The following is a 130,049-nucleotide window of genomic DNA, read 5'->3' as shown; positions in this document are numbered from 1 at the left end:
AATCCAGTCCATCCATCAGTTGTGCCAACTCACGTTAACTTAAAATTAAGTAGATTTAAAACTGAAGTGGGCCACACTAAATGAAATAGACCATCCAAGATGTGGAACAAAAAACTAACGGGTTAGTTATCTATTGCTGATGTACCAGCCACGTGAGAGAAAAAAGGAGAAAAGAAAAGTTCATCATGAAAAGGTTAAAAAACAAAAACAAAAACAAATCATTCAAAAAGCCAAATTTACACGTTGCAAACATTTATCGTGATTTAAATCATCCAACCATTGCCCACTTTGGATGATAACTAACCCTAAATCAGATTAATTAGATGAATTTGTTGTTGACACTGTTTTGGTGAATTTGGGCGACACGCTACTCACATGTTGGAGTGAATTTTTAATCAGAAGCAAATGTTTTTCGATATTATAATCAACAAATCACACAATACATATCTTTTAAGCTTAGATTATATAAAATTAACTAGATCCAATTATCATGATCATATCATGTACATAATTATGTATTTTATTAGAGTTTTTTGTTGTATACTAGGCAAACTCAAAATTATTATAACATTGTGAACGTTGGAAATCGGGGCCCACGTAGATTTGTATGTTATGTTTTAGTGATGTGGGTTATTAGGCTGATTTGTGGATGTTCGAGTCGTTACTAGCCAATTAATCTTAGAATCCCGCAGTCGGCTAGAACCCGCGAAATATATAAGGTTGGAGAAATTTGAAGACTCTCCTACCTTAGATTGACTCCTGGTCTGCGATCCGGGATTCCGAGTAAGGGACCTCGGTTACAAAGAGGGAATGTATTAAGTAGCCTCTTTGCCCGTATAAATGTACGGTCTCTACTTGGTGTGATAAGAAATCTTAAGGAATGAATGATATGGTCGAATTAGGACTAGGCACACATGGATTTCTGATGCGGCAAGATCCGAGATTTCGGCAAGCCACAGAGCATACGTCCAATGATGTGTCTAGAGGGAGGATGTGATGATGCTTATGCAAAAAGGTAAAGAGAAGTTGACTAGATCACTAGGAATTTCTGATGTGACAGGATCCGATGTATGACAAGTCACAGAGCATACGTTTACTAGAGATTTAGAGAAGTAGGGGGGTTGAGAAGGGAATAGATGTCATGATGAATGCTTGTATGTAAAATGAAAAGATATTTGGCTTGAACTTGAATAGGCTAAGACATGTGTTACATCATGATCAATCTGGACTAGACTTGGGGTTCGAGATGGTTGAGAGGAGGCTAAGGGGTAGTTGAAAAATATGAACTTTGAGGCTTGGGAGCTCCTTCTCACCCTCTCTTTCTCTCTCTCTCTCTCTCTCTCCCTCACTTGGATTTTGGAAATGAGAAGTGGTGGTTTGAAATGTGAAGAGGAGAGAGTTATTTATAGTCTTATCTAATGACAATGTGGTTATTGTTGGGTTTAAGAGGAGTAAATGCTGACATAGCAACTTGGGATTGGTTGAGGGGAGAGGAATGCCACGTGACATGCTCTCATTGGCTCTTTGGCTTGGTAGGATGGTAAATAAGGTAGGCTGAAAGGGTAATTTCAGGAGAAAGTTGACTTTCGGGCGCAGAGACAGTTGTTGCTCGGAGGACACATGCGCCCCGCGAGCAGAGGTAATCGGAGTACCACCTGGGCTTGGTTCGGGCCGGGCTTTAGCGTTTGGGCCTCGTTTGGTGCACTAGTTCATCCGATGGTCTTCTTTTCGAATTTTTTTGGCTCAAGTGGGTGTATTTCATGCTGATCTGGCTAAATGGGTTTGAAGTTTAGAATTTGGGTTAGGTTGTGGGGTTTTGGATTTGAGTTAGGGTTTGGGGTTTGAGTTAGGGTTTAGATTAGGGTTTTGGGTTATAAGGATTAGGGTTTTGGGTTCAAATTAGGGTTTGAGGTTTGAGTTATTGATCATGGTCTGGATTGTCCTTGCCTTTTCAAAATGTTAGCTTGGGTGGGATGTCTACAAACATGTAATTCAATAAAATAAAGATGTGAATATATAGATATTTTGATTTACTTATTTAAGTGATGATGACTCCCATATCAATATTAGTGTTGGAAAGCTCAATTGTTCATGATAGTGCATGTGTCTTACTTACATCCAAATCTTAGGTCAAGCATAGTATACAAAGCAACAAATGTTCTAAAATGATTTATTAAAATGAATAGAGAACATGGATAAAGCACGTAAACAATGGTGGGGCATACGGAGCTCTTTCAGAATTGCTAATAACAAACACAGTGGTATTATTGGCATGTATAATAAATTTGCTTCCTCATCATAACATAAAATCAATTGAATAAAAATAAAAATGAAGGGAAGCCACTTGTATAGCTATTCTGCATGCCTGATCTTGAGCCGAGTATTTATAGAGCTCCTTTTCAACATCTTGCATTTATTTTCACCGTTTCTGTTCTCTCAACTCATTTAAAAAGATTGAAATAAAATGATGGTTTGTCATCTCTGCATTTATATTCTTTTTCATTTATTACTAAATTTCATCAGTTTACTCCAATATCTTATAACTATATAGACATGATGTTTATCAATAAATTAAAAAGATAATAAAAAATTGATAAACATCTAAATTTAAATATGCCAAAACTTAAAAATAAAAAATAAAAATTCTTTATCAACTCTTATGATATTAGAACAAAAATCTTCAAATATTGAAGAATCGTGTAAGAGCAATGATTTCCTTTTGGTGTGCACACATACTTTAGTTCTTATAATCATAATAATGACATTTATGAATAAATATTGTTGCCAAAAAGTCATGATATTCCAAATGCTGCAATAAGGAATGATATTTGTACCAACATATTTGCATGTGCTAAAGACACTATCGTGTGCTGATGTTTCAAAAGTGTGAAAGATATTTTCATTCATTAGGGGATCTCATAGTAAGTCTTAGCCCAAAAAAATAAAAAATGCTTGGCCCATTCATCAAGTGAACCCTAATTTATGAAGAACCGGTTGTTTGAAGAAAGGGACAACCAACCATCTGTATTTAAGTTAACCATGTGGCTAACTTTATAAGTGGATCCCCCAGAATTTTAGGCTAGAAATTTTTTGAAAGAACATTGTGTCTACCATAGTTTAAAAGCCCCAAAACTCACCTTGAATAATTAATTAAGTCGGGTTGACTTGAAAACACAAATTGACTAGACTCACGATTTAATAATTAAACTAATAATCTAATTAAAACACTGAGAATAATATGAAATAAAAATATGCAACTTAAAACATAGAAATTATCTTTGGCCAGGTGGTATATGCTAAGTTTAAGTTATGCTTAGTCATAGCCACCATGAGAGTACGGGTTTATGCTGTTAAACGGCACACATTCATGGAGCTAGGCATTGGAATGTGTGATGTACTGAAAAATAAGGCAGTAAAGTCATCGAGTGAGTTCCACATATAGGTCGAATTTGGACTTGCCATTCTTTTTCTCAACCATTCTTCTTTCTTTCTGGTACAAGTATATGATCTTTTAGATTATTATATTTTGTTTCAAAACTTCATTTTGGGTAATATGAATTGTACATATGGTATATATTAATTTAAACTAAGCAGCCAAAAAATTGGAGGACCCAACTCTAAAATTAGAACTTGATCATCCAAAGCTTATATTAATTTAACAATTTTAATCTTTGATTAATGGGGCTGCATGTCTGTTGAATTAGGACCATTAATTGTCTTTCCTTTCAACCTCCATTAAAGTGTACATATTAAGAGCCATCTAAATGGGGATCACAATTCAAACAGCCTGTAAATGTAATGTATAAAGTAGCTTTATATTTTCTCAAAAAGAAAAAATCTAGTAGACTGTGATTTTGACGACTAGTCGTTTAAGGCCCCTTTAGATACTACCCAATAAATATATATATATATATATATATATATATATATATATATATATATATATATATATATATATATATATATATATATATATATATATATATATATATATATTACAGCAGTAGATAATGACTTATTTCAGATAAGTAAGTTTGATTTATAATTAGTTATAAGTTAGTTTTTTACTTAAAAAAATATAATAACTTTAATTAATTTTTTTTAGCTTTTCTACTTTTTCATAAGTGGCTGAAGAGACACACAGGAGAGATGAGAGATTGATAAGTACGTTGTTTGCCAAACATACTTATCTTCTTAATAAGTAGAAATTAAGATAAGCTACTTTTGAGACAAGTAGCTTATATTTCTTAAGCAACTTACCATCCAAACGGCCCTTAGGTTTTTATTTGGATGACAGTTAAGGAGAATAGAGAGTAGCCTTCCACGGTTTTATTTGGCGGGCTGTTTTGAAACCGGCTTTAACCGGTACCCTCATCTTTCTTTGATGGAAAATGACACGGTGGAGCCTGGTGGACCAGAATATGGTAGACTGCTACCACGGGTGATGTATCAATCAGGCCTGCTCATCTTCTCAAACCTATCCGGAATGGCTTATTTTTCATAAATTAAATCTATTATAAAACTGACGGTCAAAATGAATTCAGTTCTAGCCCGCTTTAAGTGTCACTGATCTGACGGATGGGACCTTAAGGTATGTTTGGATACGATCCGTACATCTACCGGCCACTTGCACTCAGCATATACGGTGAAGACATGAATTTCTTGTAACATTGGTTGCAGGGAGACTAACAAAAAGGTATATGGGCCTGCCATAATGCCCATGTGGCATCCAGTCGATCCATCAGTTTCATCAGCTCATGTTACGATGTAAGCCTTAAAATCAGGCACAATAAAAACAACTCAAATACGCATCAACAAATGTACAATGCAGATGGGGACAGAAATCTACTGAAGAATCATATAAAACAATGATTTTCTTTCGCTAAACAAGGCTCACATTCTTCTTATAATTAAATTAATGATGTTTATAAATAAACGTTGTTGTCTAAAAAACATAATATTCTAAATACTGCAATCGAGTAATGCTATTTGCAGCAACAAATTTTCATACACCAGACCCAATAAAGCATCCTTAGTGCTTCACAAGTATAAGATACTTTCGTTCATCAACAAGCCTTTCAGGGAGTTTTAGCCCAAAAATCTACTTGCTCATTATCAAGTGAACCTATGGAGAATTAGCCAGGTGGTGTTGATATGGAAAAATAGAAGGAGAGTGTGGACAAAATACATTAATTATAGTTGTCACATAGCATGAGTGGTGTCACTACCAATTTGATTCCCTAAATTTCCTATACCATTTATTATAATAAGTAACCCATGGCCCACCATTATGACTATGTGACACCCGATCCATCCATCAGCTGCGTTAGCTTACGCTAAGACGTTAGTCTACAGGAAAAATAAGAGAAAAAGGTATTTTAATAAACTCATGAAATATGGTTGTCCATGCTCATTCAAATAACTATTATACACATGTCAAACATTTATTCTGATCACTGATTGGGTGGATTCAGGCCACTGGCAGCTCCCACATTAATGTTCTATATTTAATCAGAAGATAAAGTCATTCATTTAATTATATTTTTAGTAAATTTTAAATTTCATGAAAAAAATATAAAATTTCATGTAAATCAATCAAACAAAATAGTATTCTTCATGGTCCGTGAGTATCATCATTCGATGGAATGTAGTCATGTGTTTTTTAACAGTAAAAAATGTCATATGCATGGCACTTCTTTTAGTAAACTAATATTATTATGATGTTAATGAATATCTAAGTACATATAAATTTATAAATAAAAATGTATCATGCTAGTTTAAGAAATTGGTAAGATGTTGTGATTACATAATCAATTAAAAGTTTTTATATATGTGACTAAAAACAAAAGAAAATGATAATAATGTATGTGATAGATAAGCTATCTTCATCAATTTCATATCCTGATACAAAATTTATATTACACGGAGTTTGTAATGATAGGCGTCGAATACTCACAATTTTATGTAACATGGTACATTTGAATTTTAAATCTCACTTGTTTGTAATTCTAATTTATTGTGAGCTTTCAGCACTAAAAAACAGTGTGAGCTTTCTTACCAACAACGTACTGAGCTTTGTCTATAATTGACTTCTGATAAATAATTGGTGTTAAATTACATGAATTAGCATGAATCTTTCCCACCTTAAATTCTGTATCTTTTTATACAATTTATATTATCACTAAAACAGCTGTCTCATTGCATCTTTATTTATATTCCCTTTAATCAAAGGTTAAATTTCATCTATTTAATTTTCTCCAATATCCCATAACTATCAGTAAATTAAGAAGAACAATAATAATAATAAAAGACATTAATAAACATCTACATCTAAATAAGTCAATACTGAAGAAATTTCCTTTTTGGCTCTTAAATAAATGAAACTGAAACAAAAATCTTCAAATATCACATGGTCATGTAAAAACAATGAATTTATTTTGGCGCACAAGGTTTACCACACTTATAATCACACGAATGTCATTTATAAACTGTCATTCATAAATTGACTATTGTTGCCTAAAAACCATGATATTTTAAATGATTCAATAAGAATGCTATTTGCAGCAACATATTCACATGCACCAAGCATAGCAATGTGTGCTAATGTTTCACAAATATGTAAGATATTGTAATTCATTAGTAGGCTTCTTGATGAGTTTTAGTTTAAAAATCTGCTTGGACCATTTAACTTTAGTCATAAAGTACTGAATATTTTTTTACATAAAACACAGTGACTGTCATAGTTTTAAAACTCAAAAACTCAACTTGAAGAAAAAAAAAATGAAAGACAAGGAGAGAGAGAGAGAGAGAGAGAGACACGTGTGATGGAGGGACCTTGACACTATGGGCCCTCCTTTTCAAGTATTCAATCATACATCAAGTGGGTCCCAATACATGTGGGCTCATCAAATAAAAAATCAACGGTGGAGATTACTTCTCCACCAAAATGGAAGGTCTAGATGACCTCTTTAAATCTTCGAAAAGTAAACATCATGATGGGGTCCATGGAGAATGGCCCCATTATGAAACAATCATGTGAATCAAGGTGGGCCATCGGCCACACTTAGGGTCCAAAGTGAGATCCATACCATCGATCGGTAGGCCTCACTTTGCCCATCATCTAAAAAATGAAACTTAAACCTATAGAAGCACCCACTGTTCGATCTTCTTGGTCCGATGGAACGCCGATCTCCTTGTGCTTCACTTCGATGGAAGAAGATGAGAAATGAAGGGCTACGATGATAGATCTTGGGGTGAGAAGTGGGCCACATAATACACTTTTCTCACTTGGGATGGCCTGGACATCCACTCTCTTCTTTGCTTGGAATTTTGTGAAGAGAGAGAGAGAGAGGGTTGTAAGGAGAGAGAGTGATGGGTGATGGATGTGAGGTGAGGTGAGAAACTTGTTGACTTTTAGGGTAGGTTGCTTAACTTGTAGAGAAAGAAAGCATGAGTTGCTCTTGTACTTGACATGAAGTGATTGATTGATTGATTGATGGGACATGTTGTAGAGATTTTCTTGGGATTGCAAACGTACGGTGTTTTTCCTCGAACTGAACACGGGCCCACATCTCCTGACCTGGGTATTGGATCAGTATGCAAGACGCGGCGTTGGAACCATGGCGATGGTGCGGTCGCAATAGCATAAATCTCAAATTAAGCCGACTCAAATCTATGGGATACGACTTAAAGTTGTGCGCAAACGTCGATTATCGGTCGTAGGTTGCCGAAATTCGTCGGGAAGGATCGCAAGAGTCGACAGAATAGTACGGAATAGGATACGGGTCTTATAACTTGGATCAAACCTTCTTCACTCAAATAGGAGTAGATGAACAATAAGAGAATAATGAAAATGGAGAGATCTTACCAATCACGAGGACGTTACAACCAATCACAATTCACTATGAAGTAGAACGTTACAACCGATCACAAGCACACACTGCTTGGATCAAATCTTCTTCACTCACGCAGAAGTTGATGAACAATAAGAGAATAATGAAAATGAAGAGATCTCACCAATCACAAGGACGTAGAAGCGTTGAGACATCGACTGCAAAGTAGATCACCTCTACGAGTAGAATCTCTCCTTTCTACAAGCTTCCTCTCTCTCTTTTCTCTTTCTCACCTTTTAATAGCCTTAAGCCCTTTAACAAACCCTTGTAAAGCTTTAAAAAACTCTCCTGCATTACCCTAGAATAACCTTAGGACCCCTATTTATAGTTTAGGCAACTTCCTTCCGCACCTCTTACGAAACCGCCTCAAATTTACGCAGTTCGCACCAAATCCGGACTAGAATCTACGTAAACTAGCTCGACTGGTCAAGCAGAGTCCTCGACCGGTTAAGTGGACCCTCGACTGGTCGAGCAGACTTCTCAATTGGTCAAGCAGCATGCAAGAATTAACACAATTGGTTGCTGGACTTTGAGTCAAGTCAGGCCTCGATCGGTCAAACCATGAGGAGGAAATCCCATCAAATATCCCCCTTTCCGACTCTGGAGAAATTCGTTATCTTCAAGCTAACCAGGTTTTACAGACCTTAAACTTGCCCTTGAGCAATGCCTTGGTCATCATGTCTGACACATTATCATCCGTGTGAACCTTCTCAAACTGTAACACCTTCTGTTCCAAAGTATCCCTGATCCAGTGATACCGAATCTCTATGTGCTTCGACTTGGAGTGCTCACTTGGATTCTTGCTCAAGTGTATAGCACTTTGACTATTGCAATAGACCACATACTGCTCTTGCTTCAGGCTAAGTTCCTGTAAGAACCTCTTCATCCAAAGTATCTCTTTACATGTCTATGTGATTGCAATGTACTCGACTTCTGTCGTCGACAATGCTACGACTTTCTATAGCTTGCTCTGCCAAGAGACCACTCCCCCTGCAAACATGAACATGAACCCCGATGTAGACTTCCTGGAGTCTATGTCGCCTGTCATATCTGCATCTGTGTAGCCCTCTAAAATAAGTTTTTCGTCACCATAGCATAGGCTCAATCTGGATGAGCCTCTTAGATACCGTAGTATCCATTCCACCGCTGCCCAATGTTCTTTGTCAAGATTGGCAAGATACTGGCTGACAACACCAACCGCATATGTTATGTCTGGGCGCGTACACACCATAACATACATCAAACTTTCTACTGCTGACGCGTAGGGTATCTTTTGCATCTTATCCACATCTGTCTTTGTCTTGGGACACTACCTGTCGTTAAATCTAAAGTGACCATCCAGTGGAGTACTGACCGGATTCGCTGCATTCATATTAAACCATTTTAAGACTTTCTCAATATACCGCTCTTGTGACAACTAAAGCTTTCTGTTGCTTCTGTCACGAGTTATCTCCATTCCTAGGAACTGTTTAGCCGGGCCCAAGTCTTTCATAGCAAACAACTTGCCCAACTTCTGTTTCAGCCTGTCAATCTTCTTGATGTCTTTAACCATGATGAGCATGTCATTAACGTAATAGCAGAACTAAGAAATCACCATCTGAGAACTTGCACATGAACACACAATAGTCCGACTCCGTTTTGTCATATCCATGCTTTAACACGAAGGAATCAAACTTCTTGTACCATTGCCGTGAAGCTTGTTTTAGCCCATACAAGCTATTCCTTAGCCTACATACCATATGATCGTTGCCCTTGACTTCGAACCCCTCTAGTTTGTGCATGTAAATCTCTTCTTCTAGGTTACCATGAAGAAAGACAGTTTTAACATCTAACTACTATCTCCAGATCCATGCTAGCCGCCAACCCAAGCAACACTCGTATGGATGTCATCTTTACTACTGGTGAGAATATCTCCTCGAAGTCTATACATTTCCTCTGACCAAATCTTTTCACTATAAGTCTGGCCTTGAACCTCGTTTGTGAATTCTTATGCTCATTCTTCTTTCTAAACACCCACTTATTGCTCAAAGCTTTCTTGCCCTTAGGTAATTTCACCATATCATAGGTGTGGTTCTTATGCAAGGATTTCATCTCCTCTTGCATAGCTTTCAACTACTCCCCCTTATGCTCATCGGTTAGGGCCTTATAATAATCTTCTGGCTCTCCCCCATCAATGAGCATAATGTACTCATGCGGTGAGTACCTCTTGGATGACTGTCTGTCCCTAAATGATCTCTTCACTTGTGGCTCAACAGGTGGTCAGGTAGGGGCTGCTCCCCCTGTCTATCTCCTGTAGGAACTCCCTTGTCCTCTATCCCTTATTGTATTTCCCCGTCATCAGGCACCACAGGAGGAATAACCGGATTCATATCCTCTAATTCCCTTGAACTAGGCTGCATCTTTTCTGGCTTACAAATGTCTTTAATACATTGATCTTAAAAAAATCACATCTCTGCTCCTAACGAGCTTCTTCTAAGTCGGATCCCAGAATCTGAAGCCGAACTTTCCATTACCATACCCCAAGAACACACATTGCCCGATCTTCATATCGAGCTTGGACCTCTCGTCCTTTGGTACGTGAATGGATGCCCTGCATCCAAATACCCTGAGATGACTGTACAATGGATCTTATCCAGTCCACACCTTCTCGGGTACTTCTCCATTCAACGGGGCTGATGGAGACCTGTTCATCAAATATACTGCCGTGTTTATTGCTTCTCCCCAGAACGTCTTGGGTAACTTCGCATGGGATAACGTGCATCTGATTCTCTCTACAATGGTGCGATTTATTTGCTCAACCACACCATTATGCTGGGGGTCTTGGGAATCGTCTGTTTATGCCGTATACCCAGGGACTTGTAATACTCATGAAAGTCAACAATGTATTCACCACCATTGTCAGTGCGGATGCACTTCAATGATTTACCTGTCTCTCTCTCTCGACCATAGCATGAAACAATTTAAACACACCAAAGACCTCGTCCTTGGATTTCAAAACATAAACCCAAACCCTCCTAAATGCATCATCTAAAAAAGTGACAAAATACAATACCCCACCCAAGGTTTTTGTCCTCATAGGACCACAAACATCAGAATAAACTAAATCTAATGCATGCACTTTATTAACATGAGAAACAGATTTAACAAATGAAACTCTATACTGTTTCCCTGATAAACAATCAATACAAGTTTTAAGAGGTGTACATGTCACGTCTGAAAGGAGCCACTTCCTCGCTAGTAGCTGAAGCCCTTTTTTTAAACTCATGTGGCCTAGATGCCTGTGCCACATGTCAATAGATGAATCTTTAGCTGTGTTCAACCCACCCTTGCAAACACTGACACTTGCCTTGTGAAGGGTGCAACACTTCTTTCCTCTGACTGCGATCAATGAACCCTTGATGAGCTTCCAGCGCCCACCAGCAAAACGGCTTCATAGCCATCATCATCCAACCTTCCCGTCGACATCAAGTTGAAGCCAAGGTTTGTAATATGCCTCACATCCCTGAGAACTAATGTGCAGCCCACATCGGTTTTCATACAAATATCACTTACCCCTACGATCTTTGATATGCCAGAATTTCTTATCTTCACAGTCTCAAAGTCACCTGACTTGTAGCTTGTGAAGAAATTCCTGCGTGGAGTCACATAAAACGAGGCTCCTGAGTCTATCACCCAGTCTGTAAGGCCCCTATCCTAGTCCGTATCGTTCCGTAGCCTTCCACGGTCATTCCGGTCGAATTTTGGCAACCTTCACACCGTATCCGATGATTGCGCGCAATCTTAAGTTGAGTCCTGCATATCGAAGACGGCTCGATCCAAAACTTGTATCGTAGCGACCGCGTCGTCGCCGCGGTTCCAAAGCCGTGACTCGCGTATCGAACCGATACCCAGGCTAGAAGTTGTGGGTCCATATTCATTCCGAAGAAACGTCGCGCGTTGTGAACTTCGAGGGAATCTCTACGATATATCCCATCAATCAATGTCAAGTACAAGCCATACCCCAAGTACGACAACCCATCCCTACTTTTTCAAAAGTCCACTCTCTCTCTCCCCTCACCATTCCTCTTTTTCTCCATTTTCAACCACAACCATACCCCCCATCACCCTTTCCTTACAACCACCACATCATCCCATCCCTTAAGCCACTACTTCTCTTTCTCTCTCATTTCATCTCTTCACTTCCCAAGCAACACACCATCCCACGTCCAAGCTCTTCCCCTCCCAAACAACAAGTGTGGCCCACTTTCCCTACCCTCTTATCTCCCATCTCAACCATTCATCTTTCATCAACCACCATTAAACTCGAAGGCAAGGAGCTAAGGAAGCTAGGGGAGCAAGGAGAAGGCCTAGAGGTGGGTGATTCACCGTTGATTTCAACTTTTGGGCCCACTTGTTGGTGGGACCCATTATGATGTATGTATTGTGTTCATGAGGGGCCCATAGTGGCGGGGCCCCCCTCTATCATCGTCTCTCTCTCTCTCTCTCTCTCTCTCTCTCTCTTTCTTTAAATGATGATGATGATGAAGGGGTGAGTGTGACCCACCATGAATCACATATTTCATGTGGGACCCATCGGATGAATGTGTTGGATCTACAGCATCCAGCCCATTAGCGGGCTCGGATGGAAGGAAAACATAAATATCAAGTGGTCCAAATTGGTGGGCCATGTGCATGTGGGACCCACCATGATGTCCCTATTTATCCTCGCCATCCAGCGTCTCTGGACGCTGGACGTGATAAGGATGGCTAATAAGGAGTGCATGTACTGACATGGGAGTGTACTAACGAGCTAACCCAAAAAAAAAAAAAGGAAGGGAAGAAAATGGTGGGCCGCTCATGTAGGCCCCACCTTGATATATGTATACAATCCACGCCGTCCATTTCATTTTTCAGCCTATTTTAGGTGTTGAGCCGGAAAATGGGGTCAATCCGAAAATCAAGTGGGTCATACCATAGGAAGTAGTGGGGTTAACCGTTAAAACCCGCCTTAATGCCTTTATCCGCCAAAACACACTGCATATCGGGCTCGATGGGTCTGTCCCGAGCTATGGAATTCAATGGCTGGGTTGGATTTGTCCGAAGCGGGCCCCACTTACCAAAAACTGCAGAAAAACAGGTTTTAAAAAAAACAGCATCAGACGTCGTTGCTGCTGCTGGCGCAGCAGCATCCTCTGCCCAGTGACGGTGGCCAGGGACTCACGGCCCCAACTATGGGCCCCACTGTGATGTGTGTTAAACATCAACATGGTGCATTTGGTGGGCCCCCCTCAGGGCAGCGGGCCCCCCCAAAAATCAACCGTACACGAGGCTCAGGTGGCCTACATCACAAGGAACTGTGTGGATTGGACGTCTACCATTGAAACCCTTTTGGGTTGCTGAAGTTTTAGCTTAGATGTGAAATTTGTTTTTACTTTTCATCCAGGCACATGTGACCCTATCAACAGATTGGAAGGAAAATACACATTACGGTGGGCCCAGGTCTGTGTGACCTTATGGACAGTTTGCATGGCAGATAAATATTACAGTGGGCCCCCAGGTCCACGTGACCTTATCAACAGGCTGGATGCAAATAAATATTATAGTGGGCCCCTAGGTCCACGTGACCTTATCAACAGGTTGGATGGAAAACAAATATTATGGTGGGCCCCAGGTCCATGTGACCCTATCAACAGGTTGGGTGGAAAACAAACATGATGGTAGGCCCAGGTCTGTGTGACCTTTTCCACAGGTTGGGTGGAAAATAAACATTGTGGTGGGTCCCACATGGGACTCACTAATATATGTATTGTACCCACACCTCTCATCAATGGGGACCTCCACCATGATGTATGTGATTTATTTATGCCGCCCATCCCTATGGGACACACCATAATGCATGTGTTTCATCCAAACCGTCTAACCATTTTGGAGATTATTTTAAGGCCTGTGATGGAATATATATATATATATATATATATATATATATATATATATATATATATATAAAGATAGATCTAGGATCAAGTGGGTCATATTACAGGAAACAGTGAGTTTGAATGTCCACCATTAAAACTCTTGGGGGCTACCAGGTGTGGACCAAAATGATATTTGCTTTCCCTCTTAATTCGGGTCCGTGAGACCTTATGATCAAAATGGATGGGAAATACATGATTTGGCGGGGCCTTGAGAATTTTAAATGGTGAGATCATTATCACCACTTATATTTAGGTGTGGCCTATTTGATATAGTTAGGGCCTATTGGCGTAACCCATTATAATGTACATAAGGCCCATTAGTGCGGCCCATTGATGTAGCCCACTTGATGAATATAATGCCCATGTGATTAGGCCCATCTTGATGTATTTATGGACCGTTGTTGAGGCCCACCTTGATATATATACGAGACCCATGTTATAAGGCCATTTGATGTATTAGAGGCCCTTGGGTCAAGGCCCAATAGGATGTACATGAAGCCCATTATAACGTGATTTCACCATGGTGTATGTGTTGACCCTTATAACGGGCTATGCCTTGGGAGCAATGATGGTTTGATGTCCACATTTTAAGGATAATGTTGGTTAAATGTCCGCATTATGACTCCCCCTAGGCCCATACTTGTAGCACGTAGGCCGTCTAGGCCTATCTTCATTGTGACAGAGCTCATCACCACATAACTTGTTTACCATATATCCATAATTCATGATCATACGCATCATATGTATGCCTGATATGAGGAATGACTGATTATAGCATATGCCTCCGAGCAGATTGTTTATGGGCTCCCTGATAAGCGGAGTTGCCCTACATGAGAGCACGGTACGTGCAGGATTATTACATATCTGGTAATGTGATTCATGCACTTGCATTTGTGTGATTGTTGTATGCTCTAGCAACATCAGGGCCATAGCCTCCACAGACACATCGTGGGTGGCTAAATTGGATACCAGAAATATTATTACTAAGCATCGGGACGCCATAAATGTCCCTTGGTGAAAATCTCTAAACCCGATGGCACTAGAGGATGACTCCAACGTCAAGACCGAGTGGATATAGGAGCGCATGAGGGCCAAATACCAGGAGGCCACGTCTCCCACTGTGTCGTGGTCGGTTGGATAGGGGTGTGGCTTTACTCGCCCGAGAGTATGGGGCAATACTAGGTTGAGTTTGACCAGCTCGTGAATGGGTCCGTTATCGACGTGCTGGATAGGTATTAGCAGACTATTAGCCAGGCGGATAGTGAGATTTCTTACGCTCACTTGGACTGTGCAGCTAGGAAAGCGGCAATGCCATTTGGAGTGTACTGAACCTCGGTGATTATCCAGAATGAGAACTGTACTGATATATGATGAGGATTGACATGCTTTAACTGCATCTCGCATCGCATGGTCTTGGCATGGCCGATAATATTCATATCTTGCACCGCATAACCTTAGTATGGTTGATTGCATTCATGTACTCATCAGCATGATTTCAAATTTCTCTGACCCTACATTCTGAGCACGCTTATATTGCGCACACGCTTACACCACTCTCTAAGCTTTATATAAGCTTATGCATGATTGATGCGTGTAGGTGACGCCAGGACGCAGCCGAAGCATAGTAGCAGCATGAGCGTGCAGACAAGCTTTTGGAGTTTTCGTTATTTGCATTATCTTGTATTTCCCTTTCATACGCATTGTACTCAAAAGTTTTTGATCATAGTGGATTTTGTGATGGTGTTCTTGTGGTTATTGTTCGTGAGTTATGCTTGTACAGAATAAAAAAATCATATTTGAAATCCTCATTGTAGGATTTAGGATTGGAACTTGGTATATAGATGCTGGAAGCCGAGAATGGGGTACTACGGAGGCTGTCGGCGCCGGATATGGCGATCGAAAATTTTGTGAGCCCGGTTTTCGAGTTCGAGGCGTGACACAATCGGTGTCCTGACTCGTAGCAGTGAGACAAACATCATGATCTGCTGAAAGAATAACTACAACATCGCCATTTGAAGTGACTGCAGTGGAGTCTGATTCATTTTCCTTCCCCTTTCCTTTTCCTTTCTTGTCATTCTTCTTCTTATGACATTCATGTTTGTAGTGGCCTTTTTGACACAATTCCAGCATTCAACATCCTTTATAGTACTCGACTTGCCTCTTGATTTATCTTGGACCTTCCCGCCCTTTCTGTTCTTTCCTCTCACCCGTTCTTGTGTCACAATGACCTCTTGCTAAGTAGATCCCTGAGACTGCTTCCTTGTCTCCTCATTGAAAAGACAGCTAGTTATCTGTTTCATTGACACCTTTCCGTCTGGCGCGGAGTTGCTCAGAGACACTACCAATGTCTCCCAACTATCAGGCAATGAGCTAAGCAATAGCAAAGCCTGTAATTCATTGTTCAAAACCATCTTCATAGCGGAGAGCTGGTTCAATATATTGCTGACTTCATTCATATGCTCATTCACAGAACCACCATCTTTGAACTTGAGATTCACAAGTCGTCTTATTAAAAAGATTTTATTGTCGGCTATCTTCCTCTCATACAGCCATTACAGTTTCAGCCATAAGCTAGCGGCTAAGGTCTCCGTAGACATGTGGTGGAATACGGAATCATCCAGCCATTGTCTAATAAACCTCATCGCCTTCGGGTCCAACTTCTTCCAATCATCATCTGACATATCCTTTGACTTTACTGATATGCCTTGAATTAGAGAATACAAGTCCTTACAATAAAGCAAGTCCTCCATCATAGCCTTCTATATGGTCTAGTTAGAACCATTGAGATTGATCATCCTTGATGAGCCACCTTCCATAATTCAGAACCGATCTCACTCCGTTCAACCAACTTGAACTCTCTGATACCACTTTGTTGGAGGCTGTTGCACAAAACCTTAGGATCTAGCCTCCCCAAAACACTAGAATTATGGGATAATAAAGCAATGAAATAAATTAAAGCACAAACTACACGACACAAAAGATTTTTACGTGGAAAACCCTCAAAGAGGTAAAAACTACGGGACCTCGTCCAGAGCAACAATTCACTATGAAGTAGAACATTACAACCGATCACAAGCACACACCGCTTGGATCAAACCTTCTTCACTTACGTAGGAGTGGATGAACAATAAGGGAATAATGAAAATGGAGAGATCTCATCAATTACGAGGACATAGAAGCACTGAGACGTCGATTGCGAAGTAGATCACCTCTATGAGTAGAATCTCTCATTTCCACGAGTTGCCCCTCTCTCTCTTTCTCTCTCTCTCTCTCACCTTTTGATAGCTCTAAACTCTTTAACAAACCTTTGTAAAGCTTTAAGAAACTCTCTTGCATTACCCTAGAATAACCCTAGAACTCCTATTTATAGTTTAGGCAACTCTCACCCAAGACGATGTAGCCTTTACTGTAGGGCCCACCTTAATGCATGTATTTTGTATCCACATTGTTCATTCGTTTTTCCATATCATTTTAGAGCATAATCCCAAAAATGAAGAAAATCCAATTATCAGGTGGATCATACCTTAGGAAATAGTGGTGATTGACCATTAGTGGGTCACGGAAGTCTTTTATCAGCCGATATTTCATTTTTCCCTCCATCCATTCTTACGTTACCTTATCAATAGATTGGATGGAAAATAAACACTACGAAAACATTTAAGTTGCACCCTAAGAAGTTTTTAATAGCAGGCCATTCAATCACCACTGTTTCCTATGTTATGGTCTACCTGATAATTGGATTGCTTCATTTCTGGTATAATGCTCTAAAATGATCTAGAAAAATGGATGGACAGTGTGATACAGAATACATACATTAAGGTGGGCCCAATGGTAAGGGGCTGCACCGTCTTGAGTGAGTCCAAGGTCTCACCTAATCCACTCCCTAGCATTTTACGTACAATTTTTTGAAAATACATCTATATAAGTAAATCAAGATCCATAGATATCAATCGGATAATGTGAACGCATAAGACATTGCTTACTCGATAGTTACCTAGCATGTACCAATTTTCTAGTGATTTACATAACCAACATCTACAAATACACGAAACAGAGATTAGGTGGACCGCAAGCAACAATGCATGATCCTAGCCACCAATATTGGGCTTTTTTTCCGGTTCACACTGGGCATTGGTTGAATTTCTCTTCTAAGTCCATCCTGCAACTCAGGATTGCCAGCCTACGTCGCCCACTTGCGGCCCACATGCTAAGACAGTACAATGATCGAGACCGTCCATGTTCTCAGTACTACGCTTTAGGATTAGGTGAGGCCCCAGCCTCACCCAAGATGGTGCAGCCCTTACCATGAGATTTGTATGTATTATGTGTAAACGCTGTTCATTTTGCAATATTATTTTAAGTCATTATTCCAAAAATCAAAACAGATGCAGTTACAAGGTGGACCATACCATAAGAAATAGTGGTGATTGACCATTAATGGGCCACAAGAGTTTTGGATCAAGCTGATGTTTTTTCCCCTTCATCCAGGCTTATGTGACCTTATCAAAATATTGGATGGTAAATAAACACCATGGAAACATTAAGGTGCACCCTAAGGAGTTTTTAATGGTTGGATGGTAAATCACCATTGTTTATTATGATATGATCCACCTGATAATTGTATCGGCTTCATTTTTTTGGGATACATAATACATAATACATACATCAAGGTGGGACCCATGGTAAGTGCTCGCAACGTGCTGGGTAACACTGACATCTCACTAAATCCGCTCTATAGACTTTACAGTATGTTTGCTTTCTCTAAAAATAAGTCAGTAGATTAACTGATGGTGAAATTCCTGCAACACAAATGGTAGGGAGCCGTCCACTTGAGCTCTGGATCTGCTCATTTTTAGGTTCATATCTTAAAATGATTTCGAGAAAATGGATGGATGGCATGGATAAATGGATTTACAGTGGGCTCCACATAGATCTGCGTGTTCCTAGTTAGAGACATGCTCGGTAAGTCGAATTTGCTTCTATATGTAGCATCCATTCCATCCATCAGTTGGGTCGGCTTATGTTAAGACCTGAGCATCAAAAGTAGACAGATTCAAAACTCAAGTGGGCCACACCAAATGAAACAGTGCAGATTGAGTTATTCATCGAAATTCAGGCCCAAAAAAACCTCAGAACTGGCAGTGTCAGCCCTATACTTCATGCGTGTAGAACGCATAAAATTGGAAATGTAATCCCAAAAGCTAACCCGGTAGTTGTCAGTTACTTATGTAGCCGTGTGAAAAAAATTAGTTTACTAAATAAGAAAATTAAAAACCAATAATTAAAAAGGAGCCAAATTTACTAATGGGAAACAGTTATCCTAATCTAAATTGTCCAACCAATGAAAACTGAAACAAAATTGGATTAATGATATAATTTTATCGTTGACACCAAGCAAATGTTATTCCTTTTTAATTGCATTTATAAAATTTTGAAACTTTGTGAAGAATTCTAAAACTTATAATCACAGATATCATAGCAGTGGTAAAACGTATAGTCCATTTCACCATGAAAAAAGATGAACCGGCCAATTGCTTTGAATTTTGATTCCAGCTTCACTATTTCTTCACTCACCACTCCCGTAAAAACAATAGAATATTATAACGATGGATACATTTCTTTTTATATTCCCCTTTTATGTGACACTAAATTTTATCAATTTACTCCAATATCTTATAACTATATATACATGATGTTTATCAAGAAATTAAAAAAATTAATAAACATCTAAATTTCAATAAGGTAACATGAGAAAAAAAAAATTTCTTTCTCATCTCTTAACAAGTAAAATTGGAAGAAAAATCTTCAAATAATGAAGAATCATGTGAAAACAATGATTTCCTTTTAGTGCACAAGGCATCCGTTAATTCTTATAATCACATCAATATCATTTATAAATGATCATAGTGAGTTGCACAAAGTTTACCGTGGTGATTATATTCGCATGAATGGCATTTATAAATGACCATTGTTGCCTAAAAATCATGATATTCTAAATGTTCCAATAAAAAATACTATTTGCAGCAACAAATTCGCATGCAATGTGTGCCAATGTTTCACAAGTGTGTAAAATATTATCATTCATTAGCATGCCTCATGGCGAGTTTTAACCCAAAAATTTGCTTGACCCATTCATCAAGTGAACCCTATAAAGAACAACTATTAGAAAGTAACATCCAATGGTCTAAGTTACCGATATAATTTGATAATAATCAGGTTGAAGCACGTGTTGAATATGCTATCCTTAAAAGAGTTATTTGCCCCCTATTCTTTAAGATTGTTGACTTTCTACGTGGTAAACCTCTTTTAGGATATGACAAGCCTAGCAGGTTTTGTGTACAGCAATCATGAACAAACTCCTATAGGAACTCATTACACGCAGCCTATTTAGCATTTTCTAATTTTAATTTAGTCATAGCTTCCTATGAAAGAGTAGAAAAAAGGTTTCACCGTGTTTATAAACTCACTGAATCAGAGTTCTGAATTGACGCGCTGAGTTTGATATTGAGTTGACTCACCAAGCCGTGTGCTGAGCTATTGAGGATATGTGTTTATAACGAGAGAGAAGGTGAGATGCATTAGCTTTTGTTGCTTTTGAAATGATCCCAGCCAGCCTTGCTTATACAAGGCACCTGGGGTTGGGTGTAACGTACGTTCTGTAAAATTACATACATGAATCCCATTATGTACGCGAGTGGAACTGTCAGAAGGTGGTACTAGTCCAACCAAATAACCTAATTTAACTAGGAACAGTGATTTTAGAAAAATTACAGTTGAATACATATTTTTGCTAATCGCAAATGGGTAGCATCATGAACCGACGGAAGTCCAATACCAGTTGACATCCACGAGAAATCTCGACGTTGGCTTATTTCATAATTGACCCAATTAACTAAATTAGGTCTAGGTTGAGTGATCTAGGTCCATGAAACTCGAAACCAAGGTAGGATGACAGTTTTTATCGAGACACTCTTGATAAACTCACTTATATGAGCATGGAAGTGTGCTTGCTTCTCATGAGAATTGGATTAGGTATCTAGTTCGTTCATGAAATTGGGATATTGCACATGGCCACAAAGTGCAATTTTAAACACCTTTTTTTAAATTAAAAAAAATATTAAACTACAATGTCTGTTTTCACTAAAAAGAAATTTAGTTCAAGATCTAATTCGTTATTTTCTCATAGTTCAAACACATTTCACCAAGTGGCGCTCAAGATAATTTCATCACATTCATTTATGTATATTAGCTTTTTGTTTGCCCAAGTTTTTCTTTGTTTTGAAATAAGTGGAGGATTGTTTTAAGTATTTTAAATGAATAATTAAAAAAAAAAAACATATGTTATCTTTATTGATTTTTAAAAGGCAAAATTTTAATCTTACATCTAACCGGAATGGAAGTGAAAATTTTTCACAAATAATTTCTCACTAAAGTCCTTTGAAAAGTTTGTTACATTACGCCCAAGCTTGTACATGCGCTTGAGGGCAGCTCAGTGGAAGAACTGGCCTAAAAACTAGTCAACTGAACGTTTGGGAATCTGCCTCAATAGGCTTAATTGAGTCATAGAAACCAATTAACCAGGAGTGAGGATCTAGCCCTAGTAAGCTTGACTGGGTTGTTTATACGAGCCTTGATAGCTCAGGCCTTTTCTTCTCAACTATCTCAAAGAGAGTGACATATATCCATGCATCCCAATTATAAGAGTTATTTCATGTCACTTTCGAAAAGGGTTGGATAGTTTATTGGACCTCACCCATGATCATCCAAAGCACCATCTTGTGCTTGGCTTAGGTGAAAAAAAAAAAAAAAAAAAAAAACCAACCGTACTATACCTTATTCATGCAAACCATGGAATCGTAAACATTGTATAAGATAAAAGCTCACCCTTCAAACTGTTTCCTTGGTGTAGACAACTTGAATCATGGATGGGATTGACTTTTCGCCCTAACTTAAGTTTTAGTTTGGCATTTAATGGTTAGAGCAGATTTAGTAATAATAATCACAGTGGTCCATGTAAATTTCAAGAGTGGATGCCTCTTTCTTAGCTGCTTCATTTGTGTGGCCCACATGAATAGCGAGTCAACCTGATTTTGGGCATTGGACCTAACATGTAATTGCACCTCAATGATCATAGTGGATCTCACATACACATCACAGTGGACCTCCTAAAAAATCAAGGGTGGGCATCTATCTTTAACAGTAACATACTCAAGAAAAATGAGTTCTTAATTCCAACCGGTTAGACTGCTCGCTAGCTAGTCCATGGGTATGATGACTTCTAAAGTATCAAGTGCATGTGAAATTCAGCCCTTTCAACAGGTTGGCCCTACTACAAGCCAAAGTATAGCTTAATGCAATGGTCAGTCCTATCCACACAACAAGTGAGGGACATCATAAAAAACAATGCTGAAAGACTGGTAAATAGAGAAACCAAAGTGTATTCCACTCGACAAGTTTGTTATGAAATTTTTTGAAGGTGATGATCATAATGGACAACCTGTACACAAGTGGGATTTTGTATGCACATCAAAGGTTGGAAGTTATCTATTGGTTGGACTTTAATCCATATTCCAACAGGTTGGACTTGAGACCTCTTGAATTTTAGGAGAGGCCTACTCTCGACTTAGATGGGCCCACAGGCCCACCATGTCTTGTATGTGATCCACTATAATCATTAAATGTGTAATCATAAATCAGGCTGCCCTGTGATTCAGGTGGGAAAACAATTGGGAGAATTGACACCCTTGATTTTTTAAGGGGCCTACCCTAGCGACCATATACAATCTACTCCAACTACTAGATGACACACTACAATTTAGTTAAGAGTTTTAGACATTAAGCTTATTAATAGTTCGTTTATGCTACACCAAGAGAAATAGTTTGGGGTGAGTTTTGCCCTAGATGCTGTTTCCAATTTTATATACACTTGAATTAGTGATGGGTATGATTTTTGTCCCAGAAACAAGTGTGGATGCATCGGATAGCAGTGGGCTAACTTGAGACGAACCCCTTTTCCAACTTGGTAGTCACCCTCCAAGTCAGTGTTGTGTGGGCCTCATGTTTTATCCACACCGTCCATCCATTTTTGGCCCACTATAATATTTATTTATCATCCAACCCGTTGATTCGGTCACACATGAAGGGACTTGCGAAAAAAATAAATATCAGCTCGATTCAAAACTTTTGCAGATACCAAGAAGTTTTGGTGGGTGTTCAATCATTATTATTTCCTATGGTGTGGTCCACCTGAGATTTATATCTGCTTCAGTTTTGGTTCCATGCCCTAAAATGATCTCTCAAAATGGGGTGGGCGTTCAATCATTATTATTTCATGTGGCATGGTCCACCTGAGATTTATATCCGCTTGGTTTTTTGTTCCATATCCTAAAATGACCTCTCAAAATGAGGGTACTACCCTTTTATGTATGAAATTTATTCACACAGTCTATTCAATTTTTTCATATTATTTTAGAATATTAACCAAAAAAATTATCCACACAGTAGTAATTAAATTTATAGTGTTGAAAAATTCATCGGGACCACAAAAGTTTTAGATCATGATTATATTTGTTTTTTTCACTTCATCCAGGTGTATATAACCATATCAAGGGGTTGGATGGAAACTAAACAACACAGTGGCCCTAGGAAGGTGTCAACGGTGAGCGTCCTTTGCACTGTTGCTTCCTATGGTGTGGTCCACTTGAGCCTTGGATCTGCCTTATTTTTGATACTGCTATTTAAAGAGGTATTAACGGTGTGGATAAGATTTATACATATAAGCCCCTCTTCAGTGGAAATCGGATTGCCTACTGAGTTACTCAGTATGGTTTTATGGTACCGAGTAAGCTCAGGTGGCCCCACTGTGAATGTATTTGGTTTATCCACACTGTCCATTCATTTTTTCCCACTAATTTTAAGGGTTGATTCCAAAATTGAAGTAAATCCAAAGCTCAAGTGGACCATGCCATAAGAAACAACGTGGAATACCGTTGAAACCTTCCTATGCCCCCCACAGTAATGTTTATTTGTTATTCAACTTGTTTGTAAGATCACAAAGACACAGATGAATAGAAACTACAAACATCAGCTTGATCCAAAACTTCTATGGCCACTAAGAATTTTTTAATAGTAGAGGTTCAATACGCTGTTCACCGTGGTGTGGCCCACTTAAGCTTTGTATATGCTTCCGTTTTGGGTTGAAGCCCTAAAATTATCTGGTAACGGTGGACCCCACAGTTTACTCAGTACGTTACGGGTATTGAGTTACTCAGTACGCAATCCGCTTCCTCGCGCGGGTAGTATATGATCCGCGCCCCTACCGATTCCCAGTTCTCTTGTCATTCTCTCTCCTGCTGTCATAGCCTCTCTTCCCCTCAACCGCCGCTGCCTCCCAAACGCTCCCAAAAGTAGCAAAAGCCAAATACCCCCTTATACCTCCGAATCCTCACTGCCAAACGACCTCGAATGGGAAAATCCCAAATCAAAAGAAAAGGTAACAAAAGCATCTTTAGATAATTATTATTGTCATTATTATTTTTTAAGTTCTCTTTGGAAGAAATCTATCCTCGAATTATCTGGCTTTTCTTCGTCTATATTTTTTGTTGAATTTGAAGTGTGTTTTAGTAGTTAATATCGATTACTACATCGTCCGAACACGTGGCATGCGTGGCCCATCAATCAAAACCGTTCAAACCACTGGGTCCAGTGTCCACAGGGTACAGCCGGAAAATCCGGTTCATTGGACAATCCTAACCATCCAATCAAGCACATCCCTAAATTTGAACTATTTATGTCTTTATACACGGTGCAGAAGCATCATAACATATGGTTGGCGGCATCCGTTCCATGTGATTTTTGGTTAAGGACTCATCTGCAGTGGGGCCCACAATTTAAATGGTTTGGATCGAGGTCTATGACTGTAGCATGCGGAGTGCGTGCAGATGATATGCCACAAAATACTGCATAAGTACTCCAGACCATGGATCTTTGATACTTCGGTTTAAGTTATTTATTTGTATTCGATTTATTCTTTTTGAGTTTGAGGAGAAGTAGAGGTAGTGGGTTGGAAATGTTTATTTTAGTTTGTTCGTTGATTGTCTGGGAGTAGGTGTTATTTTATTATTTTGATGAGGAATTTTGCATTTCATAAACAGCCATGAAGAGGCCCAAAAGGCCGGATTCGGATGATATTAGTCAGCGTTCGAGGGTGAAGCGTCGTGCCAATAACAAGCATGCTCAAAGCCCATCGCCAAGCCTGTCCTCAGGTACAAGAACACGAGTTTTGCTAAGCTTGCATGAACCTCTATATGCCGTAGTAAAAAGTGGGTCCTACAGTGTAGATGGCCTGGTCCAGAAAATGGGCCATTCAGCTCACCAGGATGCCACATAACCACCTGATTTTTGGATCAATGAGTGTTTGAACATAGCTGATAAACCACAATGATATGTATACACACACACACACACACACACACACACACACACACACAATAGACACAAACATATCTACACACACATATTAAGGATCACTCAACACTAGCTCTTTGGGCTTCACCATGGTGCATATGTGAAATCCACTCTATCCATCAGGTGATAACCCTTATTATCTTCACTGTACATACAAAAGATCAGCCTCATAGAGAATTAAGTGTCTGAGTTCGCCCGTTGTGCCCCGCTTGAATTTTGGGGCTCGCCATGTTGCATGTGTGAAATCCACTGTCCATCAGGTGATAACCCTTATTATCTTCACTGTACATACAAAAGATCAGCCTGATAGAAAATTAAGTGTCTGAGTTCCCCCGTTGTACCCTGCTTGAGTTTTAGATGAAGGTGATTATTGTATCTTCCCTTCCTCATGGTAAGTCCAACCTGATGATGAAAGATAAACACCATGGCGGCCCACAAACAAACTTATCGTTAGTGTTCCATCCCCATTTTCCCTGTGGTGTGGACCACCTGAGTTGTGGATCTGGTTGATTTTTGGCCCATGGCCTAGCATCGAGGAGTGTACCTGATGGATTAGTGGACATAACATATACAACATGATCCGAAGTGCTTTGGTGTTTTACACAGCGCCCATAAAACAGGTGTTGTAGAGGATACTGGTCCTCCAACTCCCATGTAAACCACACCTTGTTTGGCCTTGATTCGAAAAATTAGGCTGATTTTACTCCCAGGTGGGCGACCCTATAAAATTATACCCTAAAACCTCTGCATTTACATGGTATGGTCCACATAAGTCTTGGAATACTTTGAATTTTGGGTTATTCCTTCTTCACAATGAGGCACACTAGATGAATGCGTTGGATGGCACATAAACACCATTATAGTCCTGCACAAAACTAATGGTGGGCATTCTTTCCCATGTGTTTCCTATGGTGTGGTCTACCTGAGTTTTAGATGATCATGAGTTTTTTGGTTCAATGGTTAGAATGGGGCAATGTACCTGATGGACAGGGTGTTGGAGGATCATGAAAGTTCCATCTGCGTGGTTTTCTATTTGCATAGCCCTGGTAGGTACCTAGCTAGCCGCATTTGGAAATGTTGGCTTTGGTGAGATAGAAAGTCTGCGTGTGTGTTGAGGTTTTTGCCTTCCCCCTAGAAATATCAACTGCGTGCGCGGTGGATAACCTTTGCAAAGAGGTATGATCCTGCCTAATGCATGTTTACTGTGCATGAGAAGTGCTGAATCAGTGAATCATATCTTCATTCACTGCCCTTTCACCAACCCTTTCACCAAATCGATTTGGGATGCCTTCCTCTCCTCTCTTCAAGTCTCCTGGGTTATGCTGGCCACCTTTTCTTCTTTGTTGGCATCTTGGCACGGTTGCGAGTTTCGAAAAGAAGGGAAGTTGGTTTGGCAGCTTGCGGCTATGGCTGTTCCATGGATCATCTGGGCCGAGCGGAACCAGCGCTGTTTCGAGAATAAGGTGGAGCCGGCCACTCAGGTGATTCGGAAGGCAAAATCCTTAGTTGTCAAGTGGGCTTCAGCTTCTAGTTCCAATGAGGTCTGCGTGCTTCTTTCTTTGCTGGATTTGTAATCTCGTTTGTTTGCTTTTTTTATTTTTTGTTTTTTTCTGGGCCTTTGGCTTTTGTTTTTGTTTTTTTGTTTTATGTTTTTTTTTGGGCTTAGCTTGTTAGTACACACCCATGCCAGTACACACACTCCATGTTAGCCACCCCCACTAGGGATCGATACCAAGACCTCAAGTGTTGAAACAAGGTATCTCCACTCAGTCTGCCAGTTCAGCTATGGATCTGGGTGTTTCCGGGCCTTTGGCTTGGTTCTTAATAAAGTCGTTACCGTGAAAAAAAAAAAATCAACTGTTGAGCAGTATTTGCAGGTAAAAATCATAACCCACATTCCACAGCATGTACATTTTCGAATGCCTAAAATACCCATGACTCTAAAATGTCTTTTCATGTCTCTTAAATACACAAAGGTATCTGCTGTTGGAAACTAATTGCAGGGGCAAAAATGCCCCCACTACTCATGTTATATATAGTATGGGTATGTAATTATTCTATGATTAGTTTTCTTTCATTGTGTTAAAAACTTAAAATTAGTTTTTCAGTTAAAACTATTGAAAAATCAACATGTATCTGTATACAACATGTATGATGTTAAAATGAGGTTCTGAAAAAAATTACATCCAGAATCTCCAGGCATGCACCTAGGTTTTTTGGGCGTTCTAGGGGCAGATATCTCTTGGTTCCACCTGGTGCCTCTAACAACACTATGAGTGACCCTTCATGTTTATCTATATGCTCAATCAACCGAAACTAAAATTATTCAAATCATCTTGATCATCATCATAAACTTGCTCTAGATTTTACATATCCAGTTTCCCCCCCTTCATTCCTATACGAGGCCTTATCCTTGACAAGTGAACAAGGCTTCAAAATAAACAGCCTTCAAACACTCCCTTAAAATTAATAAGATCTTTTTGGTGTAGATTGTCTTTTTGGCTATCCATGGTGGAGAAACCTTCTTTCCTAAAGTTTCACTCATGCAAAATACAGGGCAAAATTCATCTGAGGAACTCTCAGGGATTGTGACTTCTGAGGAAGAGGTGGTTTGTAAGGAACCTTCAATGTATGACGGCTTGCTAATGGCGCTTGGATCTGGTAGCGGATCTTTTGCTGACTTGTATAAGAGGAGGTAACTCTCTTGTTGTGTATGTGGAATTTTTTTTTTTTAAAAAAAAAAAAAAAAAAAAAAAAAAACTTTCAGCCTGCATGAACAACACACAAACTTCTGTCAATTTTATAATTTTGATAATGCAGAAAGATGGAAACCTTTGGAATAGTTTTGCTGGTACTGAATTGGTCTGTCTGAATTAATTGTTTAATCATTACAAGTAAGCATTATGAGCAAGTTCTTGAGCCCTTAGCTCAATGTTAGACGGTTGCATGTCAACATTGAGGTCCCGGGTTTGAGCCCATTTACTCACACACAGAGACACACACACACGGAGATATATAGTGGAGGTCTCAAGTCCAACTGGTTGGACCACATGTTATAGTTTACCCAGATGATAACTTCCAAGCTATCGGGTGCATGTGACATCAAACCCTTCCACTATGTTTGCCACACCGTAACGATCACCTAGTGCAAAAGTCAGCCCTATCTACTCATCAAGTAGGCCACTGTATAAAACAACGTCCACCCATTGATAAATAGCAAAACACAAGTCTGGTTTACTTGCCCTTCTAAAAAAAGTGTGGTCTACTTAATGAGTGGATGTTGCTGAGCTTTTCAAAAGGTTATCCTCGTAATGGGGCCAACCTATTGGATAGGTTGGATGTTGAATACACATAAAAGGTTAGAAGTTCTCAGCTGGTTGGACCTTAAATTATAGTCTGACCTGTTGGACTTGAGACCTTCTCACTCACACACACACACACACACACACACACACACACATAACACTGTGACAAGCAAGCATAAGGAAATCTCGCATTGTGGTTGATGCTAGTCTCAATAGTGGGGAAATGGCTTCCTTTTGACCTCATGATTACATAAAAAAATTGTAGAGACTGAAAGAGTGGCATCATCCTCAAGGAATCCGATGCTCGTTTATTTCTCTCACAAAGGATTAGTTGTATGACTTCAATCTAAGAGATAGCTTTTTGCAAAACAAAGTATATCCACATAGATGGTGGGCTCTAGTGAAATAATAGTGTATATGGTGTGAAAATAGTATCCAAATCTTTACTACCAAAAGAAGCTATGGTTGAAATACTATGTTGCATTTGGAGTTTATCAAATGATGCCTTTGTTTGATGTTAAACTGGACATGTCTCCTAGATTGATGGCCCATGAATGACTAATCTCTACCATGTTGGCATTTAGTGGTCCTCTTGCTGAAAGATATGTTTCTGAAAATTCTTAGCTTCTTTTAGAATTTCTTAATCTCTTTGAATAATTTCAACTAGCAATCTTATAGATTGATTAGTAAATTGTACCTTATTTTGTTCAGACAGAGAGAACAAGAGGGTAGAAGTGATACAGAGGAAGATGAAGATGGTGATTCTGAATCCCCTAGTGCTTCTGTAGAAGAAGCTGGTGACGAAGAAGGTACATATATTCCATTGAGTTATTTCAATTTTCATTAACGAATTCTTCTTTGTGTTACTTTATTTATTTTCCTTGTTTTCTTTTTCCCATTTTTTAGAGATTTCACCTGCTTTTGATTTTTCTTTTTTTCTTCTTTTGACCTACTTTTTAATTCTTTGGTTAAAGCCTAGAAAGATCTAATCCTTTTATAATCATGTGAGCAGGTCTAGTAATTTTTCCATGAATGTGGTGAATTGATTACCTCTAACGTATAAAATTGGTTTTGAATTCACAACCTCATGTTCAAAATATATTCCCCTCAGAGATTGGAAGCAACTGTTTATTTACTGTTAGAGTATGTTTGCCAAATTAACACCGCCCATGGCCACAAGTCAGTTCTGTTCATACACATTATTAATTTGACCACCACCATCACCATCGTAGCCTTGTTCTCGCTATTTAGGGTTGAATTTATGAATCCTGTTTATCCGATCATCGACACTCGAAACATGAATTCCGATTATTGCTTGGCAAAATTCCAATCATTAGCTGCCTACATGTGGAGAGAGGAAGCGAGAGATTGGAGAGAAATCGAGAAAGTCGCGCTAAAGGCATTTTGGAATGATAAAAATGCCCTCAGTTGAGCATGCTCAATTTTAGATGCCCTGGATAACTGTCCTATGTTGGAAATCCCCCTATATGCTTTTGAAATCTTTAGTTTTAGGACCATCCTAGAAACTAATTGCGTGGGCAGAATTGTTGATTGCTGCTGGTGTTATATATAGTAGAGAACCTGGGTTGGAGACCAGATAATGCATCTCACCAAGTGGAACATAAGAATTAGCAATTGATAATTTTACTTCATTGGGGGACAAGTTTTTTGATTATTGCTTTTCTCATGGCTATTTCAGTCTCATACCCTTTGGGGTTTTATATATTTAATCATCATCATCCAAGCTTATCTCAACTAATTGGGGTAAGCTGCATGAACCTGTTCTGCCTTTCCACTCTTGTTGGGGTTGTATAAATTTGATATCAATAAAAATCAGGTTCGGTCATTTTATTCCAATCTCTAGATATTTTGTGGAAGTAAGCACACTTGTCTTTGACTCCATCATAAATAACAGAATGCTCCTTAGATTTTAGTTTGTTGATTCCTTTGTTTTCACCCCCTATAATGCAGCAACTAAGACATGGACTAGGTAACTTTGGTTAGGGTGATGGCAACTGTTCCAAGCCTATGCCCATGCCCAAGCCCACGAGCCAGGCCCAGGTCCAAGCCTATGCCAAGAACAGGTCCATAATCAAAATGCAGCCCAAGTGCCTGGGACTAAGGTATTTAAGCCTCTAAAGAAGGTGTTGGCTTGAGAAAGATGAAATGCATGGGAACTTATGAAGGTGGTTTTCCAGTAACAAAGTGGCCTTGGAAATTAAGATAGTTTCATAGGAAGATGATTTGATTATATGGGAAATATATGGTAGATTTTCTAGATTGACTGTTAATTGCATGTAGCTTCTTTAGCAAGTTTTTCTCTTCTATGAAAAGCGAATGAAAGAAAAATATCCAGCACTTGCTTCCTTGGTGGTGTGACTCCAGCCCCCCTATGAGGTGTGACATCTCTGCTCGATTGGTGCAACTCCAATCTTGAAGCAGAGGCCTAAGGTGAGACTCTGAGGACCGTAGTTCAAGCCGTGTGACTCAATCAATTATCCTTCTTTCTTATTCTTGTATTTTCTTTAACGTTCTAATTTATCAACCACCACATAGATCCCTCTTTGTCTAACTCAAAACCTAAAATTTCAACCACCTCCTTAATGTGTCCTGCATTGTAGAACTCTTTTTTATGGCAATTTTCAGGTCCTAGTAAACACCCATCAATTAAACCCATTACCTGGGGAAGTAAGAACTTGTTGAATGGAAATGCTAGTTTTGGCTATGACATTGATATATCAACCCTTGGTCAGAACTTGATGGCATTTCATAATTTGGAAACGTTTGTTGTGCAATTTGTATGGAGTATGGGCACAAACACTTTTGCTAAACCTTGCTTTGACATTTTTGTGCACTTGCTTTATGAACGTGTAATTTTCGGTGCAATGATGTACCGTTTCCTAAACTTGGAACAGTCTGATTATTGGCTTTGTTTGCTTTTTGAATGCATAATTTTCTGAATGACATTCTTATGTGCCCTAAAGTTGAACTTCTCGTTCCTCCACTTCATCATTTCCTAGGATCTGATGACGAGTCTAAGTTCCATCAAATGGAAAATGAACGAAGTGAACATAGTCCAATTGATCTTGTGGAAGAAGCTGAAATGGAAGAAGACAATGAAGCCTCTGATGAGGATCATGCAAATGATTTGGAAGTCAATGGTCAAGATGCTGATGCATCGAAAAGCACAAGGTTCGTACATTTGGTTTCACCTGTTGAGATTTCTATGTATCTTTCTTTCTTCTTGTTAAGCATGTCTTAGCCATCCATCAAATTTATGGTTAAAAATCAACATGCAGGCATGAATGCTATTATTATTATTATTAAATTTTTTTTTTTCTTTTGAAAGGTAACTGGTTTTATTAAGAAGACTGCGCAAAGGTGGAACAAAATACGAAAAAGGAGAAAAAAAGAAAAGAAAACTTCAACCCCAAAATGGCTAAAATGATGCAGGCATCTAATTCCTTAAACCCGGAAGACCATTCTAGCACCCAATGCACCACCTTGTGATAAATCCTATCTTCCGTCTCCAATTTATTTTCGAAGCAATGCATGTTTCTCTCCCCCCATATAGCCCATAGAGACACCATCCCTGCCAGACGCCAAATCACCTTACCATTTTTACGAATACCACCACCATGCCACAAAGCCAAGAAAGAGGGGAGTGAACCTAGCATCACCCAAATGACATTGAGAGTCGTAAGAAACGTATCCCAAATCTTCTTTGCAAAAGAATGCAAGAACAAATGATCCACCAACTCAGCGTCTCTCAAGCACACAATACATACGTTAGGTGGCATCAAACCCCTCTTGCGGAGATTATCCATGGTTAATATCTGGTTCCTACCTGCCAACCAAACGAAAGATGCAGCCTTTGTGGGCATGAATGCTATTATGTGCATGGCCATTGGATAAATGGTGGTTAGGCTTGTTAAGTATTGCATAAGTTGGGTGTGATGAAGTGCAAGGTATGTCGTAATTGTAAAGGAGAGCGTACAATGGTCGCCATCATTTCCGTAACGGTCAAAATTTTTTTCCAAAAAAAAAAAAAAACCCGAAAAAATGGGAAAAAAATTCTCAAATATTTATTCTTTTTTGGTTTTAACCATGTTTATGATGGTCCAATGCTCCACTTTGTGGTGAGAATGCTGTCTCAGCTTGTTTGATGATTTTATTGACTTGATTTTATTGGCTTGACAGCCTTAGATGGACCCCAAAAGAAAATTTAAGAAAAAAACTGAAATTAAATTTGGATAAATAATGTTCATGGATTTGGGGGATCACTTGAATAGCCCCAAATCGGTCCAAAATTCATGCAATTTATGGCACTCATTTCACAAATGCAATTGGCCTCAAATTATACTGATTTCATCATCCGACTATAAGATCGGTGGGCTTTTTCTTTTGGAGGATAACTAAGATTTATTAAAGAAAGCAGCAAAGCTGCTAAAAAAAAACAACAGAAACAATTAAAGAGAAGACCCATCCGGGCTTAAAAGATTACAATCTCTGAGCTTAGGGGAGACAACTGCCCAGCTAATTACAAGAGATTTCGCCTTTCGAAACACGCTGACCGGGCTCCCAGAAAAATTGTTGAAACATCTGTTGTTTCTTTCATGCTAGAGACACCATAAACCCGCGAGAAGTGATAGTCTCCAAACCCTTTTAAAGGAAGTCAACCACAGAGGTGGGCAGCACCCACGCCACCTCAAAAATCATGCAGAAATTGTCCCAATCTGCCTTGGCGAAAGGGCAAAGGAGAAATAGATGGTCTGCCGATTCCTCGCTTCTCAAACACAAAGGGCAGGCATTAACCAGGACTAAACCCCGATCTCTCAAGTTATCAAGGGTAAGGGATCAAAAGCTGAGACTTTGGAAGGAGACCTGTAGGACCAGAAAACAGAGGAAATCTGAACCTATCCAATAAACATGGGCATTTATTGGATAGTGAAAAATTAAAAATATTCAGCGGTCCTATTTCGACAAACAATTGTTCACAAATCAACAGTTAGGATGGCTTAAACAAATCTGATTTTGGGATTGTGATTTAGCAATAGCGGGTCCCACATTGTCATCGGCTTAGTTTGATTCAATACTCCCACATGTATACTATCTATGCATGCAACTATATAAAGGGTCATATGTCACCGAAGTACAATATAAGGAAAATGAGGATGTCTCAAGTCAAACTGGTTGGACACAAGGTGTGCCATAACGGCCATCACGTAATGGTAATGGAGGCAACGTTACCCGTTAAGGGGTCGCAATGGCCGTTACGGAAAAATTGACCCATAATGGTCCCATAACGGCCCCGTAATGGCCATAACAGTTTGTTAAGGGGCCAATGCAGGTTTATATATATATATATATATATATATATATATATATATATATATAAAAGAAAAAAGAAAAATTCTAACGGCCGTTACGGTCCGTATTGTAATGGAAATGGTGGTGGCCATTACGGTTAATGTTTTAAATATTGATGATATCGGCCGATATTTCCTATGATGTATCTTGTATCCCGCCCGTGCGATACGAAACGCACAGACAATGTTTTAAATATCGACGATATCGGCTTGTATCCCACCTGTGCGATATGAAATGCACAAGTAGTGCCGATATATCCCACATGTTCGATCCGGTGAGTACTTTCAATTTCCGATCCTTTTTTTTTTTTTGGTTGAAATTATGTTAAATTAATGTTAAATGGTTACAAATCCATTGATTCTTTATGTTTTGCATGAAAAATCATGGAGTTGGAGCTTTGATTTCGATATCCATTGGTTCTTCGCATTCTCCATGTTTTTTTTCGAAGTATTTAAAAGTATTTAATGAAATAATAATCACATACACTCTAATTTTGAAATTTGAGTGTAGGTGGTCTGATTTGGAGAAAATTGGGGAAAATTCGAAAATTTCCCAATTTCTCCCAAATTGCAATGTTGCACTCCAAACATGAAATCAATCATGTATGAGGGCTGATCTACTGATTTGTTAAGTCCTTGTCAATTTTCGGAAAATAAAAATAATTTTTAATTAAAAATTATATATATATATATATATATATATATATATATATATATTTGAAATTTCCCTTCAACCAGCTGTCAATTGAGATTAATTTCAAAGTATTTAGGAGTGTTTGATGAAGTGATCATCACATATATTCTAAATGTTATGCATTCAATTTGAATATAGTTGCATTAGTTCCATCAGACAACACCGCATAACTTAAGACCCTATACAAAGGAAACCTATTATGTGCACTTCTTTTTGGAGTTGTTATGATTTAAAAGTGTGTATTAAGGTCTTTTTTAACAATTGTTGAAGTTTCATTGAAAAATTCAACCATTTTCCCAATGTTTCCCCATGTTACCCAAAAAGTGCGAGAAATTACCTGATACGAATGATATATCCCTGCGATAATCGATACATATTTGTATCCCAGGATGCGATGCATTACGCGATACCGATATTTCAAATACTAGTTACGGTCAACATTATTGTTACAGTACTTGGACCACAAGGTATGGTCCACCTAGCATATAACTTGCAACTAGTTAACTGCATGTGAAATCCAACCTTTATAATAGATTGGCCTTAAAATGAGGGTCACCTAGTGCAACATTATCCATATCTACTAATCAAGTGGGCGACACCATATATAATTTTTTTAGCCATTGATATAAATAACAAAAACAAGTTTGGTCCACTTAATGAGTGGATGTATCTAAGTTATTCAAAAGATGTTCCTCGTGATGGGGGTCAACTTATTGAATGGATTGGATGTCTCACACACAAAAGGTTGGAAGTTATCTATTGATGGAATGTAACTCATAGTCTAGCCGGTTGGACGGACCTTCTTTCTAAAAATATGGATAAAGAAGCCACGTATGCCCATTGCTCTTCAAAAGAAGTGAGAGAGAGAGAGAGAGAGAGAGAGAGAGAGAGAGAGAGAGAGAGAGAGAGGCAAGTTTTTTTTTTTTTTTTTCTTTGAAAAATGGATTTTTCTTTCATTTTTTTCATGAAATGTGTTTTATGTGGTGTCATTACGCCATTACCCCATCACGATGGACCGTAACGATCTGTTATGGTGCATTTTTTTAGGGTGGTCCATTATGCCCCCATATCGTGTAATGGGTCACTTTGTTATCATTATGTAATGGCGTTATGACTGTTACATAACCAATTTGACACACTTTGGTTGTTAGACATATTCCATAGTGCAACCCGGTTATTGAGTCAATGAGACACCAGCACCCGAATCGTAAAAAGATGGACAAGAGTACACCCACCAAAATATTTGAATAGAGAGGGAGAAATACTTAATTGGTATTAAACTTCTTACAATCTTAAGAAAAATGCACACTTGAAAATTTTGGAATGTTTACCTTCTGCACCATCCCTCCTTTTATAGACCTCAATGAGAATCCCCCCAACTAAGAGATAGATTTCAAATAATTCATCATTGATTTCAAATCAATCTAATCTACCTAAGATGGTAAAAGCAAATTTGGGAAATAATCCTCCAAATCTTCAATCACATCTTCAAATTAGCCCCTATATCTTCAATCACATCTCCCCATATTTTCAATCACAATTTTAAATTAGCCTCCATAATTTTCACAAATAGTAATATGCAAATATTGACATTTAGGCCCTAAATCTATAAACAAACAATCCAAAATTAGCACACGTTGGACCTTGTGGTGGTTTTTGGGCTTAAGTGGGCCGTGCGCTTGCATTACTCCATGTGCATACCTACTTCTCAAGAAGGTGATGGGATAAAGTCCTTGAAGGTTATGACCGAAGCTCTTTAGACAAATGGTTATGGCAAAAGATGGTTCATGGATCTATGGAGAAGAGTTATAGTGACAAAGTATGGCATTTGGGAAGATGAGAGGGGCGCTCCTAGATTGTCAAGATGTTTGAGTTCGGGAATTTGGAGAGCTATTTTGTCATTGGAAAATATTATTCTGCAAGGGTGGCTTTGTTAATCAGGGTTTTCAGTAGATCGATTGCAAGGTGATATTCCACTCCATAACCTTTGGCAGGCTCTACAAGCTGTTACGCAAGGTGAGCATTGCCAAATATTTCGAGAGAGTATGAGACCAAGTTGTATGGGTCTAGTTTCTAGGTGCAATTTAGTTGAGGATGAGGAGGAAGAGTTTCCAAATCTTATGGGATCGCTTTAACTTTGTGGTCATCTTAGGGAGGATAGTAGATTGTGGTTGTAGGATCCATCCCAGAAATGTTTTGTTAAATTTGTTTAATCAGAAACTTCTTGGTTTGGGAGATGGCGTCGCCCTTACAATTTGGATTTTAAAATCGAAAGTTTCTTTGAGGGTCATTGATTCAATAATTCAAATATCAATTGTATCAGCCAACACTATCGATATCGCAGTTTGCTGATACAAAACCGGGGAAAGTTGAAAAATTCCCCCTTGTCATTCAAAATATTGCGATATATTGTAATGTACCTACAATATCGATATTACTATATATTCAATATATTGCCGTTATAAAATCATCGATACATGTGATACGTATTGACGTTATCGATGCTACGTCAGCCCCATTGTGAAAAAAGGAAAATAGCCAAAAATCCAAAAAGCCCATTCTCTCTCTCTCTCTCTCTCTCTCTCTCTCTCTTTGTTCTTCTGGGATTACGTTCAACCATTCATGTCATTTGTTTGGAGAGAAAAGGGGATCTGAGAGGGGAAATTGAGATTGGAGAGTGTGGTACCGAAAACCCAATTAATTACTTTTTGTTAATTTAAGCTATTTTCTCTTGTTTAAATTGCTTAGAATTTGTGGAACGAAGTTAATAATCCATGATTTTGCATGTTTTGCATGCTCAATCATTGAATTTAACCTCCGAATTTTCACTTTAGGAAAAATGGGGGAATTTGGGGATATTCCAAAAATTCTTGATTTTACTCATTTAACTTGCAATTAGTGTGAAAAATCATGTGAGAGTGCTTGGAGGCTAATCTATAGATTGACGGAAGTTTTTTTGATTTTTTTTTTTTTAAATTAAAAAATATTGAAAGATAGATATTTTTTTAAAAGATTACATTGACCATATGTTATTTGTTCATTATGTTTATGTATTTATGAGTGTATGCTGATCTGAACATAAGCAACACTCATTTATTTATTTCCAAAAATAAATAAATAAATATATATATATATATATATTTAAAATTTTAAAAATAATTTTTAAAAAGATGCATCTTTTAAATAAATGCACCTTACATTGGAAACCTCTTTTTTAAATATTTTTTCATACACGTGTGATTTACGAAGGACATGAACTGGCTTTGGATATAATTACATCACATCAGATAGACAACATAGTCTAGGATCCTGTTCGAAGGAAACTTATTATGTGTAGTGTACTTGTTTTTTGTGGTCTTTTATGTTCTAAGTGTATAAGAATGTCTTTTTTTAATATCCCATGAAGTTTCAATGAAAAATTAGACCAAATTTCCAATGTTTTCCAGAAAAGTGATACATTCCGCGATACATGCGATATTTCTTATGTGATACTGATATGTTTCTGTATCCCAAGTGTGTGATACATGCGCCGATATGGATACTTAAATCATTGATTGCATTTGGATGGGTGGTCGGTCATGATAGGGTTTTAACGATTGATCATTTTCAGCAGAGGAATATAATTCTGGTAAATGGATCTGCTTGTGTTTGAATACTGAAAATGTCAATCATTTAGTCGTCCCTTGTTTTTTTTTTTTTTTTGCCCTTTTTGAATTGTGGGGATGGTGCTTTAGCCAGTTTAGCGTTGCAAGGATGATGCTGAGGACCATCGATCTCCTTGTGGCTGCCTGTGGGAGAAGCTATAGAGGCCCATAAGGGGAAGGCTTTATAGAGTTCCTGTTTCCTGACAATATTCTTTGGGTTACATGGAAGGATTTGAATAGTCAAACCTTCAATAATAAATGTGCATTGGCCTTCCAAGCTGTGGAAGAGTTAAACGTCTCATTAGCACTTGGCACTGTTTTCTGTTTTCTCCCCTTTTTGAATGGTAGAACTGAGGTTTCTTTTCTTGATTGGTCAGGCATTTGTTGTGATGCTCTAATTCCGCGGCTGTCCTTGGGCCTTTTTCTGTCTATTAAAGTTGTTTTTACCTATAAAAAATGTTGGTGGTGATTTGGTTGTTTTTTTTTTTGAAAGATGAAACGATTCATTAAAAAAGAGGGGAGGCTGCTGAGAAAGCAGGCCTCAAGATTACACGCCCAAAAAAAAAAGAAATCGGGACCCGACAAATCCTTAACATGCAGAGCCCATGCAATGATAAGCCGCTTAGCCGAAGACGCCACAGACTCAGCCGAGTTGGAGAGATTTCTAAAGCATCTGTTGTTTCTTTCCCCCATACAGACCACCACACTGCTAGGATCACCATTCTCTAGATAGTAGTTTTCGTCTTACCCAAATAAGTTCTGTGCCATGCAAGGAGGAAAAGATCTGCCGTTGCCGGGAAGCATCAACATATATTAAAACTATTCATAAACTCAGCCCAGATGGATTGAACAAACTGACAGTGAAGCATAAGATGATCAACGGTCTCTTCCGATCGCATACAACATAGACATATATTGGGAAGGATCATACCTTTCTTCTTGAGGTTGTCTATGGTCAGAATTTTCTTTTTTCCTACCAGCCATTCAAATATAAGGATTTTCGGAGGGGAGATATACTTCCAAATAAAAGAGTGATTGTAATGAGGCACAGATTCTTGCTTGCGCAGCTGAATGTATAGGGAGCGGACTGAGAAGAGGGACGACTTTTCTAGTTTCCAATAAAATTCATCTTCTGAGGAGGTTGAGGGAGATGAGTAGAGACATTCCAATAGGCCTGTATAGTCCGAAACCTCCCAGTCTTCTAAATTTCTTCTGCAGTTCACAGTCCAGACGAACTTTTCCCCAGTAACATGGAGGAAATCAACAACAAACCCTTTTCTTGACGTCGCGATCTGATAGGAGAGAGGGAATCTAAGTTTTAATTGTTGATGTCCTATCCAGGCATCGTCCCGAAAGCGGATTTTTTACTATTACCGAGGATGAAGCCAATGTTAGGCAGAACTTCCTTTTTCGTTCTCATAATCTCCTTCCATATGTGAGTGACTTTGATTGACAGTAATTCTTTCAGGCACCAACCATCGGAACAGCTGCCATATTTACCCCTTATTATAGAACGCCAGAAACTGCCGTCTTCAGCCCCGAGCCTCCAAATCCACTTTCCGAGGAGAGCTTTGTTCATATCTTTAAGAACTTTAACCCTTGCTCCGCCATGGGATAACTGGGTGCAGACCTCTGACCAGTTAAGGAGATGGAATTTCTTACCTGTTTCCTTTCCCTGCCAAAGGAAGCGCGTCTCAATTTTTCGATCGACTTTCTAAATGAGACCGGGCATCTCAGAAGAGACATGTAATAAGTGGAAGGTTTGAGAGAGCGGCTTTAATTAACGTTAGACGACCATCGAGAGACAAATATCGGCTCTTCCATCTCGAGAGAACTGACTGGAACCTGCAGATGACTTTGTCCCAAGAAGAAACAGGAGGTTTTCTGATACAAAGCGGTAAGCCAACAAATGAAGACGGGAGCGATTCTGCGGAGCAGCCAAGAGATAAAGCAAATCTGTTCACCTCCTCACTTTCCATGTTAATCCCAAAAATCTTCGATTTAGCCATATTCACCGCCCGGAAATAGCTTGAAAGCAACGAATGGTCGTGCCCAAGTTGTCTACATTCTCATTCGACGCTTCAGAAAAAATAAGGGAATCGTCTGTGTATTGGATGTGAGTGATTGGGTGCGGCAAGCCTATAATTTCGATCCCACCTAGAAGACCTTCCTCTTGTCCTTTTGAAAGCATTCTGGGCAAAGCCTTTGCTGCCAAAAGAAATAAGAAAGGGGAGAGCGGATCGCCCTGCCTAATGCCTCTATTGCTTTTGAAAAAGCCTTTAGGAGATCCATTTGGTAAAATTGAAAAGTGTGCTGATCCTGTGCATTCTCGCATCCAGTCTCTCCATTTGTCCCCGAACCCCATACGCTTTAACAAATATTGAAGGAAGACTCGATCAACATGATCGTAGGCTTTTTCGATATCTAACTTGTAAGCGATATACTTCTGACCCGATCTAGTGCTGAAATCCAAAATTTCATTGGCACTTAAAGCTGCGTCTACGATCTGCCTTCCAGCAATAAAGGCACATAGATTTTCTGAAATTAGCTTCCCTATAACCTTTGCCAGGCGAGTAGTCAAAACCTTGGCCAAAATCTTGTAAGGGCCCCCCACCAAGCTAATGGGCCTAAAGTCCTTGGGAGACGCGGCGCCTGCCATCTTCGGGATCAACGCAACAAAAGTTACCCCTAGGTTGGTGGAGATCTTGCCTTTGACATGGAATTCGTTGAAGAAATTTATGACGTCGGTTTTAATCACTTCCCAAAATTTAGCATAGAACGCAATCGGGAAACCATCCGGTCTTGGGGCCTTATCAGCTCTAAGATCATCTATAGCCCGCTTTATCTCCTCTTCGGTAAAAGGTGCTTCGAGAGAAAGCGCTTCTTCTTCCGAGATAACATTGAAGTGGATACCATCAAGCTTAGGTCTGCGCCACTGTTTTCCATTAAGAAGCGACGTGAAGTACGATATCATAATATCTGAGATTTCATCTTTATCCTCAATTCGAACCCCGTCCAACAAAATACTGTTGATTCTATTGTTTGACGCATGCCAATTTGCCATTCTATGGAAAAAATGAGTGTTTCTGTCTCCTTCCTTCAGCCAAGTCAGGCGCCCCTTTTGTTTCCAGGAGATTTCTTTTTGAATAATTCTATTGGCGATTTCCTGAATCAGATGCACCCTCGTGGCCTGCAAGAGAGGAGCCGCCTGATTCCATCTGCGCATTTAAGAGAGATAGGTCAGTTAGGAGCTTAGATGTTTCGAGATGTCTATTTTGCAATTCACTCTTATGCCACTCTTTTAGCTCTTTCTTCAACGTCTTCAACTTGCAAACAATTTAAAGTCCGCAAAGCCTTGGACCTTGAAACCTTTCCACCAATCAACTATTTTGGTGGCAAACCCCTTGATAGTAAGCCATGATAGGTCAAAGCGGAAAGGCTTTGGCCCCCAGTTCTGCTCTTCCACTTCCAGGGATATAGGATTGTGATCAGATGTGGTTCTGGGAAGCACAGACTGAGAAGTTGAAGGGAACTGATCGAACCACTCAGATGAGAGGAGAAACCTATCCAACCTGCACATTATAGGGGACGCTCTCCCATTGGACCAAGTGAATCTGGCACCAAGAAGGGGAAGGTCTACGAGCTCCTCATCATCTATCCGATCAGAAAACTGCTTCATGGCTGGAGAAGACGATCTTCCATGCGACTTTTCCTGACTGTTCTTGACAACATTGAAATCCCCGTTGATACAACACGCACCCGCAAATTTCTGCTTGGAGAGGGATAGCTCTTCCCAGAAGGATATTCTGTCCCTGTCCTGACTTGGCCCATAAACAGAAGAAAAAATACAGGTGAATCCAGACTGAAGATGCTGAAGAATAACTGAGACAGAGAAATTACCAGACCAGCTGTTGAGAACTTGCCATACAGAATTCTTCTAGGCTACGAGAATACCTCCTGCACTACCCGTAGAGTCTTTGGCCACCCAACTCACATCAGCGGCCTGCCAGAGAGAGCTCATTAGTCTGTCGTTGAAGTTGGGACATTTGGTTTCCTGAAAGCAGATGATTTTTGGTTTATATTTGTCGCAGGTGTCCCTGATGATGCTTCTATTTTGTTTGGACCCCACCCCCCGAACATTCCAAGAGATCAGCTTCATTTGGAAACAGAGCTTCCCCAAGTATCTTGGTAGGAGGTCCTTTTCGAAGGAGTGATTGTAAGACTCTGCCCTATTAATAAGTTTTGCAATTCCCTGTTGCTGCGCTTACTTACCATTTTCCTATTGGAACTTGGCGTTGATCGTCGTGCCTTGGGGGATTTCTGTTCTGCGAGGGGTCTTCCAGTGGCTTCGACGCATTGGAATAACGCAATGAAGTCCTCCGGACAATCCCCGAAGGATAGCCATAGAGCTCTACCCACATGTCCCATAACGTCTTTTATCCATTTCTTGCTAGGGATCTTTTCAATTATGTCTTCGCATCTAGCACTTTTCAGTTGCTGGGAGTTGTCTTCCGAGTAAATCGACATCACTCCCGCTCTGGTCTGGAGGGGTTCCGCCTCAATAACCTCAAGTTGTGGGTGCTTCTGGAATAGATCGAGGAGGCCGTGATCAGACCAGTGATTTACTGATGACATAGGGGAGGAGATTACCGAGTCCTGCAATAGCGGATTTTCAAAATAGAGAGAGCCTTGGTCTATTTTGGTGTTTAGGATCATCTTCCTAGCATCGGAATGGGACTGTGGGAGGAATTGGTCTAGCTGATGATGTTCGTCGTCTTGAATCGGCTCTTCGTTAGGGGGATGAAGTATGAGAGCGTCGGTAGTAGGCGGAGAATGGAAGGCATTAGACGGATGAATTTGTAGAAGGGGAAAATTTAAGTTAAAAGTTGTCAAGTTGGACTCCTTGGATCTGCGAAACATAAGACCCGCTGGATATTCTAAGTTACCCGAACAACCCGCGTGATCGGAACCCGAGCGAGCAGAAAAAGTGGATTCGGGTCCGGTATCCGAGTGGCGAATGCGGGCCTGCATGGATTCTCGATCTTTCCTTGACACGACTGTCGGGAGGAGCTGTCCACGTGTCGCGATCAGAATGTCGCTTCCCCCCGGTGGACGGTTGTGATCTGAGACGTCAGCAGGCGGGGACGCCACTCGAGGAGAAAAACTTCTGCCACCCGTCGCGCGATCAGCTTCCCTATCATGATGAACGGCCGAAGAGTCTCCACGCGTCTGACGTGAAGAGGGAGGACTGACCGAGGCATTAATTCTTGCCTGCAGAGACGCTGGCAAAACGTTCGGTGCTCTGTGGGAGCACTGAAGAGGAGAACCTTCGTGCTCCTTCTCGGAGTGGAGAGCGTAGGCGTCTGGCAATTCCCTGGCTAGCCACAAGTCGCCCCATCTCGGGGATTGGTTGGAGCTCTCCTCCAGCTGAATCGGAAGAGGGATCTCCTTGTCTTCAACAAAAACCGTGATCTGAGGGGGGGTGGATTCACCTTTCTTCCTTCTAATCCTCATCCTTGCAACTCCCATTTCCTCCCCGATTTTTGTTTTCTGGTCCAACTCTATTAGCTGCCCTAACTTCCTCGCCGCCTGAATGAAGAATTCATCATACCAGAGTTCTAACGGAATCCCCCAGATTAGGATCCACACCTCCTCGTACTCAAAGATTGAGAATTCGTCTCAGTTGAGGACGGATCGAATGGGTCCGTCGTTGTGAAGAGCCCCCGCCATTCTGAGAATATCTGGATTCAGAACTGGCGTGAGCTTAATCCAAAGTTCATTATACCCAATTGGTCTGATGGAGAACTGTGCAGGTCGGATTCGGCAGACATTGTTCAACCATTCCTTGACTTGGGATCGAGGAGCCCCTTCTCTCGTTATTATAACTACGGAATCCTGTAGCTCCTTCTTTGATTGAGCTATGCGCTCAGCGCTGATCGTAATCTTATATGCTTCCTTAGGGTCGATTAAATCTTTATTCCTTTCTCCTATGTTGTCGGATTCAGCGTGAGTATATGCATTTCCTTTCTCTACATGGTTCTTCACCAGTGCATCCCGGTATGGCGCCGCTGATTGCAGAGGGTTGTTTGTTGCCGATATAGGTCGACGTACCGATGTATCTGATCTTTCTCCTTTTGTGATTTTCTTCTCTGGCCCAAATCTAGCACGCTGCACTAGCATTTTTTCTCCTTTGAAACTCTGGCCATGTAACATCGAAACGGCTCGGGATATCTCCTCCTCCGAGCTCATCCGGATGAGTGCGAAACCCCTGTATTCTCCACTATTCTTATCTCTGGGCATTATCACGTCCATGACTGCGCCTGCACGCCTGAAAACCTTTTCAAGGTTTAAAGGAAACCAGCTGTGAGGGTAGCCTTTGACGAAAAGAGTTGGAAGAGAATCGTATTGGGAGCTTCGTTTCCTTCGATCCTGTCTCTTTCTTCCTACCTGAATCCATTCTTCCGTCCTTTTCCCCTTTTGAGTTTCGCTGCCGTTTTCCCCAGTTCTGGTCAAGGCCACGGCCATGACCGAATTCTTTTCTGGCACGTCATCTTGTTCGCGAGCTTCCATGGACACCATCATCGTCTTTTCACCATCATCTTTCTAGATCCAGCCCAGTGCCTATACCTTGAATATGTTTGATTTGGTTGTTTTTGTCCAGTGGAGTAATTGATCATATGCCTATATGTAGGCTGTGTAGTAGGATTGCTTTATTTATAAACTTGGGCATATAGAGTGCTACTTCGAAACTGTGTCACCAACAATCTAAGGTGTAGGAGTATCAAGATGCAAAACAGCTCTTTAACTCAAATCCTATTTTAAGTCATGGATGTTAGGAAGAAAATATCTTTAGACTTCCTCAAACATAATCTCATCATAGAAGAGATGTTGAACACCACATATAAAGAGATATTACTATGACTGACACAATAAACAGCCTACTTTGAGAAGAGAAAGCAGCCAAATTCACTTTGTCCTGATTCGACCTTAGATCATGTGCATTGATAGTTGGATATATGTGCCAACAAATGATTTTGAAGCCTCCCAGGATAGCCATCTGCTATCCATGAGTTCTAGGTCCTAGATTGCCTCGTGTGGCATTTTATGTGCCACTTAGCCAACTAGTCAATCTGTGGGCTCAATGCTGAGTATTTTGACTGGCAACACAACTCAGAGCAAAAGCACAACTGCAGAAATGGAAGTACTGAAGAAATACTTAAACTGATGTTCGCATATTCATTCAGGCCACTTGGGTGAATAGCATGCGCTGAGAGTCAATAGACATACGATTTGGTAGCCACTAGTATAGCATGGCAGAAGTCACCAATCGCTAATCTTCACAATCTTAGAAATTTTTTTTATAGAGATAATTGAAATTCATTAGAACACCCGCTGAAAGGTAGGAAAAAATTAAAAGAATACAATGCAACACTAATGCTCCAAAAAGAGAAGAAAAGGAAGCAGCTTTAGCTGCATTTACATGAAGAGGCTGGCCTTTTACAAAACCTTTAACCCCACATATCATTCCATCCACGGAGGACCTTCCATTTCTGAAACATCACTCTTTCTGTTCCTTTCAAATAGCCCAAAAAATAGCCTAACGAGAAGCCCGTAAACAGCTTTGCCAGCTTTCCCAATTCCTCCACTGACTCCAGCATGACCAAACCATGTGAAATGTAGCAAGGAAAAACTCTCACACTCTCTGAGCAAAAGAGCAATGGATAAATAAGTGATCAATTCTCCGGATTCTCCATGCACATCAGACATATATTGGGGAGAATAAGAGATCTCCGTTGCAGATTATCCATAGTGTGCACTCTGTTTCTTCCCACCAACCAATAGTTAGAATTATGTATTTCACAATTGTGAACTTCAGATGTGGTGCTGTACTCAATTAAAATGGGAAGTAATTTTTTTACGTGGATTCAGTCTTCTTGTCTTCTACTTTTCCTTGCCTGTGACTTTTTTCTTACTTTGTAATGGCCTGTATTGTTCGTAACTCTCGAGTGCAATATCTTTGTGCAGTTCCTTCAATGATCACCTAGGACGCACGTTATCAGAGGCAGAGGTGGACGATTTGATTAAAAGCAAATGGAAGTTCAAATGGGAGGCGCCTGCTGTTAACATGTCAATGTCAAAGTGGGTAGGAACAGGACACTGTTGTTTGAAGGTACGGCTTTTAGAGTGCGTGATCATGGTTGTTTTTAATCATTGTCCTCAACCTTATTGGATCTGTAATTGGATGAATGATTCGATAAGTTTCTCCTTATAGAAAAATGTCATTCTCAAAAGGAAAAGGAAACAGTTGTCACTTGTCTCAAGGGGACTTTTTTTCCCCTTAAAAGTTAAAACCAGAACTCTGTATTCTTCCTCTTATACTTAAGGATAACATTCTACTTATTCTCAGTAAAGATAATTTAATGGCATTTGGTATTTGTAATTCTTTGCATTTGGTATTTCTTTGTAATTCTTTCTACTATTTAGTTGTACAAATTGCGCAGGGTATGGCTTAGTCTGCAAAGTCTCTGTGGAGACAAAATTGAAGAAGACTGAATTCCTGTAGTGCTAATTATTAACAAATATCTCAATTTGTGGAAAGTGCCTTTGTTATGAAGTAAGAAATTCATAGAATAAATGTATTCTTCCTTCATGAATTTGATGTAATGCTGTCTAATATATAGATTTGGATATCTATACAACACATTTCTTTATAGATGCCACATGTGGTTGTCCTGTGCTAGTCACAGCATTGGGCCACCATCTATCCTTTTTTCATTTTTTGAGTTGAAACCATTTCTTATTCCCTTTCTCTAAGAACTGGCTTACATCAATGGATATTTGTGTTGGCAGTTTGATATTAATATTAATCTATATAGAATTTGATTTTGCATTTTAAATAATTTTTCTTTGTAGGAGACTGATAATGATTCTGCATATGATCTTAAACTAAGGCTGTATAAGCATTGGCAAGATGTTTACAAAACTTCAGGGGGCAAAGATTTTCACTCTTCTAAGCAAAGACAATTCTTCTCACTTTGTAAGTTCATGCTATTCCCATCACTTGCATTTTTTTTTTGTCTACGAAGCTGCTCTTTTAACACCATTAACATATGTGGACTTCTATTTTCTTCATGACTGCATATCTTTCTTCATGATTGCATTTTGCATTCTAGCTTTACCAAAAGCTCCTTGGTTTTTATGGTTTGTACTCTCCCTTTCTCTTGATCTGTTTGCTGCTTCATACTCTTCGTTATTCAATTGCCACAAAATGGACACTATTGTATTTCAACAAGTGATTGACATCCTTCAACATTAAGGGGTTTTAGAAGATTATTTAGTTTAAGACATCTATCATTTGGCTGGTTAACTTTTATTGGGAATATGAACTTTTTTTAATAACTACTTTATAGTTGTTTCAGAAACATGCTTGATTCTTTGAATAGGCCAATTTTTTTCTCTAGTTTTGATCTTTTACAAGCTGGTACCCAAAATACTCTACAGAGACTGGAGAGTGGAAGGGTATGAACATTGCCACTAAACTATATTTGTTAATATTACAACTGTATCCCTTATTTGTAGTGAAATTACAAAATGGCCAATTGGTTCCTTGCTGTCCTCTATCCCACCATTCTTCAGTCGAACCAAGAAATCACAACTTCTTCAACCACATATTTAGGCCTAATTATCATGCTTGGGATATGGCCATTGTGACCAAATGCCAACTAAAATGTTGCCGGAAAACGAGTCTCTTGCTAACTAGCAAAAAGGAAGCGATAGAAACCATGGTTCAGAAATCCCAAACTAAACTTGACTGGATGTCCAACTGGGTCAGGTTGATTGAAGACTAGACTGGTTTTTTGCTTGACTTGACTTGGTATTTGATAATTAACTTGAAGAAATACTTAAAGATTAGCAAATATTTAAAATAGTAATCTTTAGTTGAAATAGCTAAAATAAATGCACAAAACATGGGACGTTGATTGTGGATGGTGGCTTCCTTCGTGAACGGCTGAAGGTTGCGAGCTTGAAACTTGAGTCTCTTTTTAACTTCTATAAGAAAAAGTAGTTGACCAAGTGTGTCACCATGAGTCTTGTTGATTCAGGACCAAGTCACACTCATGAACAAATTTCCTAGTGACTCGGCTTGAATGAGTTGAGTTGACTCAGCTGAGATTTGAGATGAACCACTGAGTTTTAGGGTTTTTTTGGCATTGCTTTTAGGAAGTTCGTGCAGAATTAGTTCACGATAGACTTTTTTTTTTTTTGGAATCATTTATTGAGAATCTCTTGTGCGGAAAAACATGTTTGGTAAACATACAAGACAAATTAATATATTTGTGTATCCTACCTATTTCCTGACACCCTTTTTTGGGTAAAATCCTATAGCAATCTGCTGACATAGTGCTGCAAGCCTTTGCGAGTTGAGCTTGCTCATTGCATCTGTGTGAAAAACCTTGCCATCTATACACAACATGTGCCAATATAGACGTGCGTGATTTGAGCTGTCTTTCTGGTGCTCTACACTGTGTAGATCTTCTAGGCTAAAAATAAGGCCATTTCACACCACAGGTGGGCTAGAGTGAACAAAATGAGTGGAAGGCCAAGTTTTAATTGTCAGTGTACTTGGTACAGTACCACTCATCTAAGGAGTGAAATGGCCTGATATTTTATGCAAAATATCCGTCTCCAACTAGATGGAGAGCCCAAATCTGGTTCATGTGTTCAAATAGGCAGACATACCTGCATGTAGTTGGGCATGGCTATCACATGCATCTGGAATGACCAAACCTCAAAACTGAAATACAGCTTGGAACTCAAATCTGGCACCTCGACTTGAGGTTTTCTGCCAAATGCTCAGATGTATCATTATGGGGATATTTGCTTAGCCCGCTCATATATAAGGCACTGTCTACATGCCTGATGTAGGACGGATGGTCTAACCTAGAATGATATGCTGAAAATAAATAACGGATTAATTAAAGCAATCAAAAACACAAAATAAAACTACTCTATCACAAAGTTAAAGAATCCCAGTAACAAAATATGTTCTAGTTCAAAGCCAAAACAATCTTGCATCACAAGAGGTTTTCTTTGCTCAAGCAAGAAGAGAGTTTTTTTTTTATATATATATATATTCAATGCATAATAATACTCCACGGTTCACATGCCCACCCATTTATAGACTAATTGGGGTGTTTTTACAAAAACACCCTTATGATTCTAAAATATTCAAAATACCCACTAAATCAATTAAAATAGAAAACAACCCACAAAATAATTAAAAAAATTAAGGAAATAACCAAACTAATGTCTCATGATGTCTATGGCCAAGATGGTCCAATGATCAACTGTCCAGATGATCCAACGCTCAAAATCCAATGGTCCGATGAAAGCGTCCACTCAATCCAATGGTCTAGATGTATCTAATAAGCTCCTATATGCAACCCACATGCATCTTCTCAGTGTGGTGTCTTCAAATATGCATGAACATGCATGTTGGGTCTTCCAACGTGGCTACGTACTCGATCTAGACCCCAAATATGAATGGTGCTCGGATATCCTCATCAATGCTATTACATGTGCCAGTGGGCATATGGGTGCAATATCCAAACCATCTATCAAATGGGTCCAACTATGTAGACGCTCTTTCCCAAAAATCAATCTAGTCCTCTTATTAGGTGGGCAGTGGGCCACGATGTGAGAAGCAGGTCGATGGTTCTGGACAATACTTGAAGAATTGTTGTCTAGAGCAGAAAGGCCTTATCAGAAATGCCGGCCATGGTGATTAGGAAAGAAGAACTATTTTAGTTTTAGGTGATTGTTTCATAATAATTAATCAATGTGAGCCCCTAACATGAATGTATTTAATGCTTAAACCTAATGCTTTTCAGTACTCCAATTGCCCAAAAGTGCTGATTTTTGCAATGCCAAATGGCCCTTGGAACTATGGTTGGGACATCTTCATGTCCTCTGAATTATCTATGCACAAGGAAGCAACCACTAATGGGTGATCAAGATGCTCATTCATACTCAGTACTCACTACTTTTGAAAGTCTCTCTTCATACTTGATGCTTGATTTCGTCAAGTCCCAAAAGATAACTGGATAACATTGAAGTCCCATCCACACACCATAGGTAGTTGCACACCCCTTTTTTAGAATCTAATTTAGCCTGACATGCATCCCTTCCTTTCAAAGTTGCAGACTGTGTATCATGGAGTTCATAAAGTGCTCCCAGTAGAACAAATCTTCCATCATCGTAAACGATAGGTGCAGGGAATAACAAAGAGAAGTGCTGTGGCTCTCAGTGTGAAGGGATGCCTCGTCAATAAACATTATTGGTACCTCCATCGAGATGAAATGCTTGGAGGAGGAAGCACTAGAAGGTGAAGGCTTTGGTGTGAAGAGCTTTAGTGTCTGCTTCATTCCAATCAAAACTATACTGTGAACCTTATTTGCCTGTCCTTCTAAGCAGGTGCTGCTCCCACTTTCAATCATACTTTGGACTCCCACTCCCACTCCCACTCCTGCTTCCTTGCTTTTTGTACTTGCTAGCATTTGAAACAAACACTTCCTCTCACTTACACCTGAACCTGTTGCTTCTTTGCTTCATGCCTCATGCAACTATACCATGAACATGTCCTTTCTCATAAATCAGGCCAATCCAGTTGTCAGGTGGGCTGCACTCTTATGAAGAAAATGGAGAAAGAAAATGACCAGTGTGGCTTATATTCAATTTACACATGAGATCCATCTGATTAGTGGAGCAATGTAGATCTCAAGATAGGTTGGTTTGTTCATGTTGGTACCACCACAGTAAATACCCAGATCTCGCACACATCTGCCATATTGGCATGTGTGGTTCTATTTATCTGTTCAATCTCTCCTTGCACGAATTGCTTTGGCATTTTTCCTTTTGAGGACAGGACTCCAGTGGTAGACCATGGTGTTAGATGATGATGACTCTGGTGGTAGAACATGGTGTTGACTCATGCTCCTTATATGTGGCAGACATGTACAACTATCCTGACCATTAGCACATCATGGATGGAGCATATCTCGAAATCACACTGATTGAGCAATCTCAAACATCCAGCTGGTGGCTACCAATGGCTGGTTAAAAGTAAAAATAGAGAGGTCCAAATTCAATGGGAAAAATCAAATTCTGTGCGTGTGCACACGGATCTTTGAGTAGTAAATTTGAAATCGCCTAAGCTGCTAGCATCACATTGCCCTTTCTTTAGTTCTTAGGTAGCTGCTAGATTATATGCGTCTTCCGGATGTTGTTATGCAAATCCACTGCTAAGATCCTGCTATTCCTATCACTTCTTGTCTGGGAACCAACCATCACTTTATTTTTGTCATGAAATCGAACAAGTTTTACATATTGTGATTAGTGGATGCTGCAGTTGGGAATCAATTGGATTTCATTTGATTTGGTTTCATCTATTTCATTGATGCACAAGTTGCACATTAGATCAATTGAGTAGTAACATGCTTAATATCTACCTGTTATAGGCAATACTTATCGTGATATAATGCACTGTAACAAGAAGCCCTTTTATCTCAAAGGTCTGGAAGATGACTCAAGTATCATGGACGCGTACATTATGCATGTTGTATGTATAGATCCTTCTCATCTCACTGCATTAAGAATTTGTTACTTTGCTGCCGACTAACCTTTTCAATGTGGCACTTTGGAGGTTTGGGAATTTGAATTTTCTTGTAACTTCTCTGATGTTTATTTCTTCAGTTGAATCATGTTTTTAGGACTAGAGATCTTGTGACAAAGAATGATGCGAAAGTAGCCAAGCATGGAGATAGTATTAAAGAGGAGATAATTAATGCTGACAAGTTCCTTGATCACGGGTTTACTCGTCCTAAGGTTGTGCTGATTTTTATGTTGTTATGGGCTTGGGGTTTTATTGGACTACAAAGTTAGAAAATCTTTTAATCTTAATTATGTGAAGAATTAGCAAGGTTCTGTATGAAATCTGGAGTTTCCATTGGGTACTTAAATTCCAGGCTTTTTTTCTTTGTTTCCCATGATTGTGAGGAAGCCGAAGTTTATTGGAGATTATGATTGCTCTTGTAAAACTTAAAAAGCTTGCTATACCTGTCTTGTAATGGTAATTTTATGTACTATCCAAATCAGCTGACTGTGCGAACTAAGCATCATAGTTAACTTGACAGACTCAAATTTGTTCTGCAGCAATTGCTCCATCCTTTTTGCCAGCGTCAAAGCTGGCAAATTTTCTCTAGTACTAGCACCTTTAGACCTTAGACTTACCATTTTTTTTAAAAAACCTCTGCCTGGTGACAACAGGCTAGCTGGTCCTGAGACTGTGTAAAGGAGGGTAGATATCAGGTGGGCAGCTGATCACCACAATAGTTACAATAAAATGACATTTAAACTACTTTTGTTCATGTTCTCACTTGCATCTTGATGGCATCGATCGTGCAATGCTGTAGGTAACATGTCAAGTATCACATTGGGGAGCAGAGTCACAAGAATGAAACTCCAAGGAATTTGACAAGCACCTGAATGAGTGGTGGAGCATGTGGTATAATTTGTGGAAAAGCAAAAAACCACCACCTTCCCTCAAAATTTTCAGTATAGGAAATAAAAACAAATGTCGTAAATAGGTTATTATTATCACTAACGAGTGATGACTAACAATGTGTTGTGCCAGCAATGGCCATTACTGAGAACTATTATACATCTAAAGGGTTTTGCTATTGTCCCCAAAGCTTTTAAATGACATGTGGATGCTCAATCATTGATCGGGACGGTTCATTCAATAGTACTATTGGGAGCAAGCGATGGTGAAAGAATCACGCTGATTTGATGATCCTAACCCTTTGAATGGGGCCAATTTTTAGAACCATACATTAGTTTATGAGCCATAGATCACATAGTTAGAATCATCAAACCAAAGTGCTACTCTGGAATCATAAGTAATAAAAAGTGGGATCTATTGAATAGATGTGTCAAGATGATGATTGGACCTATTTTGTTTCTCTGCTTAATATTGACTGTCCATTTTTTATGCTATTGATCAGATGTTTAGGATGATTGTAAGCCCCGAATGTTCGTAAACTACTCTTTTCCCATCTCAGCATTAGTCCTTGCCATGTTGTTCTAGAAACCCATTGTGAACTTCCCTGGTTTCAAATAAAAGACTGCCTTCTGCTAAGCTGTGCCTATTTTTGTGGACGGTAGCGCATGGTTACTCTTTTGGATAAGTTAAAGTTGTCTTGATCCACCAGAATACCAGATGGACTGCTGATACCCCTTTTTTTTTTGGGGAGAGATAATGACAATTTATTAGAAACTCGTGAAAAGCGAGGAGAAAGCATACAAGAGAGAAAAGAACAAAACAAAGACAAGCCGATGACGCTTATTTAGCATACATTGCCCAGTCCAAGAAGCCCTCTACTTAAGCAATGACTTCTATGAAGCTGCTCCCTGTTGATAATCATAAACACTGATTTTCTTCACATCAGCATGTGCTGAGCATGAAACATGAACTTTTCACTATGCTTTGGGCATAATACTGGACTCCAGTAAATTTTATTTAAATAATTTCTTAGTGTTACAGGTACCTGTATACCGTATGCATACTGATATTGTTTCTTGAAACTGGTGCGTGAACTGTGTGAATCTGACTGTTTTAGAAAAGCACTTTTTAACTACTCAATATTATTATTATTATTATTATTGTTGTTGTAGCCTTGGAGGTACAAGATGTGCCGTATTTGGTTTGCATGTTTGTTATATATGTTCATACTTTGAGCTATTGTCTGTGGAATCTTCTACTAATCTCACTATTGTGCAGTTTTTCTTTTGCCTTGTTTAATGCAAACTACCTGCACCTGTGGCTTGCCATAATTATGTTATTTCTTCTTAGATCCACAAATCGTAATTAACATTTCACAATTATGGTTTGTTGCAGGTTCTGATCCTATTGCCACTTCGGAGCATTGCCCTGCGTGTCGTTAAGAGACTAATACAACTAACCCCATCATCACACAGGGTATGAATCATTGTCTCTTTTGTCATATAATGGACGACTTTCCACTCTAACTTGATTTCCAGTGCAAGACTGGATAATTTTCATACTCTTCATTTATATCTTATGGGGAAATGATGCTGCTGGATGCTTGCCTTTGGGCCGGATACCATTGGTGTAAAAAACACAAATATTGGATTCATAACTCAAGATATTTACATTAACCAAGGGCAATGAGAATGAGCTGGGAAAACCAGGGACTTATGGTTGTTTTGGGTGGAAGTGTTAGTAATTTTAGCTGCCCTATCAAAAGTGGCTCCTATGTATTTTGTCCTGTGTCATGCCTCAGCCTAAAGATCTGTGGAAAGATGATTTTGGCATGATGATTCTGTGTGGAGATGGTACCTACCAATCTTTGGAAATCGGTTTCGGTGGTACTGTATCGATCACCATGAAACCAGGTTGTATTGCCCCCCCTATCACCCTGTATCAGACTGATAAGCTGTTTTGTATATGGACAAAACTGGTTTGTATCGGGCGATACCTACTGGTTCGGATGACATGTGAATTCTTTAAAACTGAACTGTCTTTCTTTAATAGATTTGCCCATATTAAACATATACCTTTCCAGTGCCAACATAGACTATGGTATTAAGATCAATGTAATGCAGGGGTATGGGCTATGAGATAAAGGGATTAATTCGCCATACTCTAACAGTTAGAGCTTTTAGAGCAAGTGGTTAATTGTCCTGCATGAAATTGGTATCAGAGCGGGATGTCTCGTGTTCGAGACTCCTCATTGGAGGTGATTAACGCAGAGGCATTTTCACACCGGGCTCGAGTGAGGTCGCCTGTGGGATGCAGGGGCACGCTCGAGGTGGGTGGGGCCCACGGGTGAGGTTTCGTGCCCGGGGTGATTAATGCGCATTTCACACTGGGCTCGAGTGGGGTAGCTTGTGGGATGTAGGGACACATCCGGGGTGGGCGGCCCATGTGAGGTGGTACCCATGTGATTTGGGCCCCACGAGGGGTGTTCGGCCGAGGTCCTAATCCATGAGATGTGGGGCCTGGGCTATGAGATAAAGGGATTAATTCGCCATACTCTAATAGTTTGAGCTTTTAGACCAAGTGGTTAATTGTCTTGCATCACAATGGCTTAACAAGGGGGACATTTTGGACTTGACCTGACAGAATTATAGGTTTGTGTCTAAGAAGTTATGTGGACAATATCATGTGACAGATGATTGGAGAAGCAATATTCCATGTCAATCTCAGTGCAAGTCAAATTATTTATAATGGCCCATTTTGTTTGTCCCTAGCATCTATCCTGCGAATGGATATAGCCACACCAGTTTGTTAATTGTCATGCTTCTCTGACAATGCTTATTCTATTATTTGATGCCTATTTGATGGTTTTCCAGGTGAATGTGGAGCACATTGATCGTTTTTCCAAAGAGTTTGGAATGGTGAAAGATGATGATGATAATGACAAGTTACCAAACAATGTTCATGGTCATGAAGATAAAAAATCTCAAAAATCATCAAAGCCTGCAGACTTCGAAGCCCTTTTTAGTGGGAATGATGATGACCACTTTATGATAGGCATCAAGTTTACCAAGTAAGATGGTATCTTCATTGTTTTTTATTTTTATTTCTATTTTTGAGACATAACTGTAACAGCAACTTTATTGGAAAGCCTGCCAAAAGTGGGAAAAGAATACAACAACAAGAAAACAATCAACAAAAAGGATAAGCCGAAATGGCCTTTACATGGACAGCCCAGCTTGTAACAAGACCTTTGATTTTACTAATGACCTCCTCTATGCTCTCACAGATATTCCTGAAGCAATGCCTATTCCTAGCTCCCCATATGGCCCATAAAACCTCCATTATGAGGGGCCTCTAGATAGCTTTCTCAGCTCTACACTCTCACTGATATTCGTATCTTCATTATTAATGTATTTATTATCCATACTATTATATTATTAAAACAAAAAATAAAAAAATCAGTACCTTAGTCTTTTTTTTTTTTTTGGCATTCCAATACCTTTTTAGTTGATTTTGCAATAAGGCACCTTGGTAATTCAAGAGGTCCTCTTTTTTGTTTTTGGTTTTTTCTTTTTTGCATCCTAGTATATTCTGCTGGAGTTCTCTAACATCTGTTAGTTTAAGTGACTGTTTCTAGTAAATGACCAAAACACTCTTAAGTGTTTGGCTGGCTTAGATTGACAGTTTAGTCTCCTTAGCTGATCACTTTCTTAATTTTTGGACACAGTATATGCAAGGTGGGATCCATCTTGATGAAATGGCTCGAATTTGATGCATGCCTGTCATTGAAAGGCGTGCAAACAGTCTAGAAGTGTCCTTTGCATTAGTTGTAAGAGCAAGTTTGTAAGCAAAAAAGGGACAAGCATGCACTGATTGTTGGTAGCCTCATAAAAAGGGCAAGTAATGAGGTGGCATAGTTGATGATGATGTGCTAATTTGGGGCAGAGATGTAGACAGCTTGTTTTAGTTCCTGTGTATCACCCATCACACTGCCAGAGTATCAAACTTTTTCTCACATGGGAAAGGGTTTTGCTAAGTCACACGTGTGTAAAAGGACACCATCTTCAAGCTCGGACCCGTGCCATATCCAAGCCGCTCATCAGGTGGATCTGACTATGTAGATCTTGTCACACAAGTATAGATGTAGTATGTGTAGCAGATGGGCCACTGTGTTAGAACAGTTGAACAATTGAGGAAACTAAAGCCATATTTTTTGCCAACTGTACGTTTTCTTAAAAAACTGTGGTCCACCTGAGCCCTGACTATTGGACCAACCTGATTCTTGGGCCAGAGCATCTACATAGTGGCACCCCTCTAATGAATGAATTGGATCCTACCTATGTTACCATGCTGGCATGCCTTGCTTGTACAAGAGATTTCTTATATAGGTGCAGACCTAGAAAAGTGATGATATATAAGAGAATAACTTTTATAATCTATCAGAGTTCCTCACACACAGGCACACAAGACGGACACGCTGTAATTATGGCTCTAGTTCAACAGGTAGTGGGACCCTGATGCGGACACAGGTGCATTCAAGGTGTACCAACGAAGAAAGCGCCAACCACAAGTGTCGTCCTTGTGGATAGGCGAATATTGAGGAGCTGAAGAACTTTCACATGTGATTGGACATATAGAAGACCCCACTTAGGGAAGACACATGTGAAGGAAGATTGGAGAAAGAAGACCGAGCGCCCAAACTTTCCTATACTTATGTTATTTGCACGTTTTTTGACTTAGTTAGGGGTCTTTTAGTAATCTTATATCTTTATTTGCTTATCCTAGGGGTATTTTAGTAATTTTATGTCTTTATTTGCTTATTTAAGTGGGGTAAAGCCCTAAACACGAATTTCAACTATTGATTAATGAAAAGCAAACCCTTTGGTTGCCTCCTTCCTCTCTTCTCTCTAATGGTGCTTCTTCTCTCCCCTTGATCTTCTTCTTCTAATTTCTTCTTGTGCCCCTCTAACTTCCTCAAGGTAATAACTTTCTTCCTTCTATTTTTCAATTTTGGCTAATTCTTCTTCGATCAAAATCTTGAGAACCGATTTAAACTCTAAATCCCCAAATTCTCAAATCCCTAATCCGAGAAACTTCTTGGTTCTTCGGACTAGTGATCTTCATTGATCGATTGGTTGTGACCATGCAAGATCGGGAGGTCTCATCCCTCGCCGGATCCAACCTAAGTAGTAATTGAATTCCATACTCCATGGTTGTAGTGATGGCCCGCTCCATTGCATGTTTCCTTTATGATTTTCTCAGTTATGATGATTACTGTTAGAATTTTAAATCATTTATTCCTTTTATTTCCGCTGTTTAATTATCTCCATGAGCATGCATCATAATTAGGGCTGTCCTGCGTCAAATTTGGTATCAAAGCCTAGGCTTGTATGGTTTTTGTCTAGATCGAGTTATCAAATTAGGGTTTTGATTTTTAGGTTTAACTTAGGAAAGTTCCAGGTTTAGAAAGTTTTCAATTTTAGAAACTTTCCAATTTTAGAAAGTTCCTAATCTGGAAAATTTTCAGATTTGAGTTGTTTCCTGTTTCAACTTAATTGTGTCAGTTCATAGTAGTTTTGCATTCATCGCATTCATCTTGAAAGTCATAACTCCTAGTAGTCTAGTTAGGTAGAGTTTGGTTCAAGTCTTCATTGTATGCCCACGAGAAGAGGTAGAGGTTTCGAACTTCAACCTACCATGAATAACGAGCAGTTATCTGAGCAACTTGCTCAATTGATACAAAAGATAACCGCCCTAGAAGCGGGTCAAAGGCGTGAGTTTGCCCGCCTTGAGAACCAAATTACCACTACCATGACTAAGGTGGAGCAACTAGAGGCGTCCCAAAAGGAAAACCCCGCTGTAGGGGAAGATGCGCACTCCCAAGTGGAAGGAATCATTGAAGAACGTGCTGCCACACGTGGTGGTAGTGAGGATAGAGATCGTGGTAACGGTCGTGGTGTGGTGCGAGAGGCACGAGCCACATGTGGTTATCAAGACCGTTATGATCCAGATGAGCGTGCGATGAAGAGTGTGAGAGTTGAGGCCCCGAGTTTTGATGGACGCTTGGATCCCAAGGCATTCCTTGACTGGGTTGCTGACATGGACCACTACTTTGAGTGGTATGGCATGTCAGAAAACCGTCAAATGCGGTTTGTTAAGATGAAGCTTGTGGGTCAAGCCAAGCTCTTCTGGACCAACACCGAGCGTAGGATAGAGAGAGTTGGTAGAGCCCTTATCACACATTGGTATGAGATGAAAGAGAAGTTGAAGGAGAAGTACCTTCCTCTCTCATACCGTCAGAAGCTCCTTGACCAATGGCAATCCTTACGCCAAGGGTTAATGCCTGCCGCTGACTACATCGCTAAATTTGAAGAGTATGTGATGCGATGTGATATCCGAGAAGACCCTCTAGTAATGCTCTCGCGTTTTAAGACGGGCCTTTGTGCGGATCTTCAGCGCTAGCTTATTACTCGGCCCTTAACGGACTTAGATGAAGCATATCAAGTCGTACAGGAGTTAGAGCAGTATCTGAAGGCTCCTGTCTTTCGTCGTTTTGAGTCCCGAGACTCCAATGCTAGATCTAGTTCCCAAGGAACTAGACCTAATATTGGTAATCAACCTAGGGCACAGGCGACCATTCCGCCTAGGCCTAGGGAGGACAAGGGTAAAGGGGTTCTTGGTGCCGGTCCTAGTAACATGAGCCAAGTGAGGTGCTATGAGTGTGGCAACCTTGGCCACATGTCTAATCAGTGTCCTACGAAGAGCCATGGGAGAGCCTTAGTTATAGGCGAGTCCCACGAGGGTGGAGATGACCAGGGTGATTATGAAGTTGAAGAGTATCACCCTGAAGGAGGACTTACTGATGAAGAAGTGGATGGAGAAGCAACGCTTGCAGTAGTCAAGCGTGTGTTAGCTCAGTCTAGAAGTAGTGCTGACTGGCGTCGAAGCACTATCTTCTACACTATTGCCAAGTGTGGTGAAAAGAATTGTAAGGTGATAGTGGACAGTGGAAGTTGTCAGAATGTGATTTCCACTAGCACCTTAGATCGCTTAAAACTGAAATCCACACCTCATCCAGACCCGTATAAAGTTTCTTGGGTTGACAAGACATCCCTACCTGTCACCCAGCAATGTCTAGTCCCCATCGAGTTTGGGTCATACAAAGAGTCCCTGTGGTGTGATGTTTTACCTATGGATGTGGGACATGTTATCCTAGGTAGACCGTGGCTATTCGATAATGATGTCACGATCTTTGGCCGTTCGAATGCGTGTACTTTTATGTATAATGGTAAAAAGATCAAACTTAATCCCATGCCACCTGAGAATACACTAGGGAAGAAGAAGGATGAGAAGGCAAGTGAGCCTAGAGAAATGGGGAAATCCAAACCTAAGTCTTTACATATAATCAGCGCAAGAGAGTTTGAAAAAGAGGCTAAGGAGGATTCTATGGTGTATGCCCTTGTGGCTAGAGAAATTACACCTGAGGTTCCATCAGAGTTGCCCTGTGAGGTGACCTCGGTCCTGAAGGAATACAGTGATGTATTTCCTGAAGACTTACCGAATGAGTTGCCACCTATGAGGGACATACAGCATGCCATTGATCTTGTCCCAGGGTCTACTTTACCGAACCTTCCTCACTACAGGATGAACCCTGCAGCGCATGCAGAGTTGAAGAAGCAAATTGATGAGCTTCTGCAAAAGGGTTTCATCCAAGAGAGTATGAGCCCGTGTGTCGTGCCTGCATTGTTGACGCCAAAGAAAGACGGCACGTGGCGCATGTGTGTGGACAGCCGTGCTATAAACAAAATTACTGTCAAGTATAGGTTCCCTATACCTAGACTTGATGATATGCTTGACATGATGGCCAAGTCTACTATATTCTCTAAGATAGACTTCAAGAGTGGATATCACCAAATTCGTATAAGCCCAGGAGATGAGTGGAAGACGGCGTTTAAGACGAAAGATGGGCTATATGAGTGGTTGGTCATGCCATTCGGCTTGACTAACGCACCCAGTACTTTCATGCGGGTGATGACACAAACTTTGAGGCCGTTCATGGAAAAATTCCTAGTGGTGTACTTTGACGATATTCTTATTTATAGTACCACTAAGGAATCACACCTTGAACATTTAAAGAAGGTCTGTAGTGTCCTTAGGAAGGAAAAGTTGTATGCTAATCTTAAGAAATGTGCATTCATGTCTAACCAAGTTGTGTTCTTAGGATTTATAGTGTCATCTGAAGGGATGAGCCTGAAAAAGTCGGGGCCATAGTTGACTGGCCAGAACCAAGGAACATTCATGAGGTGCGAAGTTTTCACGGCCTAGCAACTTTTTATCGTCGGTTCATTAGGGGTTTTAGCACGATCATGGCTCCCATTACCGAGTGCATGAAAAAGGGAGAGTTCGTGTGGTCTAAAGCCGCCGTCAAGGCTTTTAAAGAAATTAAGGGCAAGATGGTGGAAGCTCCTGTCATGCGTCTACCTGACTTTTCTAAAGTCTTTGTAGTAGCGTGTGATGCGTCTGATGTCGGTATAGGTGGAGTGTTGAGTCAAGAAGGACACCCAGTGGCCTATTTCAGTGAAAAACTGAATGAGGCAAAACAAAAATACTCAACTTACGACAAAGAATTTTATGCGGTAGTGCAATCCCTGAGACATTGGCGACACTACCTCCTACCGCAAGAATTCGTTTTGTTTTCTAACCATGAAGCTTTGAGATATTTGCATTCTCAGAAGAAACTCAACCCAAGGCATGCCAAGTGGGTAGCGTTTCTTCAGGAATATTCGTTTGTTTTGAAACACAAGGCCGGGGTTGAAAACAAACCAGCGGATGCCCTTAGTAGGAGAGTGGCGTTGCTCAACTCTTTGAGTGTAGAGGTAGTCGGATTTGAGCAACTGAAAGATGAATACCCCATATGTCTTGATTTTGGGGGTACTTACGCGTCGCTCTCTAGTGACCAACATATTATGGGTGAATATGTTCTTAAGGATGGCTTTCTTTTCAAGGGAGACAGACTTTGTATTCCCCGTATGTCCCTTCGTGAATTCCTCATCTGGGAGCTTCATTCAGGAGGGATAGCTGGCCATTTTGGCCGTGATAAGACCATTGCCCTCGTGGAAGATCGTTTCTATTGGCCAAGCCTCAAGCGAGACGTAGCCAAAGTTTTAGGACAGTGTCGAACATGTCAGCTGGCAAAGCAAAGAAAGCAAAATACTGGGCTGTACACGCCATTGCTAGTGCCACATGCTCCGTGGCAGGACATTAGTATGGACTTCGTGCTCGGGCTTCCCAAGACTATAAAAAAGCACGATTCCGTTTTTGTCGTTGTGGACCGTTTTTCTAAAATGGCGCATTTCCTCCCATGTTCGAAGACGTCAGATGCGTCTCATGTTGCTCGTATTTTTTTTGATGGTGTGGTGCGTCTCCATGGGTTACCTAAAACCATAGTGTCTGATCGTGATGTTCGATTTACTAGCTATTTTTGGAAGACACTGTGGCACATTATGGGAACTCGTTTGCAATTTTCTACTGCTTACCACCCACAAACAGATAGTCAAACTGAAGTGGTAAACCGCAGCCTTGGAAATCTTCTACGTTGTCTAGTGGGTGAACATGTTAAGACTTGGGACCTAATTTTACCAACTGCTGAACTTGCTTATAATGGGTCAGTTAATAGATCTACAGGGTTGAGTCCTTTTGAAATTGTAAGTGGTTATAAACCTAGAATGCCCATAGATCTCTTACCTATGTCTGTTACCCAAAGGTCTTCTGAGTCAGCCGATGCATTCGCACGCCATATTCATGATTTGCATACACATATTAGACAGCGGTTAAATAAGAGCAATGATGATTATAAAGTTTCAGCTGATTCTCATCGTAGAGTGCAAGAATTTCAAGGTAATGGTGCGAATAAGGCCAGAGCGATTCTCTCAAGGATCAGCAAAGAAATTACAAGCGCGTAGTGCTGGACCATTCAAGATATTACAAAAGGTTGGGTCCAAAGCGTATCGGGTTGACCTTCCATCTGAAATGAGCATTAATCCAACTTTTAATGTGGAAGATCTAGTCCGTGCCCATACTCCCATGGTTGATACATCGTCCCTTTCATGGCCTTTTTCTGAGTTTGCTACCCAACCCCTTCCACCCCCACCTCCACCCATTACCCATAAAGAAGCAATTGAGGAAATCTTGGATGACGAGATAGTATCCACGAGAGATGGGGGTTTCCAAAGGTATCTTGTCAGGTGGAAAAACAAACCATCGTCTGAATCTACGTGGCTGTCGGGCGACGCATTGCAGGGTATTGATCCAGATCTACTTGAGCGCTACAAAAGTTTCAACTCGTCGGGGTCGAGTTTTTCTCACCCGAGGGGAATTGATGCGGACACAGGTGCATTCAAGGTGTACCAACGAAGAAAGCGCCAACCACAAGTGCCGTCCTTGTGGATAGGCGAATATTGAGGAGCTGAAGACCTTTCACATGTGATTGGACATATAGAAGACCCCACTTAGGGAAGACACATGTGAAGGAAGACTGGAGAAAGAAGACCGAGCGCCCAAACTTTCCCATACTTATGTTATTTGCACGTTTTTTGACTTAGTTAGGGGTCTTTTAGTAATCTTATATCTTTATTTGCTTATCCTAGGGATATTTTAGTAATTTTATGTCTTTATTTGCTTATTTAAGTGGGGTAAAGCCCTAAACACGAATTTCAACTATTAATTAATGAAAAGCAAACCCTTTGGTTGCCTCCTTCCTCTCTTCTCTCTAATGGTGCTTCTTCTCTCCCCTTGATCTTCTTCTTCTAATTTCTTCTTGTGCCCCTCTAACTTCCTCAAGGTAATAACTTTCTTCCTTCTATTTTTCAATTTTGGCTAATTCTTCTTCGATCAAAATCTTGAGAACCGATCTAAACCCTAAATCCCCAAATTCTCAAATCCCTAATCCGAGAAACTTCTTGGTTCTTCGGACTAGTGATCTTCATTGATCGATTGGTTGTGACCATGCAAGATCGGGAGGTCTCATCCCTCGCCGGATCCAACCTAAGTAGTAATTGAATTCCATACTCCATGGTTGTAGTGATGGCCCGCTCCATTGCATGTTTCCTTTATGATTTTCTCAGTTATGATGATTACTGTTAGAATTTTAAATCATTTATTCCTTTTATTTCCGCTGTTTAATTATCTCCATGAGCATACATCATAATTAGGGCTGTCCTGCGTCAGACCCACTCTAGATTGTTTATAAATACAACAACACTTTCTGGAGTGTTCCTGATACTGATCAATTAGTCAATATTTAATGGATGGTAGGGTTGTTATTTATGCTATGTACATTAGGGGATTTTCCTCATTTATTAAAAAGCCACTCAAACTAATTAGAGAAATCTAACAAAAGGTACTGGGGATGCAAAAAGCCTGAATAATCGAAGTACCTTATTGCAAACTCGATTGAGAAAAAGGTACTGGTATGCAAAACCCAATTCCTGAGGTACTGATTTGTAAAAAAACCCTATTATAAAATATTTTCCTTCTGCCTTTCAAAATAAAATAAAATAAAATAAAATATTTTCCTTCTACTGTTGGTTAATTCGGTTGTCACGACTCAATAGGTGAAAAGTGACTTATTCCACCATATTTCCTAGTCCAAGTGCTTTATTTTGTGGGTCTATAAATGCAATATTAATGTTGAAGACCCTGTAAAGATAAACATGATTCTGCATACATAAGCCAGTAGACAACTCCCTTATATGCCATAGAGTTGGCCGCTGGATCAACTTCCCTGCAGATCAAACTTCTTTTTCTGCATTGCTGGAGAGGAACTAGTGGTTAGAATTTATTGATAAATTGGATATCGGGAAGTCAGAGAAAAGATGTCCCTTGTGCTGGTTTGTTTGTTTTGCAGGAGAAGCATAAAGCTCTACAGTGACTTCTATTCTTCAGACATGATTGTTGCATCTCCTCTTGGACTAGTTACTGTAAGTGCCTCTATCATATATTTTCAGTTATTAAGATTGGTTATGGTGCTATGCTTTAATAATACCATCAAATTTTGTTGAGCACTTGGTTTGGCTTGAAAAACTCTCATAGAAAATTAAGTGCTTCTTTTATGGAAGCATCGCGGTCCTCACAAGTGATGTTGGGATTCATTATTGACTCTTGTCAGAAAATCGGTGAGGCTGAAGTTGAGAAGGAGAAAGATGTTGATTATCTCTCATCAATTGAGGTATGTAGTTTTATGATTTTTTTTATTTTTATTTTTTTAAATTCTAGAACTACATCCAATGTGTTTATTCTATTGTTCTTAGCCTTGTCTTCTGAGCAGTTTTTGTTCATGGTCACATATATAATTAGGATGGTCTGGGCTGTATGTTCAGGTTCTAATAATTGATCATGCGGATGTAATAGCAATGCAGGTATGGCTATATTTAGTTTGTTTTTAAGTTCAATGCTCTAAAATATCTATTCGCTGATTCTTGTTGTAACAACCTTGCAGAATTGGTCCCACGTGAATTCAGTGGTCGAACAACTGAATCATTTACCATCTAAGCAGCATGGAACTGATTTTATGCGCATTAGACAATGGTGAGTCTTGATTTATGAATTGCAAAATATGAGCATAGCAACTACACCACTGCCATCGTTTTTTTTTCTTTTGGAAGATAAATGGATTTTATCCAAAAGGAGCAAAGGCTCAAAGAATTACAAAATTTACAACCTTTACCACCCTAAAAGCGTCAGCTAATCATCCTGGCTGAAATCCCTAAGACAAGAGACCCAACTGATTACATCAAACCTTACTCTATCAAAAACCTTTTGCTCTGGCCCACTCTTGTTTTCGGAAACTCCAGTTGTTCCCCCCCCACCAAAATAAATAAATAATTTTTTTTTTTAAAAAAAAAAAAAAAAAAAGAGGCCGGAAATGCACCCTACCATCACTCGTGGTATGCCAAAGGATGCCAAATGATCCACCGTCTCTGGATCCATCCAACACAACACACAACATTGAGGCAAGACTAACAACCTCTTCTGGAAATTATCTATTGTCAGCAACTGGATCCTTCTCACTAGCCACACAACACGGTGACTTTAGCCAGAGCCCCATAAAACCAAACGAACAGTGAAAAGCCACCGTTCACATCCGACGAAGGTGGCTGAAGTATAGTATAGAAGGATTGGACTGTGAAGCGACCTGTTTTGTCCATCAAACAAACCATCAAGTCTCTTTCTGCAGAAAGAGGACAAACTCCATGAAGACTCTCCAGCAACTGAGTAAGCTCTTCAGCCTCATTATCTATTAAGTTCCTTCTGCAAGGAGGGGCTCACACCGCTGCCTGCATTGGAGAAACATTGGTCTATGGATATTCCCAAGTTCGGGGCTATGCTAGCTAGCTTCAGGAAGACTTCCTTAAGGGGGCAGTCCCTGAACCATCAGTCCTCCCAAAGCTGAAATCTCTTGCAATCCCCACAGAAGAACCGCCACCCACCACTCCCCTTTCTGCACTCTGTATTTGCTAGCTATCACCTCCTTCCATAGCTTGCCTTCCTCTGTACCAAACTTCAATATCTATTTGTCGAGAAGTGCAAAATTCATAGTCTCTAGCCTCTTCAAGCCCACTCTACCTTCCTGGCATGGCTTACACACCTCTTCCCAAGTTAGCAAATGAACTTATGCTTCTTTTCCATCCTTTGCCATAAGAAATCCCTCCTCAATCCATCCAATGTATTTAGAACTGCCGCCGGACTCTTGAACACGGTCATATAGTACAGGGGAAGGTTGGATAATGCAACCTTGATCAACATGAGCCTAACCCCTGAAGGCAAGTGCTGGATTTTCTACTTCGAAAGCTTTCTCTCAACTTTTTCTATTACTTTATTCCATAAACTCTTTGTTGGCTTGCCAATGCAAAGCGGGAGCCCAAGGTATGTTGATAGGAAGGCACCGGCATGGCACCCAAATACCTGAGTGAGATTCTCCATCTCCTCCTTGGAAGTAACCACTCCCAACATTTCACTCTTAGCCACATACACTTTTCAAACCGGATACTGCCTTGAAACATCTGACTAGCTTCTCATGTTATCCACCGATTCAACCATGTGCCATCCTTTTGATGTGTTGATTTAATTTTAGCAATGCCTCACAGCCTCTACATCGGAACACAGTTGTCAAAGGCACTTGTCTTGTCTAGATACCCTAGGGGGTTTTGATGCCTAGTGGCCTAGGCGTACACAACTGTTTAGGTTTCCAAGCGCTCACCTCTAAGAGCCCCTCTCGAAGTGGAATAGGCATTTCCCCTTTGTTAGGGGAAAAAATGAATATAAATGGTGGTTTATAAACCCCCTAAACTCTAGAACACTTTAATCATTGCAAAGATATAAATACTTGTCATCCTGAATGCATATTAACTAAGGCATGCAAATGATTTGCTAGGCCCGATACATATGCATTTTTAGTAGTAAACTTATGTAGATTAATACAAATGCAGACAAAAACAAGATATTGCTTATTGGTTTTCAATTTTGGCTATAAGGTGCTTCCCTAGGTGCCTAGGTGATCAGAAGGGCCAGGCACTTGGGGTGACCTAGAAATTGTTGATGGATGTTACAATCTTTTTCAGATCTGGTTTCATACCTTTCTATGTTGATTATTGGACTTACATAAGATGCAGGAAGCTATTTGCTTTTGTTCATGTCTTATTAAAAATCACTTTGAATGGGCATCTTCAATTTCATTAAAAATCATTTTGATTATTCTTTTTCTTCTTGACTTTGTTTTGTGGTTAGGTATCTGAATGGACATGCTCGGTTTTATCGGCAAACTATAGTCTTAGGTTCTTTTCTTAACCCAGGTATGGAAAATCCCTAGTATGCTTCCTATGGTTATATTATTAATGATAGTGCTACCTAATCTGTTTATATATTTTGACTAGGGCTTTAAAAGGTTTAGGCTTCTTTTACGAGTGTTTATTTTGGTGATGTAATACATGAATGCATCTAAATAACCATGGATGAAGACCCAATGTTTATGCATCAAACCAAGTTGTTGATCTAGTAATCTATCAATAGGTAAAATAATGGTACCACATGAAACCAATGTGTTCTCTACACTGGTTGAGTGGAATGGTTCTAAATGTAATTATCTAGCAATTTGCAAGATGTATTTTCTTCCTGTGCCAAAAATGCATGGACACTAACACCATTGAACAGAACCAGGCAGTATTGGGCCTTGAATTAGATTTGTTAAGGTTATCAATGTCATCGCCTGCTATACTCGTTTTCTAGATGAATCCATGTTTTCATAGTAAGGATACTGGGCCCTGCCATGTAGCAATGTTTCGTCATTAGCACAAGGCACTACTAGGCCTTCAGTCAGAAGTGCTAGGGTTCCTGACTTCAGCTTAGAGTTGCAACTTGGGTTTGAGTCAACCAAAACCTGACCTGAGTTTGGGTTGGGTTGTCAGGGTCTTTGGGTTGGCTTCAAGTTGAGCAAATTCAGGTTGGGTTGGCAATAATCGAATGCATTTCTGTTGTGTTGGAACAGTTTGGGTTAGAGTATAGATTGGGTTGGGCACTCCAGGTTGGGTTAGGTTGCAGTTTGGGTCCTCTTGAGGTTGGGTCGGGCTTGGGTTGACCCTCAACCTGACCCAACCTGCTTGAGTTGCATCCCTGCTTCAGGTTAACTCTATTCTTGGTACTCCCAGGCCATTGCTTTGGCTTGATTGTACAAAATATTTGTGAGGCCTTAACATTATTTGTTACCTTACTTGATTGGATACCTTTGTGAGACCTTGACATCCCTCACCTTGTTTCTTAAATGATATAGGTTTTCAAGCATGGCAATCCAAGGATGCCTCATAACTCAGGGATGTGCTTGACCTAACATTGGCTGAATTTTACTTTATTTTGAGAGATAAAGATCAATTTTATTAGAAAAATGCCGGAAGGTGACTACAACCGGAGCACAACAACACCCAACCCTAAGAGAAAAGAAAGAGTTGACTGTAGGCCGAAGCTCAAATCCACTTTTGCTTCTGAGAAAACCTTAAACACCAAACCACTCTCATTTCTGAAACATCGACCGTTTCTTCCCCCAACTGGCCCATAACCTAGCTAGCAATGCTGACCTCCACAAGGCATTACCTTTTTTGCCAAAACCATCCCCATGCCACGTTGAGAACATGCCATCGATGGACCCAAGCAACACCCAAAGAACTTGACAGAGATGAAAGATCTCTCCCACATCGACCTCGCAAATGGACAATGGATAAACAAGTGATTTACCAATTTCGTGTCGGTTAGCCACATGGGACACGCATTAGAAATGGCCATCGATCACTTTTGGAGGCTATCAATGGTTCAGATTCCATTCCTTCCCACTAACTCAAGCGAAAATCGCAACCTTCAGGGGGGGTTCAGTAACTCCAACCATGCATCGTGCAACTTGAGTGCGAACCCGGCAAGGCCTTGGCAAGCAAACTATAGGACTGAATGGAGAATCTGCCCATCTTATATATCCTCCACTTCAAGGTATCTTTCTTCTCAGGTAGAGGGAGAACTTCATGGAGACGCTGAAGAGGTCGAGTGAACTCATCTAGCTCCTCCTCCATTAGATTCCTCCTACAAGGAGGGACCTACACCCTCTCCCTGCCCTCTGTGGAAAACATCAAGAAACTACAATGTTTGCTTGCAAAATGATCCTTGCCATCCTTGGGAATTCAGCTTGAAGCGAAACATCTCCTAACTAGACATCCTCCCATAACCAATCTTTCCCTATATCCCCAACGGAGAACAACATGCGCTCCTTGAACTTGTCGGCTACACTTTCCACCCCCTTCCACAGACTAGAGGCCCTATAAAGAGATGTCCCTCTAACCCACCACCCCCCCTTCATTAGCTCCATACTTACTAGTAATCACCGACCTCTACAAATTTCCTTCCTCTATCCCAACTGTAACGCCTCGAATTTCACGGCCAGAGTTCATACTCGTGCTCGAGGAAATTAGGTGTTATTATTATGAGAAGTGGATGATCCCAAGGCTCGCCTTAAGATTTCTCTCATCTAGATTACATCCAGTCACCTTCGTAATGGTATTCATTCACAAGAAATAAATTAACTGCATTTATTATTCCATATGCAATTAAATTGTCAAATGCTCACGCAAAGGGAGCTTATTACAAGACTCAGAGTTTCATAATGGAAACATAAATAAAAGAAACCAAATCTAAAATTCCACTCTATTCCACATGATCTTCCATCAGAGGTTGATCTTCTGGGTATTCATCATGTACGTCACCTGCATCATCTGTACGGTTGGAGAGGGTCAGCGCCCCACTCATAGTGATAGTTATCTTTTAAGATTAACAATAATTCAAGAGATTCATATAAATAAAGTAAGGGTCTGATACGTCCCATGCTCTACTAATACAAGGGTATCAGCATGCGCAAACAACCTACATGAGATGCATGCCTAGCAAAGCGTGTGCGGCTCATCATACGTAGTGATCATCACAATGTGGAAAACAGTTTCATGATATCCGGTTCGACCCACACTCTCATTATACGGATATTCGCCGGCATGGCCAACGCTACCGTGGATTTACATGAACATCTCAAGGCGCACAACACATGAGTCGGATGATTTACGTGACACGATTTGTTCATGGAGCGACTATTTGCGACATCCAATTCCAAAAGTAATGTGACACTGCATTTGCGAATTACACACATCGATTTGTGCATCACTACCCAAAACCTATGGATTTACGTGACGACCAAGAGGGTCTCTACTCAGAGCGCATTATGTCCATGATAGATTATTTGAATCACTAGTTGTGATACATCTGACCACCTCGCTAGCACTTATAGAGAATATAAAATGAATCATGGAGGTTCTGGAATATCAAGACACATGCCCAAGCCTTAAAGATAAATAACACAAGGCCAATATAATAAAGAGAAGAGTGACAATGGTCACCTCAAACAATGGTAATGACCAACATAACAAATAAGAGAGTAACAATGGTCAACTCAATAAAATAAGAGTAGCAATGGCTAACTCAACAAATAAAAGAGCGGCAACGGCTGATTCAATAATAATGAGAGTGACAATGGTCAACTCAATAAAGAGACGAGTGGCAGGGCCAACTCAATAAATTTGATAAGGCAAGGGCAAGGCTTATATCCATGGCTCCACATAAATCCAGAAAGATCACTTGTAATCAACATTATACTGTAAGCCAAAGGCAAATAATTGATGGTAAAACATGTAATTGCAGGGAAAATTCAAAGTAATATGAAGGCATGTAAAAGACAAGATAAAATAACACGAAGGCATGTAAAAGGCAGGATAAATATAACAACTTAAATTAATGTAAGCTTAAAGGATAAAATCCTCACCTTTTTGTTATCTTGTTCACCTATTACCAGTGTTGGATGCCAGTCCAATCTTATCCTAATTTAGATATTTTAAGCATTGTCAAGATTAGGCTAAGTTCTGACCTATGCTAACATTAATCCTAATTAAATTAACTAGAATTTTTTATTGAGGTATGACTCATGTTATACTTGAATCAGCCTTGTTGGTCTTTGTGGGAAATCTCCACCACCATTGTTAAGAAAAAAAAAAAGACGAAAATATGTAAATTCAAAGGGAAGATCGGACTTGAACCTGATGTGAGTCTCCTCCTTCCTTGCTGCCGGCGACGACTGGAATTGCTCTGGTCAGAACCAAGTTCTACTGGACTTCAGCAGTGCCTACCAATCTCTCCTTCGTCTCCCTGATCTTTCTTCTCTTTTTCTCTCTCTCCCTTCTTTCTCTCTTCTTGCGTTGCTTCTCAGACTGCTCGGCGAGGACACCCTTTTGTAACCGTGCAGTGAGTCTTCTAGACTCTTCTTGCAAAGGCTTACGCACGCCTGGCTTACGCAGTCCGTTTCTTGCGCAGCGAAATCAGGGAGTGCGTCCTGCGTTCTATCGGATAATGGGTTGGTATTTGATCCGACCATTCTGATCCGGCTCCTTGGAAGGGGTCGGAATCCCCTCTGCCTTGATTCGGAAAGCCCGGATCGACCCTAAGATCCATCAGCGAGACGTCCATCTCCCAGTTTGTCCCGGAATCTTCGTTGGTAGCGTTTTCCGCGGATGGGTTGTTACCACGAAATCAATGGGGCCCGCATCACTGAAGCCTGGGAAAATCCATACCATCCATTAGCTTCGTCGTAATCTCGTCCCAGGAGGAGGCACCTTCGGTTTTCGATCAGTGTGGCCCACCCTGTTGATCTTGCAGTAACAACTAAATCGTGCATCAGGGTGGGGAACGATTTTTGACCCTTCCTTGACGGAACTTGCTGAGTCCTGGTCGGAGGTCTCGTTCGCTCCTGATGGACGGCTCGGATCATTCATACAGACCCTATTGGTGGGCCATGAGTGAATCACATGGTCGGTCGTTTGAAATTCTCACGGCAGGAAAAGCGGACGAGATGGAGACAGTTCGTCTTCTTGTGCGTCAGAGTTTGTTTCATCAAATTCTAGTTCCAGTGCTCAATGGCTACGTGCGGATGGCTGCGTGATCATTGTGGGGTCTATGGTGATGTTTCAAGAAAATATGTTCTCTCCATCTTTCTTGCATGTTCGTGTAAGGGTTCTCCCTAAAATATGGAATAAGTACGGGTCTTAGGAGACTGTTCTTTTCCCAGTTTGCGATGTGTGTGTGTATTCATTACACACATGCATCATGTGTGGGATCCATGTGTGATTTAGAGAAAGTCCACTCCGTTCTATCATTTCATTAGCTTTTGTTAGGACTCGTGCTAAGTCAGATGGTGGTTAAAATTTCTAGGTGACTTTGCTAGAGGATTTGTACCCGTCCTACATGTGGATCGTTACACCAAACCTCTCCGGTCACTTCCCTGTTAAGGCAAGATTCATCGAGCCTAGGCTTCTAATGCCCGCACCACCTTCCCCGTAAGGCAAACATACTTCTTCCCACTTCATGAGGCGGAACTTGCGAGAGTTTGCAGCCCCCTGCCACAAAAAATCTTAACTTTTCTAACCTATCCAATACCGAGTTCAGACATCTGAATAAAGACATGAAATATAAGGGCATATTTGTCATGGTGCCTTTGATATTCTACCTCCTAGTGATAAGTGTCTGCTCTTCCGTGAGGGCAATTTCTTTTCCATTTTCTCTGTTACCCGGTTCCATAGGTGCTTCACTAGCATCCCCACACAAAGTAGACGACCAAGATAGGTGGATGGAAATGGCTCAGCATTGGAGTCAAACACGCCTGCTAACCATTCCACCTCCTCTGCATGTGAATCCTCACCATTTTAGTCTTGTGAAATTAATTCTCAAGCCAGGGACTGTTTTAAAACACCGTAAATTTTTTGTCAGATTATCCACCATGCTTTCCTTTGTGTCATAAGAAATTATAGCATCATTGGCGAATAGAAGGTGAGAAATACGAAGACCCGAATTCCCGACCAAAAACCCCTTGATGAGACCAGCCTCCTTCCACACCCAGATCCATAGCTCAACTGGCAGACTGAGTGGAGATACCTCGTTTCAACACTTGAGGTCTTGGTATCGATCCCTAGCGGGGGTGGCTAACATGGAGTGTGTGTACTGACATGGGTGTGTACTGACAAGCTAACCCAAAAAAAAAGATGAAAAACATGGAGACCCATGCTTCCCTTCACCAACATTTAGGAAGCCCTAGACTACATGATCATAGGCCTTCTCTATGTCTAATTTGTAGACTTATGCACTTCTCCCAAACTTTTGGAGCAAATCCACACACTCAGGAGCAATAGGCACACAGTCCAAATTTCGCGCTCCGAAACAAAGGCACTTTGTGCGTTGGATATTATATTTAACAGGACTGCCCGGAACTTTTATGCCAAAATCTTTGCTAGAATCTTGTATGGGCTCCTGATAAGGCTTATCTGTTTGAAATCCTTCAAGCTGTCAACCCCCTCCTCCGTCGGAATAATAGCTATGAAGGAGCTCCCAATCCAGATGTTAGCTGGCCCTTTTGAAAGAACTCAACAATGAAGCTCACCACATCTCCCTTGCCCTAGAATTCTTGATAGAAGGCAATTGGAAAGCCATCAGACCTAGGGCTTTATCACTCCCTAATGCATCCACTGCAGCTTTGACCTCTTCCTCTAAAATCAATTTAACAACAAGAGATTGTGATAAACACGACTAATGTGTCAAATTCAGTGATCACATAATAATTAATTAGGAATACAGTGTATCATGGAGAAAACAAGTTTTTCGTGAAAGCAGAGCCATCATGCTCAATCATGACCATATTGAGTTTGTATCCTGAAATTATTGCTCTTTGTTGCTTCTCTTTTTCCTAATTATCCTCCATGATGCTGACTGGTGTAATAACTATTTTCTTACCTTCCACACTTTATCATTAGCATTTTTCACCATTCAACTAAGTGCTCATTGGGCTAGTTGGCTGTTCCTAGGATATTCTCATTGTGATGCCATATCATTTGTTTCTAGGGATTAGGGACTCAATATTCTATTCTAAAGCCTCATATCATGAAATCTGATTTGGTATGTAGGAAATTGTGCTATTCATTTTTTTTAATCGGATGGATACAACCCCCCACCCCCTATTCTTGCATTGTGTACCTTTGCTCCATATATGTCTGATTAAACAGGATTGATTAGGTCTTGATATTTTCTTGTTGCAGAGATAAATGCACTGTTCAATCACCTTTGTGTAAACTACCAAGGGAAGGTACTGTAGCTTCAATTTCCTTTTTCTTTGGGTTTTCCCCCCCGATAACCTTGAAGAAAACTTAGTTTGTCATTTTTCTTTTTTGTTTCTTCTTCTAGGTGAAGTTGATATCTGAATACAAGGGTGTTCTTCCAAAAGTGCTACTGCAAGTGCGGCAGGTATGTTAGCCTTTTCATGTATATCTGCTGGTTCTTTGGTATTGAAATGGATGTTAGTTGAAATATAACTGTTAAAATCCATTTCCTCTATTGTTCATTGCACTCTAGTATATTTGGTAGATCCACTGTAAAAGCTGCCACATGAATCGGCACCTGAAAAGTTTGTCAAAAACCTCTATGTAGTTCTATCAAGTTGGTTATTGCAAAAGAGCTGTCAGGTGATATTATGTTATGAATTGAACATACAATGTTGCAGGAGCTTGTCGCTCCATGAATTTGAGTTCCAGTCCTTCACATCTTGGACTGTCCTCTTTATAAGCTATGCAACATACCACATGTTTGATTTTGCATTATTTTTTCCTATTTTCATATTTATTGTAGCCTCTTCAATGTCTATATTGAATTAGCTAGTTTTAGGTTGGTCGAGTCATTGTGCATTAGCATTATAGAAATGATCTGCTCCTGGGATTAGAGCTAGTCTGACTCTGACACACTATTTTCCAATTCATTCATTGGACTGCTTCAGATGTTCCTTTGCCTCATTCTGTATGCCAGCATGTTAATGCATAGATCTTTGCTTTTATGCATACTGTGAGTGGCAGACACATTTTACTTGAGTTCTTAAATGAATTTTACTTGATTTATGATCATATCCTGCATTTTGATGAGTTGCAGGTTTATCAGTGTTTTGAGGCCACTTCCATTGTTGATGCTGATGATGCCCGCCTTGATTATTTTGCAAAGAAGGTTTGCTTAAAAATTCAGTTTCTACCTTGGGCATGTAATGCTTTAACCAGGATAGGAATGAATGAGAGGGAACCCATTCTGTGTCACATGGTGCAAACAGTTTGAATTGCATATGATATGGGATGTTATGACTTAATGCTATATAACCTAGAAAAATGCTCCAGTGCTTTCAGAGCAATAGCAGTTACAGTGCTCCTAGTTGCATCCATTCACTTGGACAATCCAATTGATCAATCTAAACTCTCTTTACTCCAGAACACATTTTGTGGACTACCATGAAAGAATTGCACTGATTGGATGAACCAATTGATCCTTGATTTGGCCTTATCGTCTATAGGTATCCCTTTTCCAATCGATGGAGGGGATGGTTATGATTGCCTAACAAAACTGATTCTTAAAATCATAAGCAATCCATGATGGGTCCTAAGAAAATAGATTGATCAAGTTGTTGATTGGAACTATTTTTTTGTAAACAATCTTGATCATCCGCACTGATGTCCACCGATCAAATGTTTAATATTTGTCGGGTTGGTGCGATGTTTGCATGGTAGCCCATGATATGTTCAATGGATATAATGAATGGTCTATATCAATGTATTGGACTGTCTAATGTCCGATGTGTAGTTCTCTGAGAGCATCGAAGCATTTCTCTGTAACCTAAAAGGATTGAGTTGATCTCAAGCATACCTATACACAAGTACAGTGAAAAAAAAAAACAAGAAAAAAAGCATGAGCTTCCTGACACTGCACCCTATTACCCTTCTTAATATTTTCATTTCCAAATGGAATTAGGCATTTGTCTTGCTTCCGTTTCAGATTTAAAAATATATATAGCTGTTTTTTAAAAAAAAAAAATTCTTTTTACAGGTTTTCCCCAAGATAAAGGATTCTATTCAGGTATTTTTGCTTTCCAAGAAGGGCCTTGTAGTAGTTCCATTGTATCTTGTAGTCAGTATCTACTCTTGCTCATTGCCTGTATTCTTACCTTGGTGTATTTATATCCATTGTATTATATGAATCCTTTGTTGTCATTTTCATGCAGGGCGGAACTATGCTATTCATCAGTTCCTACTTTGAATTTGTTCGGCTACGAAATTTCTTGAAATCACAAAATGCCTCCTTCTGTTTGCTTGGGGAGTAAGAAGCTTTCACTTCCATGTTAATCTATATTAGAATCTCAAATATCAATGTTTAATTTGGACACCTTGGGAGTTAAAATAGTGTGCCATTTATTCACATGGCGAGCAAAACGATGAGTTTCTTAATCAGGATTCATATTTTCTCATCATTTTCTCTTGTTGTAGGTACACAAAGCCCCAAGATATATCTCGAGCACGGGTTCACTTTTTTGAAGGAAGTCGGAAAATCATGCTTTACACTGAGCGGGCTCACTTCTATCGTAGATACAAGGTTATGGCTACTGCTTATACACACAAACTTACAATGGTTCCTTTTTTTTCTTTTTAAATATGTAATGATCCAGAAAGACACTTACCTGTTACAACCATACCGACACGATGGCCCAATCATTTGAACCACACAGCCAGGGGCCCAATTGTGGATGGGTTCACCTGATCAGTTTCAATCCATGTACACCTATTTTTCCTTTTTGAAATGATGAAGGAACCATATCTGTGCCCTTCCAGGAGCTGTTTTTCCAGGGGCTCCATTGTGTCCTTCCAGGAGCTGTTTTTCCTTTATGAAATGATGAAGGAACCATACCTGTGGTTCCCCTTTAATATGTACCAATGATGATATGCTTGTGTATTTATCATAAGTAGATGCTGAAGATGTGCAACACACACACACACACACACACACACACACACACACACACACACGCACACACGCACGCGCACACACACACACGCACGCACTCGCACGCACGCACGCACACACACACGCGCACACACACACACACTCACGCATGCGCACGCACTCACTCACGCATACACGCGCACGCACGCACGTTAGATGAAAGGATCTTGGTAAACCCAACACTCCGTGTTTTTACAATCATTTGATAATATTTATTATAATTTAAAAAAAAAAAAAAAAGGCATCACTGCATGAGTTAATAAAGTAGCACATACAATATTGGAAAATGCATATAGATAGAAAGATGCTACCTCATAAAAAAAAAATTTATTTTTTTGTGGGGGACTGCTACCTTGTATAACTAGGACTTGATTTTTGAAAGATAACTAGAATTTATTAATGCAAAAGCGAAACAATGACAAAACAACAGCCAAAGGGAAGCCATCAGGAAGCAAAAGAGTTTCTCGTAACCAGTGGCTAATGACTTAAAACATGAAAAGGACAGATGTTGAGGTTTTCATAGTGGCCGGTATATTGCACATCCAACATGCATTAGACAACACCTTTTCTTTTTCTTTCTTTTCGTTTCTCTTCTTCTTCTTCTTCTTCTTCTTTTGAAATTGTGGCGTGTCCTTGTCACATAGGAACCGAAAGTTAGGAAAGTTCTTTCTGACTGGTTGTCGACACCTTTCTTGACTGTGCACACCCAACACTACAATCAGCAAGGAAGTATCTTGTGTTTTAATATTGCATTTGCTGCTGCCTCCACTGCTTTTGGGGTCCCACGTTACCAGGTCAATGTGTCATTACGTTGAGCTGGAATTGAGACCTTGCATTTACAATGAAAAGAATTGAGGTGATTAACATGGTTTCTGTATGGAGAACTTACCAAATCATCAATTTTATTTCTTCTTTTGGCGGGTGCAGATTCGAGGCATAAAGAATTTAATCATCTACTCTCTTCCAGAGAGAAAGGAATTCTACCCTGAGGTAAATCGCTCAATCTGCTAAACCCATTGGAAGTGGAGGATCTGCCAATCTCTTGCATCTCCACAGTACGTGTGGCCCAAATTGTAGGGAATGTGGCCAATTGAATGGCTAGGATTTTCAGATCACCGTTATTCTTGGGCTACAGCCAGTCTGCATGGTTACCTGTTATATTAACACTTCCAATTCCTCTGGCCGTGATACTATGAATCGAGATGCTGGAGCCTGGAGAAGAACAAGCCTCCAATTCCAGGGTTCTCCGCCTTTATGTCTCCTCTCCAGTAGACTGTTCGGTCAGGTGAGCTTAACCAATTTACAATGCCCTTCTCTTGTTCTGTTATTGCAGATTCTAAATATGCTTGAAGGACCTGAAAACATGGACTGCACCGTACTTTTTTCGCACTTTGATCAGCTGCGGGTAAGATAACCTGATACTTCTCCCTCTATCAATGAATGCCTGATCACCTCTCTTTACATTCTGGAACCTCTCAGTTCAAATGAATCTCGGAATCACCATCAGAGTGAGTGTGAAATGGAATCATCTCTTTAAAAAGGAATTACACCATTCTGAAGTGCATATGTTTTAGTTTCATTAAATTCAGTGAAATTTATGTGACTGAAAAAAACTCATAATGTTTCAGCTTGAGAGAATTGTCGGGACTCCTGCCGCGAAAAGGATGCTGTCATCCACCAAGGACATCTTCATTTTCTGCTGAAACTGAAACAGGTGCAGTAGAAACATTGCCATGGGGAACTTGTTGCAGCAGCCGAATCCCTGAGGAAGATTTTGCAGGTAGATTTATTTATTTTTTGTGGTGTTGTGATTTTTTAAATTGGTTTTTTTTTTTTTTTTATCCTGCTGGAATAACTATGAAAATTTTGTTTTATTTTAATATAGCTTAAAATATCGGTTCTATTTATGGTGAACCATCAGCCCGACAAAAAACTGTCCACTGTATTTTTTGCATGAATTGCTGAAAGTGATACCAAAGTATAATAATTCGCACGATCTCTATCTCGCTATAGATCAAAATCTGGCTCCAGAATCAAGGGCCCATTTGGATTTGTTTTGAATCTTGATTGAAATGGATAGAAGAGCCTGGATATGTTTGTTTTTGGTGGAAGTCTCAAAATCATGTGGTTTGAACAATCCTACCCTTGTTTATTGAAGTAGGACCTTTGGATATTTTTCATTGTCAACCTTCCAATCAATGCCCATTAAACTGATGGTCAGATTAATCATAAGTGTTATTTTTGGTTCATGATTTTGATACATCTAAAGCCGGGACACATAATTTGGACAGTTTAATTTGAATCCACGTATGCAATTTCCAAGTAATTTCTAAGTGCCTGTGTATCATCCATCAACCAATTTGAAAATGGTGGCCACTAACCTTCCTCGCATCTGGCACTGATGTACGGCTATCATGATGATACAAATTGTGGTTGTGGGTAGTGTATCTCTAAAATCACACTAATCAGCCCTGGTTCAAAATAAAATAGTGAGTGGTCCAAATTCATAGGGAAAATTCAGACAGCATTATTTCCACTGCAATTCTTTGGTTATGCTCTTATGTACAGTTGGGTTGGTGATTTGGACAATCTGGTTTGGCCTACAACTGCGCCAGGTATATGGTTGAAGAATCACCATCCTTTCTTAAATCGTGCGTGGTACATCCATCAGTCAATGGTCTAGATCAACCATGGTCTTCCCCGTCTTGGGTCCCAGGATACTACATATGAATTAGCCTCCAGAAGAGAACCACAACGTACCCTTTCCTCGGGTGTTTATAAGACCATGGCAAGTTTTAAGCCATCTTGGCTGTCCAACTTGTTGGCCCCCTTTCCTAGCCTGACCATCTGATTTCGACGGTTAGATTATGGTCCTACCTATTTGTGTGATTTGCGGGGCCCACAAACTTCTCTCCATCCGCGGTTGGTATCGAGATCCTCTTGCTGGGGCGCATTACTCGTGTTTCTCCTTGTTCCTGTTAGAATTGTGGTGGAAAATGCGCTGTCCGGGCCAGACTGAAGCATTTCCATTCCAGCTGATGAGAGGAGGCCCTCAAATCAAGGCCGCGCTGTTGCTTGGGCCTAAACAGGTCCAAGCCCATTTAGAGGCCCATATCCAACTCACGGATCCATCTAGAGACAGGCTGAACTTAGACAAGTAAAACGGGAACATCCATTCCATTTGCCACAGTTAGGTAGGGGTGGCACTGGGCTAGAGTCGGGCTGCCCTGACCCTAGCCTGGTTGAAGCCTTAACGTTCTGAGAGCCACAGCCCGGTCCTCATGGGCTGGGTAGGGCTGATCCAACAAGTTAAAGAGTCGATTTACATACATTCAACGGTTATAATTTATTCAGAATTGGTTCGTGTTCATGAATCGTTTTGCACTTCCAAAATTTTGAGGCCTGATTGGGGTGTGGTATTAGGTGGGATTATGTGGTATGGAATTGCACTTGGTCTTATGCAAATTCTGTCTGGAGTTTGGAAACAACATAAAGGTTTGGATTAACCCCGATATCATATTATCCCAAGCCAATGGTAGATGTCGCAGGATTTTTAATGGATTTTAAAATCCACTACATTTGTGGACCCACGTTGATGCAGTGTGTTTTATCCACACTGTCCATCTAGATGTGTTCTTTACAAGTGATATTGAAGTTTTTTTTTTTTTAAATTTATTTATTTAAACCCCCCCCCCCCTCCCCACACACACTCGCGCCTAGTGGGTTTTCACCACCTATGGATACGGGTGATATTCAAGTTGATTGTGTACAGGTGACGTTTATTTCTTAAGGGAAGAATTTGATATCAAATGCCGGATTGGATGGTGAAAATACCAAGGTATTTCTTAGCGTTAATACCTCTAATGCAATTCCATACCATTTAATCCCACGGTCCAAAGAGGCTACGTTAAAGAAGATTATTCATCAACCAAGCATATGCCTCAGGTAATCATCTATTATATGGACTTAAATGAATATATATCAATACACAATTCACCAATCTATACTGGATTTGAATAGTTTATAAAATGTTTGTATATCATCCATCATACTCTGCTGGAGTATCAAAGTTCTTCATATGACACGCGAGTATGGGATGTAGATTCTATAGTACATGTTACTAATACTGTTGCACTATCAGAATATCATCCATCATACTCTGCTGGAGTATCAAAGCCCGCCCTTTGCCGCCCCTACCGCTAGGCCGTAGTTTCCCAGTTAACCAGGGGTATTTCTGTCCTCCAAACAATTCGCCGTTTGGATATCTATACCTTCTAGAGATAGGGTTTTGTACATTTGGAGCCATTTGGGTTTGCTATTCTCTCTCTCTCTCTCTCCGACTTGGAAAGAAGAAGGAAAAGGAAGGTAGAAATGGGAGTATTCACGTTCGTGTGCCGGAGCTCGGGCGAGAAATGGAACGGAAAGCAGCTGTCGGGAGATCTGGAAGCTTCTGCTTCTTCCACCTTTGAGCTGCAGAGGAGTCTCGTCAAAGCTGCCCTCTCTACCGATTCCTCTGGTGGGGTCCAGTCCTCTTTCTCCATGATCACCCCGTCCTCTGCCGTTTTCCAGGTCCCATTTCTCATCTCTTTCCTTCGTTTTTCACCTTTTTTTTCCCCATTCATTTCTTAAGTCCTTTTTTTAGGGTACTCTCTTAGAAGATAAAACTGCAATTACATTGTCATGTGCGATTTCATCCAGGTGGACCGCATATGCGAAAACAAGGGGTTTTTTGGGTTAGGCGACTGCTTATGCGATTGCGCGACCGCATATGCGATGGCATAGTCACGAAAACCATGCGACCGCTTATGCGATTTCGATGCGATTGCGCGACCGCATATGCGATGGCATAGTCACGAAAACCACGCGACCACATAGTCACCCAACAGTCAAATTTATGATCGTTGGGGCTTTTTTTTTTTTGCAATTCTCTCCCTTCTCAGTCGTATCCGCAGCGGCAAACCCGATCAGTCTTCTGCTGATTCATTGCTGTGGAGATTCAACAAATCGGGTATTTTATCAGTTAAATCTCTATACAACTCCATTTGCAAATCAAGTGCTGATTCAGAAGAGATTATGACTGACAAAATCTGGAAATACAAGCTGCCCCCGAAGATTGCTGCTTTCGGTTGGCTGGTTGGAGAGTGTTGACAGTTGACAATATGAGAAAAAAGGAACGACGTTCACGGATATCTGCCTTTGCTGCATGTGAAATGCTGAATCTGTTAATCATCTATTCATTCACTGCCCCTTCCTTAATCAGATTTGGCCGATTGTGCTATCTTGGTTCGATTTATCTTGGTCTCTCCCCCAATCGACAGGAAAGTTGTTAAAAGCATGGCATGGTGTGTCCACCGGAAAGAAAAAAAAAAAAAAAAACTATCATTTGGAGAATGGCCCTCATGGCAGTTTGGAAAGAAAGAAACGACAGATGTTTCAAGGGAGTTTCTAATTCGGTGGGATTCGTAGTGTCCAGAATTCACTATTGCATCACTGAATGGGCTGTTTTTAATCATTCATCAGCATGTAATCTGTTCTCTAAGGGAGAGTAATGTCTCGCTATCTCAGCGGGTTCGCTTTCTTTTGTTTTCTTTTTTCTAATTTTAATGAAAGTGACTGTTATCTCTCAAAAAAAAAATCTCTCCCCTTTTGCCTATAAATAGGCACTCCCACCTCATTTTCACTACTCTTAAGCCCTTTCTCTCTCACTCTTCCTCTCATGCTCTAAACTCTGTTAGTCTTGTTATTAATCTCTCTCTCATATACACTATCAACTTCAAATCTCAAGATCAAGTTCAAGGCTCACTCTATCAACTTCAAGTCTCAAGATCAAGAGTCAAGACTTGAGAAGAATCAAGATTCAATATTCAAGAGTCAATATTAAATCACTCATTCTCTCTTTCTCTCTCTCTCACTTATTCTCTCATTCTCTCTTATTAGTTAATTTCTCACATGCTGTCCCAGTCATTCTCTCGTATTAGTTAATTACTCTCTTGCTCATTCCCTCATTCTCTCCTCCTAACTCTCTTACTCTCACTCATGAGCTGTGGAAATAGGGCTCTCGTGGTTGTTGCAGAAATCTTCTACCCAGCTGCTCACACCTGTCATTGGTAGAATCTTCTTCCCAAGTGCTGCTCACGCTTCAGGCTCCATGACTCTACTTAGGATTCAATGGTAACACACTGGAAGCTGTTGAATGCATGGCGGTGAAGACATGTAACAAGAAATGCTGTGATTCAATGGCAACACATGCACAAGGGAGAAAACATCTCGATGAGAATATAACTTGTCATTCAATTGGAAGATAGTCACATGTCCAATAAGTGCTATGATAGCTTAGCACATTGTAAAACCGGCAGTAAGAACTGGTAATGACCTTGAACAAATATGCCTGTATGAGCCCATATCAGCCTGATAGAGAGCCAATATCCAATACACCAATTTAAAACCTTGTTTCTGTTCAATGGACAGCAAAAATCATCAGCAAGATTATGATTGATTAGCCTATCCTTTTTTCCCAACTGAATTGGCATTTGTTGCTTTTCTAATCCATTCATTTGTTCGTTAGGCTTTCAGTCCGGTTTTCTTCTATAACATAAACTGTACCTTGCCCCAAATGCACCCATATAGATATGTTTGAGTTCATTTCCTTACTCTTCTCCCAAGTTTCTATATTCTCTGTTCTGTTTATATTTCCTTATGGTGAGTGATGTGGGAATGGTGTTTTGCTGTAGGTGATTATTGGTGGAGGTGGTGGGGGTGGCGCTTTCATTGGTGGTGGAGCTGCCACTGCTACAAGTTCTGCTGGCGGAGCAGCCGCTGCTGAAGCGACTCCAGCAGAGGAGAAGAAGGAAGAGAAAGAGGAGAGCGATGATGACATGGGATTCTCCCTCTTTGATTAGTTTAATTTATAATATTTGTCCCAGCTGAGTTATGCTAGTTTTAGTTCTTCAATTTAAGATCTCCATACGAACCATGTCAGCAGAGGGTGAGCGTTGGCTGTGATTTTGCAGTAATAGAGAATGAATTCTCGGTTGTGATGTGTTTTGCTAGAAATTTTTAGCTACGTTCCAGCTGTGAGTTTATATATCCAGTTTTCAGTTAATGCGAGTAATGGTCAATGGTATGGAGTCCATGGGCCCTTCTCCGTATTGTCCATGAACCAAAAAAGGACCCCACTAGTGTGACTGTGGGCTGCGATTTCTGCTCTCCGAGCACCATGGGTGTGATTTAGTCAAAGCCACCCTGGTTCCCACGCTGTCCATGAGGTGAGGTGCCCTGTATTTGGTTATGGGTCAAAAACCCGGCCAATCCAAAGCTCAGATGAGCTACATCACAAGATCAGTCAGAGATGCACAAGCCCAGGTTAAAAATCTTCCAAGCTCTGTATGGGTTCTGCCGTGGTGTACGTATGCCATCCAATCCATTCATCTAACATTACCCCACTAAGACAAAGGGGCAGCAGGAAGATAAGAACATTCCAAAACTCACACAGGAGCCACATAAAGTGAATGTGGATAATTTTACGAGTCTAGATCTTGCACGTGTCTGCAGATTGCAATATGTAGAGCCTTGCAAGGGTATGAAGAACGCATTAGACCTTGCAGAAAACCGGCAAGAGCCCGAAGATTGATTGCCCTCTCTTCTGAACCTTTTCCCCCCAAGATTGAAGTTGGAAACAAGCGCCTATGCGTTAGTTTTCCCCAACCTGGATTTCATTGAAGAAAGGCTACTGTAAATAAGATCAACCATTGGCCTGCCCCAGCACGACTCAGTCGCAAACCCATGGCCTCGCCTTCTGGGGGAAGTATGGATTCTATTATAATGCGGACGATCCTTACAAAAGGCAGGTGTGCTTGCTGTGATGTTTTGAATATTCCAAGTTCCAACCAACAATCACACATCTGCCTGCATGCGGGATTGCGACCATGGCCTTTCAACATAGAAAACTGCATCAACACGAAAACAATATGATGGTTCCTTTCCCCTTCTAGTTCATATCATATTTCTTGAACTCAGTGACTCAACTCAAGACTTGGTCGAGTCAACTCAATGTGGCCAGATTTCAATCCGAGTCGCTTGGAAACTCACTAGCAAGTCTGACTCCGTCAGGACTCGACAAGACTCCTTAGCTCGAAAACTCAGGCGACTTGACATCTCTCAGAGGCTTGCTCAGTCAACCGCCAGCTTTTATTTAAAGAAAAAAAGACAAGAAAAAAAGGTTGCACGACTCATAATCTACTACCAGTGCACCAATCACTGACATTGTCTTTTCTCTTGCTTATATATATATATATATATATATATATATATATATATATATATATATATATATATATATATATCCAAACTAATTAACTTTCAACAAAACAAAATACTTTAAATTAATTATTAAGATATTGAGTTGAGTTGAGAAAAGATAGGGTCAAGCCTTCAAGTTGACCTGATCTGACCAGAAATTGGGTTGACTCGGGTTTTCGAGTTTTCAAACTATGGTACATATCAGGGTGTGTGAATCCGAGACCCAAAAGGCAATAATGTCTGCACACAACAACCATTTGTAAGCAATAACTCTCTTATAAAAATCAAGGAGGATGTTGCCAAACACCAGCACGCTGCAATCTCCATACATTACATACAATACAACAATTTCCAAGAAACATATACAAAATACATATTTACTATCTACGTCCATGTGGGACTAACACAAGTTCTGACCTGTACAGGTATACTGCATCTTAGAGATTCCTTTGCTTTTCCAGTGTTGAAATTTTAAGTTGATCTTTCCTGTCATGTCCTCATGGTTCTGAAGTGTGGGCTTCTGTTTCGAAAAGTGAAGATAATCAGCTTGGATGTGCTTAATGATAGAAAAGGCCATGAAAACAAACAGCTGCTTGAATGTTATACCAGAACAAGGATAGTATAGCTGAATGTCTCTCTGTGTGGTTATTATGGTAGCAAGATGTCAGCTCAAACTTGAATTCATTCATAAGAATTATATAAATGGAATACAAATAGTATCGAAACAAGTAAAAGAAATACGAGCATTATCTCTTTTGCACTAACCAAATATCATGAAATTTCATTATTAATCGGCCTAATTTGGTGCAAAATATAATGAAAGTTCATGTTCGGTGCAACCAAACACACCCTTAAATTTCTGCTGGCCCATTTGGACTTGGTCTTCATTGTGCTTCTTTTTTCAGCTTACCATCTCAATACAAATGTAGCAAATGTTCCAAAGATCAAACTGGATCATGATATACTGGATTGAATCAAATCGTAACACATACAAGTTGGGAAACAAAGATAGCCCCCAGAAATGCTGTAGAAGTGCATCAGCTGTACATGTAGAGAGTCCTTGAATCACAAGCTACATAGAATCCTTATGACTCCTTGCACTTTCATTTTTATTTTTTATTTTTATTTTTTTTTGTTAATTTGGCAAACTAATTCTAGTTCAGAACTCAGCTCATTATATTTTACATTCCAGTTTAATTGAAATGGTGTAGTTCAGAACTCAGGTCATTATATTTTACATTCCAGTTTAATTGAAATGGTGTAGTTCAGAACTCAGCTCATAATATTTTACAAGCTAACTGCCTTCTTGTTTTGGTTTCCTTTCCCCCTAGTTTCTCATGAAAATCACACCAAAACAAACAACAGAACTATTGTTGGAATCCACAATTGTCTATTTCCCACGGGTTCCATCTCGTTTTATGTGTCCACAATCAGCTTTCCATCAAAACAAGCACAAACTATGGATGGGCTATATCTCAAAGTCTTCCAAATCTAAAGGTGAAGATTTTTCCTTTCAGGATATTTTTGGGGCATGGCCCATGGACAGTGAAATGCAACAGACTGATGGTCTACATCACCACACCACAGGCCCAACTCATCATAATCGAAAACTATCACATACTGTGCAAAGACACAGGCCATACCATGTAACTCTCCATTTACTAAAGAATATCTTTGCAAATCATGGACAATGGCTGCACATGGATTTGGCAATATTAAACATGGACTTCCAGTTGTTGTACAACCAACAACTAGCTTCTTGCAGTAACTTATCTGTGCTGCACAGCGGAAAATGGCTGCACATGGATTTGGCAATCTTAAACATGGACTTCCAGTTTTGTATAACCAACAACTAGCTTCTTGCAGTAACTCGTCTGTGCTGGACAGCCTGCACTTCTCATGAAAAAAAGCAGCAAGTAGGAGTAGCAATTGTGGAGGGAGTGCAGCCTACTCTTTTTGTAGGAATACCAGAATGAAAACTCATTTTTTGTACTCTCTTCACATGAACTCCACAAAGTGCTGATGTCTTCCAACTTCCTTGAGATGACAAGGATTGGCTTCACAAAATCCCAGCAAGGTACCTTCAGTTGAACTGTCAAAAGAATCTCCAATATGTAGCAGATCAAAACATCAAATGCCAATGGATAAATCACTCAGTCACAATATCCCAGAGTATAATAAACATCTTAGTTCATCCTTCAAATGTCAAACTAAATACATTTGCATAACCTCAAACTTTAAGCAACCAAATGAAAGTTCAATGATTTTGCCACTTCCCCAATGATCTAAATATACTTCCTCACTATTATGTGATCAGGTTCATTACCAAATGACCAAGCTAACACTCTAGAGTAACTGTTAAGCATGGATGTGACTGTCCAGGTCTCACATAACCAACATCCCGCAAGTCAAATTGCTTTTCCGCTTTTTACAGTAGGGGCTTTTTTCCCCTTCTTCTCACACAGCTGGTTACATTTCCTATCTTTTGCAGAGTTCAATGTCATGATAATCCATCATCATCTAGAAAAACATCATGACTTAAATAATCTGGAATTAGGTGTTTTTCCTGACATGATGACCTGAGATAGAACATAGACCAACAGATGATGGGATGGTTGTCCCTCCGAAGGAGAATGCAAGGTCAGAGCTACCACCACTTAGCCTCCTTGGCATACTGTTATCCTTGTGCAGACATTTCCAAATGATTGCATGTAAGTTAGCGCAGTTGCAGGGAAGCATTTCCCCCTGTTAGTCAATCGTGGAGACAATTTTCTTAAAAGATTTGCTCTTCATGCAGATATACCTCATCATTTCAGAAGGAAAAGATCATGGTTCCCTAATTATCTGGAATGAGAACCTACTCAATTTTTGTAGTATTTTTTAACATGTAATGTCCACAAAATAAATATGCCATACAAGAAGCCTGACAGTACAATGTGTTAACACATCTGAATAGGAGTACACCCAAAACTAACTGGTTAGACAAGAAAGCATTTCGCACAAATTTTGACTAGCTCATCAAGAGAGACAAGAAAGCATTTCATGCGAATTTTCATAAGCTCATTAAGCAGCTATACATGATCCTTTCGCCACCTAGAACTATATAACAATACCAGGACAAAATTCATTTTACAGTGTATGCATAAAATTCCTAGGGTACAAACACTGAATAAAAGTTGCATCGTTGAAAATAATCACAGAAAAATCCTATTCTAGTCTCTCTTCAATTAGGTAGACCAAAGGCATGGTCAATTAATTCGTCACGTATGAATTAATCATAGGAGAATGTGATTTGGATAAATGAATTACAAGGCAGGCACATATCACATTAACAAAATATGGGTAATTCATCAATTGAGGCTAACGAAAAGTGAATTGCACTGATAATTTATTTTTCCGAGAACTAAAATAGCAATCATGGAAATCCGAAACACAAACAGAAACTGTGCCAACTGTGAAAGAAGGATCATTACTTTCCCAAGAATAGAGTATGTACCTACAAACAATTGTTCAGCCCGAGCAACAATATGTTTCCCATATGTGTATTTCTTCAATGCATGAAGGTGGACTCTTATACGATTAAGCAATATTTCTCTTTGCTTATCAGTACATGTCTCAAGAATCTTCTGGACCACATAATTTGCAAACTGGTCCTTCATCATTGTCTACAAAAATATCACACAGATATGATCAACTCAATGGTTTACAAATTCCAAAAAGGCATACTAGTACAATAGACAAAATTAGAACAATCCCCTAGACTTATGTGATTATATAGCATATCATCAATAGTGTTGCATAAAGATCTTACGATGCTCAGAGAATGTGGGAAGCCATATTGTCAGAATAAAAAGAACATGACTTATTGCCATGATAAAAACCGGAAGTGCACAACAAACATTGTCACCAAACTATAAGTCAGACTGAGCACCGAGCAAGCAAAACCAAGTAGGTGTCAAGATGTGAAAAGAAGCACAAGATTTGTTGTACAGCTTCAGAGACTTTCAATAGATCTCTGACAATGAACTCAACACAAACTCTATCTTATCTTCAGAATAAACAAGAAATTGTAGATTAAATATACTAATGGTGGAGTAAAGAAACCAATATTAAGATTCTGTTAACTCCAATATGTAACCTTAGGCGGTATCCTGTGTTGATTATGACTATGTTCTTCTTTCTCCTCTCTTGTGTTGATCATGACTATGTTCTTCTTTCTCCTCTCTTTCTTCTTCATCTTTCTTTTAGTTTAGGCAAGATTAAACTCAGATGTGATGAATGGTTGTATTTTTATTTTTTTATTTATTTTGAAAGATAAAGACTATGACTTTTGACTAACTCTTATTATTTTTTATTATTTTTTTCTTTTTTAAGACGCGGAAAAACACCCCCACCCCCCCCAAACACACACTCCTATGGATACCCGAACCCTCAACCAGGTGTTAGTGGAATTTCACCACCTATGGATACTCGAACCCTCGACCGGGTGTTGAAACTCATGAGAGTCTACCACCCAAGCAAGAGTAAGGACCCAAATGAAATGAAAATGAAAATTTTGGCAAATGAAATGAAAATTTTGACATTTAAACTCAGATGTGATGAATGGTTGTAATTTTTTTTAATTTATGAAAATATTTGGCAAATGAAATGAAAATTTTGACATTTTAATTCTTAAATTTTCTCGGTTTTTCAGATTTTTTTTGTAAAATTATTACCATATCTACTGACTGTGTAATCTTTTTTTTTTTTTTTAAGATATAAGTTATTGAGTTTTCACTCGCTAGTCAAGTTTTTGGCCGTCTTCAAGCTGACTTGACCTGATGGACTTTCAAGTCGAGCCAAGTTTTCATATTTTGGAACCATGGCTTGACCTTGCTAAATACAGATATGACAGTAAATCAATATGATTTTTATTATTCTACCAAGCATGAACTGCATTTTCCGTCAGGAACTCTTCCAATGTGTTCATCATAAACGACTATACCATGAACTTGCTCCAAAGCCCATTGGACACACAAGCAACATTTCAAAGATAGCAAAGGACATTCAAAAACTTGTTGCCCTCCCGAATATCTTTTGCAACCATGGGAGAAAAAAGCCAACCTTGTGTAGCTAAATACAAGTCAAATGCAAATTGAAACTCAACAGAAATTTTTTTCTCACAACCAGCTCAAAAAACTTCCATGTATGGCATCTATGGAATCCATGTTGAGAATGTCTTGGTATTATGAAATGTGCAGAGAATATGAGCAATCATAGTCGCTGAAAGATTAAAACAACAATTACTTCAGATTCCTACGTACCAATAAATTATCGTTTCCCTCTGTTTGTCCAACAATTTCCTCAATCAAGAGTTCTCTTTCTGTTGAATCACCATGCTCCAAACACTTCTCAATTACATTCGATGCAAATTTATGCTGGCTCATGTGTACAACATGCCCAGCCAATTTGGTAATAATCTGGCTTCTTTCGTGAGGTTTCCCCTTCTCTAGAACATGCTGCATTCAGTTTGAGTTTTTAGACTTTCACACCAATTATATTCATGTTTAGTCCATCCAAACATCACCTAAAAAAAGAGGCAGAAAATATTGTTTGCTAGAAACATTAAATTCTTCTATTTTTATCAGGTGAAGAGCACATAAAAAAGGCAATACCCTGCAGACGGTTATAAGTTGGAAAAAAGAAATATCTGACCTTAAAATGAAGTGTGCACGCATCAAAAGGTGCAATGCAGGAATTATTAGCATTTGAAATTACCTATACGAGAATCAAGTTCAAGTTTGATGGGCGTAACACCATGGAAGTCACCAAGGGCTCATTTAGATGCATGAAGCTGGAGTTCCAGGACAAAGTCTAGTTCCCACAGAAGAGTTCTTTTGACTCCAGTGATGCTGGTAGGTGAACCCTGAAGTGCCATGCAACTCCACTTGTGGTGTTTGGATGAAAAGTTCATGGAACTCATCTTAATGTTAACAACATGCAAAGGTGATTCGTGTGACTAGAGATTGAAAAGATTAATGGCATAAAATGCACCAACCTGGCATGCTTGTGCGGTATCTGGGCCATGGACCAAGTGAGGCTCCAATTCCATGTAACCCTCTTTCCATGGAGAGGTAGATCCAAGCCTTCAAAGAATTCAGTTTCTTTGTTTTTCTGAAGAACTCTCTTTCCATGGGAAGTCAAGTTCCATTGAACTCGAGACGGCCAAGCCATGGAAACCTCAAGTTCCATGGAAATTAAGTTCTTAGAATGAAGAGTTCTGGGCATCCACAATAAAGGGAAAAGTAGATGCTACAATGGTGGAAAGATAAACAGCACATCACCTGGGTAACGTAATTGCCATACTGGTCCTGGGCAAGAGAACTAGCAGATTGCAAGATCTCATCCACTATGTATTGAGTTTGCTTCTCATCAGTGCAATGCTCCAGAATTCTCTATCCCAAAATGCAATTGCATAAGAATATGATAAGCAAAACCAGAATAAAGCCCTTTCAAATATTTCCATTATGATACCTGGATAACTCGGCAACCATAAGGATGTGTGGACAGAGTTGCAACTTGACCATGGAAAGCAGAAATGATAAACCCAATTTTCTCTGTTGGCATGCATTCAATGCATTTCTGTATTACATGGTTTCCGTTTTGATCATGCACACATTGCATAACATGTCCATCAAGTTCAAGAACAAGGTTTATTTTCTGATTGATCTCAATAACTTCAAGTGCCTATAACAAAGTATGAGCGGAGGATGAGAATTCAAAGCAAGGGTATGTTAACTTTCAACTAGTGAGAATAGGAACAACAAAGCATGGCATTAGAATTGATAATCTTAAAACGATTTAAATGTGAATACCAAAGATCCTCCAAATCATAATAAAATCCACAAAGGAGCTTATGTAAGCTGAAGAAGCCTCACTAAGAATCTCTATAGTGTTTCAAGAAAACTACATATCCTCTTTAGGCTAGTAGAGGCCCACAATCAGACATAATACCACTGTGCTTCAGAATTTGCAGCAGGGAAACCTAAAATATAAATATAAAAACATCTGAACAGGAAAAAAATTTGGGGTGGTTGACCATCCATAATGAATAAAGCAATAGATTCAAGAGGCTGGTTCCTCCACAAGTCCCTATAGAATAAGCTTATTCTACAACAGCTGCATGTGGGGCCCACTGAGGTGTGTGCATGACATCCAATCTGTCCACCAGGATCTCCCAACCATGAAATTTGGACGCGCAAAAAATCAGGCCGATCCAAACATCATGTAAGTCACCAGATGAAGTTGGAGGTTTTTGGATGGTTGTCCATCTTTTCTGTAGTGGGGCCTACAATGTTGTGGTGCATGCCATCCAACACGTGCATTACATGAACCCCACCAAGATGATGGGACCCCACCACAGAAAACAGTGGAAAACCATCCAAAAACGTCTAAATTCACCCAGGAGCCCACACGATTGTTGGATTGGCCTGATTTTTGGAGGCTCCAACTATAATGGTAGGGCGATCCAGCTGACAGGTTGGATGCCATACACCAGACTTGTGGGCCCCATGCACAGCACTAGCAGGACAAGCTTGTTATACAAAGACGTGTAGAGGAACCAGCCTCTAGATTCAGTGGGATAATTTGGGAAAGGTAAACAAAGAAGAAGCATCCCTGCCTTAAACAAATTTGATGAATCAGCAATTATTTCCCACAAGCTAAAATTCAGTCAAACTTGAGAGATCTAGTATTTTATATCCGTAGAGGTTGACAGGAATGAGCTGTTAGGTTATGCTCATGTCTTGAGGTTCTGAATAATCTTGAAACCCCAACCTGAAATCTCTGAAGATACTTTCTTCTACATGAATTATACTTGCACATCATAAGTACTACAAGAAGCTATAATACCTTCTGAATTACACGACACCCGTACATTTGAAGGCTCAAAGGCAAAATACGGCCAGCAAGTTGATCAGCAAGTTCTCTCCTGTGGTTATGGCTTCCATGCTCAAGAAACTGCAAAAAAGAACAGCAATCATCCAAACACAAATCCTCAGGAAAAAATAAGTACAAAAACCTTGAAGTAGGGAGACTTATGTAGTCTTTATTCAGTTCCACTACATTTTGGAATATACGGAGAGGAATATTCTTGAGAAGTCGCTCTCAAAGGATTGAGCTTTTGACAAAAGTAAAAGTTCAATCATTTGCTAAATGGTCAAGAATGACAGGAAAGAACATTTTATTGATTAGGAGATTAGTTTCCAACCCAATTTTGAGGTGCAGGTAGATATTTCTACTAAGATGACCCTCAAGAATACTTGGTCAAAGATGTGGGGCCTTCACATCAAGTATCAAACTGACTATTCGGGTTTATCTGGTGTTGGAAGCCTTCTTTTAGATGAGAAAGGGAACATTGTTTGCAATATCAATAGTATCGGCCAATATTATTGTTATCAAGGTAGACTGACATGAAACAGCCCAGAAGTCACAGGACTTCCGGGTATCACACGATATTAGCAAAATATCGATACAACATAATATATTGAAAATATCACCATAATATTCTTCCATGTATTGACAATACCATTCACTAGTATCATCAATACATTCCAGACCCCCTCAATCTTTTCAGGAAAAGGAAAATCCCGAAAACTTTCTAAAATCAGATTTGCTCTAAAATCTTTTGCTTCTAATTCATTCCTAAGTTAATTTCAACCAACCGTCTTTGAATTTTTTTTCGGAGAAACAAGTGGCTTTTTGGTGTGGAAATCGAGATTGGAGAACAGGTGGGCCAAAATTGTAAGCTGTTTTTTTTTTTTTTTTTTTTTTCGATTTTAATCTTTTTTTTTTTTTGTAAATCAGTTATAATCAGTACAAAAAAGATGAAAATCCATGATCTTGCATGTTTTGCATGCTCAATCACGGATTTCAACCTCCAATTTGTAAATTTGGGAAAATCCAAAAGTTTCCCAATTTCACCCATTTAACTTGCAATTAGAGTGTAAAAAATCACGTTAGAGTGGTTGGAGGCCGATCTATAGAATGACAGAAGTTTTTGAAATTTAAAAATATCGAAAATCAATTAAAAATTAATTTAAAAAAAAAAAATCCAGACTGATCAACGGTTATTTAGCCTTAATATTCAAGTGGTTTTGTGTGTGTGTGTGTGTGTGTGTGTGTGTGTGTGTGTGTTTTCGTACATGTCTTCTTAGATTTTTAAATGATATGAACTGATTTTGAATACAGGTGTATCACTTCTATCAGACAGTGCATAATCTAGGAACCTATATAAAGGAAAATTATTAGTGATAATTTGATTTCTAAGTGTGTAATGATGACTTTTTTTAACATCCTCTGAAGTTTCAACGAAAAATTCAACCAATTTCCCAATGTTTCCCAAAAACCACAATACATCCGATATTTCCCATGCAATACCGATGTTTACCTATCTCATGTGCCTTGTTGATCCTAAGGCCTCTACACTAGCCTCTTTTAGTGTGGAGAGGGTTGAGCTTTTTGTTCATGTTACTCTCCCATGATGTGATATCATATATATATATATATATATATATATATATATATATATATATATATATATATATATATGTTGTTGTTACCCCTCTATTTTCTTAATAAACGATTGTTATTCACCAAAAAGGGGGTGGGGGGGAAAGCACATAAGCAAACTGCAAGTACGAACGCACTAATTAACAGGCCACTGGACCACATTCAAGACAATTAATTAAACAGGTAAGACAGGGAAAAAAGGAAAGAAAAAGAAGAGAACTTTGAAAATCCATACCTTCTGAATGACATAATTTCCAAAAACGTCAGTCATCAACATTGAAGCATGTGGTAGAACTTCTTCCAAAACAGATGCCTTCTCTTCAGCACTACAGTTTTCCAACTTCTGCTGAATAAACCGACTCCCATGTTGGTCAGCACTGATATCAAACATGACCAGATAATTAATTTCTTTTATATCAAAGTACCCAAATTAGTTGGTACAAGGCTTAGGTAATGATGATGATATCCAAGTGCACTGAAATATGTGATTTCATGGGTAAGAAATCAATAGAGATTCTTGCCTGAATTCAACAATACGTCCGGCAATATCAGACAGCTCAAATTTGTGGGCTTTACTGGATTTCAAGTCTTCAGGAAATGAATATGATTTTGGGTCGTCAAACTTTTCAATTCCTTTCTGTCTTTGCCATCCAGAATATTCTCCGATACTTCTATTCAAGCCCATCGGAAACCTGAAATTGTCAGTTGTCCTCCCCGGAAGCCTCACTGTAGCCATTGGTGATCCTGGTAGTACAGGACTTAAAAGAGGAGAAGCAGGGTATTGCATCAGAACACCCATGCCTGGGGGGCTTTCATAAGAATTTGAACTGGCCATTCCTGCTTTTCTCATGCTTGGAATGCTCAGAGCTCCACTTCTTGGAAATTGGGATGTCTGACCAGCTGCAATTGCAGCTAGGGGAGGCCCTTTCTGCAAATCAAAAGCATCATGACTTTCTACAATATCGATCCTTGGTGCCAATGAATCATACTGACCTGCAGCACTGTATGCATCCTCAGAAGGATGCTGAAAGTAATGCATATGAAAAGGATTAACAAAAGGTGGAGCCAACCCAAATTGCCCATAAAACTTGTACGGGTGTTGCAGATCAACGCCAGGTGCAACACTTTCCCCAACCAATTGATTGGCAGAACGAGAACTAAAACTTGGACCAGCAGAGTTGTTGAAAGCCATGGGAATAGCACTAGGAGGTGGGTATCCAGCAACAAATGGAGGCAGAAGTGTGGCATTCAAAGCATATCCACCTATGCTATACTGGGGAGTAAATAGGCTTGAAGGTTCCAAATTAGGGTAAAAAGGACTTCCAGAGGCCATATAAGAAGTTGCAGTTGTAGTTGCATACAAAGGAGTTGATATTCCAGAAGTCTGAAGTACTGGCCATACCTCAACTGTGGGATGCTTGGATTGACCATGCGATATATGATCCATGCCATCATAGAAATGGTGCATTCCTTGGGAAGTCATCTGAGAGAGGACACCCTGAAGTTGACATGCAGTGCTGCGTTGCGAATGCAATTGGTGTCGCGGAAAATTATGCGGTTGGGGATGTTTCCATTCTGGTTGACTTCCATGACCCTCTGCATCGGGCAGGTCAGATATACTAAAAACCTTCATTTCGGATTGAATAGCGTTGATATCAACATCCACATGAACATCAAGACTGTTTGATTCTCCTTTAAGGCCAAGAAGTGAGCTTCCTGTCATGTCACCCAGAGTAGATGTACTTGCAAGGACACCTATAGAAGTCATGTTCGATTCCTGTACTCTAGTTGTACTGGTAGAAGAATCATTTAAAGGGTTGACAAAATCATCCGGATCACCTATTTCCTCTTCTGCTGCATGACTAGAGGAACACAGCTGATTATATACAGGAGATGGGGTGCGAGGAAAGTCTTCCTGAGATTTGAACAAAATACAACTGAATATTTGAAGATTGGAGAAATAGATAGACACAAAATTAGAAAAGAAACTTCCATGAAAGGCATCTGATAGAGACTTTCATTCACCATTTAGTACTGGCAGCTCTAACCTTGAGTCAACTTGTGATTTAGAAATCCAGCACGGGCACAGGTGGACAAAAAGACTAAACAAACCATTGCTAATAACATTGTACCAGACATCATAAGCTGAGAGAGAGAGAGAGAGAGAGAGAAGCAGAACAACCTCCTCAAAACATGAATGATCCAAAAGCAGAACAATCTCCTCAAAACATGAATGATAAATTCTTCTGTATTCAAGATCGATCTCTCTTTCTCTCTCCCTCTCCCTCTCCCTCTATCTTTAAAAAAAAATTGTTGTATTCAAGAATAAGAGCAGATTTATTTGAAAAGCAAAGAAATGCATCATAGAAACTACATTTTCATCCATAATAAGAACAAGGCCATCACAGTTGCAAATAATACACTATTACTAGCGAATTGGTATGAATTGTCTCGAGATGGAATTATTTACCTGAATCAAATCCACCAGACTTTTGTGACGCCCTGCCAAGGAAGTTGTGAAGTGTCCAGACAAAAACTCGGCATTCCTTTCTGCCCAATCTTCAGAAGCCTGTCTAGGTGACCTCTCATCCTCAGGCTCCTCTCTATGAGTAGAGAGGGCAGCTCGAGGCAAGTAAAAGGATCCACTGCTGTTGTCATCAAAGGAAGTCAATTTCCGATTATCCCCAAAACCACCAATATGGTGAACTAGCCGCTGCTTCTCCCTTGAAATAAGAGGTGGAGGAAGCCTTGGATTCAAATTAATATTAGCCCAGTAGTATGCCAGGTAGGCTGGATCGGCACGGAGTTGCTCCTCAGACTCACAATTTTCAGTTGCACTGTTTAAACTCGCCACACTTCCTTCCAGATTGGAGTTCTGCTGACTAATAAGGTTCCTAATAGCTGCAAATGATCCTTCTATGCTTGGTGGTGCACTTCCAGTCCTATTGGGGACCACATCCCTCCCGTTCCCACTAATCCTATGCCTCCTCAAAAGCAAACCCAAATCTTGTGGTGCCACATTATTTGATGATGACTTGAATGCCATGGCCTCCTTAGATGAGGGCCACTTACTAGCTCCACTGCTTCCCACCAATAACATTGGACTTTCGGTTGCCATTCTACCTTGAAAGAAAGAAAGACAACGTAAAAATCCTTTTATATTGATACTAATTTCACGTATTTGCAGGCAACTCAACCACAGTACCCGTATTGAAGTTCGATCTGCTACATGATACGATGGGAAAATCTGTGGCAAAACTTCACACGCGGGCGCGCGCGCACACGAGAGAAAAAAAAAAACAGATTACCAAGCAAAAAGACAAGAAGACAGGCCCACAGAATGTTCATCCCAAGATAAACGACAAGAACACACAATTAAAATAGTCACTAAACTGTAACGCTGGAAACCAAAAAGATGGTCTGATTGGTAATGCTATCTCATGTAGAATACAGTTAATAAACACATTTACCTTGAAACCCCGCTGGTAAAAGCTGGTCACTCTTTCTGAAATATAATTCGCAGTTGCAGTTGAGTTGCATAGGAGATCTGCAACCCACATAAAGATGGCTATGGTATTCATAAAAATCACTGGCCCAGAGAAAAAAAATGGCGGTCCAAAAGTGAACAGTCACTAAAAACACGTTTTCAAGGGAAGATCAATTAAACTATAGAAACAGCTGATACAAAACTGGACTTGTAGATCCTGTGAATACTCCACAGCCAATCTTAGAGTTCCATACCAATGCTAGTACACTATGAATAGGCAGGTCCCCTTGAATTATCCACCACAACATTGTCTACGACATACTCTTCCATCTACTGTAACATATCCCCTGCAGCTGAAAATAAAACCACACCCACCATCTTTACCAGTTAGCACAAACCTCAAAGAACAGCCACTTCTTTTGGTAGCTAAGCTGAGCTTGTACCTGAGACCTTGATGCTGAATCAAAGACTGAATACCAGAACTATGGGCTTGAACCAAAGAACAGACACTTCTACAACCTAGATTCGACAAAACAAAGCTGCATGCATCAATTTCAACTTATTTTTTTTGAAAGATTAGTATGGCAAAAAAAAAATTTGTGACCAAAACTGAAAGCACCATTTCTAGTGAAAGGACATCAAGATTAACGCAGATCCTGAAAGCTAGCCATCCATACACACCGAAAACCACCTGTCATTAAAAAAGGGGCTAGACCACACATTGAGTTTGCTACACCAAGGGTTAGCAAGATATAATGAGTACCTGCAGAACACATGTAAATTGATCCACAACATTCGAAACATGAGACCCACTGTCGGTGGACAATCATCCAAAAATTACATTGATCAAATGATCCTAACCATCCAACTTTGTGACTTTCCAACTGTTGAATGGTTGTAATGCAGGGGCATTTTCACACTGGGCTCAAGTGGGGTCGCCTGTGGGATGCAGGGGCACACTCGAGGTAGGTGGCCCATGTGATTTGGGGCCCACAGGGGAGATCTTATGTTCGAGACTCCTCACTAGGGGTGATTAAATACGCATTTCACACCAGGCTCGAGTGGGGTAGCCCGTGGGATGCGGGGACACACTCGGGGTGGGCGGCCCATGTGATTTGAGGCCCACGAAGGGGGTTCGGCCGAGGTCCTAAACCCATGAGATGTGGGGCCTGGGTTATGAGATAAAGAGATTAATTCGTCATACTCTAACAGTTCGAGCTTTTAGAGCAAGTGGTTAATTGTCCTGCATCAAATTGGTATTAGAGCGGGAGGTCTCGTGTTCGAGACTCCTCACCGGGGGTAATTAATGCAGGGGCATTTTCACACTGGGCTCGAGTGGGGTCACATGTTGGATGCAGGGGCACACTCGGGGTGGGTGACCCATGTGATTTGGGGCCGACGAGGGAGGTCTCGTATTCGAGACTCCTCATCGAGAGTGATTAATGCGCATTTCACACCGGACTCAAGTGGGGTAGCCTGTGGGATGCGATGACACACTCAGGGTGGGCGGCCCATGTGATTTGGGGCCCACGAAGGGGGTTCGGCCGAGGTCCTAAACCCATGAGATGTGGGCTCTAGGCTATGAGATAAAGGGATTAATTCGCCATACTCTAACGGTTCGAGCTTTTAGAGCAAGTGGTTAATTGTCCTGCATCAAATTGGTATCAAAGCGGGAGGTCTCGTGTTCGAGACTCCTCACCGAGGGTGATTAATGCAGGGACAATTTCATACTGGGCTCAAGTGGGGTCCCCTATAGGATGCAGGGGCACACTCGAGGTGGGTGACCCATGTGATTTGGGGCCCATGGGGGAGGTCTCATGTTCGAGACTCCTCACCAAGGGTGATTAATGTGCATTTCACACCGGACTCGAGTGGGGTAGCCCATGGGATGCGGTGACACACTCGGGGTTGGTAGCCCATCTGATTTGGGGCCCACGAAGGGGGTTCTGCCAAAATCCTAAACCCATGATATGTGGGGCCTAGGCTATGAGATAAAGGGATTAATTCGCCATACTCTAACAGTTCGAGCTTTTAGAGCAAGTGGTTAATTGTCCTGCATCAAATTGGTATTAGAGCGGGAGGTCTCGTGTTTGAAACTCCTCACCGAGAGTGATTAATGCAGGGGCATTTTCACACTGGGCTCGAGTGGGGTCACATTTTGGATGCAGGGGCACACTCGGGGTGGGTGACCCATGTGATTTGAGGCCCACGGGGGAGGTCTTGTGTTCGAGACTCCTCACCAGGGGCGATTAATGCACATTTCACACCAGGCTCGAGTGGGGTAGCCCTTGGGATGCGGTGACACACTCGAGGTGGGCGGCCCATCTGATTTGGGGCCCACGAAGGGGGTTCGGCCGAGGTCCTAAACCCATGAGATGTGGGGCCTAGGCTATGAGATAAAGGGATTAATTCGCTATACTCTAACGGTTCAAGCTTTTAGAGCAAGTGGTTAATTGTCCTGCATCAAATTGGTATCAGAGCGGGAGGTCTCATGTTCGAGACTCCTCACCGGGGGTGATTAATGCAGGGGCATTTTCACACTAAGCTGGAGTAGGGTCGCATGTTGGATGCAAATTCATGTGTTCTCTGCGTGTTTTGTTTACATTTGATTTTGTCTTTTTTTATTGAATTCGGATTTGCTAGACCAAAGGGCAAAGAAGTGTACTTTTGTAGGCTATATTGATGGAGTAAAGGGATACAGGCTGTATAAACGGGTCACTCAGAAAATCATAATTAGCCGACATGTCATGTTTAATGAAGATTCATTGTTCCGTAAAAATGAACACAATGAACTGGAGAAATTAGCAGTCATCGATGTCGAGATTGAAAAGTTTGATACACAGGATCCGCCTGAGCCGCAAACAGAGGTACAGGAGCAAGTGGAGCAGCCACCTCTCAGAAGAAATTCACAAAAAGATCACAAATTACCGACCAGATACAAAGACGACTCGAATGTTGTGTTCGCCCTCATTATAGATAAGGGGGATCCATATACCTTCCAAGAAGCACTGGATGACCCAAATGCTAAGAAGTGGATGGTGGCAATGCAAGACGAGATGGACTATTTGTAAAAGAATGAGACGTCGGAGCTGGTGAAGTTTCCCGTTGAGCATAAAGCGATCGGGTCCAAGTGAATTTACAAGAAGAAACAAGATAGGTACAAAGCAAGATTGGTTGCAAAGGAATGTGCTAAAAAAGAAGGCGTTGACTTCAGTGAGATATTCACACTGGTTGTCAAGCAGGTATCTATCAAATTTGTGTTGGCGTTGGTTGCCCAATACAACTTGGAATTAGAGCAAATGATTGTGAAGACTGCTTTCCTACATGGGGAGTTCAAAGAGTAGATTTACATGAAGCAACTAGAAAGATTTGAAAAAAATGGGTCAAAAAACAAAGTTTGCAGGTTAAGAAAGTCGTTATACAGCCTGATACAGTCGCCTAGACAATTGTACAAAAGGTTTGATACTTTCATAATGGGTCAGTGATTTACCAAAAGTGAATATGATAGATGTGTCTATGTGATGGACAGTTTATTGTACCGATATTGTACGTAGATGACATGCTTATTGTCAACCATAGCATGTCTGAGATCGATACAATGAAGACTCAATTATCAAGGACATTCGAAATGAAAGATTCGAGGGCTTCAAAGAAGATTCTCGGCGTAGATATTCATAGAGATAGACAGAGGAGCAGGCTACGGTTATCACAAGCAGAATACCTTGAGAATGTATAGGTTAAGTTCGGTATGAACAAAGTGAAACCAGTTAGCATATCCCATGTTGTTCACTTTAGACTTTCTTCATAGCAATGTCCTATTACAGATGAAGAAAAGCAAGTTATGTCTCATGTGCCCTGTTCGAGCGCAGTTGGCAGTTTAGTGTATGTCATAGTCTCTACGATACCGGATATTTCACATACAGTGGGTGTTGTAAGAAGATACATGGTTAACCTCGACAAGCAACATTGGGAGGTAGTGAAATAGTTATTTCGGCATATACGAGGCACATTGGACTATGTCTTGACATTTGAGAAAACAAGAGGAAAACTAGTAGGCTATGTGGATGCCGATTATGCAGAAAATGTGAACGATAGAAAGTCAACTTCCAGTTACTCGTTTGTTCTAGTAGGTGGAGTGATTAGTTGGATGTTAAAGCTTCAATCTGTGGTTGCTCTTTCTGCAACTGAAGCTGGGTATATGGCAGTGACAGAGGCGTTCAAAGGTGTTTGGTTGAGAAGAATGGTAAATCAGCTTGGGCTTCAACAGAAAGCCATGCCGGTTAATTGTGATAGCGAAAGCGCGATGAATTTGACAAAGAACTCAGTTTATCACTTACGTACTAAGCATATTGATGTTCGTCATCATTTTATCCGACAAATGCTGAAGGAAGGCGGCATGACTCTAGAGAAGATTCATATAAGCGTGAATCCGGCCGACATGCTTACAAAGGTGGTTCCCACAGAGAAGTTCCGATTCTGTTCGACTTCTCTGGACTTGGCGAAGGTTTGATGAAGGAGTGTGCACGAGATGTGACGATGAAGTTATAATGAAAGGCGATTAGAGATGATGATGGCAGCAAAGCAATGGAGCATGAAGATTGAATCCATGGTGGAGATCGTTGATTGGATGTTTTCAATCTGTGCAGAAACAAGGGCATCGATCGATCGACAGCCTTGCTCGATCGATCGAACCACCCCGGAACTAGACAAATTACTCGCTAGACAGTTTGAACCATGTTCAATCGATCGACAAAAATCGCTTTTACTCTCTGGACATTTTTGGACTAGTTTAGTCGCTCGAGCTTTGGTCTGCTCGATCGATCGAAGGGTGCTCGATCAGTGTCGATCGATCGATACTTAGATCGACAATTCGCGGGGAACTACATAAGTGCGCAATTTGTTTCTTATTCCGGTTGTGATGCTACATATATCATGTGTAATCGGGATTAAGGTATTATAAGGGATTTTTAAAACATTCCTAAGGGTTCTAGAGAAGAAAAGTTGGGGTTTTGGGAGATTCAAAGGGAGTTCTCATCATTGTAAGTGCATCATCTCTTGTAATATCATTTCATAGTAGATTGCATGTCGCTTTGTGCCGTAGTTTTTTTCTCGTGAGGGTTTTTTCACTTAAAATCTGTGTGTTCTCTGTGTGTTTTGTTTACGTTTGATTTTGTCTTGTTTGATTGAATTCGGGTTTGCTTCCGCACGATCCCCAACATCAACAGTACATTCGATGACCACTACCAAATGCTTAGGATCATTCAATCAGTGTAGTTCACAAGTGATGCTCTTATCAATGCAACCCATGGCAAGGATTGAGTAAGTCCTTGCTGTGCGTACTGCTCATCTGTCACCAACACTCAACAGTATAGAAAACTCACACGACATTTATACCCATGACAGAAGCAGAAACCACAATTACAGGGTGGGAAATACAAACAAACTCAAAAAACTGCCATTCCGCAATCAAGATACTTCCATTACAAACCGAACTCCTTGATTCCGCACAAAACACATTCAAAACTACAAATTCACACAAAACAGAAACCCTAAAAAACGCCATTTCTCGAAGCATAACTTCCTCTTCTTCTTTTTTTCTCACTCTCTCTCTTTTCTTTTTTCTTTTTGAAAAGCAGCATGACTTCCTCAGCCGTCATTCCACAAATTTTATTTTATTTTTTTTAAACACCTAAGTCGATTCAAATCCAACCAAAACCTAATTTTCAACAGAAAAGGATAATCAGTAAGAAAATCGCCCGAATGTCAGCACGCAGCACTCTGTTTCAAAAACCCTATGTTTTCCGCAAAGAAGATCATCAAATGGAGATGAGAAGTAAAGATTCTCACCTGATTCTAGCAATCGAAAAACCGAGATCTCGAATTCGAAGTTCGGAAGTTAGCGATTCCTGGAATTTTCAGCTCAGGCAGAGGTGCTTCGCTTGAAAAACCGAAAATGTCAGCTCGAAAGAACAGTGACACCGGGGGTTTTAGACACTTATATAGCAAGGAGAATAAAATGACGAAAATACCCTCCCTTTTTAAGAAGACAAAAATACCCTCTCGTTGTCTTTGGGATGAAATCGTACACGGGTCGTGATGAGAAGACAAAAAAGGACATAGAAGAATCGGTTCCGTTTTGGGAATTATGTGATACGTGACCCACATATTTGTATGGTATACACGTGCTGTCTTTTGGATAGTTGGGCCAATGGTTCGGTGATCCAGACCACTGATTTGTTGATTCCCACCGTTGATTGAGAATTCCTTTAAAGATCTCACTTGAATGCCACTGTTATAATCGCCTTCTTAACCATTTATATTTAATCCACAGATCTAACAGTTTATATTTCTCTATTTTGATTTTCTTTTCATACGTGACCCATATACACAGCGTGAAAAATTATAAAAATGGTCGAAATTACTGAATTACGGGCCTCAGTTGTTAGAATCAAATTTCGTGTATAAACACTGTGCATAGATGCGACGTGTACCATATAATTTCTTCCTAACGGAGTGACGGGAATAACCGGACTCGGATTCGGTAGTGACTCCGACCCGCGTCCATGCTTGAAAAGCTCCGTGGCCCCCACTATGATATCTGAGGTACTTGTTTTATCCAAGCCGTCCATCCATTTCTAAAGATAATTTCAGAACACAAATCCCCCGTTTGTTTTATCCAAGCCGTCCATCCATTTCTAAAGATAATTTCAGAACATAAATGCAAAAACGAGGTAGATCCAAATCGCAGGTGGAACACGCCGTGGGAAAGAGCGGTGATTGAATGCCCACCATTTAAAACTTTTTAGGTGCCACATAAATTTTGGATGAATTTGCTTTATTCCTTCATCCAGGTCATTACAGTGGGCTCTGGAAAGATTTTAATGGTAGGTGTTCAATCACCACCCTTTCCTATTGTGTGGTCCACCTGAGATTTCAATCTACCTCATTTTTTGGACTATGATGTAAAACAAGTTGGAAATTATGATGGACGGAATGGATAAAATTTATACAATATGGTGGATCCTACAAGCTTTTCAAGTACCGATGTCGGCACTGGGGGTCACCACCGAATCCAATAACCCGTACAGGAGACGGTGGTGCCGGAAGAACCGGAATATGGTGGACGCGGATTAGATACTGACAGTTTGAGTAGCATGTCGGCTACTGAAGTGACGTCACCAGGTTATGTGGGCCCCACTATGATGTGTGCGTTGTATCCCCACCGCCCATACATTTTGAGATATCATTTCAGTGCATGAGCCAAAGAATGAGGCCTATAAAAAGCTGTAGTGGACCCACCATAAAAAACAGTGGGGAGAGTGATTCCCACCGTTGAAACTATCTTAAGGCCCACCATAATGTTTATTTGAAATCTAACCTGTTCAAAAGAAAAGACACAAAATAAGGAAAAATACAAATATCAGCTTGATCTAAAACTTTTGTGGCATTTAGAAGTTTTTAACGGTGGGCTTCACTGTCCCCCACTGTTTTCTGTGCTGGGATCCACTTGAGCTTTGGATTTAATTCATTCTTTGGATACTGCACTGAAATGATCTCTCCAAATGGATGGAAGGTGTGGATACAAAACATACATCATGGTGGGGGCCACGGAAATTGGTGACGTCACTTTAGTAGAGAGTCTCGCTACTCAACGTGTTAGTAGCTAATCCGCGCCCTAATATGGTCGAGCCATCTCTCTAAAGTATACGGGGCAGGGTGATGTGAAAATGGCGTTTTCCATATGCATGGCCCTAGCGCTGATGTTTACGTCTCAATTTTGAAATTATGAGACAATCATGTCCGTCCAATTTGTGGCCACTATAGTGACGGTGGGAAAGAGAAGATTCAACGGTCAAATGTGTTAGGATAAAATGTAGACAAAAGTAACGGAGATGATTGTATCACAGATTTTATTTCTAAAATATAAACCATTCATCCTGGTCCTAGGATATGGAAGGATATGATTTCTACCTCACCCTGTCTTATGTCCTATGGAGAGATGGTTGTAGTATGGTTTTGCTTGCTCTACTGTATATCTCCATTTTCACGCGGGAGGACAGGGGCATCATACCGTTAGCACGCGCTACTTATATTTCAAATATACATGATCTCGAGTGGTATATTATACTATATATTTTTGTATCTCACTTGTGGAATATGATATGTACATATAGTATTTATATATTTTATAAATTTGTTTCGATAATTATTTTTAATTTTCAATTTTTTTATTAGAATTATATTAAATCGGTATCAAATGGTTATAAATTCGTTAGTTTTTCATATTTTGAATGAAAAATTATAAAGAGTTTTGATTTTGATTTTGATATTCATTGGTTCTTCATATTTTTTCATGTTTTTTAAAAAAAAAAAATTTATTTAACCAATTGTTAATTGAGACTAATTTCGAAGTATTTAGAAGTATTTGATAAAATGATCATTACATATACTCTGATTTCAAAAATTATGTATAGGTATTTTGGTTTAGAAAATTTTGAAAAAAAAAAATCGAAATTGATTTGTTAAGTTCTTATCAATTTTCAAAAAATGAAAAATTATTTTTTAATTAAAATTAATAAAAAAATTTAACATATTTTTGCTTTTGAAATTTTCCTTCAAATAATGTAAATTAAAATTAATTTTGAAGTGTTTAGGAGTATTTAATGAAATAATCATCACGTATACTCTACAAAATCGTTTGGCACCATAGATTTGGGGGGATTTGAAGGGATTTCAAATCCCATAGTTGTTTGGAACCATAAAATAACAGAGGGTTTCGAATCCTCCCAAACAAAGGGTTTAAAATCCACAGTGAAATCTTGGATTACATCTAAAATCCTTCTAAGGGTTGCATGTGTAACATATGTGTCACTAGACTATTAATCTAGTGGACACATGGCCCACTAATGATATCCCGAAATAATTAGATTATCAATTGCATCACTATAATTACTTTCATATGATCATAAGTGTCGTCCAACATTGTCCATGTAAATCAATAGTTAAATATAGTTAGTTAGTCACTCGGATATGATCTTGTACTTGTGGTCCATCCGAGACTTGGAATTTTATCATTTTCAGGTAAAGTATATATTTCAGCGGGCTTACTATAGTCATTGTGTCAAACATTACATATATTCACTAATTAGAGATATTAAAGTTGATTTAATAATTAAATTCAAACCCTTATAAATATACTATACATTGTTACTTTTGGATTAAAGTTGATTCCGAATCGAGGGTACCAAACACAATGAGAGTATTTCAAATCCAAGGGGTTCCGATTACAAGGGGTTTTAAATCCACGCTCCCAAACGGGCCCTTAATGTCATACATTTAATTTGAATATAGTTGCATTACTTCAGTTAAATAATGTATAGCTTAAGAGCTTGTCCAAAGAAAATCTAGTATGTGACTACTTTTTTTGAAATGTTATAATTTAAAAGTGTGTATTAAGGTTTTTTTTAATAATTCTTGAAGTTTTATTGAAAAATTCAACTAATTTCGTAATATTGCTCCATTTTCTTTGAAAGATACGATGAATTACTCAATACAAACGATATATCTAATGTGATAACTAATACGTATTTATATCCAAAGAGCATTGTACTTAATGCGATACCGATATTTCAAACATTGCTAAGACCTCATTGGAATTTCACAACTCTAACCTGTGACCTTTGTTGAAGCTCTTGTAAGTCTACCGTGGACATTATCCTCTTGCCTTGCATTTTCAAGGTTGAGCCTGGGTGGGGCCACCATGATGTTTGTGAATTCATCCCATCCATCCATTTTTTTCAGATCATGTTAAGGATAAGAGCCCAAAAATAGAGTACGTTCAAAGCTCAAGTGGGCCATACCATTAGGAACAATGTGGATTGAACGCCAATGCTGAAACATTAGTGGGGCCACCAAAGTTTGGATGAGGCTGATATTTGTGTTTTCAGTTCATCTAAGCGGAATGACCTAATGAACGCTTTAGTATAAACATCATAGTGGACCTTAGGAAAGTTCGAAGGTAAGCATTTCCCTCCCTAATTTTTCCTTCCATGTGCTTCACTTGAGTTTTGGATCTGCTTCATTCTTGGGTTCATGACCTAACAAGAGCTGAAAAAATGGATGGACGGGGTGGATTTCTCATAAACATCATGGAGGGCCCCACTCAGGTTCCAACTAGGTCGCAGGTAATCTGGCTCCAGGGACGTCTACAATGTGGTATGTACACAATGTGGACCAACCCGTAGAGCTAAAACTTGCTGACTTGTTACAGAATTGAAAGGACTCATCAAGTCAACTTGATAACTCAGTTGACTCAACTCACTATGACTCAGCAAAGTCATTTAGTAGTTTAAAATATTACGCGAATTTCTTGGTTATCCCTAATACAAATGGACTTAATCATTTGATATTGAGTTAATTGAGTATTCACATCATCCGAAACCATATGGGCATCCAGTCGAGTTAAACGTCAATAGATCATACCATAGAAAATAATGAACAACCAACTAAAAACCCACAAATTTTGGTGGGCCACATGATGGATGGATTGGAATGTTTTTTTTGGTTGCATGACATCACTGTTAAGGTGATCCTTGTTGAATGGATGTCTTCAATCTATACAAAATTAAGAAACATGATTGATTAAACCTCTTCAAAATTAAATAGATTGCTCGTTGGATAGTTTTGGACCATAGTCGATCAATCAAACCTTCAGGCCGATCGGCGATCCATCAACAATATTCAGAAAAATTCTTATCGACTCTCTAGATAATTTTTGACTAGTTCAATCGCTCAAGCTTTAATTTGCTCAATCGATCAAAGGTGCTCGATCAATGTCAATCGATTGATACTGAGATTGACAGCGAGTGCGCGGAACTGTGTAAGTGCGCGATTTGTTTACTATTTCAATTGTGATAGTATATGTATTGGGTGTAACCAAGATTAGGGTGAATTCTAAGACGTTCCTAAGAGTTCCAGAGAAGAAAATGTCGGGTTTTGAGAGATTCGAATGGGATTCTCATCGTTGTAAATATCGTTTCATGGTGAATTGCTTGTCATTTTGTGCCGTGGTTTTTTCTCGTGAGGATTTTTCTACGTAAAATTCATGTGTTCTCTACATGTTTGGTTTACATTTTATTTCGTCTTGTTTAATTGAATTTAGATTTACTTCTGCGCAATCCCCAACAATCCTTTCGGACGACATACACACACCACATACAAGGGTTTGTGGAGGAGCTAGCCTCCTCATTTGTAAAGGGGATTGGAAATTCACAGTGAGTTTGGAGTAAAAACATTAAAATTTCTTAATTAAATAGTATATCTGTTAATGGGTCCCCATACTGCATGTACCCGATGAACCTAACTCAGATTCTAACAGGTTCAGGTTGTATTCAGGTCTCACCTTTTAAAATCAGGTCTGGTCAACTCGGGTTCATCACATGGACCTGATTGAAGTCAAGTCTAGTTGGGTCCACTAGTTTTAATAGTAAATTTATATATATTTAACATGCATTGATCATCCTACCAAAAGAAACGAGCCGATCCTAAACTGAACACATGTAAAACAGCTCGTTTATACATCATGCATGTGTCAAATCGGAACATGTGAATGTGATCTAATCCATTCATCGGGTGGACCCAACCATGTAAATGCTCTTGATTGTCTTGAACCCAACTCAAAAGCTAAATCTTAAGACCTAATGAGTACCCAACACGCACCCGAACCCAATCAGCTCCGGTCTAGGTCTCCAGTGTCTAGAACCGAACCCGATTAGCAATATGGATGCTATAACTTGACAGCCTCATTTTAGAAGACCAATGGTAGAAAATACCCCTCAAAGCTTCAGACTATTTTAGGGTAGGTCAATGTACAAATCACGCAATATGTAATTGCACAGCATTAGTACTCATACTAGGATACAGAGCAAATATCACCAAGTACCTCTATCAGTCAAGGTATGCCAACCTGACGAGATATGGACCCTCAGATAAGTAGTGGAATTCAGTTTGAAGTTCTGGTTCTACGGCTGGGATTAAACCCAACAAACAACGGTTGGTTCTTGTCCAGAGACATGTAGACTTGGGGCCCACTGTTCTCTGCAATGGCAAGGCATTCCAGCAGGAGGAATCGTTTGTATGGGACCCACAATGCTGCACCATAGATCAGACCATTGGATATATATATGCACTGTTGTGGATATAAACCGACAATAGGAATTAGATCACTCTTAGCCAGATCTAACAGTTCAAGGTTTGCAAATTTCAAAGTTTTCTTCTCACTTGTCGTTTGTTTACCATTTCCATATAATCAATTTACATTGTCCATTTTCCTAGTCATGGTTGTAATTTGTGTGAGGATCTATCAAAGATATGTCTCCATTGCCCCACCACACATGTCCAAAGCATGCTGCAAAATGATAATATTCACCTCATGGATGAAAATGCACTAATCGACATTTGGCCTGTTCCATCTAGACTAGGAGTGGTCATGGCTTGTGGGGAAATCAAGGGTTCCAAAACTGTGAACATGGGTTGGTTTCTTGCTCCTTTTATAAGGACTTTGGGCTTGATCGTTATGGAAATTGAAATGGTTGGAAATGAATCGATTTCCACAGATATAGTGTTTCTGCAGTTCGTATTATAAAAAGTAGTTGTGGAAATTGACTGTCATTATTATACTTTCCCTCAAAAAATAAGTAAATTGATTTCTCCTTTTTTTAAAAATAATAAATAAATAAATAAAAATTCTAACTCATAGGCATTTTCATAGTAATAATAAATGTCTCCAGCTGTTGACCATTGACCTTTCAACATTTTCATGGAAATCAAAGTTGCAAAACAAATAACATATATTGGATTCATATCCGCAATTTTCCCTACCCAGAGGATTCCTTGATGATTTCTATATCCATGTTTCGGATTATTCCCATCCAAACAAGGCCTAAGTAATTAGTGCCCCTCCAATGATGCTTTTGTCATTGATAACAACATACTATTAAAGCCTGCAGAGACTGCAAAAAAAGATCGAATAAGGCAATGGATACAAGTCCGCCACATAAAATTGTTATTTGTTCCTTGCTCTTCTCCATATGCCCCTCCAAAGATGCTATTTATTCCTACCCACATTTTCTCATGGCATGATTATCAACCAAGGAATGGGCACATCGCTCCAAAGATGCTATTGGTTCCATGCTGCATTCGCTTCCAACTCCCGTAGCTCCAACACTACAAAGCCATCGCTTCCACCTCAAAACAAGACATATCTGAGCCCATCTATACACCAGTGATAGTATGGGCCTTTTTCTCAAATGGGGCACTTTATCTCAATTCCTGTTGGGTTTGGGACATCTCCTGGTCTTTTTCTCAAATCAGGCCTGTTTAGTTGGCCTGTTGGGAAACATTCCAAACTGCAAATTTGGAGTCCTGAAAGCCATACTTGTGAATGAGTCTTGAAGCATTCTTTGACAATCCAAGCATCAACGGAGCATTATCATGTTGAGCTTTTACCTCCTCCTGAGGCTGACTTGTTTATTTAATCGAACACATCTTTCAGCAAAAGCCAGCTTTTAAGAAGGTTGGCTTGGTTGACCATGGCCATGCAATTGATGCAGTTTATGGGAACCTCACTTAAACTGCTCTAGGTACCCAATACAGACTGGATATTGGCCTCACCATGTCCAAGGTTTGTGCTTTCTCCTCCTCTGCCACAATGAGCGTGCATTCAAGAAACAAGCATGCATCTGAGGAAGGACTACATTGAGCCCTTCTCAAATCCATTTCAGCTAGTCCGATTACGTTATGCAACTCACCAGAAAAAGACCATGTTCACCAGTAATCTACGCAAGAACAAGAACCATCCTTGAAGTGATGGAATCGACTATTGTCTCGAACAATGATATCTCTACCAACAATCTTCGAAACAAACTTCATCATGGTGTGGCAATCAATGCACACACGAAGGTTCTTGACAATGCGAATGGCCGCACATGGGTTCAAGCTGATGAGCCCAAAAGCGACTGCTAACTTCTCACTGTGAATTTTGAGCGCGTCTTCCTTGTCTTCTTCCTCCATGTCCCTAAGTGCCGAGCCAGTGTTAGGAACATAGCCAACAACCTTAAGCTGCCTTTGCAATTCCTCCAGCTTAATGTAGATACTTTTGATTTGGGGGTGGGACCTATCTCCAACAAAGAATTGATGAACTTCAAGATCCACCTCGATCCAACTACAACCAGGCATCTTCCTAATACCATGTTTTCTCATCTTTGATGCCACACCGGCGGCATCATCCCATCGTCCAACATCTGCATACATGTTGGAAAGAATCATATAATTACCACAGTTCCTTGGCTCAAGCTCAACCAAATGGCCCATGACCCTTTCACCCAGCTCAATGTTGTTATGCATTCTACATGCCCCAAGTAGGGCCCCCCAAATGACTGCATCAGGCGAGAATGGCATTGTTTGTACTAGCTCTAGTGCCTCGACTAGTTGCCCGGCCCGGCCCAAGAGGTCTACCAAGCAAGCATAATGTTGGATGGTGGGCTCAATCAAATAATCTTCCCTCATAAGTGCAAAATATCGTCGGCCTTCCTCAACAAGGCCTGCATGTGTGCAAGCGCACAAAACACCAATAAATGTCACGTAATTGGGCCGAATTGACAATGTTGTCAAGCTATTGAAAAGCTCAAATGCACTGTCCGAGTGCCCGTACATGGCAAACCCTCCAATCATCGCATTCCACGTCACTATATTTTTCTCGGGCATTTCATCAAAGACTTCCTTTGCCTTCTCAACAAACCCACATTTGCAATACATGTCAACGAGAGCAGTCCCAAGGAAGACACAATTTACAACTCCACCCTCCTTCGCCCTTCCATGGATCCACTCCCCCATCCCGATCGCACCCAAGTGAGCACAAGCAGGAAGGACGCTGACCATGGTCACTCTATCCAACCCGAATTCCGATCCGGCCATCTGCCGAAACAACACCAAAGCCTCCTTGAAAAGCCCATTCTGACAGTAAGACGAAATCATGACATTCCACGAGACACAATTTCTTTCAGACATTTCATCGAACAGTTGGCGTGCGGCCCCAATGGCAGCTGATCTTCCATAGACAGCGATCAAGCTGTGCACGATGAAGACATTGCTGATTAGGGCAGATGTGACCGCTTGGGCATGGATTTGCATGCCTTCGGAGCAGGCCGTGCATGCAGCCAAGGACTTGAGGAGGGGAGGGAAGGTGAATTGGGTAGGCCTGATTCCTTGGAATTGCATTTGCTTGTAAACTAGGAAGGGAAGCTTGGCTAAGGGGTGGTCATGGGTGCAATAGGCCCTGATCAGTTCATCCCACGTGGCAGCATCTGATCCGTTAGATTTGGACTTCAGTTTTTGGGCATGAAGTTGCTTGATTTCATGGGCAGATGGCGAGAGATTTTTTGAACAATGAGAGCTTTTTGAAGCTGTGATTGCACACCTTCCGTGAAGTGTCATTTCATGGCAATGGCGGGAAAATCGGGGTTTTTCAAATAGCGGTTCTTGACGGTTGGGAGATTATGCGCTTATCCCAAAATAACCTTTTGGTTTATTGCTAATTACCGGAAGACAAAAAATTTGATACTCTGGCAGAACGTGATGAGGCCATTGACTATGTGAAACCCACCTTGTTACACGTGTTGTATATCCACGCCATCCATCCGTCATTCCAGGTGAGTATGAGCCCAAACAGTAAGGAGATCCAAATATCAAATGGACCACACCACAAGAAATGATGGAGATTGAATGCCCACCGTTAAAAAGGCCCACTGTAATTTTTATTTGCAATCAAACTTTTTTTTTTTTTTTGCACACACCTCAGAGTGGGATTTCACCACCGATCAAACCTGTTGATAAGGTCGCATAGGCTTAGGTGATCCAAAACTTTTATGGTCCATATAACGCTTTTAACAGTCAATGACCACATTTTCCTGCTTGTGGTCCACTTGATATTTGGAAATGCTTAGGGCCTCTTTGGGAGGGTGGATTCGGAACACTCTGGATTTGAACCCCCGGAAATTCTCCCATTGTGTTTGGCATCCTGAATTGGGAATAACTTTAATCCAAAAGTAGCTATGCATTGTATTGTTACTAGGGTTTGAATTTAATTACTAAACCAACTTTAATAGCTCTAATTAGTAACATATGCAGTGTTTGACACAATGGTTGTAATAAGCCTGCTGAAACATATACTTTACCCAAAAATGAGGAAATTCCAAGTCTCGAATGGGCTTCAAGCACAATATCATGTCCAAGTGACTAACCAACGATTTTAACTATTGATTTACATGAGCAACGTTTAGATGGTGTTGATCATCATATTAAATAATTAATAGTGATGTCATTAATAATTTAATTGTTTTTAGATATCATTGGTGGGCCATGTGCCCAATAGAATAATAGTACGGTGACACACATGTTACACATGTAACTATTGAAATGATTTTAGGTGTAATCCAAGCTCTCACGGCGAAAACGCAGTTACTTTATACTACTAAACAAACGAGGAATTTAAAACACCTCCAAAACCACGGTGCCAAACGACCCCTTAGCATTTGTGGGCTATGCCCTAGATGAGCTAAGAATAACAAGGATGGATGGCATGGATGTATAACAAATACATCAAGTAGGCCCCACTTTCATGGGCCTCATCCCTCACTTATTCCGCGCCCTCTCTTGGAAAGGCAGGCCCAAAAACGTCACTGTCGACCCTAGGCTTCAACGGTGGACTTCGTTATCCCTAGTGTCTCCTATGGTATGGTCCACTTGAGAGTTGGATATGCTTTACTTCTTGGCTCATGCCCTAAAATGAGCCGGCAAAACGGATGTACGGCGTAGATATATAAATATATACATCACAGTGGGTCCCACAGTCCTTGCACCAGGTAGTACGTGGTGATGGGTTCACCGCGCAATCAGCGTCCAAGTACTCTCTTACACCCGCATCTACAGCACACGTGTCAGACATCTAATGAGGCCCTCCGTGCAGAGGCCCGTTTGATCATAAGGTGGGCCATTCATGTAGAAAACGATGGATGGTTTAAAGGGGATTGAAAATTCGTTAACACCTGATGAGTGGACTGGCCCCGATTTGTGCTGCCTGGTAAAATTTCACTGTGAGATTGATATTACACATGGTACATATGTCCCGCACGCTTGCTACGATGCCACGTGTGCCCACGTGTGAATGTGCACGCGAAGCTAATATGCCTCCGCAAACACGGAAAAAAGGCATTCTTAGGAAACAAAGAGGGCATTTATGTCTTTAACCTTTTAGGAGAATGTCCATTTTGCCCATTCCAGTCACCCCACAAGCCCAAACAACTCCCAAAAACCTCCCCGCCCGAGAAGCTTATATTTACAGAGTTACATTTCTACCCCCGGCAATCCCCATAATTACACCCCAACCCGTACCTGTGCCCACGTGTCTTTCTCCCATTGCTTCACCAGCTCCTCGTAGCCCTCCGCCGAGGTAACGGCGAACTCCGTCAGCGAGCTAACGGCAACACCCATCCCGGCACATAAAACCCTAACTGCCAGGTCCGCCGTCTTAACGGCCGTCGCTTCCTCCTCCCTCTCCACCTCCACGATCTCCATCTTCCCTTCCGAGTCAGCGGAAAACCCGACACCGGAACGTTTCGACCGCTTCGCCGCCTCCTCCCGTCCGTACACCGACCCGACGCCGGCCGCGAAGAAATCCAGGCCGTCAATCACAGGGGCCTCGCGGATGGTGTCGAGAAACCGGGACCACTGTACGCAGATCCCGAAGATGGGCGGCGGGGTGCCCGAGGACCGGCGGGGAGAGAGCGGGGGTTTCGGCGTGTCGGTATCGGGATCAGGTTCGGGTTCGGGTTCGGACCGGGCGCAGCGCATGGCCCACCCGGTGAGGGCCCGCACGTAGGATCGCTGATAGGCAATCCAGGACTCGAAGCAGGCGCGCCAGTTCCGGAGCTCAGACTCGAGGCTCGCTGCGGCCCGAGCGAGCCGGCTCGGTTCAAGATCCCCTGATACATCGGGGTGTTTCGGAGGCGTGCCGGCGAGGAGGAGCTTGGCCGCGTCTATCGTGCGCTTTTGAGAGCGGTGGCACTCCGCCATGACTCTCCACATCTTCGCTAACCTGCGCGGGAAGCAGCTCGTTAGTCGTTACTAACAGGTCAGGCTAAGATGCGCAAGCTTTGGTTAGCTGTTTAACCCGACTTTGATGGGCGGCGTGGATAAAATACATACATCACAGTGGGCCCCACGGAGTCGGGTAACCAGTGACCGGGTCTCCAGGCGATCCGAGTCCGACCTTGATGGGCAAGATCCATTTTGTATATGTGAGACCCACTGGATTACAATAGCCCAGAAATCACCCCGATGGGATGACCGTTGCCGTGTGTGATCAAGAGCCAATTTCGTAGGCTCTAAATCAGAGATGGTCAGGATCTCATCTGCAGCCGTGGTTAATGGGCCCGTGCAATGCATGATGGGACCCACCTGTCCAACGGAACATAATTCCGAAAGGTGGGGCCCACCATCAAGTGCAAAGCCTCCACGGTGGATCATCCCAATCAGATGACTGTTGCCATGTGATCAAGAGCCAATTTCGTAGGCTCTAAATCAAATGATGGGACCCACTCATCCAACGGAACACGATTCTCAAAGGTTGGGGTGGGACCCACCATCAAGTGCAAAGTCTCCACAGTGGATCATCCATCTTCATCCTCCTCGAAACATTTTGTGGGCTCTAAATCCGATGATTAGGATTATCCAATCCCATGGTTTCTGGCTTGGCATTTGCAATCCATGATGGGACCCACTTGTCACATCGAATACAATTCTCAAGGGCGTGGCCCACCATCAAGTGCAAATTCTCCACCGTAGATGATTGGCCCACCATCAAGTGCAAAATCTCCACCATAGATAATCCGTCATCAATTGAAACATTTGTGGGCTTTGCCAGCATAAAACCGCCGGACATGTTGTGCACATGCTTTCAATCCAAACAGGCTAACTTGTGGGCCCCACCACAGACAATATAGGAGAATTGCAGTGATCTGACGATCCTAGCCATCAATCCAACAGCCATTTTAGGCCATTGATAATCCTTTTCTTCTCCATCATCCATTTCTAGGCCACCACCAATCAGAAGGAAAGACGATTCATCGTAAAATCTCGTAAATCTGCATCCCCAAACACAGTGGGGTGGGGCCCACATTTTGGATTTTTTGGATCAAATCCTAGAAATAAAATGCATAAGCTGATGGAGATCCACCAAAAAAAAAGGCTTACCCCTGTATCAGCTCCATGAGCTGAGGCTGCAATTCTTCATCCCTCAACGTCTCGATTCTCTTCGACACAGATTCCACTGAATGTATGGAAACCTTGATCCGGGTGTGCAGATCTCTAATTGCAGCCCTTGTTTTATCGAGGGAGGAAGGATCTTCACCCTTCACATCCTGGCCCCTGAGCTGCTTACACTTCTTCTCATATGCCATCCGAATGCGTTCTCCCGACTGTCAAAGAAGACCAAACAAACTGATTCACCATGTGAATTCACATTCAGTATCCCTATGGTCCAATCGTAAGGTGGGCCACGACATGTACATTGGTCCGTGCGGCCCGCCTGTGCATTGGTTGTGTGGAATTAGCTGAATTACCTTGACTTCCTCATACAACTTCTTCTCCCATGCATACAGTCTATCCAACGTCGTTTGGTGGCTGCCGGAAAACATACAAGAATCCTCGGAGACGTCGCTGCTGCTTTCGTAGCCGTCCATGTCTCTTGAGCTGGAGGATGCATGGAAGAATCTAGAAGATGTCGAACGGGAGGATGCTGAGCGGAATAAGGCTACCGGATTCAACATTTTAATAGCTGCATCAATCAACAGTACATCAATGGATTTACGAATGTGGTTAGTGTCAAAGCCAAAGCATCACTCATTTGAAATCAATGACTTTTTTTGTGATCTGGGTTGTTCATTTGGTGGGACATCTCACTAAAAAATCTCCCCCATTGGGAAATGTTACCCATACAATTGATGGATTTTCAGTCTTGGTGAATTTAGACCATTGGATGAGCTTCCCATTTGCAGGCACCAATTCGATGGTTAAGATAGTCCAGTGGAGTAGACTTTTGGTAAATTACCCACCTCATAACGGGAGCCCGCCAGATGAACAGCCTGGCCCACCACAAGGTGTGGTGGGCACAAGATGAATGTCGCTATGACTGATTGAGCAATCATATGACTGAGAATACATTGCTTGCATATGCTTATAGTTCAAATTCAGAGTCATTAGAAGAAAGCCCATCTCTATCAGATAGGAGAAGTGCAATGGAATTTCTGAATCTACTCTCTGCACATGCACCAATAAGACAAATGTGTGCAAGATCCAGGCCATTCATCAGGTGGCCCATATGTGTATGAAGAACGAAAGGTTAAGAGGAACAAACCAGCAGTCCACACTGGAAATACACACGCAACCCAACTGATGAAAGGATAGATCTTGCACACATGGTAGGACTTGAGAACCTACTGTCAATAAGTAACCATCAAATATCATCAGTAAATGACCATAAACATTGGACAGACACATGTGCGGCCCGCTAAATGAGTGGGCCAACCTGATTCATGGGCGGTGGCGCATAAGCTGTGGGGGCCAAGTGATGAAAGGATTGATCTTGCACTCCGAGTAGAACTCAAGTTTCTACTGTCACAAGGAACTTCCAAATTATTCATCTGTTAATGACCATGCACATACCTGTCAGCTCGTTTCCAGTGGTAGCATACTGCGCTTTGCTGGCCTCCAACATCGTAGAAACCTCTTTAGCAGAATCACAGACGATTGTGAACTGATTCTCGAGTTCTGTAACAACCTCTGCCATACTCGTCGGCCTTCGGTTTACGTAAGCAGTAAAACCAGGCGTTTCTTCCGACGCCGCAGCTCGATCGCTCACCGCCACCTGTTCCCCATTACCAACCTCAAGTTCCACTGCATTCCTTGCTTCCGATACTTCGCTGCGTTCTGTAGTTTGTGATTTGAATACCTTTGTTTCATGCTCAGAATCCGTTTCCACATCAGTTTCTGCACCGTCCTCAGGAAAACTGTCTTCACAATCGCAGCTTGAGTCGACATTAGCCTGCTCTTCCCTCTTCTCTCCCACTGCGAATTCGAAATCATCTTCATCTTCTTCCTCTAAATCAGGAATCCCTTCCTCTTCCCGAACCTGCCTTAGCTCACTCACCTCGTCATCGATGATCATCTGATCAAAGCTGGTTCGGGTGGGGTAGCCATACCTGTCCAGAGACGAAAAGGGGTTCCAAAAGAAGTCCCATTGGGATGTTTGAGGTGACGGTGGAGGAATGACTGCCCTGTTGTGGGGCGAAGAGTAGAATGAAGAAGAGTTCATAGGCGATGATTGCATGGCAAAAAACCCATCAATCCCAAAATGTTGTGCCGGGGACGAGTAAGATTCAACTCTCACGGTCTCTGGTGACTGGGGCCTCTCCTCGACGGAAACTGACGGATTTCCACCAGACCTTAGATAGTTGACGACATGAGAAGAACGGGTATGGGATTGAACTGGTGTCGCAGGTAAGGATTTCAAAGGAATAGGAATGGTGACGATTTCAGGGGCCGTTTTCTTTACAGGTGTGAAAGAGGGAGTTGTATACGGATCAGAGAGGAATTCGCGGTGCTCGTCTCCCTCGACATACGTCTGAAGCGCAAGGGAAACACGCCTTAGAGACTGAATGTAGGCAGCATGCCCGGTAGCGAAGTGGATTCTATATTCGACAGCCTGTTTGATGAATTTCCTCCGGTCCTTACATAGCTGGACAGGCTCCTCGTCTTCCAGCTTTGAAGAAGAACATCCCATCTCTCCGCCTCTCACTCTCTCACTCTCTACTCTCCAACAAATTCACTAAACCTCGAATCAAAACCAGAGAAACTGTCGATTCCTCCCCACATTCATAAGAGTTTGTAGGACTGCACCAAAACATAGATGATCATAACCACAATTTTTTATTTTTTTTTAAAAAAAAAAGGAAAAGAAAAAGACCACATCGACGTTTTTCTTAAGAAATCGAGCTTAACATCTTAATACAGAGAATCAGTAATTGTGGGTGATTTAAACTACTGAGAAAACAGATTCAAGAAAGGTGGGTTCTTTTCTTAAATCACAAGTCATACAAACTGCATAGGAGACTTAGAAACAGGAGAAACCTGCCTCAAGAAGAAAGCAGTTGGGATTCCTTCTAACCTCCTGTTGCAAAATTCTTTGGAAGCCCAAATCTCCCGACTCCAAGACCACATACAGAAGCAACAAGCCTTACAAAAGAAAGAAAAATGGATCAAGTCATCTGAACAAAGCTATCTAAACAAAAAAGAGGAGAAATCGCGCATAAGCAGATGAAACTGATAGAGTTTTCAAGAAGTGGAAATTAGTAGAGATTAAAAAAGAATAGTTTGTGCATGGAAGTTGAATTTTAAAAGGGTAAAAAATAAAAAAAAAAAGCTAAGAAAATTATCCAAAAAATGCAAATGAATATGTACGAAGCTGTAAATTTCAAAAGATTGAAATACGAATAGTTGAGAGATCCAGTCATTGAAGTTGAATTAGTAGAGATTAGTAGAGATTTCAAGAAGTGAAACTGATAGAGTTTTCAAGAAGTGGAAATTAGTAGAGATTAAAAAAGAATAGTTTGTGCATGGAAGTTGAATTTTAAAAGGGAAAAAAAAAAAGCTAAGAAAATTATCCAAAAAATGCAAATGAATATGTACGAAGCTGTAAATTTCAAAAGATTGAAATACGAATAGTTGAAAGATCCAGTCACTGAAAACAATGAGGATGAATCGATGCGCGGTGGGTAAATTTTCTTAAGAGAAAAAGGAAAGACAAGGATGAAGATTCAATGACATACACACACACACACAATGTAAACATTTCTCAAAAGTGGGGAAAAATGAATAGTTAAATTCATAAAATATATTTAAGAAAATAAAAATGAAACCTATTTGCTTGAGAGAATATGCTATGATGTCATCTACAGTTAAAATCGTCTGATGTCTAAAAAGCAAAAGAAGATAAGAATCAAAAGCAGAGAGGAAAAAAGTATAAAAAAATTAAAAATTAAAAAAAAAATATATATATATATATATACCCTCCTTGAGAAGGTGATTTTTATTGAATTCCTGTTACTAAAATCTCAAATCAGTGGAAGAAATTTTGTAAAATATAGAAGAAGATGAAGAGAAAAAAAAAAGTAAATCTGATGAAAGACAACACTGATATGATAAAACAATGATTTCAGTCTCTCTCAGAAGTGGGAAAAAGGGAATTCAAGGTTGGAAATAAGAGGAGGAAAAGCCATTATGCATAAGGAAATGCAATGATGAAATCAACAGTCAAAATATGAAGAAAAAAATAATTTTTTTTTAAAAAAAAAAAAAAAAAAAACAAAAGAAGATGAGAACAAAAAGGAGAACAAAGTACAAAAGGCACTAAATGGGAAAGCAATGGTTGTTGAATTCCTGTGACTAGAAAGATTCTAATAAATTCAAGAAATTTCAGAAAATTAGAGGGAGATGAAGAATGAAATGCAGGGGAAAACCCTATTTGAAGTAAACAACGATATGCTCGAATTAACGTTAAAATCACTTCGAACTGAGCTTCTTCTTTTTTCACAAGGCAATGTTATGATGAAACAACAGCTGAAATTTTCTGAAAAGCAGAAGGAGATGAGAATCAAGAGTAGAGAAATTCAAAAGACCATGTTTGATGGGGTACCGATTATCGATTTTTTTTTCTACTAAAACCTCCAATAAATACAAGAAAAATTCTCGAAATTTAAAGAATATGAATATTAGAATGCATATGAGAGAGAGAGAGAGAGAGAGAGAGAGAGAGAGAGAGAGTGGACCCATATGAAAAAGAAATTGTTATGATGAAATCAACAGATGAAAATTCTCAAAGCAAAAGAAAAAATTATTAATGAATTTTTCAACTAAAACCTCCAGTAAATACAAGAAACTTCTCAAATTTTAAAGAATATGAGTACTAAAATTCAGGAAAGAGAAAAAAAATTGAAAACCCATATGAAAAAGTTAACTGTGATGGTGAGATTAAGTGGTGAAAATTCTTTAAAAAAAAAAAAAACAAACAACAACAACAACAACAGAGAGAGAGAGAGAGAGAGAGAGAGAGAGAGAGAGAAGTTCCAAACACATTTTGAGAAGGCAATGGGCATTCGATCTCTATTACTAAAAAGTTCCAATAAATTCAAGAAATTTCTCAGAACTTAAAAAGAAAGATTCGCACAGAAAGCAAAACCCATTTGGGGGAAAACACACTTATTTGATAAAAATATGTCGTTGAAATTAATCAAAACTGGGAAAAAGAACCCGTTTGCGGAAGGAAATTTTATGATGAAATCTACAGCTGAAACTTCTAAAAAACAAAAGAATGTGAGAATCAAAAGCAGAAAAAAGCACAAAAACACAAAGCATGAATAGGCAACGGCTATTGAATTCGTGTGATGAAATCTACAAATTGCAAGACACGGCGTTGAGAGAGAGAGAGAGAGAGAGAGAGAGAGAGAGAGCTGAGACCTGATTTTTCAAAGGCGGGAAGAAGAAGGGAGAGAGTGGGGAGACGTTGATAGAAGCAACGGTCAAAATGAGTGAAGACAGAATTTCAGAAGGTGAAGAAAAGGAAGAAAGTGAAAAAGAAAATAAATGCGCTCGAGCAAAATACCCCCAAAACAATCCTTATTTACGAAACTGCCTGCCACAATGTGCGTTGGCCACAATTCTTGATGTTGTGGGGTCCATGGCAAACGATTCGATGGTAACGTACAAACATCCACGCCTCAATCCGAACCGTCCAAACTATAGGCCCGTTCTGGACGGAATATATGCCGAAATCCTCACTGATCCGTCCGTCCGAATTGCCAAATTGAAATGATTATTCAGAGACTTAGGTTGTCTGATCATTACGAGTCTCCGTCTATGCTCCACTAAGAATGAGGCCCACGTGTTGGACGGTCGGGATTAGCATGCACGTGTGAAACGTGTGCGGAAGATGATTTGACACAGCTTTTGAGCCGTGGCAGACGCACATGCTACTATTCCCGCGTGATTTTGTTATGAGGCGTGTAAATGACCGAAATGCCCTTGATACCTTTTTCACATTCCCATGCACAGGTGATTAGACTTGGATTGCTGCAAAACTCGCTTTACTTTCACTATATTGACAGAAATGCCCCTCAAAGATGCAATGGGGGATGAGTTCGTTTTACCTCTGTCGCGACTTAGAACCCAGCGTGTGTCGCCGCTCACTGGGGCCCACATGATAAGTGATACGATGATCTGAGTCGTCCAGGTTGTGGTTCTATATTCTATTATACATATTAAAAATAATTCTGAACGGATGAATTTTTTATTGCTCATTTTCATATCTAAAAATCAATGACTAGAATCATCGATGAAGCATGGTGAGGGGAAGATAGATTATAATCAGAAGGGAAAAGAATATGGACGGTTCAAATCAAAGGATCATCTCAGCATATGGGCCCGACTGGACGGAGAGATACACAGAATGCTTAATCGCGGCACAAAACGAACTCATGCCCAGTGACAGACTCTGCTGGCTTTTCGGATGAAGCCGGTTCCTCTGCACCGTTTTAGAAGCAGCTTATCCTACAAGTGCATGTGGGTGGCCCAATTTTATGTCAACATGAAATCCACTCCGTCCATCAAGTGAGACCCGTCATTTTAACATTGGATCCAGAAAATCAGCCATTATTATAACTCAGATGGGCTACGCCATGTAAATCTTTCCCAAAACCTCTAAAATCATATTGCATGGCCTACTTGAGTTTTGGAATACCCTAGTTTTTGGGTACTACGCCATTCTTGTATGGTTATCTTAAGAATGGATTGGATGGGATGTAAAAAGTACAATGGGCCCCACACATAATATGAAAGGTTTTAAAGATGAAGGACCCACTGCCCACCGTTCCTGTGGCACGACTTATCTGTACCTTGGATCCAGCTAATTTTTGTCATACGCGGTAGACTTTAAGGGTGGTGCCCGAAGTTCGAAGAGGATGTGGGCCTTATACGACGGTGGGCCCTAATGTAAGTTGTAGAATAAAATTATTAAAATTAAAAATTAAAAAATAGAATAATCATATTATACAAACGTAATAGAGGAACGGTCCATCACTCATTCAGAGTGGAGTAGCATGGTTGATATTTTGGGTGGGCATACCATGATCCGGACCATCCACATTGTGGGCCATTCTTTACTATCGTTCATCGCATGTGGACAGTGGCACGGGCTCTTTTTTTTACCACCTAGCTACTACCCACCGGTCGGATGGTTGCGATCATCTAATCAGTCCAATATTTCGGGCCTTTGATGTTTTGGGTTGTCAGATCAGTGGAAAATATTATCCTTTCCCTACTTATATCCATCAATTTGTAGGCCGCGCTTCTGGATGGTTCGGATCATCAGTGAATGGACCCTAAAGGAGGTGGGGCCCACATGCTGGACATTCCCCTCACACTTAAGCAACAGGCGGCTTTCACAAAGGAATTTTAGAAAGCAAAAGTTGGGTCGGCCGAAAAAGGAAAAGAGGAATCTGATCCCGTTAAAGCTCATCTTATGCTTTGATAATCTGAAGGCCGTTTCTCCGCAAGTTTGTAAAATAAGTTTATTTTACAGCGCAGTGTGTAGGGCCCACCGTGACATATGTCCTACATCCAATCCGTCCATAAGGACAACGCCTTAAGGTTCATCCAGTGAACCAAACATCAGATGTATACAAAATATAGGTGGGCCACACCACAGGTACAAATTTCGATGGGGAAGCCCACCGTAAAAAGAAAACTACCGGATAGTGCGTGGGGTAATTGTGTTTTTTCATATACCATCCAATCCATTCGGAAGATGTGCCCCACGATATTGAATGGACGATCAAAAAAATCCATTGCAATCCAAAACTCAGGTGGCCTACACCACATGATTTTTGAGATTTCCAGAATGATTTACATGGCGTGGCCTATCTTAGTGTTGGATCCAACTGATTTTTTGCCCCCAAGGAAAATGAGATGGGCCACGAATGATGGACGGATAGGATGTCATGAAAACATCAAGATGGGAAACACGGGAGACCTTGCAGAACAAGCTTATTGTACAGATGCTGCAAGGGAGATGGCCCATTGATAAATGCCCCTGAAACTTCAGTATAACCATCCAAAACGAACCCGGAATCTCTGCGGAATTTTAAAATTAATCGGACCAAAATACCCTTCGTGGTTCCACGAAACAAGCAAATCCCTCGCACGTACGTGAGGACACTTCGGACTTTTAGCCGGGAAATCTCCATCACTAACGTACCGGATCGGCGATATCCGTACCGACCAACCGCATGCAGATTCGATTGTATGTGCTGTATGGATGGATGCCGCGTGTCGGCCATATCCGTACGGACGAACGGCATGTATATCTGATCGTATGTAATGCATTGCAAACAGAGGCAACACGTACACGTGTACCGAATCCGGGCCGTCCATGGGCTGGGATGCGTTCCCACTTTTCTACCTGATAAATGGTCCTCATTCATGCGTTCGTCACCCCCATTAGTGGTACGATATGATTCCAGAGCGGCACGAACACACCCCACGTGCCAAGACGCACATGTAGGGGATCCAGAACGTTCGTGGGGCGATCTCGACCGTTCATTAAACAGCGTATGTAGAAGTATGCAGCTAAGATGATCTCCATTCCGGTGCTGCTCACGTGATGGGTGGTCAGGTCTGCTTATTATGATAAACACACACAGTGGTTTATAGGTGATTGGGCAGTGACCCGCTGTTGTGAAGTGCGGGGCCACCATGACTTATGTATTTTATCCGTCTTGCATTAGCTAAAAATTGAAGCAGATCAAAAGCTTAAGTGGACCACAGTACAATAAACAATGGTGATGGGACGCACACGCTTAAAAACTACTTAGGAGCCACAAGTTTTAGATCAAGCTGATATTCGTGCTTCCCTTTCATTTAGGTCTGTATGACCTGATCAACAGGTTAGCATTGTTTAGCGGAGCTCAGCCAGCAGTTAACTCTACTTGAACCCAACTTGGCTTGATTCTCGAATTTGATTGATGAGCTCGGGCCAGATTGGGCTGAGTTTAAGCATGTTCAACATATTTTCAAACATGGAGATTGTATCTTTAATTTTTCACACTTTAAATATAAATCAATAAAAGTGATTTGAAAACATTTTATCAAATACTTACACCTAGATCCATAACTCAACTGGCAGGCTAAGTGGAGATACCTCGATTCAACACTTGAGGTCTTGGTATTGATCCCTAGCAGGGGTGGCTAACATGGAGTGTGTGTATACTAACATGGGTGTTGTAACAGTCCACGCCCATACTGTATGATATTGTCCACTCTGGGCACAGCCTGTACGGTTTTGTTCTTGGGGAACTCCCCCAAAAGGCTTCATGTGAGGGAAGGATATTGGTAGCTCGCCCAGACCCGGTGCTCCTGTGGTCCCGCCCACACCAACACCTATCCCACAGATATTGTCCAACCTAACTGACAATCCATCAAAGTAGGCAACGGTGGTTTTGTTTCCCGCAGGAAGGCTTCATACAGTATAGGGTGACAACTCCACATATAACCACCATTACTTCAGACAACTCTTCCGATGTTGGACAAGTTACGTTACAGTCAACTGCAACAATAGCTCGCCCAGCACAGTAGCTCGCCCTGGCATCCGGCCTGCCCAGCACGGTAGCTCACCCACGCATCCTGCCCCATCCACATCGCGCCCACCCACATTGAAGCAGTGACCAGGGTGTCACAGGTGTGTACTAACAAGTTAACCCAAAAAAAAAAAAAAAATATCAAATACTTAGCGAGCAGGATTAAAATCAAGCCACGGAAACAATTCTACGATGTTTTTTTTTTGTTTTTTCTGAAAATTTGTTTTTTTAATTTTTTAAAGATTATTCAGTTGAAGAATGTCTTGAAATGAGAGTAAATGAAAAAATAACAATTGTTGAAGCATTTCATCAAATACTCCAATTTGATTCGAGTCAATTCGAATTGGAGTTGGTTCGAAATTTTTTCAAACTAAAAAACTTAGCTCAACTCACTCAAAGTCCAATTTGCCAAGACGAGTTAACCTTTTTCGAATCTAGTCAAACGTCCTGACCGAGCTAATTCAATTCGTGTACGGCTATAGTCATCATCCCCACTGTTTATGTAGTGTGGTACACTCTTATTTTCGGGCTCAAGCCCTAAAATGATAAAGAAGACAGATGGATGGCATAGATATAAAACACATGTATCACAGTGGGCTCCATAGCGCCCAACACCACCCAATCCGCTTCCCTAGTGGGTTGAGCGTATGGATTCTGCACATGTGCCTCGCACGTATGGCACATCCACTTTGAATTAAAAAAATGCAGATAAGGTGGCAGGCACATAGTCGCACGCCAAAGGAGGCGTGCCTTGTCTAACACCGGAATAATTACTTTATATTTATACATAGAGAGAGGGGGAACGTTCCAGTCATAAAAGCCAACATCACCGGACGCGGATTGCGCAGGGAGTAACTCAGTACGCTAGAGAAAACTACACGGACCCCACCGTGATCTCTGTTTATTATCCACGCCGTCCATCTGTTTTACCAGATCATTTTGAGGGATGAGTCTAAAATTTAAGCATATCCAAGATCTCAAGTGGGCCACTCCACAGGAAACGGTGAGGATAATGACACTCACCGTTGAAACCTTCTTAGGCCTGACAGTGATATTTATTTTGTCATCCAACCTGTTTATAAGGTCGCACAGAGATGAATGAAAGGAAAACACAAATATCAGCTCGATCCAAAACATCTAACTTCCATGGCCACGAAGAAGTTTTCCACAGTAGGTGTTCAACTCCCACTGTTTTCTCCAGTGTAGCCCACTTCACCTTTGGATATACTTCAATTTTGAGTTCTTTCCATAAAATAATAGGTAAAACGGATGGACGGAGTGGATAATACACATACATCATGGTGGGTCCACAGAGTTTACTCAGTACGCTGTAGCATACTGAGTTACTCAGTAGGCAATCCGCGTCCAACATCGCCAGGCACTCACAACACCGAACACCTGCAGATCTGAGTGTTCTTTAGATGATCGAAGATTGTTACTGGTGGGCCACCTAACCTCACCCAATTCTAACTATCAGACAAATCATCCAAAACAACCAGTGGGACACGATGCATGGCAAAAGGCGCACATGTTTTCTAATATAAATCATGCCTTTCCTCCCAGCCAATCCGCTAAACATTTCTCTTGGAAAATGCAGGCCCAAAATAATAAAACAAGGACAGACCAGTTCCTCTACAAGTCATCTCAGAGTAAGCTTATTCTACAAGGGTAGGGCATGGGCCCACCATTGTATGAGAACCAATCTGTACACCAGGTTCACCTCATTGTTAAAGTTTGGAGTGTCCAAAAATCAGACTGTCGTGACCATCATGTGAGCTAACATGTGAATTTGGAAGTTCTTCTACCGCAGGCCAAGCTCATACATCCCATCTGGTGGGGCAATTAATGTGCATGGTGGGCCCCACACGGGCAGTAGTATATAAGCAGGGGGATGATATTCATATGAGGCAAGTGGTGTGTGGTGCATAAGGAGGAGAAAATTCATGTGAATTGGAAGGTGGTGGTGGGCGCCATACAGGCAATTGTGTATGGACGTGGTTTGGCTAGTGACCCCAACACCACCCAGCTAGCTTATGTTAAAGATATGTGGACCCCACTATGATATATGTGATTGATCCATGTTGTCCATACATTTGTCCAGCTCATTTTAGGGCATGATCCCATAAGTAAGACAAATCCAAAGCTAAAGTGTAGGACAACATACGAAAAAATGAGGATTAAATGATTACCTTTGAAAACTTCTTGTTGCTCACAAAAGTTTTGAATTAAGCTGATATTTTATTTTATTTTCCCCTTCATCCTATGATCCTACGTGATCTTATAAACAAGATGACAAATAAACATCACTGAAAGCCCTAAGAAGGTTTTAACAGTGAACATCATTCTCCTCCCTGCTTTTACTGGTGCAGTTCACTTGAGATTTGGATCTACCTCATTTTTTGGTTCATGTTCTAAAATGAGTTGGCAAATTGGATGAATAGCATGGATAAAATAGACCCACAGAGCTTCGACACTAGCTAGCTGGCTGGTATTGGGGTCACAGCCAAACGTCGTCCTGTACGTATAAGCAGGTGACTATTCATATAAATTGG

At 40.4% G+C, this 130,049-nt stretch overlaps 5 protein-coding genes across 24 annotated transcripts; 2 read left to right on the top strand and 3 right to left on the bottom strand.

Annotated features, from left to right (window-relative positions):
- Window positions 1-24,065: 24,065 nt before the first annotated feature.
- Window positions 24,066-84,225, top strand: LOC131217453 (protein NUCLEOLAR FACTOR 1). 7 transcript variants are annotated; one of them, XM_058212385.1, is made up of 26 exons: window positions 24,073-24,338; window positions 25,000-25,110; window positions 27,869-28,007; window positions 29,329-29,426; window positions 31,638-31,809; window positions 46,350-46,494; window positions 47,238-47,361; window positions 51,842-51,942; window positions 52,077-52,208; window positions 54,280-54,360; window positions 55,758-55,954; window positions 64,790-64,862; window positions 65,051-65,110; window positions 65,262-65,300; window positions 65,381-65,469; window positions 67,669-67,733; window positions 74,595-74,641; window positions 74,740-74,799; window positions 75,475-75,546; window positions 76,414-76,443; window positions 76,589-76,683; window positions 76,851-76,956; window positions 78,292-78,354; window positions 78,698-78,769; window positions 78,993-79,144; window positions 79,250-79,467. In XM_058212385.1, the coding sequence occupies exons 1-25, from the start codon at window positions 24,311-24,313 to the stop codon at window positions 79,065-79,067; spliced, it is 2,274 nt and encodes a 757-aa protein (XP_058068368.1). In that variant the 5' UTR covers window positions 24,073-24,310; the 3' UTR covers window positions 79,068-79,144; window positions 79,250-79,467. The 7 variants fall into 7 exon arrangements, with proteins under 7 accessions (XP_058068371.1, XP_058068372.1, XP_058068370.1 ...); XM_058212386.1 differs by lacking the exon at window positions 79,250-79,467 and adding an exon at window positions 84,096-84,225 and having other exon boundaries at window positions 24,074-24,338; XM_058212388.1 differs by lacking the exons at window positions 78,993-79,144; window positions 79,250-79,467 and adding an exon at window positions 78,009-78,220 and having other exon boundaries at window positions 24,066-24,338.
- LOC131217454 (large ribosomal subunit protein P3-like) lies at window positions 81,651-84,417 on the top strand. Its single transcript, XM_058212392.1, has 2 exons — window positions 81,651-81,933; window positions 84,096-84,417. The coding sequence occupies exons 1-2, from the start codon at window positions 81,736-81,738 to the stop codon at window positions 84,261-84,263; spliced, it is 366 nt and encodes a 121-aa protein (XP_058068375.1). The 5' UTR covers window positions 81,651-81,735; the 3' UTR covers window positions 84,264-84,417.
- Window positions 84,418-85,752: 1,335 nt separating this feature from the next.
- On the bottom strand, window positions 85,753-104,701 carry LOC131217451 (pumilio homolog 5-like). 14 transcript variants are annotated; one of them, XR_009157251.1, is made up of 14 exons: window positions 104,546-104,700; window positions 99,142-99,217; window positions 98,953-99,051; window positions 98,682-98,758; window positions 97,682-98,334; window positions 95,733-97,126; window positions 95,447-95,588; window positions 93,553-93,660; window positions 92,176-92,388; window positions 91,986-92,096; window positions 90,966-91,160; window positions 89,159-89,327; window positions 86,080-86,182; window positions 85,760-85,902 (listed from the first exon to the last, which is right to left on the bottom strand). XR_009157251.1 is itself a non-coding variant. In XM_058212380.1 (13 exons), the coding sequence occupies exons 4-13, from the start codon at window positions 98,749-98,751 to the stop codon at window positions 85,847-85,849; spliced, it is 3,045 nt and encodes a 1,014-aa protein (XP_058068363.1). In that variant the 5' UTR covers window positions 98,752-98,758; window positions 98,953-99,051; window positions 99,142-99,217; window positions 104,546-104,700; the 3' UTR covers window positions 85,753-85,846. The 14 variants fall into 14 exon arrangements, 13 of the variants coding, with proteins under 13 accessions (XP_058068363.1, XP_058068356.1, XP_058068365.1 ...); XM_058212380.1 differs by lacking the exon at window positions 89,159-89,327 and having other exon boundaries at window positions 85,753-85,902; XM_058212373.1 differs by lacking the exon at window positions 85,760-85,902 and having other exon boundaries at window positions 85,919-86,182.
- Window positions 104,702-111,467: 6,766 nt separating this feature from the next.
- Window positions 111,468-114,290, bottom strand: LOC131217449 (pentatricopeptide repeat-containing protein At5g48910-like). The gene has a single exon (XM_058212369.1). It carries the CDS (start codon window positions 114,188-114,190, stop codon window positions 112,523-112,525), a length of 1,668 nt encoding a protein of 555 aa, XP_058068352.1. The 5' UTR covers window positions 114,191-114,290; the 3' UTR covers window positions 111,468-112,522.
- Window positions 114,291-115,793: 1,503 nt separating this feature from the next.
- On the bottom strand, window positions 115,794-120,719 carry LOC131217446 (protein ROLLING AND ERECT LEAF 2-like). The gene is made up of 4 exons (XM_058212366.1): window positions 119,477-120,719; window positions 118,375-118,589; window positions 118,007-118,230; window positions 115,794-116,849 (listed from the first exon to the last, which is right to left on the bottom strand). The coding sequence occupies exons 1-4, from the start codon at window positions 120,591-120,593 to the stop codon at window positions 116,129-116,131; spliced, it is 2,277 nt and encodes a 758-aa protein (XP_058068349.1). The 5' UTR covers window positions 120,594-120,719; the 3' UTR covers window positions 115,794-116,128.
- Window positions 120,720-130,049: the final 9,330 nt, after the last annotated feature.

Source organism: Magnolia sinica, chromosome 10 (assembly GCF_029962835.1).
Source record: "Magnolia sinica isolate HGM2019 chromosome 10, MsV1, whole genome shotgun sequence".
Lineage (NCBI taxonomy): Eukaryota > Viridiplantae > Streptophyta > Magnoliopsida > Magnoliales > Magnoliaceae > Magnolia > Magnolia sinica.
The sequence above is the reverse complement of the archived record's forward strand: the minus strand, read 5'-3'. Positions and strand labels throughout refer to the sequence as shown.

Bases quoted from the DNA above. Each gene is read 5' to 3' on its own strand.
- LOC131217453 (XM_058212386.1), top strand. From the start codon at position 24,311: ATGGGAAAATCCCAAATCAAAAGAAAAG. The intron at 46,495-47,237 runs GTACGGCTTTTA...TTTTCTTTGTAG, and splicing joins CAGGACACTGTTGTTTGAAG to GAGACTGATAATGATTCTGC. The intron at 54,361-55,757 runs GTATGAATCATT...ATGGTTTTCCAG, and splicing joins TAACCCCATCATCACACAGG to GTGAATGTGGAGCACATTGA.
- LOC131217454 (XM_058212392.1), top strand. From the start codon at position 81,736: ATGGGAGTATTCACGTTCGTGTGCCGGAGCTCGGGCGAGAAATGGAAC. The intron at 81,934-84,095 runs GTCCCATTTCTC...GTTTTGCTGTAG, and splicing joins CGTCCTCTGCCGTTTTCCAG to GTGATTATTGGTGGAGGTGG.
- LOC131217451 (XM_058212371.1), bottom strand. From the start codon at position 98,751: ATGCAACTCAACTGCAACTGCGAATTATATTTCAGAAAGAGTGACCAG. The intron at 93,661-95,446 runs GTATGGATTTTC...TCTTTTTTGCAG, and splicing joins GAAATTATGTCATTCAGAAG to TTTCTTGAGCATGGAAGCCA. The intron at 87,744-89,158 runs GTACATACTCTA...GTTCAACTGAAG, and splicing joins GGCTGAACAATTGTTTGTAG to GTACCTTGCTGGGATTTTGT.
- LOC131217449 (XM_058212369.1), bottom strand. From the start codon at position 114,190: ATGACACTTCACGGAAGGTGTGCAATCACAGCTTCAAAAAGCTCTCAT.
- LOC131217446 (XM_058212366.1), bottom strand. From the start codon at position 120,593: ATGGGATGTTCTTCTTCAAAGCTGGAAGACGAGGAGCCTGTCCAGCTA. The intron at 118,590-119,476 runs GTATGTGCATGG...TGATTGATGCAG, and splicing joins CACTGGAAACGAGCTGACAG to CTATTAAAATGTTGAATCCG. The intron at 116,850-118,006 runs GTAAGCCTTTTT...CTTCCCGCGCAG, and splicing joins CTCATGGAGCTGATACAGGG to GTTAGCGAAGATGTGGAGAG.